The 144,179-nt window shown below is 43.1% G+C and overlaps 1 protein-coding gene across 5 annotated transcripts; it reads left to right on the forward strand.

Annotated features, from left to right (window-relative positions):
• Nucleotides 1-11,075: 11,075 nt before the first annotated feature.
• SMAD2 (SMAD family member 2) lies at nucleotides 11,076-61,084 on the forward strand. Of its 5 annotated transcripts, XM_063181285.1 has the most exons (12): nucleotides 11,076-11,213; nucleotides 22,096-22,385; nucleotides 44,400-44,489; nucleotides 45,627-45,820; nucleotides 46,300-46,434; nucleotides 49,499-49,573; nucleotides 50,510-50,572; nucleotides 51,163-51,216; nucleotides 52,272-52,484; nucleotides 54,224-54,361; nucleotides 54,518-54,662; nucleotides 59,094-61,084. In XM_063181285.1, the coding sequence occupies exons 2-12, from the start codon at nucleotides 22,153-22,155 to the stop codon at nucleotides 59,215-59,217; spliced, it is 1,464 nt and encodes a 487-aa protein (XP_063037355.1). In that variant the 5' UTR covers nucleotides 11,076-11,213; nucleotides 22,096-22,152; the 3' UTR covers nucleotides 59,218-61,084. The 5 variants fall into 5 exon arrangements, with proteins under 5 accessions (XP_063037355.1, XP_063037358.1, XP_063037356.1 ...); XM_063181288.1 differs by lacking the exon at nucleotides 52,272-52,484; XM_063181286.1 differs by lacking the exon at nucleotides 50,510-50,572.
• Nucleotides 61,085-144,179: the final 83,095 nt, after the last annotated feature.

Consider the following 144,179-nt stretch of genomic DNA (forward strand, 5'->3'; position numbering starts at 1 on the left):
TCTTCTGGCTTTATCTAGCAGCAGGAGACCACTATCTACTGACATTAGCTGTTAAATAAGTGCAAACTACCTGTAACTGCAGCATTGCATGTGCCCGGGGAATTTGTGTAAGCCTGAGCTGATGACAGGGATGGACTTCTGGAAAAAAAACCCCAAACCCTAGAACATCTTAAAGAGGCAGAGTTGATTCATCGAATTATGTCTTCATCTGAAATTGTTGTACTTGCCACTGACACAAATAACCTGTGAGATCATGACTGAAAGAGGATTCAGAGGGAAAATATTCTCCCCTATCATTTTGTTAACTTTGTGCCTTTGACAGCACATCAGTATGTCTAGACAGTTCCACGGGTAGGCTGACAATCAGCTGTCTGGCACTGACACGTGGCAGGTGAGACACTGCAGGTGCCTCTCCTCCGGATCAGCTGCAGGAGAAACAGGAAGGATGATCACAAAGAAGGCCAAGTGTCTGGCTGTCACTTCTCTAAGCATTTTCAGGACAGGGCAGTTCTCACACAGAGCATTGTGGCTGTCAGTGCCCATCAGCAGAGTCATTAGGGCTTGTGCTGGGCACTTTCCCTGGGCAGAGTGACTGCTGGACTCAAACCTGCTCCAGGCATGTCTCCATGGTGTTTCTTAAGAATGGACAGAGTTCAGACTGACATTCCCTGACTCTCTTACTCCACAAACAGTGTAATCACCTGCCAAGTTTGGTGCATTGCAAAATCCACCAGGGCCTGGGTAGCCAGCCAGCCCTGAGTTCCACACTGTGCTGGTCACAGAACTCACAAACCCTGAGATACTGAGCTCCATCGAGAGGTTTTCAACTCTCATTAAACTATAGATGAATCCTGGAAACAGCTTTCCAAATGATTCTTCTGTTTTCTTTAACTTCTAAGGGGCTTTTTCTTGCTGGTGGGCCAGAGTTCAGCTGAGCTTCATACACGAAATTGAACAATTGCACCCAATTCAAGGTCCTCCAAAGCATTGTACTGTGATAAAATCACCCACTGAGTGCTTGGGCCAAAATTCTTAGCCTCTGCCCTGCAAACCACAAACATCTATCCCCTTTCTTATCTAAGGAGAAGTCTGTGGTTACACTGAGCAGAGTTAATGTCAAAACTACACACAGAGGACAATGTGGGTCCTTGAGTCCAAAATAAAAAACCTCCTTTAAATCTTTACCTAAATCTTAAATTTAGCTTTTAAGTTTGTGAAAGACACTTGCATTCTTTCTGCAAAGAAGACATAATGTCCTTGGAACATTTCCCATATAATGTCTTAATATCTGCTTGAGGTGCAAACTGTTTTTTTTTTGTTTTGGTTGGTTGGTTGGATTTTTTTGCTTTAATCTTCAAGCCAGTGGATGAGAGCAAGATGCTCCTTCTGAAGGTTGATACTGTTTTTCTTCTGTTGCTGTAGACTCCGAACTGGTGCAGATTGCTCTTTGTGCAGGCTTGGAAAGCAATGTATCTTGGAATGAACACATAAAGCAGGATCATTGAATATTAGCCTCTTCCTTTGTTTCTTGCCCTTTGCAGACCACTGCCTCTATTTCAGATGCTGCTCCTTTTTATTGTCCATGGTGTCATCTCCCATGTTTTTCAAGGTTTTCATCTTTTGCAGCTCATTTTTGCCCTGCTCCCTGCCATGACACATCAACATACTGATTAATTCTGAATCTGACTTTTGCAGCCTGTATGCAGTGATTTCCTTATCTCTGCTTCGTAAAACTGTATGATCTGTAAACTGCTTGCCTGCAGCCCTGTCAAACTTGCATGAAGGATCTGACTCTGCCAGACTGCAGTTTCGGGTTTGGTTTGGTCACATCTACCAGAAGACATACCTCTCCACTTCCATTTCCACCAGCAATACCACTCTAAAGCATTTAAGTTCTCATTTTTGTCTGACCTTTCCTCACCTGTAAGCGTGGAGATCTGAAAAATCAAAAGCTGTCTTTGCCTGTGGTTGGAGGCTGGGAATCTTTTCTTACTGCCATGTTTCATAAATATTGACAAATTACTTTTACGGACCAATTTGCACAGTGCAGAAGGTGTAGTCACTCAGAATTGGTGTTTTTAAGACAGCTGTCTGAAGGAATCAGGGGCGCACATCTCAACATGAAGAGCAGGGACTGCGTTTGGGAAAGCAGTGGCTTTATAAAGAATTTACTGGTCACTGTATCTATTCCTAGTTTTACATAGTAGCCCAGAGTGGAAAGGGGGCCTATGAATGTTTGGGAAAGCAGTGGCTTTAAAAAGAAACTTACTGGTCACTGTATCTATTCCTAGTTTTACATGGTAGCCCAGAGAGGAAAGAGGGCCTTTGAACGTATAAACAGATGACAACTGAACAAAGGCAGAGAACTGTTGTACCACTGTAAATGAATTAAAGGGCTGTTCACGGTTTCAATGTTCATATTTAAAAAGAAAACTGAAGAGGTAAAGAAGTTGTGGGATAAACCTGAAAGTTTGGAAATCCTCCTAGCAGGGAAAGACTAAAGAAACTTGGTTTAGAGTGTTTACTTAAGAAAAAATCCACTGAGGTGTCTCACTCCCAGTAGCCAAATATTTACATGGGATAAAGATTTGTATGTGAAGACATCACTGTGACAAAACAAAACCAACAAAAAGGTATAACGAGATTTGACGGCTTGAAGATAAAAGAGAGAGGCCTCAATTTTCACCACACCAACTTACTTGGCAGATGGGGGATACTTCTCAACCCAAGTTTGCCATCAGAGCTGAGCTGCCTTTCCTGCAACAGCTCACAGCTGCAAAGGTTGCGGACTGAAGAAGGGATCCTCTGGGGAAATTATGTGGTCTTTGAAGTGAGCAACATACTGTAATGGTTGTAATGCTCCATCTTAGTTGTAAATTTGTAGATTCTGGTAAAATATTAATTTTTAACCTCTCGCAGGCAGATCACGGCATGAGGACAATGACTGCCCACATATTGCTGAGATGTGGTCTGTGTGGCCAGCAAGGCACCTCCTACGTGTAAAACAGGGCAAAACTCCCTTCTGCAGAGTGGAGTTTGCTGTGCTGAGAGAGGACAGGTGCCCACCCCCAGCTTGATCCCAGACTGGGGGAGGACACAGCCAGCTGACTCTTACACCAGCCAGCAGTGCCAAGGATATCTCCTCGTGCTCTCCCCAGCTCCTCATAAACACAGCAGCTGTCACAGCATCGCTCCAGGGCTGTCCAGAGCGAGGAGCTCCTTCTCCTGTCACCCCAGACAAGGAAACCAGCCCCTGGTAATGCAGGATGCCAGGGATGGAGGCTCTGACACAGGCTTCCCTGGGGATTACACAGAAAAACTATCAGTTGGCTGCAAGCACTGTGAGATGGATAGGCAGGTTTTTTTTGCATCAGTTATTCATCATGATACATGCCAAGAGCTAAAATAAACAACATGACAGCTCAGTAGTGATAAAGTCCCACTATATTTTTAAGGCCTAATTTTTTTTATGGCAACATTTTTATTTTGTGTTATCTTCACCTGCTCAACAGTAATATATGTTTTATATCTCTAAAAGAATCTAAGCAAGAAAGGATTTGTCAAGTCCTTTAAAGTCTTGCTTGATTTATTTAGTCCATCAGAATAAATCTTTTAAGATGATAACTTTTAATCAAAACTTTTAAATGGATAATGTAATACATCACTAGTTTTTGAAAACAAGGAGAATGGCCATAATCCGTAAATAAAGATTTGTTAGGCCAATAATAACAAAAAGAAAACTTCTACCTCAAAGTGTTCTAAACACGTCTTCAACTAGTATAGACAATATATACAGAGATCACTCCCAACTCAGCTACCAATCTTGCACAGATGGCATAGAAAACTGGGGTAAATCTCATTGAGACTAATCTATACAAACATATGCTTAATTAGCATAGTGCATCTTACACAGTGTAAAACAGAAACAGACTGTATTGCAATAACTGATCACGGCATAAATTGGTTTATTTTGATCCTTCCTGCAGAGCCACAAACTATTTGTTATTGATTATTTTGCAGATTTCAGTGTAATGAATTAATGTTAGTTTCCTGGAAAAAGCAAACTAAAAAAAAATTAAAGATGATAAAAAAATAATCATACCAGGTTTGCATTTATGCTGAATTTTGTTTCTATGACTGGTCCCACTGGCTTATTCTCTGCATAGATTTAAACACGTACTCAAATCCTTCCTGGACCAAGGCCTACCATTAATTCAGAAACAAAGCTATTGTCCCCCAGGCCTGCTCAGAAATTACACTTGTTTATTTAAGTCAATAGAGATAAACTTGTGTAAATCTCTTTGTAAACAAGGCTATTTCACTTTATTGATGGCTTATTTGGGGTTACCATAAATGTGTTTCTAATCAACTAATCCAAAATAGAGGATGTAGGCAGATGAATGGTGCAGTATTTGGAAGAATAAAAAAGGACAAAGGAATAATCTGAGGAAAAACAGAAATGCTGGCAACATGAAAAGTTTCTACACAATGAAAAACAGAATTGGGAAAGGAAAAGCCAGTTTCGGTGCATGAAAGTTTCCTGTCAATTTCAGCACAAAATCAATCAAGATAATGCCGCAGAGGAATTAAAAACTTGAGTGTCTGATTGTGCCCAAGTTGTCTGTCAGTTCTTTACACTTTGGGTTACTGAAGGCAACTGGGTGTATGTGCACAAAGGCACTAGGAATTAAGGCAAGTTAAGGCAGTTAAATAATTTACTCATCAAAATCATACAGTGTAAATTAAGAACAGATATATAGGTCTTCTCATTGTGCTTTGAATGTCTCAAGGGGGATGTCACTTCTAAGGATTATGTCTAATTCCATTCCATCTGATGAAAGCACTGTGCTTTGTACCACAAACACCAACCAGTTTGTGCAATGATGGGTCAGAAAGGCAGAACTTTGCTTTTAGCCTATTATTTTGAATAGTGGTTATTTCTTAAGTCTGCTTTGCCAAGGGGATAAGACAGACACAGCAGGCTTACATCAAGAGCTGTCAAGTTTTATTTTTTGTCAATATTTTTTTCACTGTGGAACTGATTCCTCTTTTTTTTTTTTTTTTTTTTTGGCTTTGTTTTGAAATCTTCCAACAGCCCAGTCTGAAATGACAGTGATTTGTGTAATATTGGAAACATACTTCTGCATTTCAGAAGAGGCAGTGAACAGATTTGTGTTTCAAGGTTTCAGAGGTTGTTCATTGCATTACTGAAATAATGAATAATTTCAATATTGGAAAGATAAGAATAACAGAAATATGCAATGCCTTTTTTATGTATTTTGCTGTTATTCCCAGCCATAGGTTCCAGCATATTTTATTAAGTTTGAGAAGTTTTGTATTTAATTTATGCTGGTATGACTGAGTAAAGTTGCTGTTTATTTTGGAGATTTTTATCCCTCATGCAATGGCTTTATTTAAATTTATGATGCTAAATCTCTTCTCTAGACACTTTAATGCAATGCCCGTTTTGACACTATGCCAGACATTACTTGTCTTGAAAATCAACTGACATGTTCCTCATGATGTGATGGGGAAAGCAGAGTGTGGTTTTCTCTTTAACCCTCTTTGTGCAGCCAGAAGAACTGGCACAGCATGAAGCTTATGTGCAAGCTTGACAAAGATGCAAGGAAAAGGGGTTTAATCCATATTTAACTCTCAGAGGGAGACACAATCTCAGTCCTCCAGGAGGTTTTTCATGCTGGTACCAACAATAGGGGTGTTTTTTGTTGTACTGCTTCCCCGTGGCAGGCAGTCCTGCAATGGCATGGACAGGCTGTTTCCATGTTTGGCCATGAAGTAATGCAGAGTGCAAGGGGATCTGTGCCTTCCACAGCTTCCAGACTCAGCGCCATTCCCTCTTTCATAATCTTTTCCAGATTTGTGCAAGGGGAAAGTTACTTCCATGTAAGTTTGGAGAGAAAATAATGTGCTCAGATGGCATTAAGAGAAAACAGGGAAGCAACATTGCAGCCAGTGATGCAAGAGACAAAGCACCTATTGAAGTACAGAATAGTTCTCCAACAGAATGAGCTAAGAAATCTAGGAACATTTAACAGTGGTTTTCCATGGATTTGCGGCAGGTTTTATACACAGAAGTAAGCACTATACCCTGATTTGGATGGGAACCACAAGGACCACCAGCCCAGCTCCTGCCCTGCACAGACCCCAGCAATCCCACCCTGGGCATCCCTGGCAGCGCTGTCCAAACCCTCCTGGAGCTCTGGCAGCCTCGGGGCTGTGCCCATCCCTGGGGAGCCTGGGCAGGGCCAGCACCCTCTGGGGCAGAGCCTTTCCCTGATACCCAACCTAAACCTCCTGGAACAGCTCCAGCCATTTCCATGGGTCCTGTTAGTGGTCACCAGAGAGAAAAGATCAGTGCCTGACCCTTCAGCTCCCTTCATGAGGAAGCTGCAGACCAGGGTGAGGATTTCCCCAGTCATACATGGTTACCTGTCTTGAACTGATCTTTTCATATCACACCTCTGCTCAAAGCTTTTCAATTTTTTTCAGTTTAACACATCATTTTGACATGTTGGTAATAATGACTTCAACACAAAAACTATCTACTCTGCCTCCAAGACCTGTCCTCCTGGCATTGCACTTTGCACTTGTCTCTGCCTTCATGCAGGGATACCTGCTAGTGTTGAGTCATTCAGAAATCCTAGGTGTCTTTGAAGTTATCTGGTATTGATGTTGTATTTCCTCTGGTCATAGGCTTTGGGAAATCAGCATGTATCCTCTACAGCACAGCAGAGCCAGCTACTGTTTCTTGACACTTTTTTTAAGTCCTGGGCTATTTCATACAATCACAGAGTGGTTTGGGTTCGAAGGGACCTTGCAGATCGTCTTGTTCCACAGGCAGGACACCTTCCACTAGACCAAGTTGCTCAACCTCCTTTGTTCTTTTTAGCAGACAGATGATAGATACCACTGAGCTGTTGCTGTCTCTGCACACGACATCCTTTGTGAGGATGTCGAACTGCTCACACACACTCAGAGACCTTAAGGTGGATGCTCATGTTCTCACATGGCAGCCTAAAATCCAAATGGGACTGACAGCCATTTGTATCTAACTGCTAATGTCCAAAATGTGCTGAGATATGTGGCTTGAGAAACAGGAGGACCTGGAGTGAGTCCAGAGGAGGCCACGGAGCTGCTGCCAGGGCTGGAGCCCCTCTGCTCTGGAGCCAGCCTGGCACAGCTGGGGCTGTTCAGCTGCACAAGAGAAGGCTCCAAGAAGACCTCAGTGAGGGTCTTCAGTACCTAAGGGAATCTCATAAAAAACATGGAGAGCAACTTTTTACAAAGCAGATAGTGAAAGGAGAAGGGGAAATAAGGAAAACTTAGATTTGATTTTAGGAAAAAATTCTTGCCTTTAGGGTGGTGAGGCTCTGGCACAGGATGCCCAGAGAAGCTGTGGCTGCCCCTAAATCCCTGGAAGTGTCCAAAGGCAGGTTGGACAGGGATTGGAGCAACCTAGGATAGTGTAAGGTGACGCTGCCCATGGCAGGGGAGTGGAATGAGATGAACTTCCAGCCTTCCAAACCAAACTACTCTAGGATTCTGTGACTAATTAACAGGACACCGCAATATCCAGCTTTGGTGTCAGGGATCAAGTTTTGCAAATGGTTTTACTAAACCAAGTATTATTTCACAGAATTATAAAATAGTTTTGATTTGGATTTGGATTTGCATGAGACCTTTAAAGGTCATCCGGTCCAACTCCCCTGCCAAAGGCAGGGATATCTTCAGTGAGATCAGGTGTCTGAAAGCCCTGTCAAACCTGACCTTGAATGTTTCCAGGGATGCGGCATCCACCAGCTCTCTGGCCAACCTGTGCCACTGCTTCATCACCCTCATCAAAAAAAACTTCTCAATGCCCAATCTAAATCAATGCTCTTCCTGGAGCTGCAGGCATAGGGCTGGGAGCTCTTTCTAGATCAGATGCACGTCCTGCCTGCTTTCTCCACAGCCACACTGCTTCTGAGGTGACTTCTGGGCTCTGGGATTTGCAGCCGTGATGGTGCCTTCTTCCATCGGCTTTCCTCCTCCTCTGCTGCTTGCACTTTCCTTTCCTAGAAAAAGGTTTATGGAAATGTTGGATTTGTGTGTGTGTGTGTGTGTGTGTGTGTGTGCGTGTGTGTGTGTGTGTGTGTGTGTGTTTGTAAGTGTCCCCCAGCATAAACTGGCCAACCTTTTGACTGATTTCAACCACACCTGACAGAGAAGCAGAGCTTCTGGAAACACAAAGCCTGTGGAGCTTCATGGCAAGCAGCAGCCCTGTTAGAGAAGACACGTGTTGTTAAGTGCTCTGCCGGGGAGAAAGGCAGGCAGAGCTCAGCCCTTATCAGCACTGCTTGGCTTCCTTGGCAGCAGATAAGGGGCAGGCAGCTGGCCAGCCAGAGCACACACATCCCTGAACCAGGCACAGCATGTGCTGCTCCAGACAGAAGGCCAACACAAGAAGGCTGGGGACATAGAAGGGAGATTTGGATGTATCAGGAATCAGCCTTGGAGATAGGAGGAGAGGGAGCCACGAATCTGTTGCAGAGGAGAGGTGAAGGGAAGGTCTGATGCAAATCCATATGAAAACTGATCTTAATTAAATTACTCTTCATAGGGAAAAAAAAATCTCTCTGAATGCAGTGAAACCTCCATAAAGCAAGTGCAGTGTTGCCTGAATAGTCTGTATCTGTTTCCAGGCACAACATGACTGGAACACCTTATCTTTCAAAAACATGATGGCAATCTCTCAGGTGCTCTGCTTTGTCCGCAGAGGGGATCTTCTCCATTTCACTTCGCTGTTAATTTCATGACCAGCTTGAATCTGGTTTGGAACTGGCTGAAAATGCTTCCAAAAAATTAAGCCACATGTCCGCTTCAAGCTGGGAAAATCCAGGCACAGAAGAGGCAAGAGGGGGATTTCTGTGAGTCCACATTCTGTAGAAGGGCTAAATATTGTGAGGTGTCTCACCTTGCTCCTGGGAATACCAACCCTGATGAGATGGGAGCAGTGCCCAAGACACTGAATCATAACACCTACATCACTGAGTGCAGAAACCCTTCAGTCTAGAAGATGAGCATGACTCTGGAGAGACAACTGCTACGTTAGGGAGAGGTGACCTCAGGTGTGAAGGAAGTGGCTTGAAGTGGAGATATATGATATATACTAAAGTACCAAAAAGGCAAAAGCAAAAAAAAACCCAGAGGATCTCCAACAGACCTACAGCAAATCTGGAATTGACCTTCTCACCCCAAAAACCCCCATTAAATTCTCACCTTGTGGCTTCCCACTTGTAGAATCACAGAATGTTAAGAGGTTGGAAGTAAGCTCAGAGTTCATCTGACCCCACTGCCATGTGCAGGGACACCTTCCACAACACAGGTTTCCCCAAGCCCCATCCAACCTGGCTTTGAGCACTTCCAGGGTTAGGGAATCCACAACCTCCTTGGGCAACCTGTCCCGATGTCTCTCCACCCTCATAGCAAAGAATTTCTTTCTAAGATCTAGACTAAAGATCCCATTCTTTCAATTTCTACCCATTCCCCCTCGTCCTGTCACTGCAGTTCCTGACAGAGAGTCCCTCTCTGGCTTCTGTGTGGGCCCTTTTGGATACTGGAAGGTGCTGTGAGATCTCCACAGAAACTTCTCTTTTCCAGGCTGGACAGCCCCAGGGCATCACTGCAAAGGTCTCTACAGACACAACAGCCATGGAGACCCACACAGATGGGTCCCCAAACATGCACTGCTACAAGAGGCTCTGATTCCCTTATGGTGACCCTGGACACAGGATCTTGGTTACCTTTCACCATTACCTCAACACAAGTGGTTAAAGCTTTGCAGAGATTATTGAAGAGAGTAGCTAAGAAAACCCCAGCATATGGGGAACCCCTATGTTAAGAGTTAAGAGTGTGTAAAGAGTTACTGAGTTTGGGGTGCAGGCAGCAGAGGGAGGCTGGGCAGGCTCTGGGGCTGCGCCATGTCTGCGTCACACCTCGGGACCCCCGCCCTGGAACTGTTGTGCCATTGTTGGAACATGGAGCTGTGGGCAGTTTGGATCTATTTGGAAACACAAAATCGTTTAGTCTGGAGAAGCTCTCCAAGACCAGTGAGTCCAACTGTGACACCAGCAGTGCCAATGCCACCACTGACCCATGTCCCCAAGTGCCACATCCACACGGTTTTTAAATCCCCACGGGGATGGAGACTCCACCACTGCCCTGGGCAACTTGCGCCAGGGCTGGACAACCCTTTCCATGAATGAATTTTCCCAATATCCAACCTCAACTTCACCTGAGGCCGTTCCCTCTGCTCCTGTCCCTGTTCCCTGGAGCATAGCCCGACCCCCCCGGCTGTCCCCTCCTGTCAGGAGCTGTGCAGAGCCACAAGGGCCCCCCTGAGCCTCCTTTGCTCCAGGCTCAGCCCCTTCCCAGCTCCCTCAGCCTCTCCTGGGGCTCCAGCCCCTTCCCAGCTCCGTTCCCTGCCCTGGACACGCTCCAGCCCCTCGGTGTCTCTCTTGGCCTGAGGGCCCAGAGCTGTCCCAGCACTGGAGGTGCCTCAGCAGCGCCGGCACAGAGGGGCGGTCGCTGCCTTGGTCGTGGTATCACACTATTGCAGGAAGAAGCCAGGTGCCACAACCCACCCGTGCAGACCCCAGCCGGAGTCCAGTGGCAATTCCCGCCGGGAATCGATGCACTCTTTCTCCGCTCCCAGCGTGCCCACCGCGGAAGGATACGGAGCGGGGGCGCCGCACTGCGGCTGCGCTGCTGCAGCTCATCCAAACCTCCGGCGCGCGCCGATCAGCCTCCCGCGGCGGGCGCGCGCGCTGCGATTGACAGCAGAGCCAACCAATGAGCGCTGCGACCTCGACCCGCCTCCCTTCGCCTCACGCCTGTTTCTTCCACTCCCCTTCCCTTGTCTTTTTTTTTTTTAACGCTCAGGGTACTCCATTGGTGATTCTGTCTGCCAATCAGACCCTTAAACCAATAGCAGCGCGGCTCTTTAAAGAAAAGATAAATGAGGCCAATGGGCGGCCTCCCCGCCCAGCGGCGGGGGCGGGGCGGCTCGGGGGGCGGGTCCTCAGAGGAGGTAACGCTGAGGGAAGAGGCGGCGGCCGCACAGCACTCGGGGAGACGGAGGAGGATAAGGAAGGGGAGAGGAGGAAGAAGGAGGGGAAGGAGCTGTGGCTCTCGGCGGATCCTGGTGGCTCCCGGTAGGTGCTGGTGGGTGCCGGGCCCGGGGTCCTGCCCCATGGGCAGGGTCGCTCCGCTGGCGCTGTGCGGGCCGTGAGGAACCGTCCGGGCCTGGTCCCGGCGGGGCCGGGGGCGCCTCCCTACGCCCTCGCCCTTTTTGTTGTGGTGGGACCCGGGCTTGGTTATCCCGCTCCCGCCGGCATTACCCCCGGGCTGTGGTGGGAGGGCCGCGCTGTGCCGCCCGTTTGTGTGTGTGTGTGTGTGTGTGTGTGTGTGTGTGTGTGGGTGAGGGGAGGGAGGAATAAAGAAGTTGTGCCGCTCCCTCTCTCCCCCGCTCCCTCCCTCCGTGCCCGGTGTGTTTTCCTTGCAGGGGTCCGCAGAATATGCCGAGCTGGAAGGGACCCGCGAGGATCATCGCGTCCAGCTCTTAGCGCTGCTCAGGACACCCCTCTGTGCCTCCTGGACGTGCAGTCGGGGTTAAGTGTGCGGAACTCCGTGGAGTTTTGGAGGGGCAAGTTAGGAGCGGTGTGGGGTGAGGGGTTGTGTTTGGAGCTAGGAGTTTGTGTTTGGGATGGCGAGGCCTCGCCTCACCCTTTTGTCTGTCCCCTCTCCTTGTCTGTAGAGCCGCGGGTGTAAAATACACACAGCCCACGTGAGGCAGGACTCGAGATTTTATTCACTGGTTTAATTCACGCCTTCAATGCTGCAGCAACCTGCGTATTGTCAGAGGGCAGGGGTAGGTGGGATACTGGGGAGAAATTCCTCCCTGTGAGAGTGGTGAGGTGCTGACACGGGCTGCCCAGAGGAGCTGTGGCAGCTCCATCCCTGGGTGTTGTTTGTAAACAAACACAACCTCGTAATGTCTCATCTGTCTCGATAAGTGCACGGGGGAAGCTCTGTCGTGATAAGGGCAAGTGGTTGGTGTTGTTGCTGCAGAGTTGAGGAGTTCCTGTTTGTAGGGTTTTTTGTTTTGTTTTTTTACAATTTGTGGAGAGTGGAAGGGAAGAGAAGTGCAATGCAGCGTGGTCTTTTAGTGCTCACTCTGGGGAAATAAAAGAACGGAAAAAAGCGTGTGAATGAGTGAAGAGCCCTTGTGATGATTGTGGAGAGCTGTTTAACAGCTGGGATTCAGGCTGCAGGCTGGTCTTGTGTCTCTTCGGTTGTCCATCACAGTTTATGACTGAGAAAAACCCAACACGTGTGTTGTGCTCTTTTCAAATGCTTGTGAGTGGGATAGCATTAGGAAAAAGTTTGTTTACTGGGCTTGCCAAAGCAAGTGTCTCCAAAAACCTGCAGCCTGTGTGTGTTGTGTGTGGAGCTCATGCTGTCACAGTCCAGGGGTGCAAAGGGTTTAGATTCCATTGGCAGTGAGAGGTCTGTAATAACAGCTTGTTAGGAGACCGCAGATAACAGCAGGTTTGTCTCTTCTCGAGTGCTCTGTCTTAGCCTGGAGAGCTGTGCTTCCAAAGGGATTCATGGCATTGCTGCTGTGGGGGCTGGCCTCTGCACCGAGGGACTGATTAGCGCTGCTCTGTTCTCCAGGCTGGAAAAGAAACACCCTCTGGCTGAGGTGAGGGGCCTGCAGCAGAGCGAGGTTGCTTGTTTAGATTTTCTCATGCTTTGTCGAGGTGTCGGTGCGTGAGTGGGCTGTTTGTGTGCCCCTTCTGAGGCACAGCTTTCAAACTTCTAACGTTTACAAGCTCCGGTGAATTCGGGGGGGATGAGAGGGTGGGTAAAGGAGGTGTCTGTGAAGTCCCTTCCCCCCTTTGCTTAGCACTGTCATGATGAAAGATAACATTAGTTACAAATGCCTTGAAGAAGTGGAAGGGGAGGTTCTTGTTTAAGGTGGTTTCCACTTGAAGATGAGTCTGAGCATATGTTGAGCAGCATCTTGGGGTGTTGAAAAGAGTAACCTGGCAGCTGGTTGTTGTTCTGCAGTTGTGTGGGTCAGAGACACAGTCAACAAAAGGGGTGTAAGTGGTTGAAGATCCATTTTTTTTAATTGAAGAGGCTGGATGTGCATGACAGAACCTTGGAGAAGAATTCATCAGCTTTCCTGAGGTTTTGTTTAACAATAAAAGAAACAGGACAATTGAAGCAATTGAAAAAATGAGGTTCAAGATTTGGTCTCTGAACTGTTCTCTTGTTTCCTTCCACCCAGCAGCTAGATTGACCAACAAAATCAAATACCCTGGAATTGCACAGTGAATCTCCAAATGAAAGGCTCTCCTCCTCCATCTTCCTGTTCCACTTGATCTTTCAGAAGTCTTGAGCACCAGTTGATATAATTGAGTTTATTGGAGCTCAAAAAAAACCTCCCTGCTACTGAGGGCAACTTTAAAAAACAAACCTTGTTTCCATCTCTCTAATCCCTTTCCCACAAAAGTACTGGGAGAACAGGCTTTGTAGTATGTTCTGGGCAACAATGAATCTGAGCTCTGCTTGAGACTGAAGCAAATTCCTAAGTTTTGTTTGTATAAAGAACAGTACGCAAAGTTTTAATTATTATAAAAAGTATTCCAGAGTTTTCAAATGTATTCAGTGCTGCCTTAATGGTTGTGCATGTAAATGCCCTGTAATTGAAAGCATCCATTTATGGGCCTGACTTGCTAAGTGAGCTGTAAATTCTGCTTTTCAGATTGGATTTAATGACTTTTATCATAAAGCCATAAACTGGTTGTGAACTGTGCCGAGAGGCAAACAATACCTAAGCTTACTTTGCCAAAATATTTGTAATTGTTGATTTGTTAAACTGAATTGCTGCAGGTCATGCGATGGGATTAGGTTTTTGTAATAGAATGGAGAGTACAGGCAGCCCTGTGCTCAATACTCTCTGGGCTAGAAGAAATTGGCCACTGCAGAAAACCTTCCTAAACATTCCTCTCCACTTGCAGTAACAGCAACTCCATTGCAAACATTGCAGCCTTCATTCGAGATGACTTTTTACTCTGATTATGTGTTTGACAGCCACAGTGTGAGGAAAGACCAAGCAGAGACCCCAAGAGGGGAGCTCCAGAGTCTCCCATCAGTTTAGTCTGGGGCTCGAGCTTGGTTTAAAACCCTGGAGCAAGAGGAGATTAACATCAGATAGATATATAACATAATGGAACCCTGCTTATCAAGGGAGCGGGGGCTGGCTTGTCTGAGGAGCACTAGGCCTCTATTGAAAGTGAACTTGCATTAACTAATTGTTAAATGCAGTTGTTTGGGCTTTAACAAAGTGGAGGAGCTGCTAAGCTATAAACTGAAGCAGGTACCTAGGTAACTGATAGCAGCTCTGTGAATATTCCTGTCAAATTTAGCCCAGGAATATTTATTTTCTAAAATAATGAAGCTGACACTTGCCTGTTGCACATGGAAAATTTTAGTTAAAATTAATGAGGTGAGAAGGGCTTAAACTGCTGTGTTTTGGAGTGCTTAGTCACAGCTTTTCTGGGGCTGTTAATGTCCTTTGAGTTTCAAGAAGCAGTACTCCGATGTTGTTCATAATATTGAATAAGTGGAGGAATTTTGCATCTTTGTAGAGACAGGTGGATTGGCCAGCTACAGTTGTGGAAGTTTTCCTCTTCTGCAATTTTAAGAGTTGCTAAAATACATTGGGCCCTCCAGTAGTTTAATCAAAGGTCAATAAAATTAGCAACTCTTCCTTCTCATGCAGGCAATTTTAGTGTGCCAGGAGTGCATGTGTTAGATGGAGTGCTAATTTTTTAATAGCAACACACCTTTTCATTACTGCATTGGCTACAATTTGAGGTAGCCCGTAGTAATTGAAGAAAAATCCAGCTTCCCAAGCTTTTTTAAGATCATTATCATGCTTGTTTAGCTCTATGAGAAATTTGAGTTTTCTCATTTGATTCATAAACAGACTTCATGGAGTGGGTGAGATACACAGTCATGATAGGTGAGTAACTGTGTTTTCAATGAGTATAGTTATGTAGAATTTCAAGATGCATTGCAATACTAGAGTGTGGTAAACTTAAAAATATGTGTGAATTGAGTCTCTGTATAGGCATGTTTCAGTTTCTCACTCTAAAGCTGGCCCAGAGGAGGAAATCCCTTTGCTCCCTCCTTCCCTCACAAGTGTCATGCCTTGAACTTCATCAGCCTGTATCAAAACAGAACCAGGACCTTGATCTTGCTGGCCAGAGCTCCTTGGGATGGGAGCTCTCCAGAGCTGCCTCCCCTACTGAGCTGATTGTTGAAAACCTAAACTGGAGTCTGAGGGCATTGCTCAGTGGGGCTGAACTCCCCTTCCAAAGGCAAAACCCCAAAAGAAACCCTAACACCCAAACCCCAGTAAGGGAATACTGCCCTGCTCTGACCTGAGTGTGAATGAATGAGCAGTAGGAATGAGCACTGTACCACTTTCTCTGGTGGTGGTTCTTCAGAAGGGTATCACAAAACCAGACGTCTGTCTGTAGGAAATGAAAGAGTTAGCCCTTCTGGAATCCTGAAAGGCAGTTTCTTGAGGAGTGGTGAGGGCAATAGATGCCCCTTGTCCTTTCCACTGAGTGATTTAAGCTAGAGCGTATTCTATCTCAAATGTAAAAGATTGACTTTGATTTTAGTTTGAAGTTCATACTGAATTCAGGTGCACATTGTGCACTTGGTGAAATTGATAAAGAATCTTTTCCAGATTCCAGGATTAATGAAAAATACATTGCCTTTTAAAAAATCCCAAAAATGGGACTAAAATAGGGAGGAAATGAGCTTGTAGACTTTCTCTCAAATACCACAAATTATTTTCCTCGATCTTCTTTCCTCGGGAGCTTAACTTCTGTCCTCTTTATTTCAGAAGAGCTCTTGCAAATGAAATTCTTCTAAGCCAGAATACTTCTAGTAAAACCAGGAGAGATCAGATTTCTTTATTTCAAGTTTAAGATGAATAAGCAGACTGATATGAAATATGTTGCATAAGGCTTTAGAATAAATTAGCCAGAAATCACTTGATATTTTTGGTAGCACCAGTGTGTTTATAGTATGTTCCAGACACTCAGGAAAGGAAAATCTCCCTTGAAGATTTCAGTCTGCTAGTATGCTGCCCTTAAGGTTTTCTTCATCTTTTGTGCTTAGTTATTGCTGGGATCATGGGCTTAATATTTAATACTTGTTCCAGAGAACCACAGTAGAATGGAATAATAGTAGACATGACTCAAACTTTGACTTTAGGAGTTGCCAACTATGACACTGTTTGACCAACTATAGAAACATGTGTGCATCAGGGAGGAGAGATATGCTGCGGGGGCAGAGATGAAACAAATACCACCAAAGTTAGGCAATTTGTAGCTCTTCCAGTCTTAATCTGTTGGGAGTAACAGCACATGGCTCTCTGTGTTCCAGCAATCTAAAGGAACTTTTGTACCTTTCTGGGTAACAGTGAGTACTCCCTTGAGTATCCCTAGCTGCAGTTTGAAGGCACATTCTGGAGATGGACCGGGATGGAAAGGGCTGAAATAGAAGTTTTATGCTGACTTGGTACTACTAGTTCAACTACAGTTGAGCTTGGGAAGGGATCCTGAAAATCTCTCTGCAGTTACTCAGAGAGTCCCTGAATCTTGGTGTCTTGTAGTGGATATTGGAGGTAGTGCACAGGAAGGAAATAAAGATCAAATTTGGGCCATGCCATTGGGCCTCAGCAGAAGGGAGCAAAGGGGTCATGGTGCAAAGAGTCAGTGATGGTGAAGCACATCTGAGCTCCTTTTAAAAGCAAAAGCTGTGAGTACTCAGTTTTTTGAGGAGGTTGGCTCTAAACTACGAGGGAATCACAAAAAAAACACTTCAAGTAAGAGGGGATGTTACATATTCAGCATGTAGTTAATCTGAAGCCATTTTAGCAATGTGGAAATGTTTCTCGCAGCATTGGTAAAGATTGTGTTCTATGTGCATTTGGGGAAAAAACATGTTTTATTATTTTTTTTTAGTGGATGAAGAATGTGTACCAGGCAAAAATCTAGAGGAATGTTTCTAGCAAGAGGCAAGTGTCAGCAGTGGCAGTGTATGCAATTATTGTTCTTTAAAAGATCAAAGCTTCTTCTATTACTGTATCCGTTTGAAGGTAAAAGTTATAATTGATGAATAGAAATGGGATTTGCTGGTCAAAAATGAGCTTTAACAGTGACTCCTAAACCCATTGATGTAAACAAGGTGTTTCTGATACCATCTGGGTGGGTATATTTAGAATGATCAATGCAGGTCTAGGGATCCTTATGTTTGTTTGAGCTCCTGACAGATGTTCTGCAGCAGACACGTGCACCCTGCCTTCTATCTCCAGTTCCTCGTGAGGTGTAAATTTCTGTCTTTATGCTTTATATTTAAATTATAATGTTGAGAGCTTTAGGATAATATGACAAAATGAATAAATGCAAGGATAACGTTAGGCTGATACAATATTTTTCTGTGGTCCTTGGATTAGTCCTTATACAGTGTCTTCAAGTACTTGAAATTAATTTAATGAAGAAGTAAAGCTTTCAGGCTTGGTCTCTGTCCAGGGGAACATCCCAAACTGTGTGAGCTGTGTTCAGATAGTTTCTTTGTGAGGAGAGGCTGAGAGCCCTCTTATTTGAGGGAGGAACGTGATTCTCGTGTACAGAGTCGTGAAGCTTGCACGCCCGATGAATGCAAGTAGTCAGCAAAGTTTTCAGTGGTAGAACAAGACTGACTTTCTGAAACTAGGAAGGGAATTAATTAAATTACTAGAAGTAGTTTTTCTAACAGTGGGCACTTAAATACTGGTGCAGTCTGCCACAAGAGGTTGTGAAGGCATGTTTAAAAGGTGGTTAGATGGATTTGTGGGACAGCAAGTCCATAAATTGCTTCTGGTGGGAGAAAGTAGCGATGTAGCCTTCAATTTTGTAACAGTTTAAATTGCTGAAGGATTATGAGGAGAGTGGACTGCAGAAAACAGGTTCACATGCTTTCCTTGAATAGCATGTCCTTTTGCCACCTTAGGAGCCATGGTAGCACTGGGCTGGCTGCACCATGGCTGCATTTTCACTGCAAAATCTCCTTTTATCCAAATTGCTCATAATTCAGCCCACTCGTGCCTTGCAGTTTGCACTGTCTTCTCTAGGCTTGGAGCAGAGTGCCTTTTTTTCATAAATTAAGCTGGTTGAAATACTCCCATGTGAGTACTCATCACAATAGGCTGAAGTGTTAAGCTGAATGAAGTCCCTGTCCTACTTGTGTCACATTCTCTCTGCTCACCCTTTGAAAGATACAGGGTCACTACTGGAATAACTTACTGAAATTCTTATTGATAACTCCTGGCAAATCACTGACATGGCAAAACAATAGCTAGAAGGAAGAAGTTAGTTTAAGCCTCCCAGACTCCTAGTCTGCAGCTGTGATGTATGTTGTGTTTTTGTTAAATAGCTGCAAAGTTGCAAAAAAATAATTGTTAGAAAGGCCTCTTTAAGTGTGTCTCTTGGTGTTTTGGGGTTTTTTACAGTTGATTTTCATGGAGGTAACATATCAGTTTTTTGCTTTCTGACATCTTCTGCAGAAGCTGGATGAGCCCAATCTGTATAAAATAAAATGTAGTATCTAGAAATTTCTGACTAGTTAGGTCTGCGCTTACTGTCATTTGGAAATGTAGAAAGAGATTTTTTTAAAAATTTATTTTCCTCCGAGTATGTCAAAATAATGTGAAAGTTCAAATGAAATATATGGAATTTCTAAATTCTTTTGTGCTCCATGATTTAAGTTACTCAATGTGTATTTGAAGGAGAAAGGCAAATCTTTATTAAAGAAACACCAAACCACCAGAGAACACAGAAAATTTTATTTCATTATTAGGGGAGAGAATACTTCAAAATTGAGCACCTCATCACAGGGAGTATTAAAAGCTGAAAAATTGGATAAAAGCATTGAGACTGTTTGGAGGGCCTGGAAGAATAGGCTCCAAAAGAGGCTATTTACTGCCTTGGTGGTAAATGAGACCTTTCTGAAGTCTGTGTTTTATAAGGCTGACAGTCAAAGGAGTATTCTGTGGCACTGAAAGGTGTCAAATTTGAAGCTAAAGAACAGAAAGTATTCAGATAAGGATAAGAATTGGTGTGTGGATCAGCAATGATAGTGGTACTTGATTGCCTACACCTGTCAGCACTGAATTTAATATTTAGGTATTATACATCAATTGCTGCTCTTTTGAAACAAAGTCTTAAAAGCCAAAGGGATTGTCTCCTTTTGTTCAGTCTTTCTGAATTTCTTGTGTGTGCCTCTGAAGCACCCAGTGCTGGCCTTGCTCAGAGGCTGAAGTATTTTTATAAAGCTCCCAGGGACTGCTGCTCGCTGCTTTAGAAACTGAGTGTGATTCTTCAACCAGTGGAGGCGCCGCAAGCCTGCCTGTTTAGTCTTTGGAGCTGCTTGGTGTACTCATTAGGGGTCTAATGTCTCTCACTGCAAGGCCCTCACATGGTTCAGAACATATCAGGCTGCTTAACTTGGCTTTGTCACCAAAATAAATGACTTAAATTAAAGCACATTTCCAGCTATGCAGTCAACACTAGTGCTGCAGTGGAAGTCTGGGGCTGGAGTTCTTTCCACACTCCTGTAATTCATCTGACATCACTTGTAGTACATCAGTACCATGTGTGAGCAGCTTTTGAGCTTAAAAGAGAACTATCTTGGCAAAACCCCCAGAAAACTGATGGGTTTTTACTCTTACCTAGCTGAATTTTTGTGGAAGGGCATTAGCACTGGTGCTGAGGTGGTGGTACCACAGAAAGGAAGGAGAACTGGGCTTCCTGTGGCAAAAAGCTGTTGTGTTGGCTTGACTCCTTTTCATACTATACCTTGAGTGTCTGAGTCAGTGTTTCATTAAAAAATGTTGTCTATTGAGTTTTATTTTTCTTGTTTGCTGTAGCCAGGCCTCCAATGCAATGCTCAGCAAAACCATCAGTTGGAGTTTTTGGGGACAATTCAGTAATAATTTAATGTTGCTGGAAGAAGATAATTTCTTTATAGTCTTGTGTGAAAATGAATGTTTTATCTTTTTACCAGGGCCTCTACAGACAAAAAATGTGCAGTAGTTTGAAACTGAGAGAGGGTTAGTCTGGATTTGGTATAAGGAAGAAATTCTTGCCTCTGGAGATGGTTGGGTCCTGGCACAGGTTGCTCAGAGAAGTTGTGGCTGCCCCGTCCCTGGAAGTGTTGCAGGTCAGGTTGGATGGAGCTCTGAGCAGCCTGGGATAGGGGAAGGTGTCCCTGCCCATGGCAGAAGGTGCAACAAGATGATTTTTAACAGTCTCTTCTCAAAATAATCAGTGATTCTGTGGTTTAGGATGGAGTATTTTCAATGGCTTGCATAAAATTATCAGTGTTGATCTTGGGCCCTGTTAATTAGCACCTCTGTCTCCCTGACCCCAGAAAACTACTTTGCTCCCTTCTGTCATATTTTTTGGGTGCTCTGAGAAGCTGGTTTATGGAGGTGTAATTTATTTGAATCTGAAATGTCATGCCTACTGAATGTTCTGTTTTGTGGAAGTTGCAAAGTTATGACTTAAATTACCTGTAGAATATAATCTAGTGTTTGTTGACTTGGCCCTCACTGAGAGTGCAAAAATGTGACAAGGCATAAATTAGCCATGAATGCTGTAGGCTGCAGTACCTCGGATCATGCTGTTGTGCAGGTGGGACACTTCAGTGAGATGAAGTTGGTATATTTTGGATAGATGTGAGGAGTGTGCCTGTACAGGTTGGAGAGGTACATAAGCTGCCTTCAAAGCTCAAATCAAATAGCCTGAAGGTAGTGTTAGCTTTTAGCTAAAACAAGGTATTTTCAACTGAACTAACTTACTCAGCTTGGGAATATGGGAACTTTCTGGAGTTCAAATACCCATTTGTTGCCTGGAAATAGAATAATTTTTGACTTCAAAGCTATGCTTCCATCCATAGGACCATTAATGTCCTTGAGCAATTTCTAACAGCTGTGTCTGCCTGTTGATTTCAGGTATTTTATTTTAATGCCTAAAACCAGCCTAATGGAAGCTGCAAAAGCAAGATGCTTTTTCCTAAGTGGCTATCATTTCTCTTTAAATTATTTGAAGTGCACATTGCAGTGAATGCTAAACATAGCTCCAGTTTCAGCATCCTTTTTAATATTTCATTTTATATTAATATCCTGATCAGGTAGTTATACTGAATGAAAGGCTTTTAAAATTGAAAACAGACAGTTCTACTACCCTGATGCTGACAAACTAAGATTTTAACTGTTCCTTTAGTGAATTTTGAAAGACTTCATGTTAAGGACTGCCATCTGAGAGTATTTATTATCTGTAGACCACTGAATTTTAGAGGGGACTAGGCTTATTACTAGACTTAGGGGAAATTTGAAATTGGTGTCTCCCCATGTAAAAAAAACCTGGTAGTTATTTAAAACATGACAAAATGAGAAAAGGTTTGTGAAATGACTGGCTGTTGTAAGGTTTCTCTCAAGCTATAATGACTAAATCACCTTCCAAGCACAATTTCATCTGCTAAATTAATTTGGAGATGGGCAGAACGTGCATATATATATATGCAATTTGTCAGTCATTTGGGGAAAATATTAATAATTTACTTAAACCAGCTAGCCTAGGTACAAAGCTAGACTCAAGTTACCTTCTGTATTTGGTGAAGTTTGCTTTAGTCAGGAAAGACTTGAGAAAAAATTAATTTTCTATTCCAGTAGTAATCTTGGTCTGTGTTAGCTGTTGAAGAGTCTGCAGCAAACTTGATCTTTATTGATGAAGTACCTAACTGCAATACAGACTACTTCTGAGCTATTTATCTTTTTTTTGTTGTTTTTTTTTGGGATGCAGTGTCCTTTGGAATTTCGCAGTGAAAGGTCCTGTGGCAGACAGGTATTTAATTCATGTGGAACCTCAGTGCTAACGTGTCTCTTGTTTTGGTTTGTGTTCTTAGGGATCAGGCGGGAATCTCCAATTCATTGCTTGCTGAGTGTCCTCTCTGGTGGAAGTCATGTCCATATTGCCATTCACTCCACCAGTTGTGAAGAGACTTCTGGGGTGGAAAAAATCTGCTGGTGGCACTGCAGGGGCTGGTGGTGGTGAGCAGAATGGTCAGGAGGAGAAGTGGTGTGAGAAAGCAGTGAAAAGCTTGGTCAAGAAGCTAAAGAAAACAGGACAGCTGGATGAGCTGGAGAAGGCAATTACCACTCAGAATTGCAATACAAAATGTGTGACAATACCAAGGTAAGTGCTATTGTGTTTGAAATTGTTACAGCCACTTAGGAAATTACTAAATGGATGCTCAGACCTTCTGTGAACAAATGACTGAAAAGTAGTTGCATGTTTTTGATTCTTTAAAATTATTTAAAACCTGTATTGGATTAATACGGTGCTTGCTTATAATGGAATCACGTGCTTTGTGAAATCACAATTTCGTTACAATTTTTATTGATATGTAGGATCCTGTTTTTGTGCATTCTGATGATATTTAACACTCATCTTTGTTTGTAGCACTGCCTTATGCTTTTATTTAATAACCCTGTCTATACTTGGGGAGGGGAGCATGCTGGAGCCAATGCTTTTACTTGAAAAATTACCAAAAGACTAGTTTTTCCTTGGTCAACACTTCAGTAATCTAATTATTTTCAGTTTTATCTGCTAGTTTCAATGGTACAAGCTGCCTCCATTCTCCCTTTTGAAGGGAAATTTTATCTTTGGAGGCAAGTTGTCTGAAGACCAGTTTATTTACTGTAATTATTGTTATTGTTTAATGAAAACACTTTTTGCTTAATAACTTGGGGTATTTCTAGAATTGCTTTTCTGATATGTATAAAGATTTAGATGAACAACTTGCATTCTACCTCTTTGACTTTCCCAGCTTAATTCACAGCAACTGCTGTGCGAGAGCAAGGGTTATGTTTGTAAGTATAATGCAGTCTGCACTTGATTCATGCTGCACTGAAATCCCACTGGGGTGCCTGGGCAAGCTCATTGTGTGTGACAGAAGTATCAAATCACTTCACAGGTGTGTTTTCCATGAAAAAGTTAGACAGTTTCACTTTTCTGGGCACTTAAGTCACTTGATGCTAAAGTTATTTATAGGGGAGAGGAGCTACATCTGGTTTATGAACTTCATTTCTGTATTAGCGCATTCATCCTAGCTACTTTCAAACTTTGTATTAATCATAGTGCAAGCTAGATTTGACTGGTGTCACTAATGATTCCATATATCAAATGTGTTGTAGCTGTTATCTGATAATGGTTTCAGCATTCTGTTTTCGATTTGACACAGCTGTCTGGGAAAATCATGACTATACCCTGAATAACTGACTATTTTAATTCTTATTTTTCTTTTTCTCTTCACATTGTGTTTCTAATGCTGCACTCTGCTTGTATTTTCTTCCCTAGAATATACCCAAAAATTTCTGGTTTTGCCTTCTGCTTTCTCCTTTTGCCAGATGGAAACAATAGATTCAAAAATATTAGTGCTTTCTTGTCTTACTGTATTATCAGCAGACTAAGATTGGAACCTGTAAGGTTTTATGTTTCTTGAGATGACTCTGTGTATTTAGCAAGTCTTTACTGAGACTCAGATGAGGTGCTTAATTGGAAGTTGTTTCATATGACACAAGTTAAACACAATATAAAAATGTGTACTTAGGTTCTAGAGCTCTTGGATTTTATAGAGCCCTCCTTCAAGGATACTGAAACAGTAGATATTGTTATTTCAGAAAAAGAGATGTTTACAGTGAATTTTGTTAGAAGATAACAAACAGTATTTTAATACATTATTATTTTTGAGTAGACTCTAGTCTACTCATAGTAGAGTATGCTTGTATGACGTTTTGTGCTAAAGCAGACATAGTAAATAATTCTTTAAAATGGAATACAGATATTCTGTGACTATCAGTTCTTGCTGTTCTCTGTCCTCCACTCAGCTTTAAAAAGAACTGGACCTGGATTTGCTCCTCTTGAGTACCTTCAGAGTTAGGCAGGAAGAGTTTTTCTGTTGGTGTTGGCTATTATACAGGGCTTAATTTTAAATTAAAAAATTGTTTTGGCACTAAGGGGCAGGGTGATATCAGGGCTGCCAGCAGTGCCATACAGAATTTTTTAATTTCATAGCTGGGTTTTGTATTGTTGATATTACTTCACTTTGACAGCAGTAGTTTGGGTTCCCAAGAAATAATGAATGTCAACTCGGTACTGTAATAACTTCTTGGAGATTCTGTTCTTGGATTTAGTAAGTTAATGAAACCACTGCTTGAGACCCGCTTTAATGAATGTCTTAAAGATCTGCAGATCAGCAGGGATAAATAATAAAATGCTGAATTTGAAACTTTTTTCCTTACTAGTCAGCAGGAAGTTTGTGGTGCCAAGCTGCTGAGATGCAGTTCTGATGTGACAGCTGGGCTAGCTTTCCAAATGTTGTTCTGCTTGGGGAGGGTTTTTGTGTGTGTTGGTTTATTAGTTAGCTTTAGTTTTACTTACTACTGTTTTTAATTTGGTGCAGATATCAACAACTGTCGTGGAATGCTTCTGTTTGTCACTATTGCATTATTGCTTAAAAAAAAGTTTCATTTGCAGTTTCAGAAATTTCTGGTCCCCTGGGAGATTTCCAGAGATTTGATACAGTGTTAAACTCTAGTATACTTTTTCATCATTGAAACCTAAAGCATCGAAACTCCCACAGACTTTTCACAAAACTGAGAAGCAGCTTGAACAAAAGTTGTATTAAATCACCTACTCAGAAATGTGTGTCATTGATAATTGTGCTGAATCAGGTTTATTCCGCTCCTGTGCTGTTTGTCAAGGTGACTGCACACGAAGGGAGGCTGATCCTGTGTGTACTACACAAAAGCTGCTCATGTGGTAATTAACACAACTTCTTACGAGACTAATGGAGGTTCTGAGAAAGCAGAAGCAAACAGATGGAGTGGGTGTTGGCATTGCACAGCAGGACTGCTTAGCTCTTCATAAGTGGGTCAGTAATCTAGAGCAGAGGCTAAATAAGTACAGAAGTCCTTTTGACACTAGCCCTCTAAGTAATTTGTAGTTATCTTGCTGAATCCTCCCAACAAGCCAGTGGGATTCTAATCACATAATCCTTGTGTATTCTGAAACTAAATGTTGGCACGTGAGTTCACTTTTCTAAAATACAAAATGAATTTGGCGGCGTTTAAGAACTCGTCTTCATGCTCTCTCATGCAGTTATGACATGGGCAGAAGATGTAGTCAGTGGAGAAACATTGTGAGCATCCTTCTTCTAATGGAGCAGTTTCTTCCTTCCTAGCCTGGATTATTCTTTTGAATCTCAGAATCCTAGATTAGTTTGGGTTGAAGGGAACCTTAAAGATCACCTAGCTCCAACTCCCCTGCCATGGCCGTGTGCAGAGGCATCTTCCACTAGACCTGGTTCCTCAAAACCCAGTCTATAAATGCTTTGTAACTAGTGGAGGCTGAAATCCAAGCATTTAACAAACCAAACCATGCCATGTAGTGAATAATCAGCTGGTTTATTGTCCTATCTTTGGCATATAGTCTGGCATATAGTCTTATCTTTGTTATTCAAAAAGTTGTTTCAGTGGTAACAGCACAGAGAATTGAAATCCAAAGTATGAAAACACAACTAGTTTCAGCATCCCAGTATTTTGGTGTGATCAGCTGAATAATTTTTCTCTCTTAAAAAGAGTACAGGTATGCTTCATGCCTTATTTCTGCTCTTTATAAATGGGACCACAAAACAGTTCCTTTTTTCAAGTGCCTTATAACATACAACTAGTAAAAAGAGTTTGGTTGGGTCAGGTTTGGGATAATATTGACTTGCTGTAGTTCATTTATTTTCAAAATTGGAAATTAAAAAAAAAAAAAAAAAAAAAAAAAAAAAGGCATACCAAAGCCTACGGGAAGAGAAGCATTGAATTTGGACAAATTTTTGTTGACATTAATAGCAGTAGTCATATTACAGTTATTATATATAGTTGCTTTTGATACTGTATGTGGGGCTGTAGTTATCACTTGAATCTCAGCTTTAATTGGGGGCTTTGGTTCCTGCAGAGGAGGTAAATTTTACTGCTGATTTATATTGAATTGCATCACAAAAGCAGAGCAGTGTCGAAAGTTGGAGAGCACTCTGGCAGATTTTTGGCTGAAGAAAGGTTTAAAAAGCCCAGCTTTCTGAAACTGCAGTTCAGAGAGTCTCTGCTGGGGTGCTGGTACCATGCAGGTGCCTCAGAGCCCCAGTGAAACGCAGCCATTGCTTCCAGAGCAGAGCAAGGGCTAATACTCTCGTCATGCTCTTCCTTTCCAGCCTGCTTTGCCATTGGAGTTTTAGTATGATCTGGTCTTACATGTGCTTTCTGTCCCTCTTGTTTAGCATGAGGAGAGCTTCTCTGTGTCATGGTTTTTAGAAGCTTATTCTTGCTTGGTTTTTTTGCAGCTTGCCAGTTTTGACTTGGAGTGAGAGTAAGAATGTAGATGATCTATGGAATTTGCAGTCCATAGTTAGATTTCTAAAGCACCTGGCTTCTGCTTCCAATATGAGCTGAATTCTGAATTTTTGTATCATTCAGAATCAAAGAGAAAATCCTACAATGGGTTCCATGGTTTTGGGAATGTGGAAGATAGTGAGGGAGTGTTGGGAATGTGAAGCACACGGTTACAAATCAAGTGATTGGTTGGAATTACTGATCAACTTCATTAACATTGATGGTGCTTTGAGATTTTAGGAGGAAGTAGTAATATTTCAAATATTTTAAAGCCATACTTGTGTGGCTTTCACTTCATCCAATAGTAAAGGCTGGTAATTTTTTTAACTGCTCCCATGGAATTGGTTACATGCTGATTGTTCTGGGGAAATAGGATGTTGTTATTTAAGCATTGCATTCAGAATACCTTTCTGATATTCTTTCCTAAAAAATGTAAAAACGCAGCAGCATGCATTGATTGCATCTGAAGGCTGTAGTGTTTTTGGGTTTGATTGTTGTTTGGTTAGGGCTTTTTTAGTGAAATAAATATCCATGTGACTTCTGAGCCTGAAAGACTGCTCTTGATGCTGAAGTGAATAATGCTATTGACACAACTTCTCTTAGGCTTACTTAAAGTATCCAGGAAATAAATCCAGTATATCATAATTTTGCTGTATTTCTGATGTACTCAGCAATGCTTCAATAGTTAAAACTGCAGAATCTGATGAAAATTTGTCAAACGCATGAAAAAAATGCCATTTGACTTGATTAAAATCCTTTGAAGAAACTGTTTCTCTATTATATAAATGTTATTCCTTTGGTTGCTTGCCCCACAGCCCTTTCCTCATTCCCTACTGTGAATAAGACAAGGGGCCTAGGCATGGCTTATGGCCCATGTTGAAATTGTTTTCTGCAGAATGGCTCTCGTTATTGGTCACTCTGAGCCTCCAAACATGGGTGCAGATCACAGTGTCTACACAAGAGTTACCAGCAGGAGTACACTGGGCAAAGAAATACCCTGCTCAAATATGGGGAAGCTGGCTTGGAACTGCTGTTTGAAAACAAATCTTTTAAAATAATGCTTTTCTCATGCCTTTTTCTTCACATAACTGAGTAGAAAGTAAATTTAGGTGTAAAGAGGTGAAAAAAACAAACCCTCTACCAGTTAGCATGTTGTCTTGAATTTCTTGGGGATATTTGTCAGGAAAGTGATCACATAGGTAAGTGCAGTAACCTAGTTTTAGAAATGCTTTTGATCACTAATAGAGCTGAGTTGTCAAGCTGATGCAGCTTCTAGAATAGATTGTTTTCAGGGTTTAATATCTTTCCCAAAAATAGGTTACTTCAGAGGAGAGCACTACAGGTACTCCTTTGTTCCTTCTCAGGTTAAAGCCATAGGACATGGGTGATTTCAGCAATTAAACTGGGGTCCAGGGAAAGTTTCTCTGGGAACTGTTCTAGAAGAGTTCCCAACATCTGCTAAGCTACGAGCAAGTTAGTGAAGAGGACAGTGGTAGGCACTTGCAATAACATTGCAGTCCTGACAGAGGTGAAGCCTGTTTTCCCAGAAAGAAAACTTGGCACTTTCTGATAGTTTGTAGCAGAGATGGGATAATTCACTATTCAAGTCGAGGATGGACACTTATTCTTAATCATAGTTTAATGTATAAAAAGTGTCCTCAAACCATGTAGTGTTTCTCAGTCTGGATGTGTTCAGTTGGATGTAAATGAAAATGCGTGAAAACTATAGTTGAACATCTTAAGCTTTCAAAAATATGTATAGATATTTAAGACAATGCTTCAAAGTTCACTGAAGTACTATATTTCTTGCTGAGATTACAGGAATAATATGCTTGTAAATCGCTTGTTGATAAACTGACTCCCTTTTCTCATGATAGGCTTATTGAGGATGAAGCAGACCCCCCCTCTGTTTTTCTTTTGTTGGAATTTCAATAAAAACATTCTTTAGAACAAAGCCAAATAAATCTTTTCTGGAAGTATTGCAAGAAACAGCTGAGATTTTGGGGGATATTGGCCAAGATTAGCTTCATAATCTTGTGCTCCTCCTTATGATATTTGATGCTGTGAGTACTTTGAATGTGTTCATAGGAAAGGTGTAGCAGGAGAATCAAATTATTCTTATTCTTATTCTTATTCTGCAGTCCCATAATTATGGTGGAACTTAAGTATTGTTCTCTGTAAAAGACTAAAGGATGTGGTTATAGAAAAAAGGATGCTGCCCTAATTATGTAAAATGACATGTTCAAACTTGAGGCTGCAAAACACCTTTAGATGTTGCATGGACATACAGTGGGAAATAAAAATTCACATGAGGTTTGACTTCAAGGCTCCCTGAAACTTCCTGTCTAAACTAGAGTTTAACAATTAATATGGCAATGTTGGTAATGTTATCATGTTAAATACTGTTATTCCTTCCATTATTAACCCTTTCAATATAATTCCCACATTATAGTCTAAAAGCAAATTTTGTTAGTTTTCTCCTATTTGAGTAATGATGTTGCTGTATTTCATGTGTGGAGTACGACACAGGATGGATATGAGCACAAGGTAACGTTTTTTTTTTTTTTTTCTCAAATAGCTTTGTTTTCCTCTACTGCCACTTCCTACTGGAATAGTCTCTCTTCAGGGATACCTGAGAGCTTCTTCAGATACCTTCAATGGACTATAAGAAAGGGACTTAGGACAGGGGCCTGGAGTGGCAGGACACAGGGAATGGCTCCCACTGCCAGAGGGCAGAGTTTGATGGGATATTGAGAAGGAATTGTTCCCTGGGAGGGTGGGCAGGCCCTGGCCCAGGGTGCCCAGAGCAGCTGTGGCTGCCCCTGGATCCCTGGCAGTGTCCCAGGCCAGGCTGGATGGGGCTTGGAGCAGCCTGGGATGGTGGGAGCTGTCCCTGCACATGGCATGGGGTGGAATGAAATGAACTTTTAACTGAAATTAAGGATAGCAATTGTGTTCAAGTGTAATTGAGTGGGGTTTAATTACAAATACTAAAACATAACTGTTAACTTGTTTTGTGGCACAGCTGTGGCTGGTGGTGAGGACTGAATTGCTGTAGCTGAGGTTAAGCTTTAGTGTAGGCATAGCTCAGGTTACAGCATCTTACAATGATGTCATCCTGAAAAAGGAAGTCTTAGAGTATTAAACAAAGATACTTATGGCTGCCAGCTTTAAGCTCCTGCAATTCAGGAAGCCATGTGACTTACCCACATAATTTGTTAGAGTTGGTGTGCCAAGCAGGGAGTATTGGCATGTCATTTGAGCTAGGTCAATGTGTAAAAATACAAATGTGAAAAATACTTAGCAAGTAGCAAAATGCTGTGTAGTTCAAAGGAGCTTGTCTCTCGAGTCAGAAGGAAGAAATGTTGAATTTTGAGGATTACATTGTATACTAACTGGAATTCTGGATAAAGGCTGGGGGAATGTGGATTCTGGCCTTGGATTTCCTGCCTTTTCCCAGGTAACCTAAGTTTCTAATTTGCTGTTATTTTTCTGTCTATAAATGGAGATACATATTTTTTTAAGGGTTGTAATAATGCCACCTTCACTGCTATAAGGCATATTAATTATTTAGAGAGAAAGCTTAAAGTATTTTTTGCTGTTGGACTATCAGTGATGTGAAAGCAAATTTGGGGGTGACAATGTGAATGGTTAGGATTTGTGAAAGTTCTTTGTTTAAGTTGATGCTGCTCTTGATTAGGATTGCCTTAATGGTTAGGAGCAGGAAAAGTCTGAATCAAAAATAAGTGTTAAAGTAAGTGTTTAGGCTTGCTTGGTTTTTTTTTTCTTCTTTTTTTTTTTAATTTTTAATTTGCAGTTAATTATCAGGTTAACAACTGATGCCAAGGCTGCTTGTGTTTACTTTAGCAATTTACCTGCACAGTAGGTTCTGTTAGCAAGTTCTGACTAGGAAGAGTAATACCTGCATCTTGACAGTTCATGCTGCCTTTAAGAAGGTGTATTAGTCACTCAAAAAAAAAAATATATTGACTGTGCTTTATTGTCAATACTGAGCCCCAAATTATCTCATAAATAGGTTTTTTTTCTCCAGTAAAGGAGTCAGTCTTTACCCAGCCCCAGTCTATGCCAAATTGTTCCCTATCTTGCTGTGGTAACTCATGCCTTTAGGTGGCCAGCTATTCAGTGTGGTGAAGATTCCTCTCCTCATTATATTCTTCTGTCAAAGTCAGCCATTTTAGTTTTCTTGGTACTATAACAAAACACCTGAGTGCTGTTTTTACTAGTGTGAATGTTTTATGACAACCTAGCCAATTTTACATGAGAAACTTCCCAAGTATGTCGCTCAGGCTGTTAGGCTAGGAGGAATTTATAGGCTAAACAAGATACTGCAGTTCCTTTACTGCTGCAGCTTTGAACACAAATAGCTATTTAATAGGCTCCCTACTGATTTAATCCCACTTGTAATGTACACCTGCTAATTTAATAAAAGTAATTTCCCATGTCTTGTTTACTACTTGGAGTTGTTTTTTTTTTCACTTACTCTGACTCAGTTGCACTGCTGATTGGTGGAAAGCTTCTAAAATTTACTGTGTACAATGTCATAGTCTCATCATGAACAGCTTTCTTTGGCTTCTGTCATGTTGCATTGTTTGAAGCCGACTGGCAGGATACAAGAGAACAATCGGGAGCTGGAGTAAGTTCACATCTCGCTGCATATGCTTTAGAATTGGCAGAAGAACAATGAGGTTGGGGAAATCCCCTTGAACAAGTGCTGCACAGTAATCTGACTTCAGCATTTGTGCAGAAAAATCCTCCAAACTGTGGCTTTTCATTACCAAATATACAAGGAAGTCTTAGAATTAGAGTTGAGAATTTTCACGTAGAATCTTCACTCATAATTGTAGGTAGACAGGCCCCTTTTTCAATGCTTGGTTTGTTCTTTTCTTGAGTAGTGGATAGAGAAAAACCTGGTGCAAGTGAAGCATACTCAGTTTTAGTTTAAATGCAGAATTTCAAAGTTACTGTTTAGTTCAGTTAGTGAGTTACCTCCCAGAACTGGCCTTTACTTCCCCTTAATTTTGTGGAAGGCTTCGAGTTCCTCTGATGCTTGAAATAATTTCAACTCATGCTGTAGTTTTGCAGGTTTGAACATGAAGAAAGGCTTATACCAACTGATGTGGAATCTTGCAGCTTTGTGGCACAGAAAGTTGTGTTTGAAATGGTTTTTGACTCAAGTCAAAACCCTGAAAAAGCCTTGTCTCTAGTAGACTACTCAAATGTTCATCTCATGGACTCCCAACTACATTTTTCAGGAGTGGCTTCTGAACCTTACAGTTTGCATAACCTGCAGAAACACAGCCTCCAGTGACCCAAGCTCATTGATAATTCTTTACTCTCTTTGTCTTCTCCCATTTCTGCTGCAGTGGGAGGAACTTGAGTATGAACTGAACAGCTGTACCAGGGAAGGGAATTCACATGTGTCCATAACCATGAATTCCACAAAACCAATAACAAAAATGCTTTTTCAGTTCTTGTGCATTTTAATTTTGAATGTTCTGTTTGTCCCATGTACCTGTTTTGCAGATTGATGTCTTGTCTAAACACAGTTAGTACCCAAACTTTTGCTGTCCACCGTATGTCTCAATTAGATGAATATAGGAGGAAAACAGAAGGGCTCTACCTAGTGCAAGCTGCATTAATGGCAGTCATTTAAAAAAATCTGTAATTCTATTTGCTGATGGGAAGACATTTTTACTGGAGTTGAGTGCTGATGTGTTTGTTGATCCTCTGGGAGCCCCTCAATGTTTTGGCAAACAACCACAGACATTCCAAGAAGGATTTAAGCAGCTTTCCTTCCAGCAAAATCCATGTATTTGTTAACTTAAATGTTAGTGTTCCTTGAGCCTTTGAAACACTCATCGTTTTGGCTGCCATAGGACAGAGAGAGAGAGAGAGCAGGGCAACTGCCACCTCAGCAGAGGGCAGGTGGTGGTAGATCAGGGCTGACTTCTGGTAGGTGGAGTGAGGAAAAGAAACTGTTGGATGTCCTGGGAAAGGGTTTTACCTGTTAAGCAATTGGATGTGAGGCAAGAGCACTTGTGGGCACAGTCTTCAGATGCATGTTGTGGGTGTGGACCATGAGCAAGGTGTTGAAGACTTCAGGACTTGGCCAAGGTCTTAACACATCCTTTCTGCTTAAGCTCTAGTCAACAAAGCTCAGGAGGTAACTTTGGCTCTTATTCTAGAGGTGTCTCCTGCATATTCTAGTTTTCTGATGACAGTATCCGCTGTAGGGTCCCATATTCTCTTCTGGGCCTGAGGAGAATAGAGGCTTCTAGTCAGGCACATTGGCTATTACCTTCTTGATTTTTGTCTTATGAAAAGCATATGAAGTAATATAATATCTAAGCAAACAGGCAAAGTGCGTTTTAGAAATGTTTCATTTATTTATTCTATCTGAATAATGCAACTCTTCAAGGCTTTTTATGGCTTCCTTGCTAGTTGTGAGTTTTCTTTATTCTCATAATGAAATATGGGCATTGTCAGTGTTGGCAAGGGCATTGTCAGACATAACTTTGTATTTTTTTGGCAAAAAGTGATGTCACAAGTACCATTCAGTTCTCACCCTCGGTGTGTTGCTTGGGGAAGCTTTCTCTAACGCTCAAACTTCAACTTCATTTGAAATTCCTTACAGGAAACACTTAAATTTAGCTATATAATCATTGGTATTTCTTTATGTTTTCATAAAGACAGTCTGTTGTTTGGCATATGGATCAAGGTCAGTGTATTCTCGCTTCACCAGTTTTCTGCCAGGTGTGCATGGCTCGGGCTGCAGCAGGGATTGTGGTGGCCTCCCTGCGTTGAGCATTTCATAGCATATAACTCTGTTCTTCTTCTTGGGTTTTGAGATGGATGTGCAAGTCATAGGGGCTGTTCAGAGGAAACTTCAGTTTGAAATGAGGTATTTAAAAGATCCTGTAACTTGTTCCACGAGTAATCTTTTTGCCAAGGTGACATCCTTTTTGAGGACTGTGGACAATTGACTTGAAGGGCTAGTCTCTCCCCTTCACTGTCCCAAATACACATAGTTTGAGAAGGTTAATCAAAACATCTCATGTTTTCTCAGCTGTCTATCAGCTGCAAAATAGCCCATGCAGGTGGTAGCATCAGCCACTCACCCACTTGAAGGATGATGGACGCCTCAAGAAAAATTACTTGACTTGGCCCTTGCTTGGTAGCTGTACCTGTTAGCTTGTGGGGAAAGCTTTCACCACACCTACTGTGACTAACAGTGGTAAGAGAACTTGAGATAAAGGTCATTTTTTAATGTCTGTTGGGAGTATGATCTTCTGTGAGATTTGTCTGCTATTAACAAAACAGTTTGTTGTGGATATATCAGCCGATATTGTGGTGGATAGGTCTTCATATACAGGTACTTTGGATATTTCTGATTTTCAGGTCTGTAAAGAATGATACGGCATTAACGTGTGAAAATGCACTGGGTGTCATCATAACCCACTGCCTGATGTTATCACAGAGTAGTTTATGTTTCTAAAGATGTGAAACTGCAGCAATTAGAAAATCTTTATTGGCAATAATAGTGTAACGAATAAAGCAATGTAGGAACTCCAAGTTACCATTTCAGTAATGCCATCTTAAAGCATAAACATCCACATCCTCAGTGTTTGTAGGTTTACATGGTAATAGGTTTTTCTTTATTGTTGGTTTTGTTGCATGGGGTTGTTTATTTTTTGTTGTTCCCTCCACCCCTTGGTTAGTCTTTAGAGAGCTGCCATTGTGAATGCTCTTGTACACTTGTCATCTTCAGTAGATACAGGACATCTAGGAGTGATTGGTTTTGATGGCTGTTTTGGAACATGTGACTGGGGGCAGTTTTTCCATGCTTAGGTTCCTCTTACCTCCAGTTAGACTGCTTCAGTGTTTGTGAGATGCAGAGCTGCTGAAAGCTGTATGGTGTTTGGTTGGGAGTAGGGGAACTGCAGGGCAAGTTTCCCAGCAAAGCTGTTAGCTCATGATTTCCGTGGGCTGCTTTTGGATGCTCCACATCTTTGGTCTTTGAGCAAAAGACTTGTGGCCAGCTCCCTGCTGAGCCTTGAAGGAGGCTGAGCTGCCCTGCATGCCTTTTATTCTCAGTCCTGACACCACCTCTGTGTTGCTTGACCTTGTCATTTAGAGATTTTCAGGCTCTACTCCCCACCTGCCTTTGAGCAGAGAGTAGAAACTCCTTGATCAGATCTGTGTCTGAGCAGACCATATGGACAATGAGAAAAGAAAGGAATATTTTACTTCAGCTTGGTTTCCATGGCGTCCTGGGAGAATTGCTCTTGAACTTTGAGGTTCTATCCTTCCAGGATCTCGTAGCATTGAGAGAAAAATAAAGGTAGCACTGGTTGTTGTGGACTGCTTTATTCTGTCTGACAGCACTGGGCTAGCATGTCAGGATTTGGGAGAAGGGAGGATGATAAAGTGCTTTGAAGAGCCTTGTATCTGTATTTTTGCCTATGTAGGCAGTTTGTTGCACATGTGACCAGGAAGAAGTGTTCCTTTAGAAAAGGCAACAGAAGCATAGGCTGTTCATCAAGATCGCTTGTTGACCTGGCGCTCAGCAGAAGTAGAGAAAATCAGCTACTGGCCCTGGGCAGCAGCCCTCAAATGCTGGGCTCTAACAGTATCTTCTGTACATCATGTTCCACTTTCGTGTCCCCTGTGGACATCCTTGAAGTTTTAATCTGAAGTAAATGGGAGTTATTCAATGACTTTTTTTCTTTTCCCACAGTGTTAGAGAGGTTAATTGCATCCTGTGCCTCCTGCTTTTCTGGCTATTTTGATGTGTTAATTTTTTTAGCATACATCTATTTATAAGGAAGGTTATTAAGTCATTTTCCTCAGTTCAGATGCTGCATTTTGTATTTGATGTAATGGTTTTGAATATGCTTTATAAAGTTCTATGTAAACTTTATTCGTAAAAGCATTCTGAAAGATGAGAGGTTGTGTAATGGTTCCTGATTTATATTCCACTAAATATGCACATACATAAGCGTATCCTTCTTGGCTGCTTGTGGTGTGTCTTGAACGTGCCTGTGGGGTGGGGGGAGGGAGGGAGAGAAGGTAGTGTTACAGTTTTCAGCAAGTATCTGTGTCTTCTGCTTGAAGCATAAAGGTCTGCTTTTGGATTCTGGGGAAGGAGGAAAAGCGATTTTTTTTTTTAATTTTTTTTTTTTTTTTTTTTTTAGTAACTGTGTAAGGCCAGTTGCTTAAAAAAGTAAATCTAAGGGGTTAGAGATACTTGAGGAAGCACTCCTAGTTGTAGATGATCAGTGCACAGCCCACACTTTTACTTTTGTATTGCTGAGTTTGTGCTGAGAGAGAAATCTGTGATTTCAGTTCTGCAAGAAGATTAAATCCAGGACTTTGTAAGACAGTACTTGGTATCCTTTTCCTAGACTTGCCAGGCTCTATTTCTGCTTTGAAGAATGGGAGATTCTGGTGGCAAACTACCTGTAACTACCTAAACTGTCCACCTACAGTTGTGTGTAAATACATGTAAATATTCATTTATTCCGGTTGGTAATGCAGCCCTTTAACAGAACTTTTCTAGGGGTCTGCTTTTCTACCCCAGCTTCTATCACAGAATTGTCTACATAAAAGAACCTTTGCTAGCTCCTCCAAAGGGCAAGTGCCACCACAGAGTGGTATTGATAATTTTCAAAAAGAATTCATACCTGTGGTTTTTATTTGGTGTTCGTTAACTTATTAGGTCATCCCTCTAGCAGATGATTGGATGAGAAATCATTATTTCATGCTGAATTACTGAAACTTTATATTTTCTGTTGCAGGATAATGAGATCAGGACCTCTGTAACTTGATGTCATTGACAAGCAGGAATGAACTGCTGTAGCTCTGTGTCATTCCATTTGATGAATGTGTGTGCCTGGTTCTGTACACTTAAGTGAGCAGATGACATTATGTAACTGTAACATGGGATGCCGGAGATGCAGGTGAAGACATTGATCAGTTCTGCAGGGATGCAAAATAATTCAAAGGAGGAGTATGGTAGATCTGTCATGAAAGGAGCTTAGCATTCATGTCCTTATTAAGGTTGTTTTAGTCTTTCCTAAGTCAGCATAGTGCACTGAGTCAGCATTCTTTTCCCCTGTCACCCTCAGCATGGGGAAAAGAAACATAAGCAGCATGCATTTCAGTAGTTGAGGCATTTAGGACAACCAGATTGCATTTTAGTGGGTTTGTTCAGGCACTTGGTGATGCAGCTAGCTGAGGTGCTGCTTGGAAAGATTGGTAATATAGTTAGTGTTTGTAGGCATTTTAGACTGTAACAGGCAAAAGTGCTAATTGTCAGTATGCAGAAAGGACTATCAAATCAGAATATAAAAGAGTATTTCCATAAAAACCTATTTTCATTTGAAACCCAGAATTAAGGAAACCATGTTCAGGCAGGTTTGCTAGGAGCTGTCTGTGCTGAGTACAATACTCATGTACACACGTATCAATGTAAGCAAGTGAACTTTTTAAAATGCTGGCTTAGTTTAATTGCTGTTACACTTAAGTGTTTTAATTCAGTTTTTCCTATTACTTTGAGGCCATTCCTGAACTAGCTTCAAAGGCTAGAAGGTAACTAATATGAGAAGAAGGATTCTCTTCTTCCATACATCAATTCACTGGTCCTTTTCTCAAAGGTAGAAACAGTGGAGTGCAATGGGCAGTGTGTTCACAGGAATGCAGCTTCAGTGTAGCCACACCAGTGATAAACTGGAGGCCAAGTCAGTGTTGTGGTTCTTACCTTGGCTTCCTGCTCACTACATTGCTCTGAATTCTTGGATCTAAGACATTACATAGCAAGATTGATTTATTTCTTTAAAAAGAAAGGTACAGGTCTTGTATACAAGGTACAGATCTGGAGTTTTCAGACTTCAACCTGTTTTCTCTGGTCAGTTTTACAGAGGCAGCCATGAGCAAAGCTAAAGCACTGGAATTGCCCATTTGTTATGAGAAAATGGTATTCCATAAGTCTAATGGCCATTTTTTACCATTGCTGTAACTCGAATTTGGATAGCTTGGTGTAGCTCTTGAAGCAGATTTTCTGCCTCTTTTCTGCCTACTTGGCAAAATAACAAGGTCGTAAGCCTGGTAAATGTTAGGATAGTATAAAGGTGCCTGCTTGCTTGTATAAGTAACTTCTCTAATTCAAGTGCAAAGTCTGATCGTTTTTGTTGTTGTTGTTGCATTTTTTTCTTGTTTAGTCTTTGAGTAAAAACAGTGAAAACCAACATCAGGCTCACTTCTGTAGGGCAGACTTTGCGTGAGAATTCTAGAACTGGAAAACTAACTTTGATTCTCATCTCCCATTTTAAGAGATAAATGGAGTACTGTCACAGATTGCTGAAATTATTTTTCGTTTCAACCACAGCTCCAGCGCTATGAGTGCCTCAGAAAATGTAGGGGCAGACAAATTAGATTCAGTGGGAGAAAGGCTCGTGATTATAAGATGCAGGAGAAAGGCAAATGGAGAAGATTGCCTTGAACATGAACTTGGCAGACTTGTTAGTGGCTGCAGAGTCTGAAAGATGTGAAAGATTCAGGAAGGATATTAGGGGCTCAGTGTAATACTTCACAAATAAGCAAATTAAATGTCCAAGACCATTTCTGTAATGTTTTCTGTATAATGTGGGCTTTGACTAGCACAGTGCTATTTGCATTTCAGGTTTTATTTGTCATATTTCTAGTGTTACCACTTCAGGTAAAGAGGAGGCTGCCAACTGAACTCAGTGCCTTGTAGCTCCTTTAGAACTGTTCCACCTTGCAAGACTTCGAAGAAAAAATGTGTAACTACAGTTATATATGAATTGTGACAATATTTAACGACTTCTTTATAGAGTTTCTGGTACTTCATATGTAAATATCTTTCAAGTGGTTCTGCCTGCTTCCATCTGATGTTGTACTTGTTGCAAGCACTTAATTTAGTACAAAAAGTACCTTGAGCACAAGGAGTTACCAACACTGTAAATAGGGGTAGGATAGTTATTTGTTCAGTCTGTTTCTCAGTAAAAATTGGTAATAAATTAATGATAGCAACAACTTGTAATATACCTAGATCAGCCCAAGCACTGTGTGTGATAGTTTTGGTGCACACCAAAACTGTCACATACTGGGTACTGATTAAAATTCTTTGGCTTCAGGTTTTTCAGCTATAGCCTCAAATAAACCTCTCTGTAAAAATGAGTATTGTTGACAAGATCTATCACCTTTATCCCTGTTTGTATCTTCTGCTTTGCAAGTGCTCTCGGGGAAGGTGCAGGGATGTCTTGGAGGATGTGCAGTGCTATGTACAGGCATGAGCATGTTGATGCTGTGGCCATGAGTATCTGGTCAATGCATGCACATACTTGCTTGGATCTGCAAATCAGTACATCTGGCTTTTAACTGTCTTGAGAAACTGATGCTAATTAAGTAGCCAATGTTGAGTACCAGTAGGCTTTAATAGTTGGCATCTGGACATGAGTGAGGGGATTTGTGGATTGATCTGTGTATATACGTCTCCAACTGCTGATGTTTCTAGTTACAATTACTGCTGCCACAAGCCAAGATGCAAAAGTCTTTCTGTATTCACTGAGATGAGGTTGTGCTGTCACAGGTCATCTTACCCTGTTCAGTGTTCTCCTGCAGTGTCCTTTACCACCTAAACATATCAAATAGAAGAACTTGGTTTTGGGCAGTGTGTTCCAGGTGATAAGAGCTCCATGTGTATTTTTGGACTCATGAAGATCAGTACAGTGCATTTCTTTAAACTATTTCATTAATGTAGGGTTTTTTTAATTGGTATGGATTTTGATAGAGACAGTATTCCTCTGGTTGAGATACACTGCCTTAAAATAATTTTAGTGCTTACTCATGAGTATAGCACAAACTGTTTTCTATGTTCATTTGTTGTGGGCAGATCAATAATTTATTTGTATTTGTACCAGGACTTGATAGCCCAGTTTTTATAGTAGACTTACAGTTAACTGTTATTCCACTAAGGTAGTGGAATAATGACTGGGAACATCATCTGTAGATAATACAAATACTTGCAGATTATCTTCCATAGTAGTTGGGGTTGTCCTGTGTCCACATGTTTCTTGTGTATGTCAGAGTTTTCTGTCTTACTGAATAAAGACAGTCAGATTTGTCATTTTGTGTGAAAATAGTAAAGCGTTGCTACAGCTCATTGCTGTGTAGGTAATTTCTTGCCCAGAGTACAGTTTTTTTGGAACTCAGATTTTCCTGTTAAAGGAAATGATGAAATGGAAGAAGTGAAGGCATACTGTGAACTGTTGCACGCTGATAGCCACATTAAAGATTCTTCTTGCCAGAATTGCACAGTATCATATGAGATGATATTCCTTATAAGCAGATAAAAAGTCAGGTTGAAACACCAGCTCTTACAACCCTTTCCATTCAGGGAAAGCTGACAGAAGTAGCTTTGGTTCCACCGTGTATTAATTTATCTGATCCTTTCTTTACCACATCAGTCCTAAAGAGTCCCAAACCCCAGTTGTCCCAGGTTTAGTGTGTAGCAGCTTAACCACATACCTGCTAGATTTGGTTTCCCTACAAGTACTTGATCTCAAAGAGTGCTTCTTATTCCTTGCAAATATTTTTTTCAGCACTTCTTCTTTCTCTAGGAAATAGTTTTCTCCTGTTAGACCTCCTGTTAGACCATCCTCCTCACCTGGGAATCTGAGCCAAATTGGTATTTATATCCCTGAAGTCCCTTATAATAAATTCACTTGTGGGAACTGCAAAAGTAACAATCTTCTGTTGAGGCATGGAGTACTAAAGGCCACAGAACATGATGATTTGCTGTTGGGAGCTACTGTTGAAAGGTGTTGAAAAGATAAAAAACTAGCTTTTGTATTGTGGACCAAATGTTTGCTTGTTTCTGTCAACAAATTGTTTTAAGAACAGCAGTGAAAATGCTCTTTGGAATGAAAGTGTCCAGGAGAGAGGAAGTACATTAGCTTTGAACTTGTGTTTTGGAGTATATTTAAACACTGTCTGCACAGGAAACATTTAGGTACAGAGACACAGAAGCCAAATTATATTTTGAAAACAATGATGGCTTACCAGTGATACAGTGTAGAGCGAGTTCAAAACCAAACCCCCTTGTTTGGTAAAATACAAAGCCTGAAGTGTGCTTCCAGGCTTCAGCTTGAGTGCTTACTGAGGGTGAAATGGTGATATGTTTTGGCTGCCTCCTTCCTAATAAATTAAAGGTGCCTGGGAACGTTCCCAGGCTCTGTCCAACTGGCTCAGGACTGCCTTGTCCATTCTCTTCAGCCCTCAGCTAGCAGAGCAGGGGAGCTGCCTCTGAATTGTCCACTGTGACTGGGTCCCGATGGTGTGCGACTCACAAACCTGGGAATTGTGTGGGAGAACAATAATTGGCACAGCCTGGTGCTGGGGAATGTCCTAGCTGCTTTCTAGCATACATGATCATGTTCCGGGGCCTGGGAACATTTCCAGACAAGGCTTGACTTATGAGTACAGATGTTAGTACTTGATTCTCCTGAAAACTTTATGGACTAACGCATGGAAAGGGCTCTGCACCACACAAGATTTTGGATGCTCCAGAAAGGTAGATTTAGGAGTGAGTGATTCCTGTTTATTTTGAGGCAGTAATTCTGCACTATTAAAAATCTGTCTTATTTTCAGATGGTTTTATGGGTGGTTAAAACATCTTTCAGAATGTTTCAGAATTCAGTCACCTTTCCAGCACCACCTTTCAGGGATGAGTAGACATGCCTGCCCTCTGTCAGGCCATGGCTTGTGTATGAATGAACATACTGTGGCCTTTCATGGAAGTGCTGTGTATTGAAGTACGGTTTTTAAGGTTGTGAGGAATTTAGTTTTGATCTGGTGTGCGTGTGTGTGAATTTTAAGAGTCTTGATTTATTGCCTGGGTGACGTGGTGAGGGGACGGTCTTGCACCTTGTGGGCAATGGATCTTTTATGTCAGCAGGAAGTAGAGAAACCTCTTTATTTCTTTAGATGTTTCTTCCAGCAAACAGTAAAATCTTTGTTGAGCTGACTTCATTGATCATATGGAATGATTTCCTGCAGGCTCTTTCTTCTGGGTTTGACTGTGCATTACTGGAGTTTAAGTATAGTCCTGGTGTAGATGAAACAGTAAAACACTAGTACTAATCCCAACTCCAAGCAGATGTGTATCCTGGAGGATAGCACGTCATGTAAACCAATGACTTGGGAGCTGCTCTGACTGATCACTTTTCTGTGCCTCTTGGTCTGTTCTCCCTCCATGGTGTTTTGAGCTTCATTCCAAGCTGTGGCTCTGTCACACAATCTGCTTCAGGATACTGTTTGTCTTTCTGTAGGTTGTGGAATATGCTGTCAGCTTTAAATATTAATAGGGAGAAGAGGTTAGCAATATAAAATACTGTTCCTGTTCATCTTGTTTTGTCAAGGGCTATGAAATTTTACTTTTATATGTGCTGTATTAAAAGCCTTGTGAACCAAATGCATGGCAATGTCATGCTTACACCAGTGATGCCCCCGACAATTTTGGGAATGTGTAATCTGTGTGACAGCTGCAGTTTTGGAGCACTGCTTTGTATGAAGGATCCATTGCTCAAAGGTAGTGAGCTGTCAGAGCTCACTGTGTCAGTTAATATGCAGCAGGCTTTGTGTCTGCTGATTGTTCTTCTAATTGCATGTAAAGGTGATCTGTCTTAGCAGCAGTAGTGGTGCATATTTAAGGACACAGTACAGTGCGGAGATGCTCCCTGGTGTCCATGTGTCTTCAAGGCAACTGCTTCAATCCTTGCAAAGCTTCTGGCGACCCAGGGCTCTGACTGCATCTTAGGAATGGGGAAAAGAGAGGCTGCAGGCCCTGCTGATGCAGCCATGGGCAGGATCCCTCTTTGCCCACTCCTTCGGGAGAGCTGTGATCTCCTTGAGATCTGGAGGCTTGATGGTTGGCTTCTCTGAAGAGCTGGATCTGTGCCAGAGAATGGGCCTTCATCTCTGGCTCTCTGCTGCTCTCTACTAGGCAAACTCATCTAGTACAAGATTTTACTTGTACCTAGAATCAGTAATATATCAAAAGGCTTTATTTAACATATTTAATTCTGATAAAAGCAGTCTGTTGCCACCCTCTCCTCCTACTTAGTAGTGCTCATATAACTATGGTGAAGAGAAGTGATCTGACTGAAAAGTATCTCAAAACATGTATTTTCAGCCATGTTTGTTCTCTGGTCAGATAGCCTGTTTATTGATTTGGGTTGCTTCTCACTGGCATGCATGTTTCAGCCTCACTGGGATGGCATTAGAAATGAGGTATGTGGTAGAGGCAAGAAGGAAGCAAGACCCGTTCATTGCCTTCACCAGTTGCCAGCACTTAGGTTTTATTAAAAGTCACTGTGGAATTGAGGTGGTTGTCAGCCCTGACAGTGGTTTCAAGTCCAGTGAAGTGCTGTCTGCTCTTTTGTTTTGTAACACTAATGAATTTTCCCTGTGTAATGAGAAGAAAAAAACCATCAGCCTCACTTTTCTTTTCTTAAACACTCAATCCAAACTTGAGTGTATCAGCTAAACTTGGTAATTTAAATTTCAGTCACAACACTTTTATTTAAAATGAGAAGTTTGGTGACCTTGGATTCTTCCTGTTGCAGCTTTTCAGAGGCTGTTAATTTTAAAGGTAATACAGCAACAAGCCAACTTCAGGCTGCATAATTAGGAAGGAGAGATTTACTTGTGAAACAAATTCTCTCCATTTCTGAAGTGAGAGTATGTAAGTATGTTACTTATATAAAATAAAGTGTTTTCAGTGGTCACTGATCAAGTAGGTTATAGAACTGAGCTTCATTTATGCTTCTGAAAGTCTGTTGCCTGATTACAATCCTATGCTGTTTTCTTGCTTTGTTTAAATGTGCCTCTGCTTTAATTTGTTTCTATGACTGAATTTTCCTTTATCTTCTCTATTGTGATCTGCTCCTTGAGCCAGTTTGGTAAAGGCTTAGCTGCCTTTCCTTTTCTCCTGCTTGATTTAGCAATTAAAGTTATGTGATAGTTGAATCTTAAGGTACTACACTGTAAAGCATTCTGTTTTGTGTACTGTGTGAAAGAATATTTAGCTGTTTAATCAAGGAGAGTACGGAAAACAGTTAAATATCAGCTATAATGTGTTTTTCTTCAGAGTTTGAATTTCTGTTTTTCAGAATAGCAACAAATTACTCTGTGCACGGAAAATGAGATTAATGATGATTAATCAAGTGGTGATACTTGAACTTTAGATTGTGATGTTCAGTTTTGGATACACATGGCCTGTCTTTGAAGTCTTAGGGCAGTTTATGTTTAGAAACAAACAAAAACAAAAAAACAAAAAAAAAAAAAAACAACAACAAAAAAAAAAGCCAAACACCAACCCAACCCAGAAACTACCTTTTCAAATTGAATTTTGTAAAGAACTAGGCTGAGGAAGTTTTGCCTGTTTTAAGGAACATTGCAACTGTATCAATTATTTAAAATCTGAGAACTTGTTCACCTTTAAAAACATTTATCATTTACCTTGAATCACTTGTTCCATTTTGATAGCCTCCTTCATATAGAAAATATAGCATGAGATGTCAGTTTAAATGCCAGTCTAACAGTGCTCTATCTTCTATGTGAAAGGAAGTATTCTGTACATTTTTCCATGTTTGACCTCATGGTGTTTTGAATAACCATGTTCCATATTCATATCAATTTTTTGTTTTTGTTTTCAATTTATGCACAGCACTTGCTCTGAAATTTGGGGACTGAGTACACCAAACACGATAGATCAGTGGGATACAGCAGGCCTTTACAACTTCTCTGAACAAACCAGGTGAATATTCTGCCCTCTCTCGCATCATAAAAATCTTGTGGGAGGGATTGGCTTTGGAGGGTCTGTAATGGGATGCTTTAGCTGTAAAATAGACTAAAATGATTCCTAGGCCTCTCATGGTACAGCATTTTGAAGTATTTCCTTGCCAGTGTAGAGATCAGTGTGTTCACAGCTGATGTTTTGACCAATGAAACTCTTAATTCTACTGTTACTCCTTTTTCATGCCAGTGCTATTGAAAGAATGGGAAGACTTGTTAAATGCAAGCTCTAATGTGATCTGGTATTTATATTAACAAAATTGGCAAACTTAATTCTTTAGACCTAATCTTACAAAGTGTTTAAACTGCTTTGTATGCTACAAGCTTTCAGTTAAATCTTGCTAATTGGCTCAGATACGAGCTACTAAAGAATTGTTTGTAAATTCTTCAGTACTTAATGGTGGGCAAATTCTAAACAGGGTCTTTATTTTTTCATGTCACATTACTTGATTTGTGTATTGAGGTTTGTCTCCCATCCCATAACAATCATAAACATCTGCATTTGTGTAAGCATATGCAGTCTGTCTTAAAACTAGCAAAACATTTTCAGCTGGTAGCAAGGCAGATGAAGTGAAGAAGATAAACTTACAAGATGTGCATTCATGTGTTTTGCATTGCAGTTATACTGCCATGTGGATCACTTGGGCAGCTGACTGCTTATAGGCTTATTTGCAGTCCTGTGGGAGTTCTTATGCTTAAAACCATAAAGCATCCATGCCACAGCAAAGCCTTGAGGTGCCTTTAGCAGTGGAAGGGAACATTAAGTGTGTGATTTTATTTTTAACAACTGTGTTCTGCATTTAAAAAAAAAAAAAAGAAAGTATATGAAGCAATCATTCTAAATACTTGGTTGTATGTAAGTGGCTTTTAATGAACTCTAAATTCACTGGCAATAATTTGAGCAGCTCAAACATGAGTTGACATTGCTTGATACGATCATTGTCATTGCATTTGAAGCCTTTCAGTTAGAGTATAGATGTCACTCGCAGAGTCAGCGCCCTGAGTTCTGAGAATGAGCTCCCCATCCGTGTGCTCTGTTGCTGGAGGGGCCGAGGCAGCGCGCAGTGTGTAAATGCTTCTCCACGTCTCTCCCCTGCAGATCCCTCGATGGCCGTCTGCAGGTGTCTCACCGCAAGGGGCTGCCTCATGTCATTTACTGCCGCCTCTGGCGCTGGCCAGACCTGCACAGCCACCATGAACTTAAGGCAATTGAAAACTGTGAATATGCTTTTAATCTTAAAAAGGATGAAGTATGTGTAAACCCTTACCACTACCAGAGAGTGGAGACACCAGGTAGGAGGACTGCTTCTGACTTTCTGTGTCAGCATCTGTTTGTGTTTATTCAGCATAATGTTTTAAATGAAAAATGAGAGAAAGGTGATGTCCTGTCTTGATATAAGTACAAGATTATTTTTGAGATCGTATCCCTGAAAGTTCTTAATAGTAAAGTTACTGAAAAATTTTTACAAATGTGTTTATAAACACTTCCAGGACTGCTAGCAGTTTCCAGCTGGCCAGAGGCAATTCAGACTAGATACGACAAAAAAGTTGATTTACCTTTGTTAATGTGGAGTGGTCTTATTTAAGGCACCTCAGGAATCACATCTCTTCCAGTAACTAGCTGTGCAAATGTAGAATTAGCAGTGCTGAATTTCAGTAGATTTCAAAACATCTGAAGAAACTCTTAAAAGTTTTAGATTTATTGTTTTTCATTTTAGCTTACAAAATTTTGTATTTTGATTACCAGTGATTTTTGAATTTTGCCTTTCCAGTCTTGCCTCCTGTGCTCGTGCCACGACACACTGAGATCCTAACGGAGCTGCCACCTCTGGATGACTATACCCATTCCATTCCTGAGAACACTAACTTTCCAGCTGGGATTGAGCCACAGAGCAATTACATACCAGGTATTTTCTTAACTCCCACTCTAGACAGCGTGTTCTGACATTGTGCCCCTGGAACAAAGATGGTCATTTCATCCTTTTAAATGATCAAATTAATTGAAATATGCACCACTAAATCAGATTTAGTTGATCTCATGTACTAATTCCAGTGGAAACACCTAAACAATGTTGTTTGCAGAACATGATCCTGCATGAAACTATATTGCTGTCATTTCACAATAGCTGACTTGGTTTCAGTAGCTTGAGATTCAGAATGCTAATAAGTCCACAGTAGATCTTCACCTTCTGCTTTAAGCCTCTTTGATAAACATGCAAGGGGTTGCCAAATGCTGTGCATTTGAGATTGAGTAATAAACTGATGCTCAATCCCATCCTGTCTAATATGTGGAGAAGACTTTTAAGTTGCAATGTAGTGACTTAAGTGTTTTGATCTGTAGTTCACATCAGTAGTGGTCTGCTTTAGCTTTTTGTTACTATTGTGTGCATATTGTTTTATCTTTCTGTATGAAAGAGCAACCTAACAATACTGAACTGTTAAAGAGTTTCTCCTCCCTCTCTTTTCCCCCTTTTCCACCCCAAAATAAACAATGCTAAACTGCTGCACCTGAAACCCTGTTACCCTCATTGAAACAAAATTGGTGACCTTTTTTTCCTGCCCCAACTTCCTGTTTCCTATCTCTTCAGGAAGTCGCATGGAGTGTAAAACCAAGCAAAGCTGAAGTTTGCTCATAAATGTTTAATGCATTCATGTTACAAATAAGCTGAAAATTCACATCTGGAGTCTCTGAAAGAATGAGATGACTGCCCCAAAACTCAAATATGTGCAATGTACATATTTGTACATAAGTTGTACTTACAGGTCTTAAGCAGAATGTTGCTTGTGTTTTCTTTAAATATATCCAAGAATTGAAATGGCATTAAACAATCAATTAATTTGACCTTTCTGTTTAATTTTGGCCTCATCCGTTTCCACCTCTATAGAGCAATTGAAGGCACTAGGAGTTGGTGTTGCTTTCTTAACTTGCTTATACTTTAACTCAAACTGAGGGCTTTTGGTAAGGTTTGCAAACAGCTTACTGGAAAGCCACTTTCTGCAAACACAGTGCTATGGAAATGAGCTAAAGTAGTTATTTGCAGGAAGTTTGCTCAAGAAGATTGTAGGCATTCACATGATCTTCAAATGTTTATGCAGGTAACCACACCTCCTTCTCTTTGTCACTGACACCCTCCTCCTGTGCTCATATCATGGTATCTTACTTTATTTGACCTTGCTGACTTAATCTGGAATGCTTGGCTGGGTTCTGATAAGCCTTATGTGCCTTGATAGCCGCCTTCAGAGAACCATTTTCTTCAGTGGTAGGGCAGGCTCACATCTGGTAGCTTTGTACCCCAGGCCTGTCTCAGTACTTGATCTGCAAGAGAGAAGGTGCACGGTGGCCTTTGAGAGCTGCATGTTCCAGTTGAGGTTCTGGATGAGCTGAGCTGCATCACCCACACTTCTGGCAGCACTCAAGCTCTAAATTTTTGGTGTCCCACCTGAGTGCTCATTTCCAGCTGTGTGGTGCTCATCCTCTGACCCTAAACTGCTAATAGTACTAGGTAGAATAAATCTTCTGTGTTTGGGCAGAGACTAGACATGGAAAGTAATCTGTGCCAAAGAGCCTAGATTAGCAACTGGAAACAGGAGTCATGGGTTGGATTAGAAATGTGTATTGACCTTTTGCCACAGCTGTGGGTTTAGCTGTAGCTAATGATTTGGAGAAGGGGGGAGTCCCCTTTATCACAATGAATGCTGTAAAAATCTTCAAAATGGATATGATTTTTGTTATTGTATTTCTTACTAGTGATGATTTCCTTTAATTGTCCTTTTAAATTGAATTCTGTCAAGTCTATACTTAGCACACAGAATGAATCAAAGATAAAATTCTCTCAGTTAATTTTAATTTAATCAACTGACTTAATCTAGTTTCCTCTCACTGGTTTCCTTCTGATCCCATAATATTGCAGTACATCTCAGACATGATGCTTGTTATAACTGTATTTTATTTCTTAAGCAAAAAGTCTTTATCTTTAAGTTTCTGCTGTTTGGTAATAGTGCAATTAAAGATGTTTAACCCCTGGGAGTTTCAGAGACAATTCTAAGGTGATTGTAGAGATAGTTACCTTCAAACACTTTCACGAAAGAAACACAGGTTTTGCCTGTAATATGTAGAAAAAGACATTTGCCCAGTTCAAAGAAATTTATTTCCTGAAATGCTGTTGGTTAACTTGTTATGTGGATTACAAAGAACATCTTGAGTGGAAAAAAGGAACATGCATACTCTCCTGGGTTTTGAAGATATTTCAGAGGAATTAGACACAGTTTCTGGTATCAGAACGCTTCAAAGTTGGTTCTGAATTTACTTTGGTCTGTGAAATTCTGTCTTTAAAGAAAGCTAGTTAAAAGAGTAGATGATAGTTTTAATAGAGCTCAGAAGTATCAGTGGTAACAATAACAGAACTTTTGCAGTGTTTTAAGTCAATAGAGTTATAAATGAGTCAAATCAGCTGTTGTGTATGGAAGAAATACATATTTGGGACCTGAACTGAAAAACAACCTTTAAATCTAACAGCTTCAGTAAGGTGTGGGAGGGTATCTGATCTGATGGTTATCCTACATGAAGACAGCTCACATTATTTTTTGTGGAAATCACCAGATGGTTTTTTTCATTTGTGATTCTACTAAATATGAAAGCTGTGGATCACAATTACAAAATTGTTACTCATTGTAGTGACAGCAACTTATCTTAAATGGAACAAACAAGGATTCTCATTTTTATATAACAAATTTCAGCAACTGATTGACATACAAAAGAAGATACATTTTACATACCAACAAGGCAGGTAATCTGTTTAAAGTCCTGCTGTAAGGAAAAAGGGACAGCAAAATTACATTCAGATTCAGTGTTCAGGTAGGTGTAACAGAGCTCATGAAGATGTCATGACAGAATCCACAAGACTTGGATCTTACAATAGTTTCCCTAGTCATTTTACAATTTGGTGGATTTTTCTTTTTTTTTTTTATAAGAAACACCTCCTCCAGGATATATCAGTGAAGATGGAGAAACAAGTGACCAGCAGCTGAACCAAAGCATGGATACAGGTAACATTTATTTTTCATCACTTTCAAGGCTTTGTATTAGTAGCTGTGATCCCTCTGCATAGGAGCATGAATTCAGCCCAAAAGATGATTGCAGTTTTCCTCTGTAAAACCTGGTGTTTTATGCCTAAAATACCACTTCCAGTCTTTAATGAACAAAGCAGATTTTGCCAGGGAAATGCTTCTAAAACATTCTGTGACTTATTAAGTATATTACATTTGTTCTGTAACAGAAGCATACAAGTCTAATTAAGACTTGACCAGAAACCCTTAAAATAGATTTTAATAGCTAATTGGTTTCAACCATTCCCCGGCAAACAGGTTCATTGAAGCACAATGTCTGTGGCCTAAACAAGGTATAGACAGTCTGTGTTCTGAGAACCGTCTCTAACTCTGACAAACTTACCATTTCTGCCATGTTTAAAATTACTTCTTGTGTGGAAGGTTCTGTGGCAAAAGTAACGGCATTTGTGCCTTTGTATGTAAGGGTTTCTAGATAATGTGGTTGACCTTAGACTTGGACAAAGCACAGTTAATGTGCTGGGTAAGAGCCTCCTGCTGTGTGTTGGCAGACTTGAGTGTGCTTGGTTAGCTAATGTTAGCAACCATTTTCAGTAATTTGGAATCTGCTGCACCAGTTTCTGTAAGAACTGCAATATTTTCCCACTATGTGACAATAAATACCTGAATTAAAACAGCCTGACATCAGTGGTCACTGTAGGAATGTTTCTGTGAAAGCTTTTCTGTATTTTGCCACCTTGTGTGCAAATTGTGTTGGAGAGTTCATTTTTTTAATGAGTGTTTAAATTCCCCCTTCTGGGAAAGAATTATTTCCTCAAATGAGGAAATCTAGCTTGCTCTTTTCTGGCGATCATAGAATCATAAATTATAGAATGGTTTGGGATAAAAGGGACCTTAGAGACCGTCTCTTTCCACCAGGGACACCTTCCACTACCCCAGGTTGCTCCCAGCCCTGTCCAGCCTGGCCTTGGACACTTCCAGGTATGGGGCAGTCACAGCTTCTCTGGGAAACCTGTGCCAGGGCCTCACCATCCTCAGCATAAAGATTTATTTTCCCAATATCTAATCTAAATCTCTCCTCTTTCAGTTTGAAGACTTTGCCTCTTCTCCTGTCACTACCTGCTCTTGTAAACAGTCCCTTTCCAACTTTCTTGAAGGCTCCCTTCAGATACTGGAAGGTCTTTTCCAAGATAACTCTTTTCCTTTGAGAACAGAGAGGCAATGTCTTGCTTGTCTCATCGACTCTTTCTTACCTGTTTTTTTACTGAATTTGGGAAATCACTACCTTCTCACTGGAGAAGTGCATAAATAATGTTGGGAGTGTGTGCAAAGTGGCAGTTCTGCCAAAATACAGTGCTAAGTTAATTGAGTCTTTACAAGGAGTGGGGTACACAGAAGTCTGGAAGATTGAATGAAATCCTAATTCAGAGTAAGTGTGTGATATTCCAGAAAACTGATGTTTCTTACTCTGAAAAACTTCAATGAAAACCTGATGTAGATAATGGTTATGCCTACTGATCTGAAATAATAAAAAACATTTGCTCTGAAACCTGTCTGTCTTGCTTCAACAGGATCTCCAGCAGAGCTGTCTCCTAGTACTCTCTCTCCAGTTAATCATAGCCTGGGTAAGCTGGAAATACTTAAAATTATTTCTCCATGTGTAGTGATTCTTCATTATATATGTAATTACTTTAAAAGTGAAAATGTGCTGTAAGAAATTAAGAGCTATATTAAGAGGTCATTCTTGTGTTGGCTTCCTGGTGTTAAGCATAATGGGGCTGGGTTAATCACTTGTTAACAATTACTCTATTTCTGTACCTGTTGAGCTCGTAGCAAAGAGAAGTAGTATCTTTGTGTGTGCAGGAATAGCATTTATAAAATGAATAGTTTAAAAGGATGTTTGCCTCTCTGTGATGCTGCCCAGACTTGCTGTCTCCCTTGTGTGTGTGTTCTGCTGCTCTTCTCATGTACTGTTTCACCTGTAACCACAGCACAGTAGTTGCTCCCACATTAGTAGCCCACCTGCTTTGATCCAGTGCTATTGCTGTGTGTCTGTAAGTGCTGCAGGAAGATCAGATTGCCATGGGTTTGTTTAAGGAATGGTGACAGGATGTGACAGGAAAATGGAGAACGATGAGTAAGTAATTAGGGTAGGTAAAAAGGGGAAGCAGTGAAGAAAAAAGCCTGAAGATACACAGGGAAGAGTCTCTAGTAGGGGACAATAAAGTAGCTTGGAACTACCTTTATCTAAAGAGAGAGTTTAATACAAAAGAACATGATTATCTTTTTTCTTTTTGTTGTTCCGTGTTTGATAGTTTAATCTTTTCTTTAATGCTGCCAAAATGTTTGCAAGCTACAGAAAAGGCAACAGGAATGTCTCAACGTCTGGCGCTCAGAGCACTATTAGCTTAATCATTTTGCCGAGCAAAATGCAAGTACTGAACTAAATGAGCTGTGGTCAGATTAGATCATCCCTTCTTCCCCTCCTTCTTCCCTTGTGTGGAAGATTGAATTCCATTCTGTTTACTGAAGTAGGTAAAAAGGACAGCAAGCAAAATATAGTTTGAGTAGTTTGAGGAGACTACTGCTGTCATTTCTGGGAGAGACAAATAGCAGGGTAGATCGATCTACTTCAGCCTCAAAATCTGTGTTAAGTTTGGTTTTTAAAATTTTTTTTTAGACTTGCAACCAGTTACTTACTCGGAGCCTGCGTTTTGGTGTTCAATAGCATATTATGAGTTGAATCAAAGAGTGGGAGAAACCTTCCATGCGTCTCAGCCTTCCCTGACTGTAGATGGCTTTACAGATCCATCAAATTCAGAGCGATTTTGTCTAGGTCTGCTTTCCAATGTAAACAGAAATGCTACAGTGGAAATGACAAGGCGACATATAGGTAAAGATCTCTGATCTTTTAACTATTTAATTTCATTTTGTTGGTTAAATTATCTGGAATGACCCAGGTAGGATGTGTGTTGGGTTCCTTTCACCCTTGTGCAGCCAGCCATCAGCCATATCTGTCAGGGCTTGTCAAGGATAGTTTGGTTTCACTGGCTGAGAACAGAAGTGGAAAGACAGAGTCACTGCTTCTGAAATCAGGGAGAAGCATGGCAGCTTCTGCTGCTGACGCCAGTTTGAACTGGGAAGAGATGTAGTGATGGCTGGAGCTGAAAGGAGCTGCCTGTCCTCGCTTGGTAGCCCCATAGCTGGTGGCAGCTGCAGTCACACAGCTGTCACGCTCCGGGCAGCGCAGGAGCAAGCCACTCTACTGTGTGGCACTCCAGTAGCTCACATTGCTGTTCTTGCCTTCTGGAAAATGATGGTGCACCAAAGCATCCCAGGGGGCAGATTTGTGGCTTCCAGCATCCTCAATGGACCACTCTGCCCTGGGCAGCATTTATATTCAGATTTGCTCGTAATTGAAATTTAAGCTTTAATTACAATATATTCCCATGTTGCTTAGTTTACTGTAGTTTATAAAATGCAGAATGGACACTGATAGAATGAAATTCTGGATTCTTTTCTGGAATGGGAAAAGCTGCTATTGAGAACCCATTGTTCTGACATGATTAAGGTTTTCTTTGTAATGGTTAGTCAAGAATGTTGTTTTCCACAATGCAGTGTCTTGACTTCAGGTTCTTCAGTAAACTACATTCATTCTTTTTTTTTTTTTCTGGATACTTTCATTAGCAACATTTATGAGATTTGTTGTTGTTGTTATTTTTACTTGCAGTAAAATTTCAACCTCTTCAGTAGAACTGACTCCTTTTATGCCAAGTCCAAATGCCAAATCCAGATGCTTGTCTAATAAAATTTTAGATGTACAGAAACCCAGGCTGTGCTTGTGCTGACTGGTCAAAATGATCAACGATAAGGAAGAGCAAAAATCTCATGAGCCCTTACTCTTTAATAGAGGGAGCTCACATTTTGTTTGAAAAATTGTTTTAACGAAAAAGGCGAATGGAAACTATGGCCTCTAAAGTATCTGTTAATTATAAATAGTTCTCTCTGGAGATCATTTGCACATTATTTACTTTCTGCTAGAAATAAACCATGCAGATTTGTTTTCCACTCAGAGACAGAACAAAGTAATAATTTAAAGGTGGAAAATTGAGATTTTTTTTTCACAGTTTTTTTTGTTTGTAATAGGGCTAAATGAAATCATATTGTTTTTTTTTAAAGCAGCACAGGGGTATGCAATAGGTTGTGAAATAGTGTGGGTGTATGTAAGCAGAGAGTTTTGCAGTGGTGAACTTATGTTTTCTCCTTTGACCATAGTGGCCTGTGCTGCTTCACATACAATGCCTTAATATTAGCACAAGTTTTAATTCTGTTTTATGAACACTGCTTCTGAGCTTGGATTTGGTTACAAGCCATTATATGGCTAAAAAAGGCTCTTTCACTTTTGACCAAAAATTATTCTGCTTTTCCTTCATATTTTGCATTCATGGGAGAAAAATCCAATTTAATTGTGTTCTGCTCCTGCCACAGCTGTCAGCACAGCAGTGAGGTCGTGTAGATAATTGATTTCTGTTTGTGTTGTAAAGAAAAACCTTGGCTTTCTCTGAAAAATAAACTTCCTTGTTCCCCAATCTAGTCATACCATAACTAGAGTTCCTTTGAATTTTGCTACAGGCAGGGGAGTGCGTCTGTACTACATTGGCGGAGAGGTTTTTGCCGAGTGCCTGAGTGATAGCGCGATCTTCGTTCAGAGCCCCAACTGCAATCAAAGATACGGCTGGCATCCTGCAACTGTGTGCAAGATTCCTCCAGGTCAGTGGCCTGCCAAAGGTCTTGGGTGAAAGCACCCAGTGGAGGTGGTCACTGTATGATGTTTGCTTTCCTTTTTTGTAGTTTCTTCATAGATTCAGACTTCTGTGTAGCAAGTGCAAGTGTATTCACTGACTGTACCTTTTTGACTCTTTATAGGATGCAATCTAAAAATCTTTAATAACCAAGAATTTGCTGCTCTTCTGGCTCAATCTGTGAATCAGGGCTTTGAAGCAGTTTATCAGCTTACTAGAATGTGTACCATAAGAATGAGCTTTGTTAAAGGATGGGGGGCTGAATACAGGTAAGAAAATAACCTCCTTTGTTCTTAAATTTTGAGTTAATAATTTTTGTTTTTTCACTAATATACCATTTCTGTCTGGCTTGTATGTATGTAAGCCATACATACACACTTCTTGCTGCTATTGTGGATATGCTCTCTGCAAATTGAACCCATATTTTCCATTTTCCCCCCCCTCAGCTATGGAACTGCTAAGTTACAAAGTCCATAAACTGATTTTAGGGTTGCGTTGAAGCCAACTGTTGAGCAAGGAATGTCGTCAAAGTTCCGTTCCCTTGCTCAGCCCTGCTGGCTTGCATGTTGTGGTGAAATCCATGCCATCATCTTAAAGTTCCACAGTTTGTGCTGTGAGATTATTTGCTGTGTGTTAGACTTGCAGTCATTCTGGTCTCTGTCCTGCTCTGCATGTAGCATGAATTCCTTAGGCTGTGGTGCAGGATGGGGTTGGTGGTACCCAATGGAGAGATGGGCAGTGCCTCTTGCAGAATGGAATAGCTGGAGAGCATGCATCTAAGGGATGGCAAGTATTTTGGAACTTGCAATGGAAAAAGCTTTGCAGGAGTAAGATGATTGTGTTTATGTAGTAAAACTTCTAAAAACAGTTCTTTGAGTGGAAAGAAATAGCGTTCTATCTGCTTTGGAATAGATTCCAAAGCGTTCTCTATTAGCACAAATGAAAAGTGGTAGTTGAGGACAGTGCCTGTTTTTAATGCAGTATGGAAATTCAAGAAGAAAAGGAATTGACTTCTAACTGAGCAGTTCTAAAGATTTCATTATTTTGGAGAGCTAGACCTGTGGTTTTAAACAAATCTCTTAAACCTCTCTAGAAATTGTCCACTGAAAGAATGAAGTTTGACAAGTCAATACCCTAATGCAATACATAACAATTTTTTTAAAAGCCATATAATTTCTGAAGTTGAATAATGGTGTGTAGGCTTCACTTGGGTTGATTCCTTTATCTGCTCTTGAAATACATACATGTAAATAGCAGTGTCAGTATGTGGGGGAGGTTTCTCAGCTAAATGAAGCCAATTTTGTAGTAGTCTAATGAGATGAAATGAGAAATTTGAGTAATGGAATAAATTGGTACCTCTTTGTTAGGAAGAAGTAAGAAAAAAATCTGGCTCAGGTTTAAAGAGCTATTGGATTTGGCCCTGAAGGAGTATGTATACACTCAGGCATAATTAAATACAACATTCAAATCTGAGCAGAAGAAAGGCTTAATCAGTCAGATTATATAGAGGCATCTTGAAGTGAGTGTAAGTGCTGGTTTAAAACTGTGGGGGGAGGCTTTTGTTAAAGTTGATTCTGAGTGGGGAGAATGTTGGTGGTTGGTCTATAAACTGTTTGTAGACCGTAGGATTGAAAAAGCTGCAGTGGTAGCACTGCCAAAACGGCACAAAAACTGGTTACTGACTCATGATGAACTAATTTCTTTGCACATCTCTTTAAGATGATGCTAATAAATTACTGATACACAAAGCTTGTAAATATGCTCTAGCTGGGATTAGAGCAAAAGAGGTGGCTCCAATGACATAACCTTGAATTTAAATTAATGTAGCTTGACTTGTTGAAATGGATCAGGAAACACTGTAAACCCCATCACTCTTGTTAAAACATCTGTGCCTCATTATTATGCGAAAAAAACATTTCTCATAGAACAAGCTTAGGCAGAGGCAAAGCATTACTTGCATTTTGAGCGTATGTGCATAAATGTGCAGGTACAGCAAGGTGATATGTTTTATAGGCTTGGTAGACACAATACCTAACAAAGCTTTTTGCTTTGTTACATGTTGGCCCAAATTGGGGATGGTAGAAGTTCAGATCACCAGTCAAATGCTCATGTTAGTGCAGGAACAATCCAGGTCCAGGATCATCTTCTGAACAAAGTTCAGCAGAGGTAATAAGTGATCTTTGAACTGGAAATCTTTGGGTTGAAGAGGTTGCGTTTTTAGCTTTAAGATGGCTGCTCAGTGACTGTCACTATTTTACCAGTTTTTACCAGCGTGGTGCAAAGGGAGGATTGTTGAACTGAACCAGTTGTAAAATTTTGAGGAATTGTGTTGTGAAACACATTGTAGGAGAGTTGACCGTGGTGGAATAATGAACTTCCTTCTTTGGGAGAGGATTCAAGAGTAAATGCAATCTATATTTCCTGTGGTTTAGATTTGTTTTTCTGTTGTATCACTTTGTTCTGACATAGGCATTTGGAGCTAAGATAACTGTTTTGTAGAGTGCTGAAAGAGCACAGACCCCAGCTGCTGTCTTCTCCTAGAAAATGTGAAACTTTTGAAATCAGTCTTCACTGTCTTAATCTTTCTGCCTTTTCAGTTCCTCTGTTTATATAAACAGATTTCCTTAAAGGAAAGGGCTGCATGCCGACAGTAAAAATGAAGGAAGGAGCTCCGTTTGTGTCTGACTAATCTGCTGCCTTTGAATCTTGGGATGGCTGGAGTTACTACAAAAAACTGGCTTAGCAACCATTGTCTTGCCAGTCTGGTTAGGGAAAACTCCCATGCCTAGAGTGGGTACAGTGAAATAGGATTTCTCAGGCAGAATTTGTTTTGTCCAATACTGATTTCTTTACTTTGGAGATGAGAAGGAAGATGTTTGAATAGCAGATCTGTGAAACAAAGGTATGTGGGAGAGAGAATGAAGCTTTTATGGTTGTCAGTCCTTCAGCTTTACTGAAATGTGCTATATGGTTTTTAAATTAAGGTCTTCTATTGTGGAAAATTATAGGCAAGTTATAAAAGACAAGGGAAACCCAATTTCTACATCAGTTGTTTCTGTGAGGATGTTGTAGTACAAAACACATGTAGAAGTGTAAGATTATGGGAAATCAGAGATAAAGTTTGGTGTTCCTTTGCGATACCATCAGTTAGCACAGTGCAACCACACGCTGTGTTTTGATACAGTGTTTCTGACAACATCTGCCAATTTCCTTGGTACATTTATCATGTAGTTTACCTCAAAAAGCCAGAGTTTATGATCATCATAGCATTGTGCTGTTGGCCACGCTGGCAGTGCAGAGCCAAGGGCTTCTATTCCATATTTCTCAGTAGTTGTCTACAAAATTGAAATCCAGGTATGCCTGCAGACCCTTGAAAGGTTGAGATACAGCTGCACACAGTTGTTTGTGGTGTGAACACTTTATCAGCTGGACAACCTTCACTTCTGAATTTCTTTTCAGAAGTAAGGCTTTTGGTGTGGCACTTGAAGAAAATACTTGTGATGTTATTCTTCAGGGTGAAATATTCTTCATTTATTATGAACAAGCAGGTAATTATTGATTTGTCTTATATATGTGAAATGCTTTGGAGTTCTGGGACTTTTTTTTCTGGAAGAGGTTTAGTAACAGTTACGGTAATGGTTACAGATTTTTATCTCTGTGTACTAGGTATGGATGGAAACATATCTAATCATAGGATGCAGAATTCTGTGGCTGCTGAGCCTGCTCTCTGGCTGTAGTGGGTTGACTCTGACTGGATTCCAGGCAGCCACCAAAGTAGCTCTCTCCTGTCCACAGCTGGACTGGGGAGAGAAAATGGAGGAAAATAGTAATGAGATAAGGACCAGGAGAAACCCTCACCAAATACCATTTGGGTAAACAGGCTTGAATCAGAATTATTGAATGAATTATTGTTAACAAAACCAGAGCAAGATAATGAGAAGTAAAATAACGCCTAAAGCACCTTCACCCCTTGCCAGCTCTACCTTCTCCCCCAGCTGCAAAGGGAGGTAGGAATGCATGTCATTGTCAGTTCTTTAGGTGTTGTTCCTGCCACTACTCAGGAAGAGGAGTTGGAATCCTTCCCCTGCTCCAGTGTGAGATCCCTCCCACAGGAGACAGTTCTACATTAACTTCTCCAGTGTGAGTCCATCCCATGGGCAACAATTCTCCATGATCTGCTGCAATGTGGATCACACTTCATGGGATGTGGTCCTTCAGGGACAGGCTGCTCCAGCATGGGCTTCCCTCTCCACATGCCTCCCACAGGCTCACAGCCTCTCTCAGGCACCCCCTGCTCTGGCATGGGCTACGCCAGGGGCTGCAGGTGCATCTCTGCAACCGTGGTGCCCTCCATGGGATGCAGGGGAATCTCAGCTCTGGCACCTGGGGCAGCTCCTGTCCCTCCTTCTCCACTGCCCTTTGTGTCTGCAGAGTTATTCCTCTTACTTGTTCTCACCCTGTTCTTCTGTGGTGATTAAAACTGGGTAACAACCTCATTTTTTTCTTAAATCTGTTATCCCAGAGGCATCACCATTCCTAGCTGGCCCAGCCTTGACCAGCAGCATGTCCATCTTCAGAGCTGCCAAAGGATATCTCTGCCAGACAGAAGGGAAGCTTGTGGCAGCTTCTGGCAGAAACATCCCCAAAACCTGGTGACACCAACCCCATGGAGTGACTTTTCCCTATTCTTTGTTTTCTAGGCGGCAGACGGTAACAAGCACTCCTTGCTGGATTGAGCTTCACCTGAACGGGCCTCTACAGTGGCTGGACAAAGTATTGACTCAGATGGGCTCCCCTTCAGTTCGCTGCTCCAGCATGTCCTAAAACTCTCCTCTGTCACCTGTGGGCTAAAAAAGGAGTCCAGTCAACAGACTTAATATAACAGCTCGTCTGTCGTAGTATTTGTGTGTGGTCCCCATGAACTGTTTACTATCTAAAAAGGTTTTTTAAAAAGGAAAAAAAAAAAAAAAGAAAAAAAAAAAGAAAAGAAAAAAGAAAAAACAGCACTTGAGGTCTCATCAGTTAAAGCACCTTGTGGATTCTGTTTCCTATACTCTGATACTAGATGAAAATTTAGTGTATAGAAAAGCCTTCTTCAGAAAGAAGGGACAGTTCTAAAGACTCTTTAATGGTGTTTTTTATTGGGTATATAATTGAGTGTCCTAATGGTTATCAATAACATGAATAGCTAAGTATATATACAGATAATGTATCATGATCTCAAATATTACAGTATTGTGCTGTTCTACATTTTAGTTCCCATAAATAGTAATTTTGGTTTTTTGATTGGGGCAAGTATCTCATGAAATTCCAAGACTTTGCTCCCTTATTCTTTTATATTTTTTTAATATAAGCAGGTTTTCAAGTTGTCCTAAACATAAAAAGACTTTCCTTATAGAAAAGCTGATTTTTTTTTTGCTGCGTTCTTAAAGAAAAGTCCCTCGATTGGAAGGGAAAGAAATGTCTTGAGTTTCATCTGTGAAGTCTTAAGACACTTTATATACTTAATGGGGCCTAAAATGAATTCATATTATAAATTCTGAGTGTCCATCACACTAGCAGTCTACTTTTTGATACCCATTTGAGTTGATGCATCTGTTGCCAGCAATATTGTTGGCAGTGGTGTAATTTGGGACTTTTTTATACATTGGATCATTGAAATGAGTGATTTTTTTCTCATGGACTGAGAATTTACCATGGCTTTGGATATTGGATTAAGTGCACAAGGTTATTGGCTTACCCCTTACATCTGTAATTTTTTTCTTTTCATTGAATAAGTCTTACCCCTTATCATCTGTATTTTTTTCATTTTTTCATGTCACTAAAATTAATGGGGTTTAGTTTTTGGAGCCGTATACCTTGAAAAATTATTTCCTGGGTTAAGCTAGACTCTTTGTTTAGGTTTTAAATAGATGCAGCTTCTTAACATATTTCAGTAACAGAATTTAAATTTCTTATCTGAGTCGCTTTTATAGTTTACTTACACACCAGATCATACGCATTCATTATGTCATAATGGGCCTTGTTATTAAAAGTAGTTGCTTCTGCAAAACCTCTAGGATAGTGGTTGCTGAGGTATGACCAGCGAAGGAGGACTTTCAGGTTCTTCATGACAGTGCATGTTATTGTGAACCCTTGGACACTACAGCTGCACCATATTAAAAATATTCTGAAATATATTCTACAAATAAGTCTGGGTTGGGGCTGGGTTGGGAAACTGTATAGAAGGGTTATTCTGACTTGAAAAATACACATCTTACTAACAATCTTGTGATCTAGCTGTCTGTCATTCTTTTGTTATTGTGGCAGTAGCAGGATTGCCTTTGTCTGTTTTTTTCCATTGTTTCATCAATTACACTAGTTCTGTACTTTGTAAGTACAGCTAGTGATAACTTAGCTTTGAGAACAAAAATGTGGCCAGTGTTACAGCTTTTAATCACTTGACTGAATTGATGATAGTGATGGATATTTTTATGCCATAATGACTAGGGCATAGAAGCAATACCAAAAATCAAGCCTTGAGAAAATGGGCCGGACACCTTTCAAAAATTGGCAAAGCAGTTACCAGTTTGTGCTAGTTTTACCAGTAGACTAATGTATTGGTAGAACTTGTGGACCTAAGAAATAAGCTTCATGCGTGTTGCATTTGCCTAATATGTGAATACACTAATAAAAGTTTTAATTCTCAAAATGGCCATTGTTTTTTGTTTTTTTTTATTAATTACTGTGTATATTTTTTCAATGAAGGTCAAGAGTTGCCCTTATCCACCCTGTTAAATGGTACAAGTGTCCTGTGTGGGTGGTGGGTGGAAAGGCAGAGTTTAGATCCTAATACCACTTTCCATGCAGCTGTTGTGGAGGTTCTGGATCTGTGTGTGTTTGGTGGTACCGACTCCTGCTCCTGATGGAGTCTATTAAAGCACTTGTTTTTTCCCTGCAATCAAATTGCATCCTGCTATCTCAGGTGTTTACTTTCACCTGTGAGACAGATAAGATTAATTTTCCTGGGTCAGACTCACATTTTCGAGCAGGTTGCAGCTTGAATCAGATGGGTGGCCTAATGCTGTGGTCTCCTTGCTGTGGATTTCTGAATGTGCCTTTCACCTGTGGCAGTGTTAGTTGCTTTGCCTTGAGCACTGTAGTAACCTTGACTCTGCCTCTTCTCAGGGTGGGCACTTCCAAGCAGAGTGCCAGGACCCTGCGGACAATGCCTGTGGACCATTCTGGTTTGTGCTGAAGTCACTGTTTTTGACTGCTGCTGGTACCATTCAAATGTTCTCCTGCCGTTGCAGTTCCAGACACAGCTTAGAGGCACAAGGGAGTTTATCTGTGTTTGTAATGTTCACTTGTCTGTGTTTCATTTCAGTGCCTTTGGCAGTTCTTGACTAACTTTAATCTACTCCTGTTTCTTAATCCAGTGCCTTTCTGACACTGCTATTCTGCTCTTCTTCAAATTCATGCAGATGACTGCAGCATCTTAATGCAGAATGCCTGTAGTACATAAGGAATGTGACTTTCCTTCCCTTCCTCTTCTGCCAGTCAAAGTACTGATGTCCAAAATACAAATAAAAGTGTTTTTTTTTTTTTCAATGAGGCTATTTTGCTAAATAAAACACCTAGCAAATAGGGAGTACTCAAGTGGAAATGCTTTCAGTAAAGTGTGGGGAGCCAGCTGCTTACGTGTATCACAGAGCTGAAGAAAATCTGTACGAATTTTGTGTAGCATTGACTTTAATTCCATGAGCTGGGGTTCTGATCTCTCTTGTCACAAGCCCTGCCTGAGCCGTGATTTTCATATTGCCAAAGCCAAGTAATGCAACACCAGGTGGTTAATGTAAACATCCAAACCTAAAAATTATTTTTGAGTTGCCTTTTGGCAGCTTGAAGGCACAGAGTTGACTTTTCGGAACCCTTCCTCCAAAGAAAAACCTGATTATTTGTAAGTTGTCTCAGGGCTGAGGCTTTCAGAACCATGTCGAATGCCTGGACTTTGGCAGCTTTGACCTGTGAGAATTGATTACAGTAGAGTGTCATCATCTCTGCATGTTTCCCCCTTCCTTTTGCCTGTGGCTCCTTTTTAGGTGGCAAGGTCCTTGCAATAGGCATTCCCTACTCATATTTCAGCATTTTGTGTGGAGTCCTTTGATTTCAGGTGGTGTTACACAAATCTGGAACACCATGAGAGCTGTGGTGTTCTCTTGTTTTTATTCAGGACATTGTGTTTAAACAGATCTTAACCTCCCTGAGAGCAATTGCAGGCAAGGAGAGTAAATAATTTAACTTCAGACTCCCTAAAAAATTGACAGGGAGAGGTAAAATCTGAATTTGGCTGTCAGGTAGCATAGGCTGTTGGCAAAGGAGCCTGTTTTAAGTGCATAGTGCAGATATAAATGTCTGCCTTAAGAGGTTCTCTGGTGCTATCAAAGTAGTAAGCTAAGATATTTAAGAATAAAAGGTTTAAACTAATTAACACACAGCTAGAAATCACAACTCCTATACTTCATCAAGCTCTTTGTTTCCATGTGTCCAACATTTTTCATGTTGAAGTGGGAGGGTGTGAAATTTGGGGGTTTGATAATCATCTGCAGCTCTGAATAGCTGGCACAATGAACTGTGTTTTGTTTTAGCCTTGAAACTTGTCACACTTCATTGTGGTTACTGTTTTGGGGGGTTTTTTTAGCATTGCAAGCTGAAATTTTACTGCAGCTGGGTTTTGAGTTAGAATATTGTGAAATACAGGATTCACTACACTCCGCCCACACAGTGTTTTACTTGAGTATGAAGCACTATTCTTTTTACCAAAACAAGTTTGGCTAACCTAATTTTGGGGATGCTGAAGTTCCAGTGCTAGCTCTGAAGCATCAGTGAGGTACTGTCTTTGTTAAAAAAAAAATATAAAAATACTGTCTTTGTTAAAAAAATTATAAAAATAGTTTTATAACTAAAAATAGTTATAAAACACACCAGCTGCATTAGCAACCGCTTCTGGAAGGACGAGAGGAAGTTCCACCAAAGTGAAATCCTGTGATCCCCCTGTCACGCCAGCAATAGAAACTTTTTTGTTTCTGCCCCCGCATGTCTTGATGGGATTAATGTGCATTGTGCACCACTGTCAGCTAAAGCTTTATCCGTACAGTCCAAAACCCATGGTTTTCCCTTGGATGTATGTCTTGGATGTTCCTTCAAGGGGAAGGCTGCTTTCCTTTTGGTGGAACTTCCTCTCTGAGCCTCACCTCCCTTCAATTCATGCACCCATTGGGCCAGAGCAGCAGTAGGTTTTCCATCCCACCTCCTCATGTTTTCTCCACAATCCTGCAAGAAGGACCACAGCTCAGCTCATGAGGTGTACCTTCTCTCGCCATATGGGGAACTTCTGTGTTGGATACCAGAACATCTGATCGGTGCTGCTGAGATTTAGAAAAGGTCCTCTTTCATCTCCTCCCTGAGTTTCTTGTGATTCTCCTCTATCTTGTCCTCTAATTTCTGCAGACGTATTTCCACCACTGCGATTCTGGCATGTGTTGGGGCCATGTACAGCATCTGCATATGCTCGGAGCTTCCTTGCCATGTCAAGCACAGTCTCATCCCTCTCACCCCTCTTCATTATGGTTAAAGCAGAAGTGTATCCTTGCGGCCCAAGTCGTACAAGTTTTCACCACATCCCAGACATGCATGGTACCAAGTCTGGGTTCCTAGTTGTTACGCCATCTGAGAGGACAATTTCTGCCACTGCCATTTCTCTCAGGTGTTGGATCCCTTGCTCTATGGTCTTCCACTGCGTTTGCTGCATATGGAGATCATCTGCATGCAGATATCTTTGTGACGCATTTCCTAAGATCTGTGCCCAGAGGCTGTGAGGGTTAGCCCCCCTCATCATTCCTTGGTCGATGACAGGATCCTGTGACAGGGATCCCAAATGCCTTGCTTCACTACTGTCCAAAACTGTAGCCTCACCTGCAGCGTCCCAAAGACAGACTAACCAACTAATTATGGATTCATCACATCGTTGAGTGTAATCCTTAGGCCATGAAAGTCCTTCAGGGAAAAGGACTCCATAGTGACTTCTGATTTTGCGCCTGTTGCTGGCCTTGAGGTTCCTTTCCCTGCATATTCTTCATCCACTGGGCAATTGGTTTTGGTTTTGTGTTTCATGCCTCTCTTGGTAGGAGCAACAGCCACTGCTTTAGGCTCACTGTCTGGTTTAGATGCAGGTTTAGGCTCACTACAACCTGAGTAGCTGGGGTGTTGGCTGCAGCCTGAGTGTCTGGGGTAGCTGCTGATTTATCTCCCTGCCCTGCTGCCTCTCTCTGCTGCCCTCCATCTAGCAGCATGCAATAAGCACAGGCCATGGCCCAGCTTATTGCAATGATCTTTTTCTCCTTAAAGTCATCATGGCAGTTCTCTTCCAGATATTTCCCCACCTCATCTGGGTTCTGAATTTGTTCACAGGCTATTGGATCAGAAAATTCCTTCAGGGTTTTCGACCCATTCTCTCCCATTCTCCAGTCCACTTGGAATTTTCCACAACTGGGTCCGTGCCTGGGCCAGGGGTCTCATCAGCCCCTCTGGACATCTCAGCTCATTCTAGACAAGCTGCAAACTATACAGAGAAAGCCTACCAGATGAAATACCAGAAGGGTGGTATCCTTGGCATCCAGGGGAAACCGAGCATTCTCAAAAAGTGACGTTAACAGATTTAAAGCAAAAGAAGGAAAGGAAAGGATGGAAAGCCTCACCCCCTGCTCCTCCTCTAACAAACAGTGCAATTAGAAAGAAACTCCCAAAACATGCTACTGAAACTAGGACACGGGTTACAGAGAAACCATAAACCACTCATATTTCTAACAAACCTCAGTACCTTTGTTAAGTCCTTTTAAATCATTATCACCACATCCATGGTGGTGATAATCCTAATCCACGCCTCTCTATGTGCCAGGGACAATACTGGACCTATCTGTGGATAGGAAAATAAACCTAGGGACCGGAAAGGTATTAACACCTCAAACAGCCCCAGGGGCCACAGAAACATCAAGACCTCAAAAAAATCAACAACATGGTGGGTACAGATTGCTTAATTCCAAGACAAAGTAAGTGAAACCAAAATGCAATCAGTTCAGGTTTTTTCCACTTTCTCAAGCTCCATGTTGGGCACCAAGATATTTGTCCTGATTTGGGATAGATTTGGGAGGAAACTTCACTAAGGGATCTCCTCTAAAAAAATTAGTTCTGGCAGCCCCTCCACCAGCTGATTCGGGAGAAAAATGTCTTTGGGGAAAAGTGGAAAAAACCTGTTTATTTCACAAGAAAAGTACTCGCAAACATTAAAAAAAAAAAAAAAAAAAAAAGGAAAAAACGAAAAAATAATAATGTTAAACAATGAAACCTCTTGCTGCTCTCAAGAGGTGGCAAATTCAGAGAGCCCTTCTGTGGGTGTGGCTCAGTCTCTCCAGAGGTCAGCCTGGCATCCAGGCTTGGTGTCCAGCTTTGGGGGGAGGGCCTGGGTGATTGTCCCGGTGTGTTGGACCAGAGGAAAACCTGAACAGTTCCATAAGGGTAAAAACCCCACAGTCCTGGGAAAACTTTTCTTTGCCTTGGCTAATGAGGAAAACCAGCAAAAGAAGCAAAGAACAACTCCCAGTCTGTCCCTTGCTCTGCACTGCTGTGAGCTCAGTGAGAACTGAACTCTTACCTCTGTGTTTTGAATATAGGCATAAAAAAAATTCCACCACTCCCCCTGCCCCTCTATCTCACTCTCTAGACCTAGCTTAAGGCTACAGGACCATTTCTGGGCACACAGCAGGTCAGGGCATACACTGCATGATAAAGTCACCCCAGGACACCTGCTCAGGGACTTAATTTGCAACTGGTCTGAAGCTTTATCAGTACTGAGAAATATGAATGAAATGTGTTTTTCCTGACCACTTAAACTTGGCGAGTGAATAACCATCATAAACCCTATTAAAGAAGGCCTTTTAAAAAACTCTTCAGTCATGTTTGTCCTCTTCCATCTCTGCTGGGTAAAAAGTTCTCTGGGTAAGGTTGACATCTCTTCTCTTGGAAAAGCAGTGTGTGGAGCAAGGTTCTTGTCCTGCATTGTCACAGCTACAAGAACTAGAACCAAGGCTTCAAAGCTGAGAGCAGTCTTTGATGTTGCCTTAGCTGTTGTTTCATTAACTGTAATCAGGATTAAATCTAGTTGGCTGGCAGAAGAAAAATGAATGGCAATGGAAATGTAGACATGTCAGACCTCAGTGCTCTTGATCCTTCCCCTGTGTGTAGAAGATGTAGTCAGAATGAATTTGATAAAGCCCAGTTGCTTGTCCTGTTTCTTTTGGAATAGGATCCAGTATCTATGGGCATAGACATTCTGGCCCCACTGTTTTTCCAGCAGGAGAAGGTGAAACAAAGCAAGCTTCTGACACTCTTGATTTTTCTGTTAGCAGCAGCATTTTTGCTCTATTTGCTTGCCTAAAACTATAGCAAGGTATCATAAAGAATTTATGCCTCATGAATTAATTGAGCTTATGAGCAATGTGTACCTGAGGCTGCAAATTCAGTTTGATTTTAACACTTACTCTGCTTTAAAGTCTAGTTTGCTTGCCGTTTCATTTTGGAGTAAAATTCCAAGAACGGCTCTTGTGTACTTAGTGTGGAGGATCATTAAACATAGTTGCAGGTGATCTTTGGGTAGAGTTGGATGCTCTCTATGAGTTTGTACTTAATCTTGGAGAGAAGTTGTTTAGAAGATGGTCACCTTTGATCAAGGAGTAACTACACAGCGAGACCAGAGCCTCAAACATGCACCCCATTTCTGGGGAAACCGGAGTGGAGGCAGGTCAAGGTGTAGAGCCAAGTCCTGGACCAGGGAATTGCAGACCCCCCAGTTACCTGCCACGCACTCAGAACTCTTCAGAGATACCAAACAGTTGCACAGATACACTGGAATCGTCTAGATGCATGAATTGCTTTGAAATCACACCAATGCATAATGAATTTTGAAACACTTCAGAAGATCTGTCTCTTCTGTTTGTGTTGCATGTCCTTGGTGGGTGGATCTGCAGGATTCACAAAGCGAAGCTGAGAAAAATGTGCATGTGTGAGAGCTGGTGAGATTCATGTGGGGGTTACTCAGCATGGATTCCCCAGGGCCTTCACACCTGTGTGTTGGTGCATTTCTTTTTCCCCTGTGGGATCACTGGTGGAGTCTGTGGTTAAAAACAAAACGCTTCAGGCAGCAGAGGGGCAGGACTTGATCTCAGTGAAGCTCTGGGAAGAATCACACTGATCTTGCTGAGAGGAGATTTGTGAGCTGCAGGAAGAATTTCCCTGCTGGGAAACACCATGAGAAGGACAGTGTGCTGTCACAGGGGGTGTTGATGCAGGTACAGGCCCAAGTGAAATTTCTAATGGGCTCAGCCAAGGTGTTCACAAATAGAATTAGTTGCGTTGTGTGCCTGTGCTTCCTCCTTCTAGGTGCCAAAGTTGGCAAAGGCAGAGGGAGCCTGGGATAAATGGATGAAGATCAGCAAGGTCCACTTGAGGGCTGGATGAATAATCACTACCCAGGCTGCTTCCTGATAGTGGAAAAAGAGCTTTTACCTTATGTTTTTGTAAGTGGTCTGATGAACAGCAAAGGGCATTAAGTTAGATAGAGGAAGTCCTGGAAGAAAAAAAAAATAGTTGTAGTGAGAAACAAATGAAAATATCTTTTGGATGAGGAGCTGCCAGGCACCTGAGGAGCTCAGCAGGCTGGGAGGGCTGGCAGGCACTGAGGCAGGCTGTGGGCTGGGATGCACTGTGGTCAGTCTGGAGAGTGTCTGCCTCCAGACTGGACATTCCCAACAGGATCCTGGTTTGCACAGGAGATGCATCTCCATCACGGAAGTGCACGTTCATAACCCAGCATCTCTTTTGGTATACTTAGGCCTGGAAAATGATAACATTAATTTTGAGACAGTAATCTCCTTCTAGACAAGTACACTTATCTTTTCTTCTACAGCTTCACAAGTCTGAGAGTCCAATGGGAAGAAAAACCGCAGCAATTAGCAGTGGTGCTGTTAGTACTGATGGGAGGGAAAATGTCTTCATAATGTACGCAGACTTTGAGGTTTGTGCAGCGTATGAAATTAAAATGGGCAAAGAGCCAGGGCTGGGAAATACAAAGGTTTACTAAAACAGGAAAAGTGGTGGAGCTGAAAAAAAGAATGAGAGGGTGGCTGGTGCTCAGCTTCAGCAGTGATACATGGTCACAAAGGCACCCTAAGCAGTTATCTGAACGCTCGTGATATGCATCTGCTTAAAGATCATGAAACTCATTTTCCTTTTGTTACAGCACTGAAGGAGTTGTTGGAGCACAGAAGCAGGTTTAATGGAAATGGGGCTGAGGAGCACAAATCCAGTTTTGCATCTCTGATTGCCAAAGCTGAGCCTCAGTCTCTTCTGGAGCAACTTGAGTTCAAGAATGAAGAACCAACAGAACAGAACAGAGAACCCTGTCTCCTGGTAGTTACTTGACCATGAGGTTAAGCAGTCTTATAAATTATAGTATAAATAGCCCACAAACTCTGTGGGAAGAGGTTTGCTGTAATATCTGCATGAATTTTTATTCTGAAGAAGACTTTTTTTTTGCTTTTTCTTTACTGCTGGGACAGTTCTTGGGAGTGTCCAAGTGCTCCTTGGCAAATAGTGCATCTCATCCCATAGCATGAAGATGTTTTGTGATGGGGCTTTGGGAGGGAAGGCTTTGTTTTTGAGGAATGCAGAAGAGAGTCTGACTTCCTGAAAGTCTACAAGACTTTTTTCTCTCCCGATTCTGTTCTTAAAACACTTAAATCCAAAGTTAGTGGAGTTTTGCGTGACAGCAGCCACGCTTGTAAAATGTGGGGAAAACGCTATACTCTTCTGAGGCCCCGAGGAAGAACATTAAAGAGGAAATTTTTCAGAATACTTATTTGCCAATAGCAGGAAGTCCTATTAAAAAGGGGAGGGAAAGACCAGCTTCAAAGTTTTCTGCTTTAAAACAGGGTGGGGGAAGTGGGAATGGAATTAGCGTGCAAGTAAGAGTCTAAATATTTTAATTGTGGTTGGATTGCCCTGGGTTGAAACTTGCCTGGCTGATGGACCAAAGCCTCGATGAAGTGAAGCTTGAAGAGGCTTAATTTCAAGCATAGGACACTTTGTCATAAATGTGCATTGTATTTTTGGCTTGCTGTGTCAACAGCCACCCTTGCTCTGTGCAGTTTCACTTGGCTGACAAAAGCAGCGTGACAAAGGTGTTCTCTCTCCACTGGAGACACCTGGAAACAGGTCAGCCATTGGTTGAATTATTGATTTTGTGTGGTCTAAGAAACAAACCTGGTGCCTCTGGGAAGGCAGTTCTGATCTCTGTACCATCCCAAGGGCACAAACTCAAGGTCAGTGTTCCCATTTCCCATATGGATGTTCACACACACCCTCTTGGACTTTACTTCTGATCATCTTGTTGAAATCAAGGGGGTCCAACAGAGGTTTGCTGCAGTAATGCCATAATTAGGTGACAATGACCATAATTTGGGTGTTCTCTCTGAGTTCCACCCACTCCCCATGAGTTTACACAAGTGGACCCCTGGGAGCCAAAACCCTTGAGCTCATTGAAAAGACAACTGTAGAACTTTGGGACTGTAGAATTTTGGGATCTGTTTGTAGCCAGTGCTTCCCCCAGGCGTGCTCCGAGGGCTGAGATGCTTGTGTGAGCAGAAGGAATGATTTATCCTGACTTTGGGATGATGAGCAGAGCTTTGGGAAGTTGTACCTCAGACATGAGGTAAGGAGAGATCCCCCTAGTCTGCTTCAGTCCCCAGGTCTGGTGCTGTCAAAATATCAGGGCGGGTTTAGAATAATTAATGTCCTGTTAATTAGCACTGCAGCAGGTGGCACTGGTCATACCAATTGCTAACGATGGGCCTGTTGTGTCTGACTGCATGTCTAACAAAAAATAAAGGCAGATTAATTTCTGGCAGTGGCCTAAGGAGCTCCAGTGCCCTTGCAGAAGGAGCTGCTAGCCTGGATTTGCCACGACCCTGTCAAAATCCAGCCAGCTTTTGAAAAGAATTTATATTTCTTTGATATTAGGCCAAATAATTGAAAGTCATCTAATTAAGGAGAAAGTCATCTAGTTAAGGAAGTGATTAAAAACTATAGAGGAGCAAGGGGGTAATTTGTGGACTTCTTCCCATGGCATGGAGTGTTTTAGTGGCAAATCCAGTTCAACCCAAAATTCATGTATAGGCTGCTAACACTGGTGTACCTGCATCCATGGAGCTCTGTTTTCCCCAGCTATGATTGAGCCAATTCTGAAACTGATGATTTCAAAGGTGTGCCTTTTGAGGTTTACAGCAGGTGTTCCGCGCTATTTTAGATTCTCTGCTGCCCTGTGCTCTGGCTGGCTTTGGTGCAACCTTGCCTTTCACTGAGTACTATGGGATTTTTTAAATTTTGTGTTCTTGTTTCCCATGTGGTCAAGAAAATGTCAACTCTGTGACAAACTAGGTCCCTTAGAGCCTCCTCCTTAGAGAAAAGAACTGATTGAATGTGCTGATTAAAAATGAAATACTCATGCTGAGCATGATCGAGGTAATACCAAAACTTCAGAAGTCCAGGAAAAGAAATCTCTTCTCAGCCTCGCTCCCTTGAAAGGTGTTTGTAGGGGTTGTTTCATCCAGAAGAGGCATCAGGTTCTCTCCACGAGGGTGTCAAACCTCCTCAGCCATGGGAGGGAAAGTGATCTGCTCAAAGTTTGTGTGGAGGAGTGCCGAGGGAGGCAGACTGGGAGGAGCAGTGTCTGTGTGCAGATGGAAAGCAGATAAGAGCAGTCAGCAGCAAAACAAGTCAAAACTCCTTGTTTTGCTGGAGTCCTCGGGTCCTTCTGTGTCAGCTCTGGGTGCTTTCAAACAAGGTTAAACTCCTGGGGGGTTTCTCTGTTGCCATTAGCCCAGGATGCATCTGCAGCAGCAGCATTTAAACCCACACCTTCCTGCCTCCCAGCCTCAGGATGGTTTCACAGTGTTTTCTGACAGGGCACCACCGTTGGCAGCCCATGGCTCTGAGTCATGGAAACTCTGAAGTGACTTTTGCAGGGCTACAAAACTTCTGTTTTCCTTCGTGTCCCCCTTCCTTTGGCTTGTGGGGCCGGTCTGGTTTGAGCCCAGTGAGACCCATCAGGGTCTCCCTCTTGTCCTTGGTTACTGAGGCAGTGGTGGAGATGCTGTGAATGGAACTCAAGGGGGGGTTGGCTTTCTGAGCAGCTGAAAGGGGAAAGTGTTTTCATCAAAGAGGCAAAATGATGATGAACAGGTGTGACCTTGTTTACAGCGGTTCTTGGGTCAGGGAAGAGACGAGGATCTGACTCCGTGTTTCAGAAGGCTTGATTTATTATTTTATGACATATATTACATTAAAACTGTACTAAAAGAATAGAAGAAAGGATTTCATCAGAAGGCTGGCTAAGAATAGAATAGGAAAGAATGATAACAAAGGTTTGTGGCTCGGCTCTCTGTCCGAGCCAGCTGGGGTGTGATTGGCCATTAATTAGAAACAACCACACGAGACCAATCCCAGATGCACCTGTTGCATTCCACAGCAGCAGATAACCATTGTTTGCATTTTGTTCCTGAGGCCTCCCAGCTTCTCAGGAGGAAAAATCCCAAGGAAAGGATTTTTCATAGAAGATGTCTGTCACAAACAGGTGTTGGTGTTCATGAAACTGGTTGTACACCTGCTGACCGACTGTTTTTGCTCCAGGTAGTCTTGGAATTTGCAGAGGTGACACCACTACAAAGCCACCCTTACTGGGAGGGTAAAGCTGCTTTTCACAAGGCCTGAGGACCTTCACTGGTTAAAATGTTTTAAGAAATTTAAATTATCAATAAAGCCTTTATTGAAGAGTGCTAGGTGATAGTTTTCAGTTTACACAAGAGAAACAAACAAATTTAGTTATATTTGGATTAAAAATAGTAGGGGGAAGCACCAAGCACTCTTGACAAGAGTTGAAATGTTACATGGGGAAGTGTTGATTATGTGGGAGTGCTGAATAAAAGCAAAGCAGACAATTTGGTCCCTTGGCCATCATTGCAGACAGGCAGCCTCCCTGAGCTGGTGTCACCCCATGTGTCTCCAGCTATTTCAAAATTAAATTTTTCTGACACGCCTTCTGCTGAATATTTCTCTGTTTGAATCTTCCTCCCCCATATCACATGGAAACGATCTCTTTCCACCTAGGATGGGCATTCAGTTCTGAAATCACTGCAGCTGTGGTTGTTTACATCACAGAAACGCATTCCCAAAACTGCTGCATGAATTCAGGCTGCTCCAAAACCCCCTGTCCCTACCTCCTTATAACAGGACTGCCTTGTCATCCAAAAATTGTCTGTGCTGTGTTGTTCTTTAGCTCTCCAGCCTCATTCTTTTACTACTTGGGGAAGCAATCTTTTGATCTGTCTTTGACAGGTCACATCTTCCCCTCTCAAGAGTGTTTGTCCAAAACCCTACGTCTCCCCAAGTCAAGGACAGCTGGAATTTGGGGGGAAAAAAAGCCACAAACCCACGATTTTAAGACATCCTACAGTGACTGCATTTAAGTTGGTGCAACCTCAGGAAGGTGCCAACATTTGGTTAGAATTGTGTATTTCTGTGAGGATGGAGCTTGTTAGAGCACTTTGTGACTCTCTAGCAAGGCACTTGATGTTGGAATCTCTGCTGGTCAGAGTGAGCCCAAGAAATGTTAAAAAGTCTCTTTTCCCAGCCTGGTGATCAAAGAAAGAGTAGGGCTCTTCATTTCTGGGTCTCAAGGTTGTTTATTGTTTCTTATCTATAAAATTCTTTCTCCTGTCCAGCTGAGGTCTGCTCAGCAGGACAGACAGAGGCACACTGATGTTGTCTTTTTATACTAGAAACTATGTGTACAATGTTTACAATTACCTTCAAATACCTATCACCTATGTTAGACAGTGAGCTTCTACTCTAAACCAATCCAAAAATTCCAACATCACAGCAGAAGATGGAGGCCAAGAAGAAGAAGAAGAAGAAGAAGAAGAAGAAGAAGAAGAAGAAGAAGAAGAAGAAGAAGAAGGAGGAGGAGGAGGAGGAGGAGGAGAAAGGCTGGATATGCCCAGATTCCTCCATCTTGCCCCCCTGAATCCCCATTCTAAAAACCCCAAAATCTGCTTTTCCACCTTGTGATAAATTCAGTATCATTCTACTTAATTTGTTGTGGCTTGCTGTGATGGTGTTCACAGGGGTTCTTGGATCAGGGAAGAGATGAAGATCTGACTCCATGTTTCAGAAGGTTTGATTTATTATTTTATGATATATATTTATATATTACTTTGAAACTATACTAAAAGAATAGAGGAAAAGGTTTCATCAGAAGAAACCTATTCTTCATTCTTAGCTAAGAATAGAAAAGGAAGGAATGATTACAAAAGCTTCTGTCTCAGACAGAGAATCTGAGCCAGCTGGACTGTGATTGGCCATTAATTAGAAACAACCACATGAGACCAATCCCAGATGCACCTGTTGCATTCCACAGCAGCAGATAACCAATGTTTACATTTTGTTCCTGAGGCCTCCCAGCTTCTCAGGAGGAAAAATCCCAAGGAAAAGATTTTCCATAAAGGATGTCTGCGACAGCTTGCAGATCTTCATACAAGGTTGGTAACTTGCTCCACGGTCATAATCATACCCACAGGGGCATTTTGGGCTCTGTGCCAGGGTCTCTGAGCCCCCTGGCAGGGTCTGGGCTGCTCAGGACAGACAGAGGGATGTGCTGGCTCCTGACAGCCTGGCTTCCTCCCGGGCATGGTTTTCCCTGTGCTCCTGCAGCTGGCAGCCCAGCCAGCCCATGGTCTGATGGTGTCTGTCACTCCTGGGCACAAATCCTTTGTTCCTCGCTCGAGGTTCCCTCTGTGATCTTTGCTCCAGGTGTTGCCAGCTGTGCTCTCTCTCCTCTCCTGCCAGACTGTCCCACAGCACCCTGGCCACTGTTCTTGCCGTGGCAGGAGCAGCTGGGTGGTTTTGATGAAAGCCAGGTTCTCCCTGGGCTGGTGTTAGCAAACACCATCTGCTCTGGTGGAGTATCTCAGGCAGGAGACTGCAGCAGCCTTGGCTTGGTCCTGGTGGACGCAGGAATTCCACATTCGTGCCCTAAAGCTCTGGGCTGTTTTAGAAGGCATTCATGCAAAGCTTTCTGGTCTGTCAGCCACAGTTTGCTGTATCAAAAATTGTTACCTTTCCCTGTGCCAGGCAGTCCCGATTTCCCTGTGGGTTGGGGTAAAGACAACAGGATCTCCTTGTCTCAGCAGCTGCCCTCCTGCTTGTCCTTAAGTGCTCTAGGAGATGAGCTGAGTGGAGTTTTCCTTTTTTTCCCACCAGGCAGGGGATCTATTTGAAAATTATTTCAAAGGCATGTGATGTGGGCTTAGCCCAATGTAAATAAACCCAGCCTGCTCATTTCCCATGTGATCAGCAAAGGTGGATTCCTCTGCCTTCGAGAAGGTTCATCATGCCCAGGGTCTTTCTGAAATGTTTTGGATTGCATGGCTGAACTTCCCTGGAGTCTCTCGGGGATAGGCAGTGATAGGACCTGAGAGCATGGCTGGGGTTTTGTCCAGGGAGGATTAGGTTGGACATCAGGGAAAAAGTTCTTCCCTGGGAATGGGCACAGCCCGGAGGCTGCCAGAGCTCCAGGAGTGTTTGGACACCATTCCAGGGATGCTCAGGGTGGGATTGTTGGGATGTGTGTGTGCAGGATCAGCACTGGACTGTGTGATCCTGGTGGGTTCATTCCAGCCCAGGATATCCTGCGTTTCTGTGATTCCTCAGCTTTGCTGTTGCTTTGTGCAGCTCTGAAGAAGTCACAGGGATGGCCTGGTGGTTCTGGCCAGTGGAGCAGTTTGGAGCCAGATCTCAATGTGTGTCCCTGTGTGCAGGGAGGGACACAGCAGGGCCCAGGCTCTGCTCTGGGGACAGCAATGGCACCAGAGGAATGGGCAGGGACTGAGCCCAGGGAATTCCACCTGGACATGAGGAGGAACTCCTGCCCTGAGCAGTGACCAAGCCCTGGGCAGTGACCAAGCCCTGGACAGGCTGCCCAGAGAGGGTGTGGAGTTTCCCTCACTGGGCATATTCCAGACCCATCAGGATGCAGTCCCATGCCCTGTGCTCTGGGATGGCCCTGCTGGAGAAAGGAGCTGGGACCAGCACCCACTGTGGTCCCTTACAGTCTGACCCATTCTGGGCTTCTGTGATTTATATTGCCCTCTTCATGTGTGCTGATATCCCTGGAATCTCTGTGGGATAATCCCTGACCTCCTGACTGCCCATTTGCTTCATCCTGAGTCTAAAATTCACAACTGGGGTGTCCTACAGGTCTCCTTGTTTGCTCACTCCTCTTCTCCTGTATACCAGAGGTCTGAGTTAATGACAGAGGATCTCCCAGGAGCAATTTTCCCTCTTCCTCTTACAGCTTCTGAGGATTTTGGGACTCCCAGTAGAACCAGCAGTTTGAGTTTCCCCTCTGGCTCTTTTAGGATCTCCTGTCCTGGCTGTGGCTTGGGAATCTGTGTCCTTCATTTGTTTTCTTGTGCTATCATGGGGGGATGGAGGAAACCAGACTCCTCACAGCTCAGCTCTCAGGGAAGGGGCATTCCTTCAGAGTCTTCTCCCTAAACCTGTGTCTGATTCACCCAGGAGATGGGTCCTGTCATCTTCCACACCTTCTTCTCAAGCAGAGTGTCCTCACTGAAGCACTGAGGGCACCAGCAGTGCTGGGCTGAGCAGCTCCATGGCTGAGCTTTGGCATGGAGGGCTGACCCTGTGCCCTCAGAATTAGGGACGTGTGGGAATGATGGGATCAGGTGTGGAGAGGATCACCCACTGGTGAAAATCAGCTGTGGAAAAAAACCCGGTTGGTGTTGCCACCTGCATGTGTCAGTGTGCTGGAGCTGGGTTTCTGTATCTGACAGGAAAATTGAAGAGGTGTGATGGACCTTCATCCACCTGTGCGCTGAGCTGTGGGTGCTGTGGGTCCTTTAAGGTCCCTTCCAACCCAAACCATTCTGTGATTTTGTGAGGTCACGCAGCTAACTGGTAATGGAGGGGAAAAAAAAAAAAAGGGAAATAGTGTAAATTATTCTGAATTATGCAACCAATGGTCACTGCATGCACTAGGGACTTATGGAAATGATGCACACCAAGAAAACCTCCAGGAAAGGGATCTGGGTCATGTTTGGTTTTTCTATTCTGATGATAGCCAACTGTTCTTGGAATTTAAATCACATTTTATGGGGAGAAAAATTTGTGGTAGCCCCAAGCCATGAAAATTCAGATTTCATTTTATTTTTTTAAGAAAAGAAAACACACAGCAAAAGTTGAAATGAAAAAGTTAATGAAACCCATATCCCACTGAGCACTTGCAGTGAAACTTTACAAACATGAAAGAAAATATTCTTAAGTAAGCTAATGCCCCTTGAATAAGGAGGACTTTCTGTTATCCACTCTGGTAGGGTTTGGACTATGCTGTAGGGAAAATAATGAGATTTTTATGTCAAATAATATTTTTCATATATTTTACTTAAAGAAATTTGTTCCAGACTGATTTCTGTGTCGCCACATCTGTTTTATAATATGCATCATTTTTATACTGGCTGCAAGAATCCCGATTCCAAAATTTTGAGGGTTTTGGGTTGTTTTGCAAAGATAAATGTTAATTGAACAGGCAGGGCCTTAATTTCAAGGGGAAGGGTAAATATGTGAAGACTTCCCAGGAAATTCACTGCACTGCTAGCTTAGAAAAGAAGGAAGGAAGTGGCGGAAGGAAGTGGAAGAGAAAAAGAAAGAAAGAAAGAAAGAAAGAAAGAAAGAAAGAAAGAAAGAAAGAAAGAAAGAAAGAAAGAAAGAAAGAAAGAAAGAAAGAAAGAAAGAAAGAAAGAAAGAAAGAAAGAAAGAAAGAAAGAAAGAAAGAAAGAAAGAAAGAAAGAAAGAAAGAAAGAAAGAAAGAAAGAAAGAAAGAAAGAAAGAAAGAAAGAAAGAAAGAAAGAAAGAAAGAAAGAAAGAAAGAAAGAAAGAGAGAGAGAGAGAAAGAAAGAGAGAAAGAGAGAAAGAAAGAAAGAAAGAGAGAGAGAGAGAGAGAGAGGGAGGGAGGGAGGGAGGGAGGAAGGAAGGAAGGAAGGAAGGAAGGAAGGAAGGAAGGAAGGAAGGAAGGAAGGAAGGAAGGAAGGAAGGAAGGAAGGAAGGAAGGAAGGAAGGAAGGAAGGAAGGAAGGAAGGAAGGAAGGAAGGAAGGAAGGAAGGAAGGAAGGAAGGAAGGAAGGAAGGAAGGAAGGAAGGAAGGAAGGAAGGAAGGAAGGAAGGAAGGAAGGAAGGAAGGAAGGAAGGAAGGAAGGAAGGAAGGAAGGAAGGAAGGAAGGAAGGAAGGAAGGAAGGGGATGAAACCTAAAAATGCAGATGGGCATTATCAATGTAACGTCATGGATGGGGGAAAGCCATCAAACATTGGAAAAGTGCAGGTTGGGATAAATAATTTTTGGAATTCCTGTCAGCTGGGATGCAGTGCTGTGCCTGAGCTCCCCGTGGCCTTGAGAAGCCACAGAGACACGAACGTGTGGCAGGGAGCATCCAAAGAGCCCCGCTCCGACGGCGGGGAAAGTCAATTAAAGGAACAGGTTTGATCATAAACCTCCTGGAAAACGCGAGGATATTAAAGCCGGCTGGATAATTAGCATAATTACATCACAGCCAATGCAAAGGAGATCATCTGAAGGGATGTTGTGCTGTGGGAGCTCGGCTCCGACTGGTAGCGCATGTTGAACGACAGACTAATAGACTGCTCCGGGGAACAGAGCAGTAAAATCTTGTTATGAATTTGTTTATCAAGAATGCAGGGATAGGGAGGATCAGCGGTGGCAGTTAGTTGGCTGAATTATTGCTTTTTTAACCTTGCTCTCTGCTGATAGTCTTTGTCAACACCTGGGCATCCCATTTACTTTAGGGGCAGGGGGAAAAGCGGGAGCTGGCAGGGAGCCTTGGGGCCACGAGCACTGTGAGCACCTGCAACAGGAGACACTTTGTGTGGCTGTTTCTCTCTTTCTCCTGTTGCCTTTTTCACACTCTGCTTCTGGCTCTGCTGGTGCTCCAGGAGCTGGATCTGGCTCCTGCACCAGTGTTGATCTGTTTTCATAGGATCACAGAGACATTTGGTTGGGAGGGAGGACTTAAAATTTCATCCAGTGCCCCCCCTGTAATGGAAGGGACACATTCCACTATCCCAGGGTGCTCCAAGCTCTGTCCAACCTGGCTTTGGACACTGCCAGGGATGGAGCAGCCACAGCTTTGCTGGGTAACCTGTGCCAGCTCCTCTTTTCACCAAGGCGGGAAGAGGAGTGCTCCACAACTTAGAGATGATCAAAATCTACTGGGAAAATTTAAGATACTTTCTTCAGTGTCCTGTTTTCCTTCTCTGTGGGTTTTCTGAGTAACTTGAGAGTGTCCCCTGTGTGTTTTTGATTTAGGCATAATTGTGACCATGCTATTGTGAGTCCAGGCTCTCCCCTCCTGTGGCACCTTGAACCCACTCACTAATTTGGGTCAAATTTAACAGAGGATTTATCATGTCCAGTCTTCTAGGGCCACCATGCCTCTCAGCCTGCCCCAATGTGAGCTTGGTGTTTCTCTTCTGTTTGGTTTGCCTCTGGTGAGCCAGTAACATCTGGCCAGCCAGGAACTGTGGATTCAGCCTGGATGGGAATTAAATCAGTTGGAAAACTCTCCCTGGTGGCTTCCCCAGCTGTGGAAGGGGTTGGAATGCAGTGGAAGATCTGGGAATAAGTCACCAGGGGTGGACGCTTGGAGGATAATAATGCATTATGGGTTATGGGTGACACTTCATATCCCACTGCAGCCAACACCAAGCATCCATCCTGGCAGCGCCCTGTGTCTCAGAAGGATCAGGCTGGTGGGATCCTCCACCAAACTGCTGAAGTTTTCCTGTGCAAGCATGTTCCATCTGAATTTCAGTGCTGGGATCATACTCTGGGCTTTTGGTGGTGCTGCTGTGGCCTGGAAAATACCGATTTTAAATTACACACCTTTTAAATTAGCTACTGCTTTCTACAGGAGTGCAAAACAGTTCCAAAACCCTTTGCAAATGCAGACGTTCCAAGCAATCTTTGCAGTTCTACTCCACCTTGGTGAGGCCCCACCTGGAGCTCTGCATCCAGCTCTGGGGTGCTCAAAAGGCTCTGGAGCTGCTGGACCAAGTGCAGAGGAGACCATGGAGATGCTGCCAGGGCTGACACCCCTGCGGTGGAGCCAGGCTGGGAGAACTGGGGGTGCTCTCCTGGAGAAGGGTCTGGGCACACCTTATTGCAGACTCTCAGCACCTAATAGGGTTTTGGAAGGATCTTGGACACAGATTTTTTTTTTTTAGCAGGACTTGATGTGACAGAGCAGGGGGTGATGGCTTTAAACTGAAGGATTGTCAGTTTAGAATACATGTAAGGAAAAAAATGTTTATGCTGAGAGTGCTGAGGGTCTGGCCCAGGGTGCCCAGAGCAGCTGTGGCTGCCCCTGGATCCCTGGCAGTGCCCCAGGCCAGGCTGGATGGGGCTGGGAGCAGCCTGGGACAGTGGGAGGTGTCCCTGCCCATGGCAGGGGTGGCACTGGGTGAGCTTTAAGGTCCCTTCCAACCCAAACTCTGGGATTCTATTTCATGATTCTAAGTCATGTGGCATGCTGAGAAGAAGATGCACTTGTGACATCAGATAGGAGCAGTTCTTGTCTAGGAAACCTCTTGCTGCTTAGTGGGAAATTAAGATGTGCATTTCATTCCTTTCTCTGCCAGCAGCAGCTCCATTTCCAGTGCATTTAGCACCAGAAGATCCTCCAAACACTCTGGTTCTCTGCTGAACGTGAATCCTGCCCTGTGTTTGCTTTGGCATCTTTGCTGGAGGCTGCCAGGACCTGGAAAAAAACAAATGTACAGGAAAGCTTCTGGTGCTGGTGTAATGCCAAGGTGGGTGCTGGATCCTGGCCCTGCCTAAAGCCTCCCCTGCCCTGGGGTGGGGAGATGCTGGGTGAGGGGAGCAATAAATGCTGCTGCTCCCCCAGGTGGGGTGAGATCCAGACCACAGACTTAAGAGAGCAGAACAAGACCTAACAACTAATTACAACAACTAACAACTAATCTAACAACTAATTGTTGAGTCTTGGCAGCCTTCTGTGGTGTCCAAACCCAGCTTGTTCCCGGGAGGGAGGGGGAAACATCATGGATCTTTCCATGTCCTCAGGCTCCCGTGGCTTTGCTTGTGTGACCAAAGGCCGGGCACTCACTGCCTGTGGGCAAGATGGAAAACTAATCCCAGTTTGGGCCCTGGCTTTTGTGGAGTTCAGTTAATCGTTGTTCTAAGATCTTCCTTGTTGGGGAGGCCTTATTGGCATCTAGGGATTGTGACAGCTCAGTTGCTTTTTAATCTTAGCTACTTGGATGGCATGTGACCACTCTTTACACCGTTATAAAGTTAATTTGGGTCTCCTGTATCACCACGGTGGCTGGCACAGGATTTACCAACCCTAGATCTGCTATGGCTAATTCAAGCTTACACTCAATAACCAGACCACACACTGAAGAGGGCAGAACAAGACCTAACAACTAATTGTTGAGTCTTGGCAGCCTTCTGTGGTGTCCAAACCCAGCTTCTTCCTGAGAGGGAGGGGGAAACATTGGGGTCTTTCCATGTCCTCAGGCTCCCGTGGCTTTGCCCGTGTGACCAAAGGCCGGGCACTCACTGCCCGTGAGCAAGATGGTCAAACCCAGGGAAAACACGCTCGGATTTCGCAGCTTTTAGCTGAGTAAAGTGAAATTAAATATCCACCTGATGGCAGCAGAGAACGGGGAATGAGGGAGCCCGGGCTGGCTGCGCGGTCCCCAGCCCCGCTACCACTCAATTCGCGAACTGCGTTGGGGGCATTCCCAAAATGTGGAGCTGCTTTGGTGATGTGGCTTTGCCATGGGGACAGCCGATGTCCCCTGTCCCTGGGAGAGCCCACTCACATAATTTGGAGAGGAAAAGGCCCTGTGGGGTTCAGGTAGCACTTTTGGGGGTGTCAGGGCATGATGAGCATCATGAAGTGCGTGGTGCGGTCGGAGGATGGATTCTGCCCAGCAGCAGCATCCCCAAAACCCCCGTGCAGAGGGCTGAGGTGGCACAGCAGCAGAATGGGTGCTCACACTGTCCCTGCCAGGGGTGCTGGCCCTGGACAAGGTCCCTTCAGCCCCGGGCATGATCCTGGGGGTTGCTGTGACTGCCAGGGGGAGCGGGACAATGGGATGTGCATGGAGCAGCAGGAATTTGGGAGCTTCCCATGGGGTGTTCGAGCAGAAGAGCCCTCAGAGCAAAACTGGGGGGTTGTTTTGGAGGGGAGAGAAGAACTGAGGAGCAGGATGAGGGCTGGTGCTGAAGCATCCCTTGGGGAAAGGGGTGAGGTCAGTCCCATCACATCTTGGGACAGGCATCTCACTGCAGAGCACAAATGGCTTTTTCTGGCCATGCCACCAGCATCTTTCCAGGATTTGCTGGAAAAGGCAAGGAGGTGGGTCTTCCCATGGCAGTCATCTGTGGCACATTGCACTGAAAATAACTTCTTTTTCTCTTAACTGAAACTCTGGTTGAAAAATCCTAATCCTGCAGTTTTTAACTTCTGTTCTGACAAACTGTTTGGGTCATGGGATGGGTATTTAAGAAAAGTTTTAGGGAATGTCTCAAAGGAACACTTTTTAAGCAAAATAACTTCTTGTATTTTAAATATTTCCTATTTTGAATTAGATTCTGTTGGGAAAAAATATTCTTTTAAGTGCTCCATTTGAAAAAAAGTGCAAGGCCTCTCCTGCATCTTCCCTCCCCAAACCCTGCTGGGATGTCCCCACCATTGCCATCAGCTCAAGTCACCAGCCAGGAGAGAGGATCCTCTGCTGCCATAAAAACGTGGTGCTGCTTCATTCCAAAGCTGGGTTTGTTTCCAAAACCAGCCAGAGAGTGGAAGCTTGTTGTCATCCCAAAGGTAAATCCTGTGCCTGTCCCTAATGCCTGGGCCCTTGTTTTGATGTGTTTCAAGGGACAAAAGGAAAAAAAAAACCAACCAAACAACAAGAAGGAACAGATCCCAGCATAACTGTTTGAAAACTATTACATTTATTGGAAACTACCATGAGGAAAAATTTGTTCATGGTAAGGGTTGTCCAGGCCTGGCACAGCTGCCCAGCGCAGAGGTGGATTCCCCATCCCTGGAGGAGTTTAAAAGCTGTGTGGATGTGGCACCTGGGGACATGGGTCAGTGTTGGGCTGGGCAGTGCTGGGGAATGGTTGAAGTCAATAATCCTGGAGGGCTTTTCCAGCCTGAATGATTCTGTGATTCTGTGCTGGCAGAGCAACACAGATATTGTGTGAACCTGAAAAACCAAACGTGGAAGGTCACTGCTGCTGTTGTAGGCATTGAGGAGCTGGCTGGTCTTTGTGTGATTCCTTGTCCCATTGATGAGAATAATTGAAAAATAGTATTTATATCCCCATGACCTTGCAGTGACCAAGTAATCAGAGCAAGCCATTGATTTGGTGTCAGGTGAAGTCCAGTTGGGAGCAGGCAGCGAGGAGAGGGAGGCAGCCTTGTTTGAGCACGAAGGAAAGCTGAACAAGTTGATTTCAAAGACCTTCTCATTCTGCATTCAAAGCAGACCTTTAGCTAGTAATATTAAATGCTAACAAAAGAGACTCTGGTCAGTTGTGGGTAATAAACTATTAATTGGAGCTTTGTCAGAAATGACTCTTGACCTTTGAGACAAGACAATGAGCAATTGGGGGTCCTTTGTTCCCATGCTCTTGACTCCAGCAGTGTCAAATGTTGGATACAGGTGAGTTATGTTGTTCTTCCCCTTTGGGAAAGGTGATGCCCGGTAATTTGAGGATATTCAGCAACTTAGGAACTAATTAGTTTAAAATTAAATTTTCCACTCTGCCAGGCCAAGCACAATGAGGCAAGGCCTTAAGACACAAGAGAGCGCTTTAGAAAGGAGTGAAGGGTGACTGGGCACATGGAAGATGCCAGCGTGCCTTTCAGGCAGATCCAGGCTCCCTAATTAGGTGGAACACAAAGCTGTGCCCTGGCTGCTGCAGACCCGAGCTGCTGCCAATGCCTGTGGGGTCCCAGAAAGCTGCCAGGGAGGGGACAGGTCCCCCTGATGTCCCCAAATCCTCCCCGTGCACCACTTTGCCATGGGATGGTCTCTGCCCACCTGTACCTGCCGTTTGTTTTCGCTCTCCTCCCTTGTGCTGCGCGCAGCAAGCCGGGAGGATAAAATAAGCTCAGCTGCCCAACTGAAGACCATTTAAAATTTAAAAAAAATAGTTAAATTAATTGTGGGCAGAAAAGATGGGCTTGCAAGGCACTGCTGTGCCTGTTACATCCCACTGCTGATCCAGCTGAAATCTGAAGGGTGGAGACCCAAACCCCATCTCTTCCCTCGCACCTGGATTTCCTTCATTGTGCCTCTTGCCCTCAAAGCCCCACTTTGGTTAAAACTTGTGCTCCCCCTTCCCAAGGTCCTGGTACAACCCCAGATTTCTGAGAGGGTTTTTGTGGGCTCCTTCCCACCCCATGGTCATCCCAGCTGCTCACCACAGGGGCCAGGGCCACATCTTCCCTTCCTGGCCAAACTCGTGGTCACTGTGGGACGTGCTCAGTGTGGACACAAATTTATCAGTGGTGGGGAAGGTGAGCTCTTCTCATGGGGTGTGCTCCACTCTCTGCTGGAACCTGTCCACTGCACCAAAACTCTGCAAGCACTTTCAGGATTGGGCTGTAGTGGAGTAAACCCTGCTAGGTAGGAATCTCCTCTTGAGTGTCATCAGGTTATAATTAATTTGGGTTTCTACGGAAAAGTGTTTTTTTAAAAAACAAAGCAAAACAAAACAAAACAAAAGAAAACAATACAAAACAAAAAAAACCCCAACAAAACAAAACCAACAAAAACAAACGAAAAAGGAAAAAGAAGCCCCCCACAAAACCACCAAACAAAAAAACCCCAAAAAATAAAAAAAAACACCAAAAACCAAACCACAAAACAAAAACCAAACCACCAAAAAATCAACCAAAGCAAGAAGATCTTTCTGTATGTCCTCAAACTACTTTTTTAAGTACAAACAAACCCCAGGAAGGGTTATGTTAATAATGCTAAAAGCTTTCCCCAAGGCCCCAGAAGCCCCAAGCCCCTTCTCCAAGCCAACTCTGCCCCATCATCCTGTGGTTAACATCGCTGAACGCTGGAGAAACTGTAATTGTTCATAAGCAAAGTAGCACTTCCCAAAGTACAGTATTTGTTTAATGGATCGTTAAACCGATATAAATAATGCTGAAGCAAGCATGGAAGCAATGAGGATGTGAAAGTAATTACACAGGGAAACTTGGAGTGTGACTGTCCGCTCTCACAGGCTGTGGTGGGGATTAAACCAAGCTCAGGAGAGGCTGAACTCTCCAAAACACCCTTTTAGGTTTATGAATTTCCTTTCCTCTTAAAGAGAAAATTCTGGGGATGGGCTCTGACCTTTTTACCTTGTTCCTGGAATGATTTCCTCTCTAATGATTTCATCAAGATCAGTGAAATTAAATTAAAAAGAAAAAAAAAAAAAAAAAAAAGATCATTGCTTCTACAGCTGCGGGAGTTGTTGGCAGTGAAATGAATGAAAAAACCATGCCACTTCTGGAGAAGATTTTGGAGGTGTCCTAGTGTATCTAACATCCATAGATTCAACTTCCAGAGGGGGAATCAGTGACCATTTTAGCTGACCGGCCAGAGAATCTACTGCAGTTTTGACTTGTTCAGGTGTGTAGTTTGGTAACTCACTGCAGGGCTTCTTGGTCTGCAGATAATTTATCTTTTCTCTTTCTTTTTATTATTTTTTTTTTTGAGAAAGAAGATCTCAACATTGCAGCTGGAGGAAAACAGTGTGGTTGGGCTAAAGCCTCATCTGTGCACCGGTCATCTCCAGTCGCTCTGACCTTTACTGCATGGGGAGATAATTTAGTGCTCTGAAAATGCCCATTATCAGCCCCAGGGCAGCCTCACTGGCTGGTGCAGATGTACAATCAATGGAAGTTTGTTATTCTGTTCATTATTACTTAAGCTAACATAAACACATTTGCCAATAATCAAAAACATTGCACCGGAGAGCATCGTTGCACCAATAATTTCCATGCTCTGTGTACAGCATGGAGGAGCACTTGGGGGCTCCTAATATCTAAAATCAAGCTCTAATCTGAGCAGTGGAAAGCACAACATCTTCAGGCTCCTCATCTCCAGGACCATGAGCTTTAAAATGAACTGTTGGGAACCCCTTGCAGAGGAAGGGGTTATTCAGTCATAGAACCCTCACAGAATGGTTTGGGTTGGAAGAAACTTTAATTATCACCTCATTCCAGCCCTTCTGCCATTGTCAGGTTGCTAAATCAGGTTGCTCAGGGCCCCACTAAATCACGTTGCTCAGGGCCCCATCCAGCAGCCCTTATATGCCTGCTGGGTGCACTGTGAGGACATGAGGTCTTCATGGGCCTCTGCCCCAGGCACCCAGTGCATTGGAGAGGAGTTAATATTCCTCTTTTTGCATCAAGAGCTGAGTTCTGGGCTCTCTGCTGTGTCTTGGTATCTAAGAGCTCTGGATTTTGTCCCTCCTGTGCTTCTGGATGCCCGTGGCTCAATGTGATGTGGGGAGAGAGTGATCCCCGCGGAGGGATGCGCTTCTTGCTCAAAGCCTTGTCATGCTACAAACAAGACCTATGAAACCCTGACCCACCTAATGTGCCCAGACCCTTTTTCTTTTTTTGGACGTCCAGAGGGACCTACCAACCTCTCTTGCAGGTCTATTATTTTTTTGGACATCCAGGGGGACTGCCAGCCTCCCTTGCAGCTCCTCACTCCTCCCCACTCTAACCCCAGCCCTGGAGCTCAGTGCTGTGTTTTGTGGAGCCAGCAGCATCCAGGGATGCAATCAGAGCAGGCTGTGACACCCAAGGGTGCCCGGCGTGTGGGATTTCCCTGTTTTTCCATGGAAAGTGAGAGCTGGCAGCTCTCCCACCTGCCTGGACCTGGAGAGGGCAGCAGAGAAAAGCGGAGCGTCCTTGGCTGCGAGCGCCTGGATGGAGCAGGAGCAGCTGCGTTGCAGTATCCAAACACACTTCTCTGTGAGGAGGGTAATTTAGAGCAATTACACCGATTATTATTGCTTTTCTAATTAGTGCTTTTCCTACAGAATTAGCTGAGTGTTTATTAGGAGCCGCTTGTTGCCAATAGCTTAACTGCTTCACTACCAGTTTTTATCAAACATTAGAGTGGCTTAATTTTATTATTATTTTTCCCCCCCCCTCTATGTGTAACTGGTTTTGTTATCTGGTTTCACATAAAAGCCCCAATTAAATATTCATTTTGCTTTGTTACATATGGCATTAAATTTTCATGAGCTGTATGTTCTCCTTGAATTTTGGGGGGGTGGGTGGGCAGGGAGGAGAGGGGTGAAGTCACCCTCGGTCTCTTAAAGGCAGGGATGCACACGTGTGTTTTTTGCTTTAGTGATAGTGAGAGAACTGGGAAAAACAAAAGAAAAAAAGAAAAGAAAAATCAACAGAAAAAGCCTTTTCTCACGTACATTAGAGATCCAGCCTTAAACCCACCGGCTTAAAGGAAAAAAATTGTGAGGCAGGTGGAGTTTTGGTGCCCCTCTTTGCACTGCGGCACGAGGTTGCAGCATCGAGGCTGAAGGGGGAAAAAAAAGGCTCTCTGGGGGCAGAAAAGATGATTTTTCACTCTCAGCCCCTTCTCCCCATCTTTTTTAGCATCTTTGAGCAAGTTTTGTGGGTCTGCAGCCCACAGAATCCTTCCTGTGTTCAGTCAGGGTGTGAACTTGTGTTCCTGGGAAGGGGTTACGTCTTAGCAACGCAGAGGGAAATGGCTGGGATCAGTGCTGGCTTGATCAGGGGATTAACGAAATTAGCAACAATTAAATCCTTATCTTCCTCTCTGATGAGGGGGTAAGGATTGAAAGAGCAAAATTCTGACTTTTCTTTTTTTTTTTTTTTTTTTGAGCCATTAAATTTAAATCATAACAGCAAAGATAAAACTGCATTTGAAGCAAATTATTTTGATATATCCCATAAAAATCCAATTAAATACTTTCTCCAGAATAATACTTGTTCTTAAGACACCTTAGAGGGTTTTTGTTTATTTTCTTTTCCTTTTTTTCTTTTTAAATTATGTGTTCACTGTCAAGAGTAAAATGTAGTTTTGTCTAATTTTTTGACCAATTCTCTTTGGTCATTTCTTAAGCAGTGTCGTGACTTCGTACAAAATTTCAGCACCCTCATCTTTATCCTTAGAAAACAGTAATGCTTCCCATCTGTACTTTGAATTGTAAAGGGAAACAAAAATGGGAAAATGAGGAAAAATTATTATTCTCAATTTTTCTTTGCTTCAGGAGGCAGACAGGGGTGATGGGACTTGGAGAGCCAGGAAAAAGCTGTCACCTTTTTTCCTCTCATTATTCTCACCTTTTTTCCTCCTATTACCCTCAAAATGAGACAAAATAACCCAGTGGTTTTCAAAATCTTGTAGTATGAATATTTTTTATGACTTTTAATAGCAATACAGTGGGTTTTAATACAGGATCCAGGGGAATTCCCATGTCCTGCAGAAAGTGCTGGGATGAGCATGTGGGCTTCAGATCTCAATAAAAGCATTGAAATTATTATCCATAATAAAAAAAGTTTCTAAGCAGTGAATTTCTGCCAATTCTGTGTGTCACAGTCATGCCTGACTGCTTGTTGTGAGCTTGCAGAGCTGCCTTGAGCAAGGAAAACACATTTTTTCCTATTTGAGGGTAAAACAGGTACAAAAGTATTTGTCCAGCAAACCAAATGTCTTTTGGTATTTCTGGATGTGATCTGTATGATTGATTTTATGTATTAAAATTAAATAATAAAATGCAACGTGATTTAAGTAAAATTTTATGTGTTTGTGTCTGTCTTATATTATATATATATTTATATTTAAGGACATATTTCTCCGCACAACATCAGGGGCTCGCGGAAATAACTACTCGGCAAAACATTGACCAGAATATCAAATCCTCCGAATTATGTCCTACTTATGGGTTTCCAAAAGCGAGCTTTAGAATAAATTCCAGGGGATAAGTAGGATGGGAAATACACAGGCTAATATGTGTGCACGCATGGCGAGCGGCGCCGCTGCCGTGGCTCGAGCCGGGGAAGGCGGGAAGATAAATGAAATTCATAGTCAATACATCATTTCTTATCCCCCTCTTGGGGCAAAGGGTTCAGGTTTTGTTTGGTTTGGATTTCTCCTTTTTTTTTTTTTTTTTTTTTTTTTTTTTTTTTGCCTGTGTTCATCTGTGTCTCCTTTGCTGCTATCCCTGAGTGTAAGAGCAGGAGCGGGGAGAGCTCGGGGTACCTGGTGGGACCATCCCAACCTTCCTGGGGTCTTCAGGCAGATCCCTGATACTTGGGCATTTTCCTCTTGTGAGGCACCAGAAATCCTGATTTTGGATAGTGGCCACATATTTATTTTCCTTAGTTTTGGGTTTTTTTTTTTTTTTTTTTAATCAGCTTCAATTAACAGTGTCTTTCTTTGCTTTAAATAGCAAATTTTAAACCAAGTTTAGCACCAAAGAACCTATGGACCCTATTACAGGTGAACGAAAACTGGAGGAGAACACAAGTCATTCCCATGTTAAAAGGTGAACAAACTCACTAAATAGCATTTACTAAATTACATCAAATCAAACAGATTTTTTTTTCTAGAAACAAAATGCTCAAAAATTTAGAGGCAGAGCATCATTGTAAGTAATCTAAATGGCATATTTAAATTTCTAAATAGTGTTTTGAAATGGTCCAAAATTACTTGGAAAATGTGAAGCCCCTGTTACCACTGCCGTCTTTGAAAAAAAATTAAGTGAAGCAAAGAGGATCAAATTAAACAACCCTTTAAAATAATTTTTCTCATCTTTAAGAGAAAAAGAAAACCACTTTTCTTACAGGTTTCACATGCTGTTTTCCTCCCAGTTTTTTCAGGGGCTAGAGTGGAGTGGGAGTAGAGTGACACAACCTGAAGGTCCCTTCCAGCCCAGCCATTCCAGGAGTCTGTGATCTTCTCACAAGTCTGAAGAAGATGGAAAGAAGAAAGGACAAAAGACTACATTCAACTTGGGAAAAGCTAAAACCCCACAACTCCATTTCATTCCTGAAAAGTGTGCGTGGGTTAGATTTGAAAAAAAAAAAAAAATTAAAATATCATATTTCAAAAGAAAAAAAAATATTTGGCATGCAGCAAAGTTTGCATGGCTAATAAAATTTCTCAAAGTTACAAATTCAAGGAAAGGTTTCTTGTTTAGACCAAAGCTTGAAAAGCATAAGCCTTGACTAGATCTGTGCTCTGTATTCCCAGTGAGTTTGTCTCTTTCCTAAACATGAAGGTGAGGACTCTGCTGCTCTGAATGTGTAGTCTGTGAAGGGGATCATATGTAGAGGTCTCCAGAAACCAGACCTTAGTGAGAATTTGAGGAATAAGCAGGATTGAGAAATACACAGGCTAACACACACAGGGCTGTAAAGCTGTTCTCCTAAGAGCTTAAATAGAGCAGGGCAGCCAGGGATGAGTTTTTATGGTGGCAAGTTTGATTGCTGCAGGTTATCCCCATCTGGGAGCTGCAGCTGAGGCGCTGCTGGAAGCACCAGGCCTGGCCCTGTTTTAGTGCCCACACAGACACTGAGCAGGGGTTTGCTGCTCAGGGTGGGCAAAATGGGCCCAGTGAGCTGGGGCTGGGGCAGTGCTGGTGCCACAGGGGTCAGCTAAGGAGGGCTGTGCCTCCTGGGAAATTATGGAATCAAGGAATGGTTTGGCTTGGAAGGGACCTTAATGATGCCATTCCAACCCCCCTGCCATGGGCAGGGTCACCTTCACTAGGCCAAGCTGCTCCAAGCCACGTCCAATCTGGCCTTGAACGGTGCCAGGGATGGAGTAAATGAACATGTGGAATCTGTGGGTTTTGGGATAGACATCACTGATTTTGCAGCCACAGGACAGTAAAACAGCGACTAGCAAACAGTGCTGTGCATGCAGGTTTCTACTCTTCCCAGGCCAAATTTGACTGAGCAGCAGTCAAATCCAGGTCGACTCTGCTTTCACCTTGAGGCTGGCGAGGGAGTTTCTGGCAGAGTTCATTTTCCTAATTCCTCTAAAGTGTGTTTCCCCACATGGAAGTGCACCCCTGGCTTGGGAAGAGCCATGACACCTTCTTTCCCTCAGGTGGCAGCCACCCCTCAGGGATGCCAGGAGTAAGGAGCACCTGGAAAACCCCAGTTCTGGAGGCTGATGAGCAATAACCCAAGGTGGGAAACATCCAGGGATGGCGAGGGATCCCCAAAAAACAGCTTGGGCCACCTTTAAGTGTGCTGACCCCACAGCAAGGCAAGGGCACAGAACCTCTCCCCTCCAGCATGAAAACCAGACTGTGTCCCCACAGGGTTTGGGTTGGAGGCTGGAAATCAAGCTGAGCTCCCTGGCCCGTGGCTCAGTGGCATGGAAACAGGAATGCCCCAGCAGGTTAAGAACCGGCTCTTCCACCTAAAGGATGGAAAGAAGGGGGAGAAAAAGCAAGAGAGAGAAAGAGCTGCTGCCATTGAATAATTGATGAGTTTCAGACCAATCAATGCGACAGCAGAGCAGGGCTAATTAAAGGTTTCTGAGGAATCCCTGTAGTAATTTACTTGAATGTAAGAAGTTCATATTCTCTCTCCCTTTTTTTCCCCTCCCTTTTCCCAGGAATTCCAGTTTTAGGCTTCGGCGGTCTCTAACCACCGCTCACTTTTCCCCTCCAGGGGGATGTTTGCTATGGAAATATGCAATTAATATTGCAGCGATCGTAATTGCTAATTATTAAAACAATGCTACCCCCTTTTTCATGGCCTACTTTCTTGCTCAAAATGATTTAAATAACAGGAAAAAAAAAAAAAAAAAGAAGCAGAGACAAGGTGGCTGGGGCTCAGCTGAGCCAGGATTAAGTGCTGAGCATGGCTGGGGGATTTTTTGGCTGTAATTTGGTGAATTCCCACATCTGCCTGAAAACTAAGGGCAAGGTGATGGCTGTCAGTGAGTGGCCCTTGCCATAACCTTGAGCCATGACAAGAAAACCAGCGAGCAATGCCAGAACAACCTGAATCCATTTAGTGATGAGGGCATCTGGATGGTCTGCCCGTGTTTCTGAAGCAGCTGTCGTGGTGCTGTCCTGGTGCTGCCATGAAATATTAATAGTCAGAGATGAGGAATTAACTGTCAGAGGTGTAGGCTGTCAAGGGAAAGGTGAATCAGGCAGAGGAGATGCGCTCAGTGCTAGGGACCTAGTCTGGGGGGAAAGATGGAATTCTGTCCCACACTTGGACAGGACTTGCCATTCCACAAAAAAAAGGGGGAAAAAAAAAGGGGGGGGGGGGCTTTTTGGGTTGCCCAGATGTTGGGATCCTGAGGGAGCAGAGTAGAGCACAGCCAGCTCAGGACTTAAAACCACAAGGTCAGGCTTTGAGGCAATGGCCTCAAGCTGTGCCAGAGCAGATTTAGGTTGGCTATAAGGAGAATTTCTTCACGGAAGGGACTCCCAAGTGCTGGCACAACTGCCCAGAGCAGTGGTGGAGTCCCCATCCCTGGAGGGATTTGAAAGCCACGTGGATGTGGCACTTGGGGACATGGGTCAGTGATGGCCTTGGCAGTGCTGGGGGAATGTTGGATTTGTTGAACATAGAGGGCTTTTCCCACCTGAAGGACTATGTGATTCTCTGATTGTCAAGAGCTGAGATGTTGTGGGCTCCCCATGCTCTGCATCCCAAGCCTTTCCTAACCCATTGCTTGAGCCACTGGCAGGGAGCTGGGCTCAGCTGGGGCAGATGGAGGGAGCTCACACGAGGCACCACAGGAGGAGCCTGCATGGATTCAGACCCGAGCAAGAGTCCACATTGGGAGCTGCCAGCACCCAGAGCACTTGGGGAGCTCTTGGGGCACCTCTTCCAAGCCACAGCAGCTGCTGCCATTGAGGGCAGGGCACCTCAATAACAAACTGCGCTTTAAAACAGCATGAGAAAGAACACCAGGGTGGTTCCACAGCCCATGAGAATACAGAGGGAAGAAGTGAAAACCCTGCTGCTGAGGGTGCTGGGGCTGTGCTCGGCCATTCATGCTCTGACAGCAGACTGCAGGGACCTGGGGGGAGGGAACCTGCTTGGGGGTTTCGGAAGCAATGAATGTATGTGGAAATAAGGCTTTAAAAAGTCCCTGTGCCTGTTGAGGCTAGCGACGGAGCTGTTTTCTCCCGCACATAAATGAAAGCAAAAAAATTGTCAGGGTTATAATAAAACATGAAAGGCTTATGTATAAGCTAGGAAGTAAGGCTTTGAATGGGTTCCTGGTGGTCTCAGGTGGTGATAGGTGTAGCTATAATACAGCCAGCAATTAGAAACAGGTTTGCTATTAACTGGCTTGCTTTGCTGGCTGCTTTTGATGGGGCTGACCTTTTCCCTCCCAGCCCGTCCTGGAGCAGGTGACAGGTTGGAGAGTGCCTGGCCCTCACCCCTCCCTGTTAAGTACAGGTTTGGGTCCCACCTATCACATCTTTTCCTGCCAGAGGGGTAGGCTTTGTTGTGTGTGGAGCTGATGGAGCGGTGGTTGAGCCCTGGCTCTAATTGCAGCACGTAGGCACTGCAGACCTGTGGTGGGGAAGACAGAAGGAATGGGCTGAGATCCCTGTTGCTTCCTCAAGAGCAAAAAAAAAAAAAAAAAAACCCTGGTGCATCTGAGATGTTTGAGGAACTTTTTGTTCTCTCTCTCATTACATGGGGATGCCCCACCTCTAAAAATCCCTGTGTATTGTAGCACTGTCAAAGGTTCATTAGTGTTGTTACTGGCTGATGTGCCTGGAATTTCTCCTATTTATCCTAGGAGTGAATGGGGAGTTCTGTTAACAGACAAAAATATTCCTGATTTGCTGGGTTTTTTTTTTATTTTTAAAGGCCTTGAACTAAGTAACCTTTTTCTGCAGCTCGCAAAGCTGCCTGGAAGTTACCTGATCTAGTTTCAAATCCGCCACTGATCCTGCTGGGATTTGAACCAGTAATTTGTAAAAAAGCTTTCTGCTGCTTTTCTTAGGTGTGCTCTGCTTTCCACCACCAGGTATCTTGTTGGGTGACCAATGATGAAGAGGCAGAATGGGGAGAATGGGCAGAATGGGGAGAATGGAGGTTGTTGGCTTCTGCAAAGGAAGAAAGGGAATTGCCACCAGTGCCAGTGGGTGAGGAGCAATTGGTTTTGGGCTGGGCATGGCAGAGGTGGAAGAGCTGCTGCTGTTACAGCTCCAGCCAGGTGTCTCCTGTCTCCATTTTGATGTCACCACACCTGAAGCTGTACTGTTCGGTCCACAATAGGTTCAGGGGAAGATGTCCCTGTCCATAGCAGGGCGTGGAATGAGGAGAGCTTTAAGGTCCCTGCCAATCCAAACCATTCTGGGATTCTGTGAAATGGAAAACACAGGTACAGAAGCAACTGAGAGGAGTCACCAAGGCTGCTGTAAAGTCAGGGAAGTAGCAGAGCCTGTTTTCTTAACCATGTGCTAGTCAGAGCTCTAACCAACACATCTTCCCAATCTGCTCCCCTCACTTGGTTTCTCATTACCATCACACCAGCAACACCTCTGTTGGAGTTTTGGGGCAGATTGTTGTCAATTATTTAAGAAAATTGCCACTGCTGGTGACACCCCTCTGAAATGCTGCCAAGACCCACAGCAGGCTCCCAGTGCCTTCCCAAGCTGAATGATTATATCTTCACCCAGAGCTGGTAGATGAGCAGGTCAGATCTGCTCCTAAATTCTGAGGGTCATGGAGCCCATCACTGGCTTTTGGGAGGAAATCAAACCACCCTCCTGTCCAGCAGGTGTGGGACGCCAGGCTGATGGAACCATGCGTGCCAGGACCCTACCCTGCAAATAGTTGAACAAACTTGACTGTTAATCCAGCAGAATTATGGCAACGAGTTTGGGGATGCTCACGCTCAAATCCACACTGCAACGAGGCTGCTTGTTAATTAAAGGCTGAGGAGAAGCAAGCAAAACCAGAGAAGCAAAACCACAGAAGGGGTGACGTGAGAGGAGAGCCTTGGAGTACTTCTGGAAATCAGAAATGGAACGGCACTAGCGCTAGTTTTATTGTGATTGCTGAAGTGGGGATCAGGCAGGATGTTGGGTGGGTGAGTTGGGTGATGTCCCACTGCCCGGTATGTCATGCATTGGTTATGCTGGAGAATAAGACAAGGGCAGAAACAGCTGCTTGGGTCAGGAAGTACTCAGTGGCAGCTTCAATGGCTCATGGGTGATGGGATTTTGAGATTAATGGGAGGATGGCGAGTGTGTTGATTCTAAGGCCAGTCCAGGCCATAATTCAGTGGTTACTTGAGATAGCAATGGTTATTCCTAGGAGTAGGCTAATGATGAAGATTAGATTTTCTTGGGGGTTCATTAGCAGGGGAAGGACCTCCTTCCTCTGCGAATGAACAGAGCACCTCCTCACCTGTGCCCAGATGCCAGGTGTTTTTTAATGGAGTTCACAGAGAGGAGAGCCGAACTTTAGCTGGGTAAAACTCAGCCTTTCCACTCACCCCGGGACGGAGGGAGCGTCCCCAGAGGAGAGGAACTGGTTAAAGGGGAGCAGCAGCAGCAGCAGCAGCAGGATGCTGGCGGGGCGGTGAAGGATTGGTGGGCTGTAATGATGCGCTCGGGCTCTATGGAGATGCCCACCAGCCCTGGGCGGCAGCGGCGGCGGGCGCGGCGCAGACGGGGGGACGCGGCTCCAGAGGCACGCGGAGCGTTATTGATGCGCTCGCCTCGGGCAGGGAAGCGGATAATGGATGTGGGATGCTGGCCGTGCTTTGTCATCAAACGAGGGGCCTGAAAGATGGTGCGCTGGAATATTATCAGTCATTCCTTGATCAAGATGTAATGCTCTCGGGGTCCTTTTCTTTCTCTCCTTCTCCCCCGCCGCAGTGGAGAACGCTTTTATTTCTCCCCCTTTGACCTTTTTGCTCCGGTGTTTGGGAGGCTTGGATCCACTCTGCTTTTAACCAAGGGAGCGCTACCTTCCCCTCTTCCTTTCCTCCCTTCCCCCAAGCCTGAAGGTAGTGGTGTGAACTCGAGGAAATCATGTTTCCTGGTCTGTGTGTCTTCATCTTGGAAAAAAACCTCTTGCTTTTCATTCCCCCCCACCCACCCTGCCATACTGTTAATAGATTATCTTTATGCAGACAAATACTTAAGTTTTATTTCTACGGTACTATAGGTAAGAATAGTGCTTCCTAAACAAATAAAAAGGTCAGTCCCTGCTTTGGGATTGCCATAACACAGCAAGGGATGGCAAATAAGGGGTTTTATTGCATTTCACCTGTATTTAGGCAAATCAAACAATTGCATTTTTTACAACCCTGCGTAATGGCCTGATGCAACCAAATGAGACCTCTCTCCCGGGGAGTTTAAGCAGCATATTAGCTTTATCACTTGATGACCCATAAAATGGTTATGCACCCCTTAGTGATTACCTGACTTACTCAGCACAGCTTGGCAGGGAGGATATTTAAACATTTTTTGCATTATCTGTTTCTCAGTGTCATCATTCTAGACGTCAGCCTCTCAGAGGAGGTGGCTTTCCTTTACATCTCTGTATGGGGTATTAGACCAAGGAAAAGGGTGTTGGGAAGAGAAAAATAAGGTTTCTTCATATCTTGGAGTCAGAATTAGAATTTGGGGCATCTTCTCTTCCCCTCATGTCACCTCTGATGGAATTTCATTGTGTGAATAACTTTGTAGTTGTGAACCTCGTGGAGTTGATGGACAGGACAAAAGGAGAAATATTTTCTCTCCCACAAAGTGGCAGTGATCTGGTGTGTGCTGCAGAGTGGTGCTAAGGTGCACAAGAGAACAGAGGTGGAAAAAGTGCTGCACATCATCTCTGCAGGATGCACATCATCTCTACAGGCTGCACGTGGCAGGAGAGCCCCAGGTCCTGGGATCCAGGGCTGGTTTTCTGGGTTCTCCATCCACCTTTGCAGGCTGCAGAAAGTTTTTGCTGTGTTTATCACCACCTCTTCAGTAATTATCTCTTAGCACAAGGTGCCACAACACCGTGTTCGTGTCCTTTGGGGTTCATCTGCAGAAATGCCATGTTTGGGGCTGCTCCCAAGTAAAGGTTGTCTGCAACAGGGGCAGATGCTGAGCAAACCCTCACCAGCATCCCATTGAGTCATCTCTCATGAAAAATGAGAAGTGTCGCTTTTCCACAGCTGACAAAGAAATCTGCAGTTAGAGAAACCCTCTGGGCTGGCATTAGAAGGAGCATTTCAAAGCATTCCTGGTCAAACTTCTCCTCCACTCCATCTGAGTGGAGGAGTTTATCCACATTATTCCTTGTGGATAATTCCCAAATAAAGGGTGTAAGTCATGACAGCAGCAGTGTTTGCCTGTAATTACCTCACACTACAGCTGGAAATGTAGGAAAAAGTGATGCAAAAGGCATATACTCCAGAGCAGTTTATGAGAGAACAACAATAACCTTGGAGGAATGAGATCCAAAACCTGGGCCTTGGGACAAGAACTTTAAATGACAATGCTTTTGAGCATCTCAGTTTTGGGGAGTTGCTTTTTGTGTAAAGCAGGTTAAAGAAAGGATTTTTTTTTCATTTGTTGAAAACATCAAGGCTTCAGAATTCACATTTTGCTGAATTTAAATAAAAAATAAAAATTGGATATAAGCAAATATTTTGGTTTCATTTAAGAAAAGCTTAACTGATTGTTTAGTTGAAAGAAACTCCTAAATTTAAATTTAAATCTGCTGAAGACCTTAAAAGAGGGATGACTTGAGATGAAATAAAGTTTATTGAAATGAGACATGTCAGTATTTTATGGCATTTTTTTATTTCATTACAAAAAATTTTGTTGCAATCAGTGTGACAAATACTTTGTGCTTACCAAAAGTGCTCTGCTCCTGGGAAATGTCTTCTGAGGATATGGAAATGTCTTCTAAGGACCACTCTGCTTTTTAGGAAGGAACCTAGGGAGTTATTTACTCTTGCTCTGGGTTCTTAAAGGTATTTTGTGGCCCAGAGTTCCCCCCAGTTTGACTCATCACCACACCTGCATGGACCACAACTGGGCAGCAGCCTGAGGTCATGGCTTCAACCTGCCAGCCCCTTTGAGGGGCAGTCCTGAGGCATCTGGATACCTGTGTTGGGGAATTTCATTCCCACCTGCTTTGCAATTTGGCTCTGGACAACCTCTCTTGGTTGGAGGGTGCCCTGAGGCTCACTGGGCTCCATCCAGCAGAGCTGCACCACGAGAGAGTGGATGAGATGTCTGAGCAGCAAGGCCTCTCACATCTCCTGCAGCACGCTGCCAATGGGCCCAAATGTCACCAAACATCACCAAACTTGTGGCTGAGCCCAAAATTGCACCATCCTTGAGCTGGAAAGGAGGTGAATAGTGTAATCTCTGCTGTTGGCCTCACTCACAGTGTCTCCCCGCCTGAGGAACACCCACCCAAGAGTGATCTTCCAGTCTTTGTGGGAAATTTTAGGCGACGAGGTGAGATATCTTATCTTAAATAATTCTGAAACAGCACAGACCTCTCTATTCCTACTGATCCTGTCTCATCCACCACGCTGAGCCTTCACTGGTCTCTGTGGGAATTCAGTAAGCAGATATCACAAAGGGTTTGCATGCTATGGTGACAGATCTTCTCTTCTGGAGTAAGCACACTGAGCGTATCAGTAGTAGGATTTACTCCCAAGAGATAGACCCAGGCCTTGGTTATAGACCACTGTCCTGTTCATTACCCTGTCACTGGTTCCCGCACTGGTTTGATCTCTGATGGCTGTGCAGGGAGCAGAGCTCAGTAACCTGAGCAGGACAGTGCTTTGAGGCTCTGTCACCAACCAGGTGGAGTCACCTCAGGCAAGCCACTTGCTCCTGGATCACCAAAACCACATTGTCTCTTCAAACTCATGGACACAGAGGAGAGACTGTGGGATTTTTGAAGGATTTTGACTCTTTGCTTGTGTCACATTAGTCAGAGTGTGCTTCCCTTTCAGCCCCTGAGGCTCAGCAGACTGGAGAGAGAGGAGGTGGAAAGGCTGCAGGGTTTCACACAGGAGCACTGAGAGAAGGTGTCTCTTTGTGGTATCCATAGGGGCATTGGGGTTCTTCTGTCCATTGGAACAACGTGTCTGGGGGCAGCTGTGGGAAAGGGACCTATATTGAAAGGGTCAGTATATGATGGGGAGTCCCATTTTACTGGGAGGTGTCCTGCAGGTCAGAAGGAGGGGAGATGTCAGCTGCTACTTTTATTTCTAGTGACTGGTTTCTCAAAATCGCCTCTGATGCACAAGGCAGCAATCTTTTTTCTCACTTTATTTGGTAGACAGCTGCACAGACAGGTTCCTTCCAAACAAACTGCTCATGAGCTGTGGTGGCAGAGTCACCACTATTGGAGATGATCAAGGAAGAGCTGGACAGGGCACTTATTGTCTGGTTGACAAGGGGGTGGTCAGTCAGAGGTTGAACTCAGTGATACTGAAGGTCTTTTCCAGCCTAAGCGACTTCTAGATTTGACCCCGTTTCTCATTTATTATCTGCTAAATTAAAGTTAGCAAGCCCATCTAACCATCCTAAATTTGCTTTCTCTGGAAAACCTTTAAAGGGATCTGTGAGTCACCAGTTGGTAAATAATCAGGCTGTACTGAGCTGAAATGGGCCCATCAGGCTCATTGAGTGCAGCTCCTGTCCCTGCAGAGACACCCCAACAATCCCACCCTGTGCTGAGAGTGTTGCCCAAATGCTCCTGGAGCTCTGGCTGCCTTGGGGCTGTGACCATTCCCTACAGAGGCAGATGGTGTTGACCCATTTCTAACGTGTTTATGTAACCCACATTCTCTTCTCCTATGCACCAAAGGCTGAACCTTCTTCCATGCATTGTCTTTTTCCATTTATAGCTGCCCCACCAGAAATGACAATCACCTCAGAAGTTCCTCACATCATTTTTTCAGCTTGCTTTTGGATGTCAAACCAAGCAACAATGCAGGAATCTGAGATAAATGTGTCAATTTAGGCGATTTTTTTTTATTAGTCTTTGAATTACAACTTCACCCAAATGCTTCCTAAATCAGGACTCTTCTTTGGATTTGACAATTCTTTGATGATTTCTGAGACTTGAAGCAAATATTGCAGCTGGCTGCCAAGGGGCTCTGCTTGTGGGGGCTAGTTTATGGAAACAAATTCCTAACTATTCTGGTCTATAAATCCTGAGCCTAACACTGTGAGACTTTCATCAGTGATTTCACTCCCAGCATATTGGCATTTTAAGTTTTTGACAATTCCATTTAACCATCTGTATTGATTGCAGGTTTGGGTATATACAAAGGAGCCTTTTTCGGGGGGAATTTGAATTCCACTGGAGTAGGAGGAAAGCCCCAGATCACGCCAACACACTTTGATACTTAATTGGCAATCCTGGGATAGTGTAACTTCAATTAAAGTGAAGTCATCCCACATACCTGCCTACTGACCTGAGCTCCTGCGTGAGCATGACGATGTTTGATAATGAGCATGGAGAGCACAGAGTGTAACAGCCCAAGGTAATGAGTGCCCCTAAGGCACCAGGTATCAAGTCTCCTCAAGGCACCCTTTCCTTTTGTTTTTCTTTTTGTTTTTGTTTTTATTATTTCTTTCCCCCTGTAGTGGCTTTACCCACCTGTAATTGCAATAGAAGGAGGGAGCCAGGAGATATTTCTTTGCAGACGAGACAGTGGTTGTGTTATTATGGTGTATTATGTTACTTTCCATTAGACCAAAAACTTTTCATCTCTAACCCTAGGAGGTGACCTACAGTAAATACAGTGTCGTATTTAGCTTTTGTAAATAGCTTAGCTCTCATGAATGTTTTATAGTGGGGTAAATATCACATTCTCTCCACTTATTTACATCCGCACAGCATCACAGAAGACTTGTTGGTATTAAATATTAATTGTGAGCTTTAGTGAATCTATGCTTTTGTCAAGAGTGCACCAGGCCACACATCTTTTTTGGCCTCACACATTGAGAAACCGCATGATCTTCCGAAGAAAGAACTGGAAGTGCATTATCAGTGTTTTTAACCAAACTGGCCCCAGCCTGATGGCTGCAGCTCCCACTCCTTTTGCCCTGCAGGCTGGCAGGAGGGAGAGAAGCCACGGGCAAAGATGTACACCCAACACCTTGGCCTCAGTCTCTGTATCTCTCTCATCTCAGGGAAAGTCCCTGTGGAAGGATTTTGGAGATTTATGAAGGCCAGGATGGATCAGCCAGTCTGGCTACCTCCGTATATGGGTCCAGTGACCTTCTCAACTGAGCCAAGAGCTTGTGTCTGCCTGAAGTATATCTGACTGGGAAGCAACCACATCTTTGGCTGGAAGACTTCAGTCAGTGGTGAATCCACCATGTCCCCTGGTACACTGCTATTACTTGATGTATTGTAATTAATTTTAGAATTACCAATGATTTCTAAAGCCATGCTCCGATTTTCCTGGGTTTTTGCTTCTAGACATGAACTTTTGTTGTGCCTTTCTTGGTAGATTTGCAGATCTTGTCTTATATCTTGTACTTTCCTCCCGGGAAGGGAGAGTTCTTGCTGTCCTTATTGAGGGTAATAATTCCTCTCTCACTCTGAATATGCCTAATACATGGAGCTCTTGTTCTCTGTCTGTTTCAAATTATCCATAGCAATTTTTGTATCTCAGTCAATTCTTGCGTCTCATCTGATTTAGGGCTGGGGGATGTACTCAATACTCCAGGATCAGTCTCTCTCTTGTGCATAAAATTTGCTTTTCCAACACTGAGTCTTCCTCCAGAGTGACCATGACCCATTACAAGTTTTGCTTCCAAAGCTTTTTAACCCAATCCAGACTTTTTCATAGATAATTTTTTGAGAAACTGCTCCAGAGTGAGACCTACTTTTGAATATGAACAGCACTCTGAGATGTGCTATTTTTACTGTCTATAAACACAGTTTATGTTTCCTCCTCAAACTTCAGAATTACTTTTCTCAGGTATTGAACATGGGTTATTGAGGTCCCATGTGCTCTATACACCCAAATAAATTTACACCAAGTCATCATTTCAGACCTGTAGGTAGGAACAGAGATGCCAGCATCTGTGTTATTGGTTGACTTCAGTAGCATCTCACCAACCAAACATTGATTGATTTACTGTTCACCCATACTGGTGTGTCTCTGTGGCTTCCCCCTGAGTCTCTGCTGAATCACACAAGTGTGGGAGACCAGAAAACAGGAAAACTTGTTAAATATCAGCAGAGGACACAAGGGTCAATATCTTTGAGATATTATTTTTTAAATTATTTTTAAAAAATATATTTTTAAATTATTATTTTTTAAATATCTTTTTGAATGTTTCATCTGCAGGATGAATTCCTTCTTCCTCCTCCTGTTGCTGGTGCTGGTTGGGGTCATTGTTAATGCTCTGGCTGGTATTGGAAAGGTGGTTACTCAGACATGGGTGAGAGATAGGGTAATGGAGTTTAACAGCATTGATTTTACACAGAAGGCTCATTCTGCACTTAAACCCCTCCTTTCCCTGTGAACACCTTATTTAAATGGTTGGTACATAATTTTTTAATGAGATGTTCCTTAATCCATCTGACCAAAGACTAGGAAAATTGTGACTACAAAAGAGGGACAAAAAGCTTCTGATTTTATTAACTGCCTGATTTTCTGATTTGTTGATATTGAGGGCCTTCCCCTTGGCAAAAAAATTCCTTTTTTTTGCCCCATCTGCCCCCAACCCATTAAAATGATTGCAGGAACCAGAGCAGTTGCTGGTGCATGCTGGAGTTTGTCAAGGGACTCTTAGCCCAGAGTACCAGCCTCGTTATTTTTAACCAATGCTAATCAAGTTTTGAAGCATCCATTATGCCCTGGTCCAGGGGCAAACTAAACTACATTACAAAACACTTAAGCCCTGCAAAAAAATTTCCTGACCTCTGAAATCTCTTATGACCTAGTTGCAGCTTCACAATGTCTAGCACTAATCTCTCCATTAAAGCCTTTTCACCTATTTCCTAAACTGCTGCACAATGTATGTATTTAGACAAAAGCAGCAGCTTTCAGAGCCATTAAAGGCTCAAGCCAAAAGTAAAGATGATTTTCTTATGGCTGAGGATGTCTGACAGCCTCAGGGGGTTGGACAACACCATGTTCTTCAGCTGACCCTTATTTAAGACAACCTGTGAGTGTCAGGATTACGACGCTAAGATTACTGTGTATTTAAATATTATGTTATTAGTCAAATACTGGCATGTATAAACCCAAGATAATTTGGGCGGAGAGAGGATTGGGGAAGGGGGGGAATTCACTGTCAAGGCTCAGATTTAAGCTGTTAGATTCAGCTCATAACTGAGTCTTTAAAAGTATGTTTTTCTCCACTAAACTACTATTTATATTTACTGCAACTTAAATCATTCCTCTCAAGTTCGGTGACCCTTCTCTCTTTTAATTCACTGATTACCTTTATAATGGAATCAAATGTGTTGCATTGGTGGGAGAATGTCTTAAATCCTCCTCTTCCCTTGGAGGGAAGGAGAACCTGAAATCTATGTTACTCTCTACAATTTTTAAATTCCTGAAACTCTCAGAACTCTTACAAATGACAGTCAAGAGCAGTCAGGGCTTATTTCTCCTGAGGAAGAGCACACCGGTCAGCTGAGCAGAGGGTTTGCATTGCTGTGAATAAGTAGGAGGAAAACCAAATTAAGAGCCTCTTCCAGACTCACCCTGACCCTTCAGCCTTTCCAGAGGTAGAGCAAGGACCTGAATGAGGGCAGAGGAGTGGCCCTTAGAATTTTGTGTTTTTCCCTATCAGGCAGGCAGAAAGGTCCAGCTCCCAGCAGCCATCAATGTCTGAATGTGGATAGGATGATTTCCACCTTGTCACAGGTATAGATCACCTGCTTTGAAAAATAACTTTGCAAGAAATCGTGATCCCATTGTTCTGCAGGTTCATGAAACAAAGAGCCTGTGGGGAAAGGGGCCTGCTGTGTCTGCAGCACCCAAACCCCTTGCAGGCCTCATTTCGGTTCTTTTACTTTTGAAACCACCCTAGGGGTGACCCTGGTTTAGATGCATCATCTCTGGGGCTCTTGGCCTCCTCTTCTGTAAAAGTAAGAATTCAGAGCCCCTCAAGACCTGGTGCAAAATGCAAGGACCAGAGCAAGTGGTATTGGAGCAGCAAATGGACAGAAATGAATTTCCAGTGAAGCCATTGGCACTGCCTGAGGTTGTGCCATTCACCTTCCCCTGTTCTCCCACTTTTTATTGAAGTTATTTTAGTTGTCATTCTTCACAGTGCTGTGGTCTCAGGATCCAGTTAAGCAAAACCCGCATTATCCACACTACCTAACAGTCTGACATCTGTGAATGGCTTTCTAATTACTCAAATAAATCAGCATGATTGGAAATTCTTGAGATTTTATTGGGGAGGAAATTTATAGTAATTAAACCAAATTAATTTTGGATTTCTGTTAATCCAAAGAAGGTTTTGGAAGCTTTAGGTTAGACCTGCATTTTCTCCCGCAAGTTATGTGGGTGAAAGAATGAGAAATTAATTGTTTTTGGACAATAAGATGATGATAATAGGAGAATCTTTCAAATGAGCTTGCTATACATCTTTCATCAATTGCAGAGTGTCTTTTCTGGCATCTAAAAATATCGTTCAGGGCTTTTACTAAAGATTCAAACAGACTGAAAGGAATCTTTTTTAATCAAAATAAAGAACCCTTTTTAATTACTCAGACTCCTTCACAGTTGGAGGTAATAATTGTCTTACGTTCTTAAGTAGTGCTGTTATTAGCCTGCCCTGGGGCTCTTCTATTTTCCAGAAGTTGGCATCGCTCTCTGTTGAATGCCAGGGTAGAGAGTGCATCAGCTTAAATAAATATTTCTGTGTCCTCGATGCTGGAAAGGATGCAGGTCGAACTCAGCCTCCCCCTTCAGTGCTGCCAGTCCCAAAATGCCTGCACACACCAGCAGGACCCACTCCCAAACACCAAGGGATGGTAAACCCATGTTCTGCAGAAAATTATGGGTTTGGGTCCACCTGTAAGACAATCCTCTTTGCTATTTCTTCAGCACTTTATAAATAATTTTTTTTGTTGGGGTTTTCTTTTGTTTTGGGGTGGGGAGGTTTGGCATATAAGTGCCAGTGAAGTGAACAAATATGTTTCTCTCTGTTTTTTGCTAATATATTTTAAACCTTCCCTCCAAGATGAATGGCGGTGAAGGGGAGCATACAGGCAATGCCATGTCCCTCCCCTGTAGCTGCACAGGTGGGGGTTTGCAGACTGTTCTGCAGGATTATTAGGATGGGGGTATACATTTTGTTGGGGGAAAACAGGATTTATGGGACATGGGATTGCTGTTCTTCATGAAGACTTCCTCAGTGCTCTCTAGAAATCCAACTGTTAATAACTGACATAAAATTCACTGCTCTGAGTAGGGTATTGCCGACCCTGAGAAAGGGTTTTGAATATTTGTACAGATTTTTGTATCTTTTTCATGTTCTTGGCCATGGATGCTGCTTCTGGGTCTATTTACTTTTTGCCAAAAATACTTTTCAAGTGGATACTTTTGTTGTCTCTTTTTTGTGGCTTCTTCCAATGCTGAGCAGCCCTGTGTTTTGAATTGCAATTGATGTTAGTGAGAGCAGAATCAGCCAGAAAGCCTCTTGACTTATCACACACACCAAAACACAGAATATAGGTGTAATATCAGTGGACTTAGACTCTGTCTCTTCAGCAGCTCTAATCTTGTTATTCACCAGTATTCTTAATCAAGCACATTGTCCTTTTTTTCTGTAGGCATAAAGACGAAACAAAACAAGGCTCATCCCAAACTGCTGAGAGAAGAGGTGGAATGTAGAATCAAGGCATCCAGAGCCCCATGTTACCACTATCACCCCGCCAGATGTTCAATTCAGCACATCCTGCCTGATTCAACATGTCTCCTTTACACTGCCTTAAAATTACACAATAATAATAAAAACAACAACAATAATAATTTTGGTTGGAAGGAACTCAGTGTGTTTAATTGCTGTGAGAGAGGAAGAACACAAGTCCAGAAAAATAAGTAATTCACCACACAGAGTAGGACCCATCACTTATAAGGATGTCTACAGAGAGAGGGAAAGAGAAAGGAAAGAAGGAAGAGCATGAAGATGCTTCTTCTGTGCCTGCAGAAGCCATTTATATAATATAATAAACCCTGAATAACGGGGTTTTGGCTCTGTTATTCAGCAAGGGAGTGTGGTAAAGAGTGGCTAAATCAGCTGCCTCAGAGCATCTTCTGAGGCCATGGCACCTGAGATGGGTTTGGTGGAGCACCAATACGTCCAAATTAACAATTGTTGGCTGTCTTTGATGGGGAGCTGGTTGCTCTGACAGGATAAAATGGTGATATTTCCATGTCCCACATGAAAAGCTGAAGAAAGCCTTGTTCCATAATACTGGAAATAAAAAACTGCTTTGGATATTTTGGTTTGGGAGACATTCTAAACTTGATGTACAACCAGGAGCTGGTGTTACTGCTGCATTGAAAACCCTTGGCACAGCCAGGAAAAACCTTCCACTGAGGCAACTTTATGGGCATGAAATGCTTTCAGTAAATCAAGGCAAGGTCTGGGTGAAAACACAGGAGGCAAAGAGTTAAGCTGCTTTCATGTTCCAGGTACTTTCCACTAAAGAAGCCTCATATCGGAGTGCTGTGTCTTTCTGAATGTGAGTTTAGACTGCTTTTGTGCTAATGCATTTATATTGTGATTGTGAAAAGCTTTTTTTAAAGAGGAAGATAAATCTTACCCAAATCTGATAATCATTTTTAAAAATCTCTGCTCTGAGATTTATGTTGCTTTTTTCCCCTCCTCCCCCTGACTAAAAAAAAAAAAAAAAAAAGGAAAAAAAAGAAATAAAAAGGAAAAACAACAACCCTACTGCATCAAAGACAGAAATAATGGCTTGTAAGTACTTAAAAGCTTATGGATAGGAAACTTAAAAAACTGGTCGGATTCAAACCAAATCCTATCAGATTTTCTTGGTTCTCATAAACCTTTAATCAGCTCCCATGGGGCATTTTTACTAACCATAAAACATGTGATTAGAAGACACATGAACTACTGGAATTATGACAGCGAGATGGGCTTTGACTTTAGCCCGACTCAGGGACGGCAGCGCAAGGAGCTCTGCCCCAGGAGGGGACACACCAGCACTGCCATCCCCACCTGCCAGGCTGGGGACAGCACCCTCACCCAGCCTGTCTCGGCCCTGGCAGGGGCTTTCAGAGCCCGGCACCCTCCTGGATTGAACCTTGGTGCTCCTTGAGGCGCTGGCAGCCTCCTGCTGTCAGTGAGCTATGGGAATGGAGTGACCCACAAAGGACAACAGCAGAGGGCTGGGGTGACCCCCATGGCTCATGGATGGAAATTGTGGCCCTTTTACCAACACTTTCCGTAAGATGGTATCTGGCTGGCAAGTGCAAAGTGCGACCCCAGGGTGCCCTGGTGGCATCCTGCCCCACCCAGGAACACCCTGTGAGTTTGACCCAGCCTCTTCCTATCTCAGGGTTCGGCTGGTTTGAAATACCAATTTTATGGAGCATGAATTCCCTCATACAAGTCAAGGCTTTGGAGTAGAGTGTAATTTAGTTGGGATCTTTGAGTGCTTTTGTATGGTTTGTATCTGCAGGGGGACACTCACTGAGACAGAAGAGATTTTGAATTTGAATCTTAGAATCACAGAATGGTTTGGGTTGAAAGGATCTTAAAGCTCCTAGCATTCCAAACACTCTGGCATGGGTAGGAACACCTTCTACTAGACCAAGTTACTCAAATTAGGCTGAAAATGGCTCCTAGGCCCCTTTTTGGGGGAATGTAAAATATTTCATTTGTAAAAGTCCCATTATCTATAGGATAGAAATATGCTGTAAACAACATAGAAATCACCAGTATGGTAAATATAATTTGGCATTCCTCTGTGTTAGGTATTACTGATGAATGTAAGAATTTCTATTTCTGTCATTCAAAAGCAGTCCAATTTGGAAAAAAACCCAGTGTCTAGAGGTGAACAGGTCTTTTTAGGATATTAGTATATAGGCAAATTGCATGTCCTATCTTTTTACCCAGGTGATTATGCAAGGCTGATATTTTAAAGGAGAAATTGGTTTGGTATGTACAGACCTGAATGTCTGGTTTGGTAATTTCAGATGGGGGAAAACTGCTGTTCTTTTAACTGACAGTACTGCACATTAAGTATCACCCCACAAAGCACATTTACTCTTTGTATGTGGATATGATAAAGATTCCACTTAACTTAAAGGAGCCAATATTTCTGTTAGGATAAAAGCAAGCAACTTGAGTATATGACTAAAACCTAACTTAACATAATCACTTGAGCACACCAAAGCAAAAAGAATTCCAGGAATCCTGGATATGTGACGCTATTTTACTAAGCTGCTGGGGGCTGCATACATAACTTAGTTCATCTGCTCTGGTCTTCTCCAATTTCTGCAGGAATTTTCTTGAGTGTACCTGGGAGGACTATATCAGTTTATGTTACACCAGCTACTGCAACACTTTTTGCTGTAAGACAAATTTGCAATTCCTGATGCTGCAATGTCTGCAGGAGGATTACTGTGTGTTAATGTGATTGGACTGTACAGTGGCTGGAACAAAATGGAAATGATGGAAGAGCCTGATACTGTGAATTACAAAATACAGAATCACTGGTACAAGTGAACTCCTGGTCAAACATCAAACTCTACAAGGGTAACTCAGAGGAAAGGTAAAACTGGAAGCACAAGGCTCATATCCAGAGCAAGGTTCAGCTTAAAACCTTCCCTGTATTGGCTTCTGGGAGTTTGCTTTGGCCAGGTAGAAGGGGCATTGTGGAATCAGCTGGGTCCTGTTGCCGTGAGAGGGGATGGACAGCCCATCCCTGGAAACATTCAAAATCAGGTGGATGGGGCCCTGAACAACCTGCTCTAGTGGGAGATGTCCCTGCACACTGCAGCAACTGACAGAACCAGAGGAGAGTCTCAAGCCACACCAGGGAAGGTAGAGGTTGGATATTAGGAAAAACTTTTTCACTGAAATATTAATAAAGTACTGGAATGCTCTTCCCAGGGAGGTGGTGGAATCACCATCTCTGGATGTGTTTAAAAAAAGACTGGACACTGTACTTGGTGCTATCGTCTAGTTGAGGTGTTTGGGCATAGGTTGGACTCGATGATCTTAGGGGTCTCTTCCAACCTCATTATCCTGTGATCCTGTGATCCTGTGATTCTGTGATTCTGCGATTCTGTGACCTTTAAGGTTGCCTTCCAACCCAAACCATTCCATGATCCTGGGGGACACGCAGAATTTGGGAGATTCTTCTGGTCATGGAATTCTTTGAGATCCTGAGACCGTCTTGAGTGAAAGGTGGCACAGTAATTTAAAGAACAGCCCTGTGCTCTGGGCCACCCATTGTGCACACCAAGAGACACCAGGCTGGCCCTCACCAGCCCTCACACCCTGTGGCCCTGCCTTCTCCATGGGGACATGAGACATGGGGACATCAATCTGGGCAGCTTTGTGAGACCTGGGGTCAATCCTCAGCCCTCACTTTATTGGTTTTCCCCCCTGTTTTTGCAGACATTTCTTTGCAGGGCTGATGTCTTATCCCTGCACAGGAACCATCTGAGAAGGGAGAAGCAGTGGCCATTTCTTCACTGCCCAGGTCACTGGAGAATGTGCCACTCTCTGTTTGGGATTGCCTTCAACCTGGCATCGCTTTGGAGAGCTGCTTGGACATGGTCCCAGCTACCCAGGCAAGTAAGAGTGGAGCTGCCCTGCTGGCATCCTCTGTAGAGGTGCTGTGGCCAGGCTGGAGCATCACCATCCCAGAAATCTCCACAGATGTTTCAGAAAAAGTGTCAGCATGCCCTGCTATTCCCAGGAAAATCTGGGGGATGCTCCCAGAAAATGCAGCCCAGCTCTACAGGAGCCCCCCAGGTAAGAAATGGGTCCTCCATCAGGACCCCAAAATAAAAGTGCTTACACATTTTCTGGAAAATTGAGGTGAAAAAGACCCATTCCAGTGTATATCCATGCAGCCACGCAGTGATTGCTCACATGGAAATACTTGGGTCACTTGGACTGGAGTCTTCAACACACGACGACTTTTAACAGGCAACATCTGACAGTACCAAAGCCCTTTGCAGCCCTGGGTGAAATTATGATAACAAGAGAAAAAAGCTATTACTGCCACCATGCTTTCATTATGCAAATGATATTAAGATAGGCTGTGCAGATCGCCTGTGGCTATGCTATAATCTCCATGCAGTGATTATAATGTGTCAAACTTAGTCATTTTGATTATGACATGTTAATTACATGCCATCCTCATGCAGACATGAATATTACTCGCAGTCAAACAAAACACAAATTGGGGGCATTGTTTTTTTTTTGTTGTTGTTGTTGTTGTTTTTTTGTCTTTTTTTTTTTTTTTCCCAGTTCTTGTTTTTGCTGGAAATTTTGATGATTAAATGGATTAAAAGATAAAGAGATATGTAGCATTGTAAACTCATGAAACATTGGCCAAGCCAGCCCTGGCTGCCTGGGTGGAGTGGGGTCTTCTATTACAAAAAAAGAGTCTGAAGCTTTATTATTGGGTGTATTTTGGTCCCAGCAGAGTTGGTGTTTAAAAAAATATGTAAGTTATAAACTGTAGGGCTGAGTGAGGTTGAAGAACAATTGAGTTTTTAACCTTCCATAGGATTTATAAGAAGAGACTGCAGTTTGCCAAGGTACCCCCATTTCCACCACGGTCACCTTACTGTGGATGCTTCCCATGATCATCCTCAATTATCTCAATTTCAGAAAAATATTTCTTTTTAATTAAGTAATGTTCCAAAGTTTTCTGAGGACAAGCCCGTTTTTTTTTCCCTGACAGATCCTGCTTAATCCTCCTTGAGAAAGAACATTTTTTCCCCCTTATATTTTCCAGCAAAAAACACATTTTAAAATGTTGCTATTTTGAATGTAGCTCACTGTAAAAAAATAGTTTCAGGGGAGATAGTTGAGTAAAATATTCCCCCATGATGAAATATGCCATTAAATATAGAAACAGCTCAGATATCAGATCTTCCCACCGAGATTCCCCTGGATGAGGTATCTAGGTAAGAGGCTGAATAACAGAGACACCTCAGTACGTATGGAAGGGAGGAAAAAAAGAAAAGGCACCTCACAAGGGAACAACACTTAACTAGACTTATAAATAGCCGGGATTGCAACTTGCCTGATTAATTTGGGGAAATAAACCTCACTGAAAGCTTTCTGCAAATTCATCAGATTTCCTTACTTTAGCCCTTGCTAATGTTTAAAAATAAAATATTGACATCAAAGCTAAGGCTTTGATTTAGGTAATTAAATGCTTTAAGTTACTCGTTCATTAAGAGAGATCTCTCCTAGTACTGTTTCCTCTCAGTTAAAAAAAAATAAAAAAAAGAAGAAAAAGAAAAAAAAAAAAAGATGACAGAAACCAAATAAAAATGAGCACAATAGACTACTTTTAGCTAAAATTTGTGTGATGGCAGGTGGGACAGAACGGAGAAGAAGGAAGGAGCCAAAAGATATCCAAACATCAAGGGACAAGCTTAAAATTTAGAATTGCTTCACCCCAAAATCAAATTCCATCTAAATTCCTTGGAGAAAAGTAATAATAAAACTGGTTCTTTCTGGAGGGACCAGCACCACTTGAGAGATCTGTCGTGGGTGTGATGAGCGCAGCAGGGCTAATCTTGATTTTGGATGCATTTTGGAGCATCTGCAGTGTAGATTGTGATCAATTACTGTGATCAATAATTTTTAACTTCAGGCCATAGTCACCATTTTTGCAGCTTCGAGGTGAATTGGCTCCTTGCTTTTTTCTAAAGTGTAAAATAAATTTTAAATAAAATAAAAGGCATCCCCCTAAACATTGTGCTTTTACAGAGGGACATTTCAAGGCAAGTTTTACACAGGTTCTGCCCAGAGGGAAATTAAACTCTACATGTAAATGGAGATTACACACAAAGGAATCTATTACTTTCAATATTTCTCAGCAGGAGGGTTCAGAGTTATTTAAATAAGTTTAGATATTAAACCTAAAGTAGCCATTAAAGGAATGTGGATTTGTTTGCCTAGTTTTTATAGAAATCTTTTTTCCTTTTCCAGCTGACTGAAAAATCCATTGCTTGCATGATGGTGAATATTTTTAATGCATAAAAAAAATCAAAGAACTTACAATATGACACTTCCTTTGAATTTTTAAGCACCAAATTACAGAATACTTATTATAGTAAAATGTCTTCTTTAGGAGAGATTAAACTGCAAACATTTTCTTTACTTTTTTTCCCTTTTTCCATCTATTCTTTAGAAGAGAGCTAATATAAACACTGACATTAAACCATATTGGCTATGTAAGGCACTTTGATTGTCATTGAGATTATTTTAAAAGTTATTTAGGTCCCCATGTTACATCTTTGCAACTGCATGGAAAATGTTTCACCATGTTTCTCTTTGCAATATTTCTTTGGGGATTCATAAATATTGATTGTACCGTAAAAAATTGATGGAATCTTGAAACAGACTGCAGTCTTGGTAGCTGGGGAATTTACTCAATTTTTCTCAATAGCTGCAGTCTATAAAAAGAGGAGATTTTGCAAATTGTTTCTCACCTTGTCTTTTTAGTATTTAATAGCTCTCAATTCTGCAGCCTCCTGAACCATGCACCGGGTGCATTTTCCATCAAAGCTGTATCAGGCCTATTCAAAGGGAATTAAAAGGCGAGGTGTGACCAAGGGGTTAAACTGCCTTCATGGCTGGCAAGCCTAACTTTCATTACTGGTGGCAGTGTAGAGCCATCCTACTGCTCCTTGTGGTAAAACTTTCGTTAAAAAAAAAAAAAAAAAAAAAAGAATCTTTCAATATTAATAGGGGCATGCAAAAGAAAAACAAAACAAAAAAACCTCAAAACCCCAAACAAACAAACAAACAAACAAACAGCCCCCAGCCAAATAAAAACACCATGACCAAAACCTTCTTAGAGTTTCTCTCAGTTGAAAACAAACAAACAAACAAACAAAAACCCCTAAAAAAATAGGCATTTCCCTGAATGCCAAGGAATCCCTCAGCATATTATTATTAAGCAAGGGATATCCTCCTTTTGATGTGGAAGAGTTTTAGCTCCATTCACCCAGGATTAGGTACAAAGAAGATGCTTTTGGTAAAGCCCTGGAATGGAACCTGTGCCTAAACCTCAACATCCATCATCCTGTCCCACTGTACCATATCCAGGCAACATTTGCTGGATCTCCTTTGGCTGAAATCTGGAATATTCTGCTAAATGCTGGGAGAGCTTGGTAAATGCTGTAAAAGAGGTCAGTTTATTTCTCTTTTAAGCCTCTGGGGGGACTTTCTGTTCTCCTCTCTGACCCATGGGCACTGTCAAGCTTGGAGGCAGCAATGACTTCTTCTTGGCTGGGTCCTGGCTGTGCTGGGTGATGGTGATTCCCTCTTCCTCAGTTGTAAATTAGACTTCCCTTTGGATTATTTTGCTCTTCCAAGGAGAACATGGACAGCAGCACTGGGCAGGTAGGACTGTGCACAGGCAGCAGTACATTTGCTTTGCTCCTTGTTCAAAGGAATAAACAGGAATGAAAGGGGCACATCTCTGTAGCCATGGGATTTTTTGCAAGGTGATGCCTGGGTGTACTGCAGACATGTGTTTTGCTGGAAAGGTCTGCCTGGGGTCAAGATTTTTTAAGGGTGACAAAAAATGGGCTCAGTTGCAGGACCAGGAGCTGACTTGTCCTCCTCTATCACTCCATTAGGTCAAACCTGAGATCAGTGTGAGATCTGGAGAACAGATCACCAAAGGCAGAGAAAAAAGAAATCTCTCCTGAGTGGGCAAGAATAGAGTAGAAATAACCAGCCCTTATGTTGGAAAAAATAACTTAGAGAAGCATTTTCTTTGCTAGAACTTCTGCCCTCATATATTTAATTTGATTCCTATATATCAGCTTATATATCATATATATCTCATATTCTTATGTCTCATATTCTTATATATCATATGTAAGAAACCTCCAACTGCTGCTTGGAGAAAACACAGCAGTTATTCAAGAAGATCATAAATGTCTCTTGTTTAAGTAGGCCTCGAGGTATCCATAGGAATGATCTGCACTCTGTCCATCAGGAGTCCATCCAGATGTCCAGAACAAAGGTCCTCAAGAAGTCCATCAGGGACATCTGGAGAAAAGTGGCAGAAAACACTCTAATTATTCAAGAAACCCATAAAACTTCCTTTTTTTAGTAGGCCTTCTGGTGTCCAGACAGTAAGATCTGCAAGGTGTACGTGAGGAGTCCATCCAACAGTCCAGAAAATATAATCTCAAAGACCAATGGATTTCCATGCACCTGAATTCCACCACACTGCTACCTACTGCCTCAGACTTTGAGCCAGTGCAACAAAACAAACATTTCCCATCTGACAATGGATGCTTTTCCTTTTGGCTTCAAAACCCATGGGCCTCAATTACCAAGACCCGAAAAGATTTTGATACGTTTAAGCCAGGACATGTTCTGTAAAGAAAGTGGCCCTGCTAAATGGCTTTCTGCTCCTGGGGGCTCTTTGCTTTTGGCGTGTAACAACCCCTTGCATTAACATTAATGGGAGCTCAGTATGCACAGGAGCTGCAGAAAAAGCCTGCATCAAGGCTGGGCATGTTGCAGTAATGGGTCTGGTTTATGTTCTCTGTACTTTCATTCTCCCAAATTGGAGTGGGGAGCCCAAAAAGCTCAGATGAGCTGCTGTTGGCTTCAGCGTGAGCAGGGTTTGCAGTGGGACTGTAATTACGAGGCCAGGTGTGGCTTGTGGCCAGCCAGGGCTCAGCTGTGCACAGCAGGGCTGCACATGGCCAGGCCCGACTGAGGCCTCCCCATCTACTGCTCCTTTCCTGCTGGCCTGGGACCCCTCAAAGTCTCCTTGCAAAGCCATAAATGGAACCCCAGCATGGTTTGGGTTAAGCTCATCTCATTTCAAGCCCCTGTGCCGTGGTGTCCTGGTTCAGGGCAAATTTGGGAGAAAACCTCCAAAGGAGGCCCCTCCAGAAAAGCAAATCCACACGGCCCCTACTCCCAACTGGATCAGCAAGGATTCCTCAGAGAGGAGTGGAAGGAACCTGTTTATTTAACCGGCACAGCACCCTCCAGCACACAAAATGAACAATACCAGATGACATCACTCTTTCACCGCTCTAAAAAAGATGACAAATTCAGAAAGTCTCTCCTGGGAGTGGTCATTCTGTTATCAGTCCATCCTGTGCTGGGGTAGCTGCTGTAGGCCACACAGTGCAAACTCTTGGTGTCCCAGTCTGGAGCAGGTTCGAGTGGTTCCAAGAAAGGGAAAGAGGAACAGTCCAGGGAAAATTCGGACTGCCTAGCTAAACTAACTAACAAGCAGAAGCAAAAAAAAAGAGCAAAGAAGGAGCAAAAAGAGAGCAAGAGCAAAGAGCAAAAGCTTCACTATGTACTGCTCCGTGTGTCCCACCAACTCTTAGGGGGAGTGAGCAGACTGATAACAAAACAAAACAAAGCTTCGCTTCTCAGAGCCAGTCTTGAAGACACAGAACATAATATCCAGCATAAGCAGAACAATGGCTGGGGATACAAGCATCCTTACGTCACCCTAGGACACATGGGCAGGGTCACCTTCTGCTGGATCAGGTTGGTCACAGTCCCTGAGCAAGACACAGCAATGACTTCACAGCAACTTCTGACATGAAATCTGCTCAGGCTTTGCTGCTTTAAAACAGCAAAGGCAGCTGAAAGTCTGAAATTTAAGCCCGGGGTTTAATGTAATCGAGAAGTGAAGGTGCAATGTTAGTGAAGGAAGGTGGGGCAAGAGGGAGGGGATGTTACTGCAGAGTGTGCAGCCCCTGTGTTTGACCTCAGGGTTTAACAAGGTGTTCATCCATCCCTGAGCGATGGGTTTGGCTGTGTCAGGGCATCAGGGGTGGACAGGCACAGTCCCAAGTGCCAGCTAGCCCAGGCAGGCAGGGGACAGCCCCTTGATGGGCTGGTGACTGCCTGCTGTGCCTGCAAACCCCCAAGCAGAAGGACCAGAGCCTGGAACTGAGGCTGTCCATGAACCATCACAGCAGAGAGTGTGCAGGAACAGCTCCTAGACTCCAAACCTGGCAGCAAACAACTTCCCCAGAACAGGTACTTTATCAGCAAATTACAGCAGCAATGACCAGAACAAATCCCACCCCAAAAACATTCACATCTGGTAAGAAATGGAGGACATGATGGCCCAAAAAGATGCAGAGCATGGACACACGAGGTACCAGAGAACTGGGAACAGGTTACCTACAGAGACCTTAAAGAACCGACTCAAACTGCAGCAGAAATTGCTAAAATGCTGTGTTATTTTTGTAACTCTTGTTTTCCTTTCAGAAATATTTGTCAAGATTATTCAAATTTCATATTGTATTATTATTTCACATATTATGTTGGTATTTATATAAATTATTAATATTTGGATGAGACAACCTAACCTCAAGCCGTGCTAGGGGAGGTTCAGGGTAGACTTCAAGAGGAATTTCTTCACAGAAAATATGGGGATAATATGGACATCAAGAGGAATTTCTTCACACATGGGAAGGGGCTGCCCAGGGAGATGGGGGTGTCCTCACCCATGGAGGTGTTCAATGGCTGGACAGGCCACTGGATGTGGCACTCTGGTGACAAAGTGGGGCTTGAAATGTAAATGTTGTGCTGCCAAAACCACTGCAAGGTGATGGGAACCACAGGAGTGATGTTGGGGCAGCTGTGGGGCAGCTCACTCTAATGGAGGAAATGGAAAAAAAGGAAAAGATTGTGGATATGGGCATTAGAGGAGGAAAATATTAATTGCAGCCTCTACAGGACTCTCCCTCAGATACAGAATAAACAGGCTGGCCCTGGGGATTAGGATAATTTCAGCAACTCATGGAGGCACAAATGCAAGATGAGTCAGGAAGAGTAGGCAGGATGGTCCCCAAGGAGAGCCCAAACTCATTGCTCCAGACTCAAGCCTCCTTCCAAGCTTTGGTAAAACCCCAGCAATCACTTCCTTCTCCACCCTCTCTTCTGCCAGGATTGGAGCAGAGATGCTGTTTTTGCATGGCACAGCATCGTGTTTTGATCTCCAGTTTAATGGTGGTAGGCACAAGCAAGATCTCTTCCTCCCTTGTATCCACCCCCCTCTCAAGCTCAGTGATGAGGGCAATCCTCAGCATTTAACATTATGCTAATCCTTGCCTCACTTGGAACTTGGCCAGTTCATTTTCATGCTACACTGCTCATTTCCAGCTTCTAACGTAGTTTTAAAGTTGCATTAAATAAAGAATGGATGTAAAAATCAAATTAATTACTGGACACTCCATGCTACTTAATTTTAAAGCTCCCATTCCACCAGTATTTCTTGTAATCACAACAAGCTGTGGAGTGCCAGGATGGCCGTATTGCTCTTAAATATGTTGATTAGAGGAAAAATATGAAATGGAGATAAGTGTTGCAGCATTGATTTGCAATATTGTTTGCAGCTCTTATTTTCACTTTGCAGTTCGCAGCTGAGGGAGCTGGGAAGGGGCTGAGCCTGGAGCAAAGGAGGCTCAGGGGGGCCCTTGTGGCTCTGCACAGCTCCTGACAGGAGGGGACAGCCGGGGGGAACAGGGACAGGAGCAGAGGGAACGGCCTCAGGCTGGGCATGGGCAGGCTCAGGGTGGATATTGGGGAAAATTCCTTCATGGAAAGGCTTCTCCAGCCGTGGCACAGCTGGTCAGGGCAGTGCTGAGTCCCCATCCCTGCAGGGATTTCAAAGACATGTGCATGTGGCGCCTGGGGACGTGGGTCAGTGGTGGCCTTGGCTGTGCTGGGGAATGGTTGAACTGGATGGAATTAGATGACTTTTCTGGCCATAATGGTTCTGTGATTCCATTGTTAGGAGACAAAAAAAAATCATCTTGGATGGCAGGTCCTAGGATCAAAAACATACTCCATGTAAAGCTGAGAGTTTCTCTGACAGCTAAAATATATTTGTGATGAATTGTAACACTCAAGCTCCTTCAGACAGACAGGTGCTCTGGTATATTTTTTGAAGAACTTGTGTTTTGAAATTACTTTTTATTTTCTATATTGCACATCTAATCATTACAAAATTCTAGTACTGCCTCTTTAAAGCTAGGCAGACAGTCAGAATTTACCAAAATTTGGGTTTGTTTTACTATACATGTGACTTTCAAGGATAAGTGCTTGTTTTTGTTCAGTGAAGAGTCATAGATTATGTTGCTTGCCAATTCATAACCTTTTTTGTTTCCATTTAACTCTGTTCTATAGCTAAATCTGGACACCTTGGTTTTTGCATTTTCTATTTGAGTTGCTTTAATCCTTGCACTCCTATATGACAATGTTTTTTTTTAATTGCTGTGTTTGTCCTGAGTGTCTTTCTGCAGACCCTGCTGCCCACAGAGGTACAGCCACAGAAGGTTTGTCCTTCTGTAAATGGTATTTTTCTGTTTCCGTGGGCTTTTCACACTGTTCTGGGGTGCGTAAGGACTGACCCTGCATCTGTACTCTCCTGTAAATAAAAAGCAGTTTGGTAATCCCAAAACATGCTCTCTTACAAACACCAAACAGGGGGAGGATGCTTCAGTATTTCAAAGGAACCTGAGAGCAGAGCACTGAACCAGGGCCTTTGCAACTAATACACGCTTATTTTTATCATTATGTTGCTGGTTTTGATTTGTTCATTTGATTTGATCATTTGTTAAGACGTATTGTTTAATTTATTTTCCTTGCAAGAAGGGGGAAGTATCTAGAATTCAGATTCTGATGGTTAAAAAGCACAAAGCAATGGCGTAGAAGGGGTTACACCTGCACAGCCATTCTTCATGGTGCAACTTCTTCCAGGACCCACACAAAAACTTATTAAGCGGCTGCCTGTCACCTCTCCTTAATAAATAAGAATCTCTTTTCAGCCTCTTTGTCTCCTTCACCTCTGGGGCCGGCGTCCTGTAAACACACTGCCAATTAAACCTCACGTCTAGCAAGGCCACAACTAATGAAAAGCAATAGAGAATTCACTGCCTTTTAATGAGGAAAACATTGCTTTTTACAGGGAACAATTTATTGGGCCAATTCCCCCCGTCCATCACCCTGGGGAACTGCTGCCTTTTTTACCCCCTGTTTGTTACTTTGTCAAGCGCGTGTAAAATTGCACGCTGAACACAGAGGTGAAGGCTCTGACTCAATTTATGGTGTGACATCTCTGATCTTGCTCCCCGGATCAGTAAGCGATGCTGGCAATGATATGCATGGAAATTAATTACTGTGCCCGGCAGCAGTACAGCAGGCCCCTGCCGTTGATAATAGATCAGTTTGCACGAGTTTGTTGGAGGGGCGGCCACCTCTGCCTGCTGCTGTTTGCTGTCACAGGCAGACAATGTCAGCCCAGTGCGAGCCACCACAGCATCACCACGGCCCTGGCAGGGGAGGGAGGCCGCAGGGGGTGCCACTGGAAAAGGCAAGCCAGATTTAAAAAAAAAAAAAAAAAAAAAAAAAAAAAAAAAAAATAACGCAGTGATTTTACACCTCTTTTTTTTTTTTTTTTTTCCAAAGATGAAGAGGAGGTGTTATGTAAGAGTGCCACAGTGTTAGAGCAAGGGGAAATTTCTGTCAAGCCTACTATTAAAGTTATAGGTATTAAATGGGGGAAAAAAAGATGGATGGAGATGCTGAATTGAAAATAAATAATACTGGGAATAAATTCTGGATAAAAACCTACAGGTCATATCATCCATGGTTATAATACGTGTTAGCTCTGTTAGCTTCACAGCCTTTTTTCCTAGGATTTGCAGATTAAAATGCATTCACAGAATCATAGATTCATGGCACGGTTTGAGTGGGGAAAAACCTTAAAGATCACCTGGTTCCAATCTAACATTTTGGCTTCTCTATTTTGTCTCCTCTTTCTGACCAGACCACTGCTTTGTTTTGGGCTTTTTTTGCAGGTGGATGCAGCAGGTTTTACTTGGCGTAGCTTACCCATGACTCAGGACATGAAGGGACACTCAGTGCACCTGGGGGAGGGCCAAGATGTGTCATCCTGCTGAGCTGTTTTGGGGGAAAACAAGAGAATTGCTCCAGAGCAGTTGCAGGAAATCCCTTCCCACTGAGCTGCAGGGCAGTGTGGTCCTTGAGCATCCTTGAATCCCTTCCCAGATCACTGGTCCACAGAAGGAGTGGTGAAGCCAGCTGAGATGGAAGGAGGGATGGAGGGTAGGTCTCAGAATCTCGGCTGCTCAGTGTGACCCTGAGATGTGTTAGAAAGTCTTTTTTCCCAGCCTGGTAGTAGAAGAAGGAGTCAGAACACTTCAGTTCTTGTTCTCAACGTTGTTTTTTGTGTCTTATCTATAAAATTATTTCTCCTGACCTGCCAAGGTCCACTCAGCAGGACAGACAGAGGCACTCTGCCTACCCCTGGGGTGGTGTTATCTATTCATACATGTGCAATATTTATAATTACTTTCCAATACCTATCACCTATGTTAGACATTGAGCTTCTACTCTAAACCAATCTAAAAGTGCCAACATCACAGCAGAAGATGGAGGCCAAGAAGAAGAAGGAGAAAGGCTGGACACACCCAGATCCCTCCATCTTGTCTGGGCTGGATATGCCCAGATCCCTCCATCTTGTCCCCTGAACCCCCCATTCTAAAACCCCCAAAAATCTATTTTTTCACCCCATGATAAATTCACTATCATTCTACTTAAATATTTGTGGCTTGCTGATCTTCATCTGAGGTTGGTAACTTGCTCCATGGGTCATAATCAAACACACAGGGGCATGTTGGGCTCTGTGCCAGGGTCTCTGAGCCCCCTGGCAGGGCTCTTGGCAGTCCAGTACCTGAATTCCAACAGGTAGGGACAGGCACAAATCCCCAGTCCTGGCCCCCAACACCTCCACCTCCCCTGGCACTGCCATCTTCCTCACCTCACTTATTTTGGGAGTGGAAAAGGGGTACTGGTCACTTCCATGTCCTTCTGGGAGGAGCACTTGGACACACACTGGGGTTAGAAGGACACAAGGAATATGAACTCTGCAAGAACTGTCACTGCATGGCTTCATAAAAATCTTCCTGGCAAGATATTTCTGTTTGTTATTTGACAGTTTTTATCATGGTATTTTTTAACACTTTGGTGTATCTAGTGGGAAATACACTTTTCTGCTTGGTCCTCAGACTGTTCACATAGTCATGGACCTAATTTAAAATTTGCTTTATTTCTCACCATTTACTTCATGGTTTTTCTACACTTTTAGGCCCAAAAGGGCTCTATGTTGTTCTGGGGGCTAGAAGAATAAACATGATGCCCAGCTAAAACCCCAGCACTGGGGTACCAAGGCAGGCAGGGATGATGACACATTTGGTCCAAACACAGCAGACTTCCCCATTAAAGTAATTATCAAAAAAAAAAAAATTAAGGACTCCGCCTCCAGCTGGTGGCTTTGGGGTCCCTATTCTCAACCTAGTACATGTTTTTTTTTTTAAACAAATATTTCCTGTTTGTGGCACTGATTTTCAGTTCACCTGTGTTGAAGCAGCCATACAAGTCTCTACTGGCAAGAATGACACCTTAAAAATACATTTGTAAAAAAGTGAGCAACCAAAAGAAATGTGTAATAACAAATATCTGAGAGAAAGAGGCAGATGGAGAGGAAACAGGGATAGCCATGAGCTGGTTTTGATTCCTTGAGTGATGGCAGTGCTTATTGATTCCACATCCCCACAGCTCTTGTGCTGCCACCCTTCACCCTCCGCCACTTTGCTTTTGGATGGGGAACATTCCAGAAAACAGGAGTGATTCAAAGAATAAATCATACATTTGGACCTACATGGGCATCTTCTTTGACACTGTTTGCATGCACATCGAAGAGCAAAGTTTGGTTCTTCCTATTTACCCCGACAGTGAAATCTAGAAACTGCCAGAAATGCATAAAAAGCCCAAGATTATTCCAAAGCTCTGAAAAAAAAATAGAAAAGAAAAAGGAGTGGGCAGAGCTGTGAAAGATCATTTCTTTCCTAATGTGACTGTTAGATTTGGCTGGTTTAGCAATTAAACTTTTCCTTTATTTGTTACCCCTACAGACCCCTGGTTAGAATAGGATCCTGAAGTTGAGTCCGCCAGAGCATTGGGCTTACATGATTCAATTAACCTTTAAGGTAGCTCTGGAAGTTGGTACTCTAGGAGATCCTTTTGTTAATTGGCAGCCTGACACAGACAATTAAGTTTGATCAGATGAAGAGGGCATCAGGGACATCATTAGCATACTGTACTGAAGACTACGTGGTGTGTAAAAGTTGTTTAATTTCTGCCAAGGAAGAAAGCGGGGGGCTGGGGGAGCCCTCCTTGCACATACAGCATTTTGCTTATTAAATATTTCATTTCCCTTGCCATAAGCTGCAAATGTTCCCATTTTTTACCCCTCCTTTTTGGTTTCTTCCCACTGCAGTGAAATCTACGGAATGATCGTTCCTCTCTTATTACAACTTCTGCATTTCATTTGAAGTATTGCACTAAAAAAAAAAAAAAAAGGGAAAAAAATAACCCCAAAGTAGGCAAAACAGCAACAAAATCAGCAGGGTTGCTTCAGAGATGGTCACAAAGCCCATGGTAGATGGAGTATGAGCTGGGTGTGGTTAAAGTGGTTAAAGCTGGAGCTGTGCTAGGTGAGGTCTCCGGAAGTCCTTTGGTCAGGAAGTGAAAGAAAAACATACGTGTGGCTCTCACATGCAGCAGGTCTGATAACAAAGGTGTCTGTACATCTCTGGAATGCAGGGGGATGAGGAAGTCACATTCCTCATGGCCATGCATGTCTTTGCAAAGGCAGGAGGAGCTGGAGGAGATGAACCCAGCACTGATGGTGGTGAACTTGGGTTAGTGATTGAGAGATTTTATTTCTCTGCATTTCTCCTGGTATTAACAACAGTGGCCGAGTTGAGGCTATATTAGAAATGCATTCTTTTTTTTCAAGCACCACTGCAGAGCTGAATGGAGGTGAGCCAAATTATGGCCATCTGCAAGGTTTAGTGACCACCAACATCCTACTGAATACAGATTTACATCACCTTGCCCACATCTGCTGCTCTGCACTCCCTTTTGCTCCCTCTCCTTTCTCCAGCCCTTTTTCTGTGGGCAAGAGAAAAGGAATAGAAACACAGAGTGGTTTGGCTAGGCAGGGGCATTAAACACCATCTCATTCCACCCCCTGCCATGTCAGGGACACCTTCACCTACCCCAGGTTGCTCCAAGCCCTGTCCAACCTGGCCTTGGATGCTCCCAGGGATCCAGGGGCAGCCACAGCTGCTCTGGGCACCCTGGGCCAGGGCCTGCCCACCCTCACAGTACAGAATTCCTTCCTAACATCTGATCTAAATCTCTCCTCTTTCAGTTTTAAACCATTCCCCCTTGTCCTATCAATACCTTCCTGTACAAAAGTTGCTCATCCTCTTTTTTTCATAAGTGCCCCATAGGCATCTGGAAAGGAAACAAGGCACATAAAGCCAGTAGGCAGATGATATCAGGATTCTCCACCCTGATGCCACATAAGCAGGGTCTCTGCTTTCTCATTAGTTGCTTCAGCAATTATGATATATATTGCATAATTCTTATAGCATTAGCCTTGCTACATAAGTCATTAATGAGCTAAGTTAGTGATAGCAGCAAATGTAGACTCTTGTGCTGTGTGATGCTAATAATATCTATGAGATTTTAGTCCTAATCCAGGGAGACGTTTTCAGCCCTCCACTGCCGTAGCATCGTGTAATGGAAAATTAATGGGAAGTTGCAAATGCAGAATGAGTACCTCTTCTTGTTTTGCTGGCTTGCCATGCCCCTTTTAAGGCTGTTGCACAAGAACAAAAGAGCTGAAGATTAATCCAGACCACTATCCAACAGTGACCAACACTCAGTGCCTTGGGGAGGACACAGGAACAGGGTAAACACTCAGAGACTCCTGCCCAGGATGCTCTTCCAGCCTCCAGAACCCTTGGCTCTGAGTCCTTGTTTTCCACAGGTCCAGCCCCCAGATTACTCAGAATAGTAGTACTTGTGGTTTTTTTATATATTGTTCTATTTCTCTAATATATTATAGCTCTTGGTGTATGTTTCTTCCATAAAATTTGGAGCTCTTTTGAACTCACGTAACTATTCAATACTTCAGCTGGTAAATAACAGAAACAGGTGGTGGGTACCCATAACTCTCCCATGGCAACTTGAAGGTGATTTCAAACTGATGGTAAGAGTTAAGAATGTGAGAATGCTGGGCTTTTGAAGTGTTTTTACAAGTCTGTGCCAGTAAACCCCATCATTGTTCTGCCCTTACTGAAAGAGACAAGGCACTTGGTGGGACACTCAGGGCAGCACTTGGAGAGACCAAGTCACACTCTGCAGATCTTTCTCTGTCAAGGAGAAATGCAGATGGGATGTTCATTCCCCAGAGTCACCTGTCTCCTGTGAGCACCTCCTTCCAGGTGGGAGGAACCCAGGAAATCTCTTTACCACATGGAGGTCAAGTCAGTCTTGTGTACATGGCCTAAGCCTGCTCATTTCTCTTGGGCAGCCAGGGATTCCCATTTACTCCATGCTGTTTTCCACCTTATTTTCCTATGGGGGTCTCCCCTCAAAAACAGAATCATAGAATCATTCAGGTTGGAAAAGACCTGTAAAATTGTGAAGTCTCATTTTTAGTTGACCAAACAATGCTGAGAAATGGCTTCTACAAATCATTGGTGAAAATTTTATAATGCAAAAATCCATCGCTCTGCATCTCCTAAGAGAGGCAGCAGGGAGAGGCAAGGAAAGGGTCAGCAAGTCAAAGGTTTTTACCAATTGGCATGAGTCTTCAGCTCAATAGATCAATGAGAAGGTATGTCAGGACATGAAATGGTGGGAAAAACATTTCTATGAAGAAATGGGAATTGTGCCAAATTCCTCTCCAGAATTTAGCTGTGGAGCAGGACTTTCCTGCATCCTGCATGTGTCATGGGCACCTCCTGCAAACTCAGGGACAAACAGATGATTCCTGCTCCATCTCCCACGTTAGGAGCATAAGAAAAGGGCAAAAAAGGTGATAGAAAATAAGAAGTGCATTGAAGGCAAATGACTGCACTGGTGAGGTGTGCTGGGAGCACTGGCTGTCACTTGTGCAAGCCTGTGAGCAGGTGTGTCCCTTGCACCAGGACTGGGGTTAGCCTGGTTCTGCCCAACTGCACAACAGGATGTTTCTAAACCATAGAGGAATAATACTTGAGATGTATTGGCTGTACAGTTTCATTAAGATGACATAACGCCTTGGATAGATTATAATTTTATAATACCTTTGCATGCCACTGCTATTACTACTATGTTGTTTTATGATGGTGTTAATATACAGATGTTGCTTTAATCTGTTTTTTAATTTACTTTGTATATCCCCTACGTACATTTTGTCGTAAGGTAGTTTATTTTGTAGCAGCTCATTTATTTTAAAAGTTGGAGGGTTTTTTTATATCACTGCTAGCATGCTAATGACATTTATACATGTGTTCTCTTTAATCTCTCCCCTAGTTGCCTGGTACAGAACACAGATATTATAATTCCTCTGATTTTTCTAAGAGCTAAAAACTGTTTTATTAGGGGTTTTACTTTGAGGTTTAATTTTTTATTTTGAGGTTTATTAAGTACTGTACTTTGGTGTGGCAAACCTCATGGTTTTTTACAGCTATTTTCATCACAGGGTAAATGTTGTCACTGCAGAGGGGTTTAGTTATGTTGTCTTTCATTTGATGCTCCCTAGAAAAGTCTTGAAAGAAGGATTTTCAGGGGATCATGTGTCTCTTCAATTTAGGGATAAGGCAAAGGCTAAAATTTTAGGCTAACCTCTAATAGTCACATCTAGTTAGGACCTGGATTTTAAAAAAATCACATTTTTCTAACAAGCCTAAGCTCAGCCCAAGGAGCAGGATGAGACTGTGCTTGGATGCAGATGCCACACCCAAGCTGGAGGGGAACTTCTCCCAGCTGAGATCAAGTTTAGCAGGAATATTCGAGATTCCTTCCAAGCCAAATCAATCTGCCATTCCATCACTTTGTATATGGGGTCCTACCAAGAGAACTGGGGAATAAGGACTCAGGAACTGGAGGCTGACAGAAAAAGAGATGGGGGCAGAGCCTGGATTTCTGGAATTTGGTGAACGATGCTGGTAGCAGGTTCTCTGGGTGATTAGTTGCAGTGACAAAGTGAAGTCCCATCTCACAAGGACCTCAGTGCAGAGATGTGAAGGAGGGCGTGTGCTTGTTGGGGGAAGAAGGAAGAAGGAGGAGGCAGCAGCATCTTTCTGAGCAGCTTCCCATGCTGGACTTCTCAAATTACGTCTCATTAAGTCTGCTGCCCAGAATGCCATCAAATTAGCAAGTGAACAAATTGCACTGACTTTGGTGGGACGAGTCCCTCGTTTCATGCTGCCCTGCAGCGTGGCTGCTCTGTCTGTGGCTCTGCTTCACTGAATTCCTGGTGAAACCCCTCCCAAAACAAGGACAAATCCAGCCCTCACCGCAGGCTTTGCTCCACTGCCTTGATGTAATATCCTGCCAGAGCTCTCCAGCCTCCTCGGGGAGACCTTCTTGCTTTGCCTGAAATATGTACATTGGGAAAGGCCTGAATATTTTTCCCATAACTTGGTGGGATGGAGCTTGAGAAATGCTGCTGTAGGTGGTTTCATGTTGCCAAAATGTACTTGCTATTTGATGATGTGGGCTTCGGAAGGCCTGCTGTTCCCAATTGTCCATTGCATATTAAGGATGGTTATAGCCAAGAAGACTTCTCTATTTATTTGCTCCCTTTTCACTGTGACTTTATTATGCATGAGCAGCTTGACTGTGATACTTCTTTTGTTTTACATTTTGCATTCATTAAAAACCAGTCATCTGCATATTTTGTGAACCCTCAGGGGTCTCTTCTCCCCTTGATGCATGCGTGCCAGTCCCATTAGCATGGACGGGAATTAGGAGCTCATGCTGAAGAAAAAAACACAGGCACACCTCCCTCTGTTTGTCCTCCTACTATTCAACAAGGATATTTAAAAAAAAATCATTACAGAGTATATTCACTTTGTGTTAAAAAAAATAAAAAATAAGGAAGAAAGGAATGGAAACTTGACCATGTATCTCAGGAGATTCTTTTTATAACCCAAGGCTAAAGACATCATAAAGAGAGGATGTAAGTAATTTCAGCATTGCTGAGATTTACAACTCTCCCTTTACCAGTAAGTAAAGTGGCCCAGACCCACTCCCCAGCAGAGAGGACAACTGGTGTGGTATGACTTGCATCCCCTGCCTCCTCCCTGAGCCTTTTAACATGAGAGTGAGGTCTGACAAGGCTTTCTGGCCCTGTTTTGGTCACCAAGAGTCACCAACGATGGTTCGAGCCTGTTTCTGTAGCTGTAGGCTGCACTGTGGTCCTCAGTGATCTCTTGGTGGTGCTGAGGGTGTGAGGGAAGAAGTCACGGGAGTTTCCTAAAAGCTGGGGGATCTTGGGGGCTCATGACTGACCATCCCACGACTGCTCCTCACCAAACTACTCAGCCAAGGCATCAAAGTGTCCAGGTGAGGCTCCTGGGGTGGATGGGGAAGGCAGATCCTGCCCTTATCCCATTTTTCAAGGGGCTGCTCTCCTCCCTCCCCTGCTCCTGTTGAGCAAGGGCTCAGGCTGTGCATTCTTGTTCCCTGCGAACAAAGAAGTGATTTATTTTTTTTCCATTTCAGTTAAAACTGCTGGTGCATGGTGGCCTCTGGTAGAGGGATCCCCAATTTCTCTGCCTTGTCTCTGAGGGCTAAAGCAATCAGGCTTCTCCACCCAGACAGAAGTTTTGTGTAAAACCTCCCCTGCTCCTCTGTGTTTCAAGTTTGGCAGCTCCCCTTCCCACAAAAATGTGCACAGGAAGACGCACTGAGAGATATGAATTTATTTTCTGCATTGTTAAAGCTTCAACATTGCCCTCAAATCATCTTGACACAAAGGCAATGCAGCTGGGTTCACCAACCAGCACATTTTGCCCTGAGCAAAGACACTTTCCCATGCATGGAATGATCTCCCACTGTTTCCCATAAGAGCACAGGGCTGGCTAGAGGAATTGAATCAAAAGCTTTCAGAGACAACAACCTGCCTGAAACAACTTGAAACAAATGAGGGCTTGGGCTGTGGCTGGACAGTGATAGCTGGGGCCACGTGCTGATCATGGGATTAAGCAATAATCCTGTTTTATTGCTGCTGCCATGGCTGGAGCACCCCATGCTCTGCTCAGCATCCTCCTTGTTTTAGCAGCACGCTGGTTACTCTGAGGGCGAGGTGAGTCTGCCTGTGTGCTGTGTGCTGGTCTGTGATGGACACGGGCAGGGTTTGGCACAATGGGTGCTTTAGAAGTCAGCCACACAGAGCCTGTCTTGTCTGGATGGTTGTGGGTGGGGGGGAGAGGGATAAAGAGCTTTGGAAAATGAGGCATTCTGTGTAGCACACTTCCTGGCTCTTTGGGCTCTGATTGTGGTCGGGTTGCTCTCTGAAATTAGCAGCATTTCAAGTGTCAGAGTTGGTGTCTGGCTGGAGAAGCCCAATTCCCTAATGCTTCTCGACTCTGTATATCTCTGCTTTCTGTCAGCAGCACATTCTAACATCCAGCATGTCCTGGAACAAGATGCCCAAGGAGGTTGTGGATACCTCAAGCCTGCAAGTGCTCAAGCTCAGGCTAGATGGGGCAACCTGGTCTAGTGGCAGGTGGCAGGGAGGTTGGAACTAGGTGGTCTTTAGGGTCCCTTCTGACCTAAACCATTCTAGGATGCTTTGATTCAGAAGTAGAGAAATTACTTAGCAGGAACACAAAGTAAAGGGATAATTTTCTAGGAGAGGAGAGATTTGTCAGCTGACACCTCGAACAAAGAAACATTTACACAATCATGACGAGTTATGAGGTTGCAAGCTATCTTTAGGTCAGCTCCAGGTCTTGGGGACTCCTTGTCATCTTTTGCATGAAGGTAATGAATTGTAACTTGCCTTTTAGGAAAACTTCCCCCAGTGGGTAGTGGGGCACTGACCAGGCTCCCCAGGGAATGGGGACAGTCCCAAGGCTGCCAGAGCTCCTGGAGTGTTTGGGCAATGCTCCCAGAGGTGCGCAGGGTGGGATTGTTGGGATGTCTGGGCAGGGTGAGCAGCTGGACATGATGATCTTTGTGCTTCCAATTTAGGACATTGCATGGTTCTTTGCACATCTCAGCATTGCAGATTCATATTCTCACCTTGACTTACTGCAACCCAGCTGGTTATTCTCAGCCTGTCTCTTCTTTGGGATAACTTTGCTAAAGCATCTTCCATTCATGCACACACTTCCCTCTGGTTCAGAGTTTCTGGTTGTGTCCCAGGTTGTGCCTCAGCTGTGAGCGACAACCACAATGCAGAAGCAAGTCTGAAGAAAACTTGAATCCAGCACCACTGGGTCTCTCTTACTCCACTAAAACAAAACAAACAAAACCAGAAAGGATGGGAAATGGTTTTACTGGAGCAGCATCAGTGTCTCCATTTGTGAATTGGTTTCTTAAGAGAAAGAGGCTCCATTTAGGTAAGAGGTATTGTCACTGGCCTTCACATCTACAGCCCTCCATGCACCAGCCTTGACTCAGCAGTCTGCAGCAGTAAATCATTAATGGCCCCTTAAAAAAGGCGAGCTAGTTCATAACACAAGCCTGAAATGAGGAAAGGAGATGGGTGGAAGATCAGATTTCCATTCCCAAAATAAAGCATCGCAGTCATCCTGAATGTCTGGAGAGCGCGCAGAAGGCCGGAGGCGTTCTCTTTGTTAAATATTTACCACTCAAGTATTATTTGAAAGAACATTTCTGGGACTTTATCTAAGCAGGATGGAGTAAGTGAAACATTTGGATGGGTCAATAGGACCATTTGCCAGAGTGGCTTGTTCTTAAATGGGAATCAAAAGCCGACCAGAGAGAGCTCTGTAATGTTTGACTACTAAAAGCATTGCTCCAGAAATGCAGCACTGTGCTGGCTCCAAGGGACCAGTGTATGGCTTGTCTCGCTGGCATTGCCAGGACAGGATTTCCTCCTCATTACCAGCTATACAAGCTCTTGGACATGAGCAGGGCAAAGGGCTGAGGTCCTGGTGTCTTTGTAGGAACCTGACGGTGCTGAGGAACCCGGGTTGATGCGAAAATATTCCCTCAAAATCACATTTATGACTCATAGAAATGACCTGCATTTAGAACAGGTACAGCCTAGCACAGGTCCAGTCATCTCCTTTGCAAGCACCAGGGGTCAGGTCCAGCATTACCCAGATGACACTCCAACCTTCTTCCCAGTGCTCAAGACTTCACTCATAGCTATAATTAAATTACAGATAGTTCGGGGTCATCCACATATTCAAAGCCACCAGAAACAGAAAGAAGATTGTTCCTTGTGAAGACACCGTGAAGAAGTGCCATTCTGTAGATGCAAAACCAAAGTAAAAACATTGTTTTATGAAATTAAAAAACTGTGGGTGAAAAACTCAGTTATTTCAGGTTTCACTTAAAAATGAATGAAGTTTTATTATCTTCCCAGATGTTTTAAAGGAAATTTTGGCTGGATTGACTGCAAGCTAAATAATTCTGGTTAACAACATAGGAGCAAATCTCTGCATTACCAATGAAGTAATTCAGGAATAAAATAAATAAATGTTCTTCTGGGCACAGATTTGTGTTGTGCTACTTCCTTCCAGCTTTTTATGTTCATCTTCACTGGAAAAGCATGAGACACTGAAAAATTCTTGAATTAAGAGGAATTACTCAGCAAAGTCCAAAACATCAGGCCATTTTTGACATTATTCTCATAATGGATACAAAACACAGCTCTGTACCAGTTATTAAGAAGAAAATGAACCCTATCCCAGCTGAAATCAGGAAGAAATTGCTAACGAGATTATGGAGAGTCCCATGAAGGAAACCCTGCAGTTAATTTTTGCATGAGAAAAGTGGGTGAGGTAGAAATATCCCCCAGCAAAAAGAAGGGCAAGTGAGCTGGATGCAGGTGGGTGGTGTTGGTGAGTGCTGCTTTCCTGACTGCTCTGCTCCCCACCACAGCAGAGAGCCAAGGAAACTCAGAGGACAATGGATCCAAGCCTATCTTTTAAATATCAACACTTGTTAAGGCTAATTCAGTATATGTGAGGATTACTTCCCCAGAATTTCCATTTTTTTGAGCCACCTGAGCTAAAGGGTTGCTCTGTGCAAATTATCTCTCTTCCATCAGCTTATCTGCCTCCCCTTGAGCTCAGGCAGACTTTGAGCATCCAGTGTGGTTTCAGGAAGCCAGGCGTGACAAATAAGGACAAGTTGGATTCTTTCCTTTTTTATTATTATTATTATTATAAATTCTAAAGTGCAAAACACCATCAGCAGCTAATTTTGATTCACAAATACACTGGAGAAACCTGTAACCTAGGAACGCTTTGTGAGCGGGGAGAGAGGTGCCAAATTTGTCATGCCTGAGGAACCACTCAGCTCCTCTGCACGCCCAAAATTTGCATCACACTGGGCAGGTGCACAGTGCAGCCCAAGCTGAGGGAGTGCTGCCTGAACTGGGGAACTGCTGCACTGCTTCCCCACTGTTCTCATTTGTTTCAGATGTCTAAGTAGCATCCAAAAATTAAGAACGCTGTTAAATGTGTTTTGAGGTCTTTCTCCATTGAGTGAACTTAGAGGACCAGCCCCTCATCTTTTGTCAAATATTATTTTTAGCATATATTATAGAAGCATGGAATAGTCTGGGTTAGGAGGGACCTTTAAAGGTCATCTTATTCAAGCAACCTGCAATGATCAGGGGCGCCTTCCCTCTCGGAATCTCTGCTGCTCAGAGTGACCCTGAGATGTGTTGGAAAGTCTCTTTTTCCAGACCAGTGGTCGAAGAAAGAGTCAGAACTCCTAATTTCTCGTTCTCCAGGTTGTTTATTGTATCTTATCTATAAAATTCTTTCTCCTGTCCCGCCAAGGTCCGTCCAGCAAGACATTTCCAGGCACTCTGCTGGCCCCTGGGGCAGTGTTATATCTTTATACTAAAAATTACGTGTACAATATTTACAATAATTTCCCAATACCTATCACCTATGTTAGACAGTGAGCTTCTACTCTAAACCAATCTAAAGGTGACAACATCACAGCAGAAGATGGAGGCCAAGAAGAAGGAGAAAGGCTGGACACACCCAGTTCCCTCCATTTTGCCTCCTGAACCCCATTCTAAAGACGCAAAAAAATCTGTTTTTCACCCTGGGATAAATTCACTATCTTTCTACTTAAGCTTATTTGTGGTTTGCAATTCTTCATATAAGGTTTTTTGCAAGGGCTAAATCAAAGGCACAGGGGTCTTGGGCTCTGTTCCAGGGTCTCTGAGCCCCCTGGGCAGGGTCTTGAGTCCTACAGGGCCGCCAGAGAAATTTCCTGGGTTCCGACACTTCCCCTAGGTCAGGCAGCTCAAAGCCCCATTCAACTAGACCATGAATGTTTCCAGGGATGAGGCACGCACCACTCTCCGGGAAACCTGTTCTGTGTAAGTATCATGTTAGAAACAGCATTTGATCAAAAATTTCCCTTTTTGTGATTTTTTTTGTGTTCCACATACCCGGGTTCTTGAGCAGCAGGACTTCTGAAAACTCACTTTCCTAATGTTTCTCTTCCACATCTAATAATAAGGTTGAGCTCATCTTAGGGCTTGATTCCAGAAGAAGACCATGATTGGGTGCCCTCTTGATTTTCTTTTAAGTAACTTTCCCTTCCCCTTCCTGAAAATTTACTCAAACTTATTCAATATATTTGATATATTTGTCATTGCAAACCTTTTGTCATGTACTTTTGCAACTCTTTAACAGCTTCAGAAATTATCAGCCTCATTTCCTTAAGCAACATATTTAAAAATATTGCTGCTGAAAGCATGGCATATTTCTTCACTTTAATTTGACAGCAGGTAAGGATTAGCAAAGATATACTGTAGTCTCTGTCTTTCTGTATTTCTCCTGGAAATTGTGCTTACTTTTGTTTTCTCTTTAACCATTTGTATTTATGACCACATTTCCCCTCAATGGGCAACAGCAAATGTCATACCAGACAAGAGCAGAATTTGGCAACCCTTTTGGTTTGGTCCTTGCAGTGCCTCCCAGTTTGCTGCTGTCGTCTGCAAAATTAAGATTTTTCCAGGATTTTCCATAATCCTTGGATGGCTGAGCTGGCTCAGACCAAGGGTCCAGTCCTCAGCCTCTGTTCTGACACATATCAGAAATAATTTTCTATTATTGGATTGGCTCTATTGATTTTCTGTGATGTTTTTGGCATGTAATTCTTAAGGAAGTCACAGAACTGCAGAATGGCTAAGGCTGGAAGGAACCTCTGGAGCTCATTTAGTCCCATCTCCCTGCAGAGGTAGGGTCATACCAGAGCACAAGGCAAAACATTATGTCCAGATGGCTCCTGAATATCTCCAGGAAAGGAGACTCCACACCGTCCCTGGAAAATCTGTTCTAGTGCACATTCACTCACAGGAAAAGTTGTGTCCCATATGCAGGTGGAATTTCCTGCACATCAGACCCTTGCAAAAAAGCCAGCTGTCTTGCTTCAATAGCTTTTGAATCTATTTATTCCTCACCCTGAACCACTGATTCCTACAAGTTAAAAATTTTGAGTTGAGATGAAAAGGCCATGCAGAATCTCTGCCAAAGAGAAAACTAGAAATATCTTAATCCCAGGAAGTATGACTTTAGAAATCAGGGGTTTCAGGCTGTTTATGGCACTGCTTGTTCATTAGTTCAGCTAAATATTTGAGACAACTCAAATATTTAGCTGAACTCTCAGGCGGATGTGTCTCAGCAATTGCCTTCATAAGATAATCACAAAATTGTTTGGAATAGAAGGCACCTTAGATCTCATCCAGTGCCACCCCTGCCATGGGCAGGGACACCTCCCACTGTCCCAGGCTGCTCCAAGCCCCATCCAGCCTGGCCTGGGGCACTGCCAGGGATCCAGGGGCAGCCACAGCTGCTCTGGGCACCCTGAGCCAGGGTCTCAGCACCCTCACAATGACAGGCATGGAGGAGGCTCCTACCTCTTCTGGCATTCACTCTCCATTATCTTGCAGTGATTGGGCCTTTGACGTCAGTTTTTGCTACTGCAGACATGATAAAAGAGTCCAGCTAGCACCAAACCCATGTAATGGACAGAGCTGGGACTCAATACTCACACCCTTTCTTCTCTATCTGCATCTACTTTCCCCCACCCAGCATCCACTTGGGGTGCAACTTGGATGGAGAAGAGGGGATTGAATTAAATCAGGTGCTCAGAATCAGCTCCTACAGACGTGGAGATCATAGCTGATGTGTATTTCCACTGGCATGACAGGTTTGTTCAGCCTGGGTTATTTGCCAGCCATAATTATAAGCATGGAGAGGAGTTTAAACACAGGACCCCTCGCTCGCTCTGTTGTACCCTGGCCAGGCAGGAGGGATATTAGGAAATGACTCAGATAATTTTAAGGAGGATGGATTTGTGATTATGGTGTTTTGACCCACCTGGTAGCCTGCCCTTGGAGCTCTACTTAACAGGTCTTCCCTGTGTCTTTTCAAGCAGTTAATTTTGTGGCCAAGTCCCTGAACTCTCTTCCCATTCCTTTTTCACGTGTAGGGCTGTTTGCTTCTCTGCCATCCAGTCATCTTGCGAATGCTTGCTCAAGGACACTGCAGAAGATTTGTGCTAATAATGAAAAGCTTGAAGGGGGCAAGAGATTTTGCCCAGGAAAAATAATGCTCATCAAGTCTATTGTGTCTCTGTCCCATTGAGAAAGGGGAGCTAATAACAGAAAGGTTAGCTAACATGATGGCTTTTAGGGGTTGTGGCCACGTGAATTAATGCATTTGGTCTGTCTAAGCAGAATTCTCAGCCACCTTTTAAGGATTCAGGGGTTTAGAATATTTGCTTCCACATTTTTAGTTTACAAAGAGTCTTTCCTGGTCTTGCCATCTCCCTCTGTCACAGACTGGTAGCTGGGAAAAGAGAGCGGAATATTTCTGCACTGCTTCTTCGCTTAATATGAGGATATTTTCAGCAGTCAGTGGAAAATGTATTTCTAGGTTTGGGGGTTGAGGCTGTTTTTTTTTTTTTTTCCTTTCCTTTGTGTGTTTGTTTCTCTTTGCACCACAAACTGCACGGAGGGGCCGGGAGGATTGTGCATTACATAAGAGTGGCCCTCCACGCTTTAATGTGGGTCTGCGCCGTGCCATGCAGCGAACATAATGTGTCCTCCCAGGGACAATTTGCATAAAGGATAAATAAGAGAATCACAATGTGAAGTTTATTCATTTTTAAATCCTGCAGCGTTTGTGATTGAAGGCCCAAGCTCAGATGTTTTCCTGATGTGTACCATTAAGAGTCAGGGCTTTGCCTAATGTCTCTGCTGTTACTGCAGGGAGATGTAATGTGCAGTATTTCTCCACACTGGAGTATCATTTTCAGTGTATACCACTCGGCTAGGGAGTGAGGAACTGCAGGCTGCATTATCTTGTACCAGGCCTACTCTCCTTAATTTGCTGTAACCGAGCCAGCACATTAAATACAAAACATATTGATGTTCTCTGAGAACCCTTGAGGGTCTTTACCCTTCCTTGTCAAAGGAACTGTGCAATCCAGGAGGAAAGAAAAAAGGCATTTTGCCATGGTGAGGATAGTTGCACTGCTGGCATGCCGTGGCTGACACAATGCTGTGCTTCCATTTACTTCACTTAGAGGGGGAAGTCATAACAAAAGCCATTTTACCTCCCAGCTCCAGCTGAGGGTTAGCAAAGGGAAGTGATCTGAACCCCAGCTCAGGTGGTGTTGGCAGCAGGGGCATTAAAACTGCACACTCCTCAATTTGCTGAAGTCATAGAGTCATAGAATTATTTAGGTTGGAAAAGACCCTTAAGGTTATGGAATCATAGAATGATTTGTGTTGGAAGGGACCTTAATGATCATCTAGCTCCAACCATTAACCTAACATGGCCAATCCATCACAAAACCGTGTCAGCTCTGGTGATCCCACAGATGAAAACTGGTGGTGAAAGGGTCTGTTTCTACCTGAGCACCATGGGCAGCAACCCACACAGGAGGTCCCACCAAATCCTCTGACAGAGGTTAGCAGGCTTGGGCCAATGTGGTGACTCAGGTTCAGCTCTGGTTCTAGTTCTCCTGTTTAAGAGCTGTTTCTTTTTGGGCCTGCTGCCAAAAAAACCCCAACAAACAAAGAACAACAACAAAAAATTTTCAAATAATTAGAGATAAAAACAAGCAAGAGTTTGTTTGACCAGCCAGATCTCCCTTTGTCCTATCACCAGTAAAATAATATGAAAGCAAAAATCCCAGTATTCATTGTCAGCTTGCAAGCGTTAGCCCCGTATGTCTGCAGATGGTTGCCTTGCATTATCCAAAGAGGTTTTTGTGGGTTTGGGGACTACAATTTTAGCACAAAGCTTTCAACATGTCAAAAGGGAGCATTTTAAACTCTAACAACTTCTTCATCACCAGTGAGTTTGGGCTTTCTCAATCTCAATCTGAAATCTCTCTGGTTAAGAGTCAATTTGCTCTTCTCCTGTGTCTTCTGAAGGTGGTGAATATCACCTCTCTCATTGGCACCAGAACTGAATGAAACCAGGTGGTTTGTGGATTTGCATCCTGAGATTGACAGTCTTTACTAAACAGCAAGGGAATGAACTCAGCAAAAAGGTTTTCTGTGTTTGGAAGAATTTCCAAGGTCTGTCATGTTGGCTGTCTTGATGTTCTCTAAGGTAAAAATTTCATCATTCCAATATCCAGAAGGTCTCTGCCCTCAGCCTGATGGTGCTCATGAAATTTGCAAAGACTGGATAATCTTGAAGAGTTCTTATTATCAACTTTGGATAAAACAAAGAAACAGAATAAAAAACATATCAGGGAAACACTTGGAGGCTCACACACGTGTGTAGTAAGTTAATAGTGACTCCCTTAAGAAATCAGTTAATTGTAACCACATAGAATTAATACTATTATGAAAATTATGTAGAGTGCAAATCTCTTTACTGGTTAAATTTACTGGGTAAATTCCCTGTGTATTCATCCATTTTTACACCAAATCATGAACTTTTTATTGCATTAACTGGGAGCTGTCATTCATCTCAAGCTCTGAAAGCTGAATCCAGAAGAGAGGGTTTGACACAGTGCTGTACCATGCCCTTGAGGAGGCAGTTCAGGCTGGGTGTGTTGGGCACATTTCTCCATGAAAAGCAACACAGAATTTCCCAGTGTCAGGCTAAGTGATTTGAGATGGCACAAACTTAAACTTAAGACCCAGGATAGAAGGTAGACCATGGGTAGACCAAGCTGCCAGAAACCCAGCCATGAACCAACATTCTTTTAGACAAAATAGCCCTATAAAGAGCCTCATTTGCAAAAGTACCCCTTTGAAGGGAGGAAAACATCAAAACAAAACCAAGATGGAATTTATAACCTTTAAATATTTTGGAGTTTTTTCTTTTTTCCTGCAGAAAACTCATGTCTGGCTCATTAAGTTACATGATATTTGCCATGGGTAATTTTTATTCCAAACCATTTTATGCAGCTCTAACCACAATCCTTCTGATCCTGTGCAATCATTTGCTGTCTGTAGTATCAGAAAGCTCTGGAGTGGTGAGATAATACCCCACAGCCATCAGCTGTACAGGGAATTTGGGCTGCAGACGTTGGCATTTCCCTTCTTCATGCTTTTCATCATGGAGAGAAATATTTTATATGAGTCAGAAAATATTTTGTAAAATAAAATAGAGGAGTGTGGAGGGAATGTTCTAGGTAAGAAAGCACAACCATTTACAACCAGGAGTAAGGAGCAGTTCTTGGTTTGGATTGTTTGAATGAATTGTGTGGCTAAATCAGCAGAGACCATTCCTTTACACAGATCAGGAAGGCTGATTTTCCATCTAGCAAAGAGGGACATTTTCCCTGCCAAAGTAACTGGCAAGGCTCTCTTGAAGCCAGTTGGTGTACTGATGGAAACCAGAAGAAATAAACAGGAAATAAATGCTTGCAGAGAAGATACTGACTTGTGGGACTTGGGCTGTAGTCTTTATTTGGTGGCATTTCAAAAAGTGATTTTTTTTTTTTTTTTGTTTTCTGGGTGAGTTTTTGGTTTGGTTTGGTTTGGTTTGGTTTGGTTTGGTTTGGTTTGGTTTGGTTTGGTTTGGTTTGGTTTGGTTTGGTTTGGTTTGGTTTGGTTTGGTTTTGTTGGTTGGTTTTTTGTGTTGGGTTGGAAGGGGTTTTGTTAAATTATCTTTGTTTTTTACTGTTTTCTGTGGTGATGCCCATGACCCAGGCTGACCAGAGCTGCCCATTGCTGAGCTGCTTGGAGACTCTGTCCGTGTGACTCCTCCTGTCCACTCCTCCTCCTGGTGGACACACAGCTCCTGCAGCATCCCTTACCAGGCATCAGCTCCCCAAAGCCACCAAAGCACCCCCAAAACCTCTGCACAGGCAACATGGGTGTGTTCTGCATTGGAGGTGTACAAAAACCAACCCCATAACAGCAGGAACACCTTGGCTGTTTAATTCACTTGTAGCCTGTGCACCCTGGAGAGGCTCTTCCATGCTCAGCAAATTTCCCATCAGAGCAGCCAAATGCCATCTCCTGTTGCCTCCAGTTTTTTACAGTACTGAGGTCCTTATTTTGAAAACCAATTAATGAAAATCCTGAAGTAAGTAAATATTGTTGTGCACTGCTTGTGTGGCACAGCACAGTTTTCACTGATGCCTCCAAAAAAGTATTTTCTTAAAATGGCCATTTTAAAAAAATGTTATGGGCTCTGTAGGGCATTTTCATAGAATCCCAGGATGGTTTGGGTTAGAAGTGAAATAAAATAAATATTATTTAATTCCAACTGTATTCTATGGGTTGGAACACCTTCATCTAGACCAGGTTGTCCCAAACACCATCCAGCCTGGCCTGGGACAGCCCAGGCTCACCTCCAGGGCTTCTGCACAATGCTGGAAGGGAATTTCAAGAAATAGTTTAAAGTCAGCATTGTTTTTTTCCTCCTCTGGAGAGTAAATGCAGCAGAAATTTATTGCGTGAACTGGCTTGGTCAGAGGAGATTTCTTGTTATTCATGGTAAAATTCATCTGTGGGAATTTCACAAGTTCTGGTGTAAGATGGGAAGTAGCAGCACTTTATTAGCTCAGGCAATGAGTTCCCTTACAAAGTCAGGAGGCTGGTTTAGAATCTCTGGTGGCACCAAAATACAGGACTGATGACTTGTCTTCTCCCTGCTCCAGGTGATGCCCCCCAGTTCTCCCCCTTAGTGCCAGGGACACCTCAAGAACGAGCAGGACTGTGATGCTGGGACATCCTGGTGTCAAGACAAAGGATGGACAAGTTCTGCTGTGCTTTGCAAAACTCCCTCAGCAAACCCTCACCCAGCCCACCTCACCCCACAGCCTCCTCCCAGAGCCACCAGCTTCAACACCTGCTCCATGGGAAACCCACCTGGGAAGGTAAGTGCAAGAAAAATCAGTGCAGAGCTCCAAAGCAGGCTTAAAAATTGAGTGATGATTCATCCAGGTCTTCCATGCTAGATACACCCCAACTTCAGCCTCTGCCTCTGTTTTTCCCCTCCCCACAACCCCAGTAAAGCCCTAACCCTCATGACTCAGTCCTATCTAGGCAAGTGTGCCTGTGTATGTCTGTATTTTTTTTTTTCCAGAGTGACTTGTTTGTGCTGTCATCAGCCGTTGTTTTGGTAAATGGTGAGTTAAACAGATATATCCAAGCGTAAAATCTAAAAAATGTTCCCTGTGGGCGCCTGGGGGGTGTTGTTTGAAATCAACTACATATCAATTGAGCGGCGGCGAGCGGATCCGATGATAAATTCCAGTCCACAGACGCCTTATAAATTACATTTTTTTGTTCACGATCTAGCCTCATCTCAGCTCCCCAGAGGCCCTTAGACTGAGAACTATGATTGTGTTGGAGAAATGTTTGCTCAGCTTGAGCGATGCCATTAGTGTTACATGTGCCAGGCCGCTCTCGCCGGCACCCCCCACTTCCACCCCTGCATCCCCCCAATCCCAATCCGATCCCCCCTCCCTCTTCCTGCCTTCCACAAAATGCAATATGTGCCTGGTAATTTTTCTGTTCATTATCTCATTGTTTTCTGTAAGTACAAGGTTAGATTGAATTACTGCAGGCTCTATTGTCTATTTGTAATTCTCCTTCCATGCCGTGCTACTAATGAATGGGCAATTTAGTCAAATCTTTGTAACGGCTTCTTCTGTGCGTCAGCCACTTAATTACTCTGAGCTTTTCTCACTGCTGCTTTATTGCACGGAAACTCAGGCTGCTTCCAGGTCTTTGCTAGGGGATCTCCAGCTCCAATAGAAGGGAAAAATAACCATAACAATAACCAGCCTGGATTATCTTGATTCCTTGGTGTAGCAGCATCCTCGGAGTACAGGGCTTGCCCATCCTACGGGGTTTGTTTGCTCTGGAGTTGGTGGGTTTGTTGTTGTGTGTGCACAGAGGAAAGTGTCATTGTGCAAATTAGGCAAAGTGCATCTAAGGTGAAAGTGGTAGAGACCCTTCAATGTGATGAGAGCCAGAAAAAAAGGGGCAAAATAAAAAATGCGTAGGATGTCATTGTATGGAATATACCCCATTCCGTGCAATTCTACTGAAACTGAGGTGCCAATCTCCATCTGTTTCAGGATCTCCAAAATAACTTGGTTTTGCTACCAGAGGTAGAAATTGTGCTCTTTCTGTTTATTTGTTTGCAAAAAGGATATGTTCACCTTTGTGTTTAGCATCCAATGTTTTAATCGGCAAATCAGAGGCAGGGTGTGGGAATAAACACATTTTAAAATCTATTTAATAGAGCTAATCTTCATCATTTATAACTAGGATTAGGTATGTAAGGATGTGTAGAGAGCTTTAGAACAGCCCCTTTGTATGATAAATACTTTTTTTTCCCCTTAATAAGAGGACACAAAGAACATAAGTGAGAGGAATAAAGGAGTTTGAAAGAAAGTATTGTGAAATATAAATAATAATGTCACAGATTATCCCCATGCATGATCTGACTCGCCTGTTTAAATTCCTAAAGGGATTCCATTCCTCTCTTCAGTGACTGAAATTCTCGGAGGCTGATGGAGTGCAGGATAATGGCAGGTGGGCCCTAGGAGTATTTGAACTCCACTTTTTCTCTGTGTTTAAACTGGACACAAATACTAAAATCTCATCTTTAGTAAACTGTGCTGCCTCTTTATAGCATGACTGTATTTTACTTTTTCACTTTTGCTCAGGGTGTGTTGTCTCCCCAGAAGAAATGCTTTAACATTCTCTCTCCCAGTTTATATCTATGCATTGTTGCCAGAAACCCAAACCTCTGGTTGTACTTTTTGGTCACATTCCTCAATTTTTAATTCAAAATTGAAACTTTGGATTTGTTCAGGGATTCATTAATTTGTGTCAAGCTGACCTTTTACGGAGGGTTTCATATCCATATTACAGACAGGCATAAACTTCCTATTGATTTTGCTCAGAGGATCTGCATGCTCAGTGATCTAAGCAGACATTTAATACACAAACAGTAAGTTCAACAATATAAACCTGTTTTCTTTCCAGTTCCTGTGACTGGAAAATAAATTCCAATTAAAATTCTGTTTTGCACAATTTTTAGGAAATAGATTCACTGGAGAAGGTCTTGAAAGCTTTGCAAGAATACAAGAAACCTGATAACAAATTACTGTAATTATTCATGATTAGAAAGGTCTTTCAAAAAGTTTTCCAGGGAACTTTCCTACAGGAGAATTTCCAAGGCCCTGGAGACTGATTGCAGAAAAGAGCTCCATGCTGAAAACCAGCACAAAGGCATGGTGGGAGATGGAGAGATTTTGACTAATGCTCATGTTTTCTTTGACCCTACAAATCAAAATCTTCCCCAGTGCAGGAGCAGTTGGCTCGTGGAGAGGGGCCACATCTGCATCTGATCACCCTAAAGTGGCCATCCAATACAGACTGTCCTCAGCCAGAACTGGGTTCTGACTTCTTGGGGTTCTGCTCCTAAAGGCCTAAAGTTCTTGGATTTCAGAAAAAAGTGAAATAACCCACTTTTTACATGATTGCAAACAAAACTGACTGCAGAGATGCCCCAGAATTTGGCCAGGACACAAATGAGAAACTCTGTGGAAACCTCCAAAGCAAATTCTTGCGTTGGTAAATGTTCATTTTAATCACAGCAGTGTGGCCAGGTCAGAGTGACCTTTTTCCCCCACTTCAGGCCTGGGAAAGTGTGCTGAGCTCATTGTGACCCTGACACCATCCCAACATTCTGCTTCTCTTGCCCATCCCCATGCACATGTGTTGTCTCTCCTCCTGCCCAGGCTGGTCCTTGTGTCCACCTGGAGGTGCTGCACACAGACAGATCCTCTCCAGGGCTTGTGCTCAATCCCAGATGTCACCAAGGAAAAACAATTTTGCTCTGGGAGAGGACAAGGGTGATGGCTGTAAACTGAAGGAGGGTTTATTTAGATAAGATACAAGGAGGAAGCTTTTCACAATGAGGGTGGAGAAACCCTGGCCCAGGGTGCCCAGAGCAGCTGTGGCTGCCCCTGGATCCCTGGAATTGTCCAAGGCCAGATTGGACAGGGCTTGGAGCAACCTGGGACAGTAGAAGGTGTTCCTGCCTGTGGGTGGAAGTGAATGAGCTCTGAGATCCCTTCCAACACAACCAATTCTATGGCTCTGTGGCCATGGCATGGCTGGGCCAGGAGGGGCTGTGCAGGTCTCACTGGATCAGTGGCCCCTTGGCTGCTGTGCTGCAGTGCTCTCTGTGGAGGGATAAGGGGACCTCTGCCAGCATCTGGATCAGTGAGTGCTGGGTTTTTAACCACTCCTTTCTTGTGCCACTCACAGAACTGAAAACAGCTCATGCCTTCAGAAACACGTATCATTAAATAACAGCTTATTTCTATTTGTGTTTGTGGAATAGCTGAAAGTGGGGAGGCAGCCTGAGAGCAAGCTGGTGCCTCGTAGACCCAGATAGGCTCTTTGCCTGCTTTGTTATAATACTTCATTGGAACTGACACATTGATAGCCACAGTTTTTCTAGGAAGTGACCTTCATGCTGCCCATTGATTCCCAGTGGCCATCAACTCCTTGCAATTGGAATGACAGGCCAGGTTAAAGGTCAGTGCTTAAATAAAGCTTCTGGATTACTAAACACCTGAAGTTCAAATGAAAATGGAAATCCGCACCTCATTTTATGTGACATGTTACTGCTAATGACACTTCGGGATCTTAAACGGCTCCCGCTCTTTAACTCATGTGCATGTTTCACTCCATAACCCCTTAAACCAGCTCCTTTCTCCGCCACTGCTGGACCCTTACAGGACAGGCAGCAGGGAAAAGCAATCTCCCTGGGATATATGGCTTCTGGGGAGGAAAAAAGCTTTCTCAGGAAAAGACATCAGAACCAATTAGAACATTTGCCTTTCGAGCGATGGCCAGAAACAATCATTCCCTTAATTAAGATTCACAGTAAAAGGATTTTATTTACATGAGCTGTGGCATTAAAAAGACCCCAGTTGCAGAGCTGCGGGAGTTGGATGTGTTTTGTTTGCCTGTGCACAGTGGGGCAGTGCTGGACTTCTGGGTTTGCCTGGCTATGGGGATGGGTGTGGGGGGTCTGCACAGCAAAAAAAGAGGGTTCTTGTCTCCCCATGCCTCACAGAGCTGTGCTTCAGTCATCCTCATGCCAAGACTTGTTCCCAAAGCCCTCAGCCTTGGTGAGACCCAGCTCTCTGTCTGTGGGGCATCCAGGAGTACAAACAGTGCATTGGTTGGGAAAATCTCAAAATTAGGGAAATCTTAAATTGGTGAATCAAAACCTCCACATAAAGGTTCCCAATACCTCCCCCAAGGGACCAACAGGGTCCTTGAGACAGTGCTCTCAAATGTACCTCTTTATCTTCTCCTCTGAATTTTTGGTCATTTTCTGCACCTTAACCTGAATGGGAAATGTTGCCAAAAAGGGAGTAAACTTGTCATTGCATTTTCACAAACATTTATACTTATTCTGAAGCTTTTGCCGAGAATAGTTTGACAGATTCTGCTAATTTGCTCCTATGTTATTACAACATCTCTAGTTTCCAGCTGAGTTTAGCATCCTCTTGTGCCAGATGCAGTGAGTGATCACTGTAAGATGCAGTACCCACCCCAAAATTCACACAGGCTAGATAATGACATGAAGCTATTTGCTGCAGGGAGGGTTCATCTTCTGCAGTGTGTCAGGCCAGTGGGTGCCAGAATGTGGTGGACACATCAGCATGCTCATATTTCTTCATCCACAGTCCCCAG

Source organism: Melospiza melodia, chromosome Z, assembly GCF_035770615.1.
Source record: "Melospiza melodia melodia isolate bMelMel2 chromosome Z, bMelMel2.pri, whole genome shotgun sequence".
NCBI lineage: Eukaryota > Metazoa > Chordata > Aves > Passeriformes > Passerellidae > Melospiza > Melospiza melodia.

Excerpts from the sequence above, each read along its gene's own strand:
- SMAD2 (XM_063181285.1), top strand. The coding sequence starts at position 22,153 with ATGTCCATATTGCCATTCACTCCACCAGTTGTGAAGAGACTTCTGGGG. Across the intron at positions 52,485-54,223 it reads AATGACAAGGCGACATATAG|GCAGGGGAGTGCGTCTGTAC; the intron begins GTAAAGATCTCT and ends ATTTTGCTACAG. Across the intron at positions 54,663-59,093 it reads GGATGGGGGGCTGAATACAG|GCGGCAGACGGTAACAAGCA; the intron begins GTAAGAAAATAA and ends TTTGTTTTCTAG.